Source organism: Saccostrea echinata, unplaced genomic scaffold (assembly GCF_033153115.1).
Source record: "Saccostrea echinata isolate AGI-Se365-2 ecotype Australia unplaced genomic scaffold, CSIRO_AGI_Sech_v1 ptg000008l, whole genome shotgun sequence".
In the NCBI taxonomy this organism is placed as follows: Eukaryota; Metazoa; Mollusca; class Bivalvia; order Ostreida; family Ostreidae; genus Saccostrea; species Saccostrea echinata.
The window spans coordinates 3964484-4096990 of NW_026889757.1; the positions used below are offsets into that span (position 1 = coordinate 3964484).

The 132507-nt window shown below is 33.5% G+C and overlaps 10 protein-coding genes and 1 long non-coding RNA gene across 14 annotated transcripts in view; 6 read left to right on the plus strand and 5 right to left on the minus strand.

Annotated features, from left to right (window-relative positions):
- Positions 1-249, minus strand: part of LOC133180937 (somatostatin receptor type 4-like) — a 4069-nt gene extending 3820 nt beyond the window's left edge. Inside the window, exon 1 of the mRNA XM_061315403.1 lies at positions 171-249. Coding sequence (XP_061171387.1) covers positions 171-249 — 79 coding nt within the window. The remainder of the gene's footprint in view (positions 1-170) is intronic.
- A 4272-nt stretch (positions 250-4521) lies between these two features.
- Positions 4522-11522, minus strand: LOC133180938 (uncharacterized). Of its 4 annotated transcripts, none has more exons than XM_061315404.1 (3): positions 11437-11522; positions 8770-9112; positions 4522-6372 (listed from the first exon to the last, which is right to left on the minus strand). In XM_061315404.1, exons 2-3 carry the CDS (start codon positions 9059-9061, stop codon positions 5705-5707), a joined length of 960 nt encoding a protein of 319 aa, XP_061171388.1. In that variant the 5' UTR covers positions 9062-9112; positions 11437-11522; the 3' UTR covers positions 4522-5704. The 4 variants fall into 4 exon arrangements, 3 of the variants coding, with proteins under 3 accessions (XP_061171388.1, XP_061171391.1, XP_061171390.1); XM_061315407.1 differs by lacking the exon at positions 11437-11522 and adding an exon at positions 11277-11295; XM_061315406.1 differs by lacking the exon at positions 11437-11522 and adding an exon at positions 10888-10938.
- Positions 11523-18549: 7027 nt separating this feature from the next.
- LOC133181268 (uncharacterized) lies at positions 18550-39359 on the plus strand. The gene is made up of 18 exons (XM_061315799.1): positions 18550-18783; positions 20820-20908; positions 27059-27165; positions 27816-28003; positions 28875-29058; positions 29279-29404; positions 30693-30828; positions 31198-31340; positions 31425-31541; positions 31813-31894; positions 33022-33140; positions 33346-33447; positions 34081-34197; positions 34356-34447; positions 35728-35887; positions 36565-36706; positions 38797-38906; positions 38996-39359. Exons 1-18 carry the CDS (start codon positions 18593-18595, stop codon positions 39248-39250), a joined length of 2460 nt encoding a protein of 819 aa, XP_061171783.1. The 5' UTR covers positions 18550-18592; the 3' UTR covers positions 39251-39359.
- LOC133181267 (uncharacterized) lies at positions 23363-24322 on the plus strand. Its single transcript, XM_061315798.1, has one exon. The coding sequence runs from the start codon at positions 23363-23365 to the stop codon at positions 24305-24307; it is 945 nt and encodes a 314-aa protein (XP_061171782.1). The 3' UTR covers positions 24308-24322.
- A 4475-nt stretch (positions 39360-43834) lies between the features above and the next one.
- LOC133180939 (TATA box-binding protein-associated factor RNA polymerase I subunit B-like) lies at positions 43835-69208 on the minus strand. The gene is made up of 15 exons (XM_061315408.1): positions 69009-69208; positions 59867-59972; positions 57815-57918; positions 55261-55367; positions 54784-54892; positions 54027-54161; positions 52051-52166; positions 51552-51651; positions 50936-51065; positions 49099-49258; positions 48651-48697; positions 47174-47264; positions 46410-46501; positions 44968-45105; positions 43835-44478 (listed from the first exon to the last, which is right to left on the minus strand). The coding sequence occupies exons 1-15, from the start codon at positions 69093-69095 to the stop codon at positions 43883-43885; spliced, it is 2118 nt and encodes a 705-aa protein (XP_061171392.1). The 5' UTR covers positions 69096-69208; the 3' UTR covers positions 43835-43882.
- A 930-nt stretch (positions 69209-70138) lies between these two features.
- On the plus strand, positions 70139-71492 carry LOC133181153 (uncharacterized). Its single transcript, XM_061315693.1, has 3 exons — positions 70139-70290; positions 70480-70637; positions 71281-71492. The coding sequence occupies exons 1-3, from the start codon at positions 70139-70141 to the stop codon at positions 71490-71492; spliced, it is 522 nt and encodes a 173-aa protein (XP_061171677.1).
- Positions 71493-77227: 5735 nt separating this feature from the next.
- LOC133181154 (uncharacterized) lies at positions 77228-81780 on the plus strand. The gene is made up of 7 exons (XM_061315694.1): positions 77228-77286; positions 78569-78676; positions 79066-79127; positions 79348-79468; positions 79992-80056; positions 81354-81434; positions 81645-81780. The coding sequence occupies exons 2-7, from the start codon at positions 78581-78583 to the stop codon at positions 81778-81780; spliced, it is 561 nt and encodes a 186-aa protein (XP_061171678.1). The 5' UTR covers positions 77228-77286; positions 78569-78580.
- A 3298-nt stretch (positions 81781-85078) lies between these two features.
- Positions 85079-94883, plus strand: LOC133180940 (ADP-ribosylhydrolase ARH3-like). The gene is made up of 7 exons (XM_061315409.1): positions 85079-85370; positions 85788-85914; positions 86044-86257; positions 86676-86899; positions 89552-89658; positions 89851-89933; positions 94398-94883. Exons 1-7 carry the CDS (start codon positions 85220-85222, stop codon positions 94602-94604), a joined length of 1113 nt encoding a protein of 370 aa, XP_061171393.1. The 5' UTR covers positions 85079-85219; the 3' UTR covers positions 94605-94883.
- LOC133180941 (U4/U6.U5 small nuclear ribonucleoprotein 27 kDa protein-like) lies at positions 94820-104333 on the minus strand. Its single transcript, XM_061315410.1, has 7 exons — positions 104257-104333; positions 101005-101037; positions 100153-100252; positions 96757-96833; positions 95814-95893; positions 95433-95494; positions 94820-95123 (listed from the first exon to the last, which is right to left on the minus strand). The coding sequence occupies exons 1-7, from the start codon at positions 104297-104299 to the stop codon at positions 95069-95071; spliced, it is 450 nt and encodes a 149-aa protein (XP_061171394.1). The 5' UTR covers positions 104300-104333; the 3' UTR covers positions 94820-95068.
- Positions 104334-110039: 5706 nt separating this feature from the next.
- On the minus strand, positions 110040-113264 carry LOC133181155 (uncharacterized). The gene has a single exon (XM_061315695.1). The coding sequence runs from the start codon at positions 113262-113264 to the stop codon at positions 110109-110111; it is 3156 nt and encodes a 1051-aa protein (XP_061171679.1). The 3' UTR covers positions 110040-110108.
- An 11487-nt stretch (positions 113265-124751) lies between these two features.
- On the plus strand, positions 124752-130580 carry LOC133180942 (uncharacterized). Its single transcript, XR_009720420.1, has 3 exons — positions 124752-124877; positions 129031-129121; positions 130431-130580. It is a non-coding gene; the product is annotated as an uncharacterized LOC133180942 (long non-coding RNA).
- The last annotated feature ends 1927 nt before the right edge of the window (positions 130581-132507 follow it).

Consider the following 132507-nt stretch of genomic DNA (forward strand, 5'->3'; position numbering starts at 1 on the left):
AAATGTATTAAATCAGTAATTCCTATGAAAAAATAAAAATTTGTGTACAAGATGAAACAATACAATATCATTTAATAAAAAAATCTTGATTTATAAGATAATTTGGAAAACTAAACGTTACAAAAAAGACAAGTTACTAAAAGAAATAGAGTAATTACTAAGTTTCTTACCTGACCAAGTTTGGTTGAATTCCGAAAAAAAGGTAAAAACAGATTCATTGGTCTCCGGATCCTTGAAAGCGTAACCCATGTTAAGTGATTATTTCGTGTCAAAAACCTTTCTCTTTCGAAAATATTCGAACTTCACCAAAATGCTTCAAGAATTGAACGTTGTGTCGGACGCGTCATATTTTCTGCGACTAGCCGTTCGCTATTGGTAAAGCGGTAATTGGGATATAACGCTATACGAGTGCAAGCTAATCACATTTCGATCAAATAATCTATTGATTTTAGAGTATGAATGTATTACAAATACTGGCTAAGGCTTTGTCACTTTAGCTAATAAAATAAAGGTTTATGACATTGATATGAAATCCTAAAGTCATATGTATGCTTAGTGTAAATAAATCTTCTTTCATGTTCTGATGGATTATTATTCAGGGAATTACTTCTCATCCATTTCTCAGTGTGACATTTTTTCCCATGTCTTTTCTAATTTATTTTTTGTAAATTATTTTTTTTATGCAAATCTCTCTCTCGATCCCTCTTTTAAAATTACCCACCTCCAACACACACACAATAGGGGTTTCGGCCCTTTGGCAGTTTTCCTTTTACTAGTCGTATAATACGAACATTTTGTAGGACATGTTTCATGACTGATTTTGACGACCCCACCCCTCTTCCTTAAAAATACCATTAAGTGAAATACAGGCCCGTAGTGCGCTGGGGGGGGGGTCTTTGGGGATACGTTTCATACTTTGTCCGGTTGCCCCTTCTCTCTCTCTCTTTTTACATGGTAGTATGTGGATAGCCTCTCACATTATTGAGCTGAAAATTTTTACCCCACCCTCCCAGCTTACGATTAAAATAAAATGAGGTTTTGTGAAACAGTTTATTTCTTGGGGGAGGGGGTCAAAGTTTTTATTTTATGTGGCTTGTACCCCACTTTGAAAACAAGAGGCTCATGGGCCACAGCGCTCACCTGAGTAACTTTGGCCTTGCTGTTTTTCACCTGATTTCTCTCACCCCCTCCCCCCGTAGTACTTATTGTGCCCCGCCCCACCCCCAGGGGTCATGATTTGAACAATAAGAATCTACACTACCCAAGGATGCTTCCACATAAGTTTCAGCCTTTCTGGCCCAGTGGTTCTTGAGAAGAAGATTTTTAAAGATTTTTACTACATATTTCAATGTAAAACTTGGATTCCCTATTGTGGCCCCGCCCTACCCACGGGGGTCATGATTTGAACAATTAGAATCTACACTACCCCAGAATGCTTCCACATAAGTTTCAGGTTCTTTGGCCCATTGGTTCTTGAGAAGAAGATTTTTACTATATATTTCAATGTAAAACTTGGATTCCCTATTGTGGCCCCGCCCTACCCCCGGGGGCCATGATTTGAACAATTTAGAATCTACACTACCCCAGGATGTTTCCACATAAATTTCAGCCTTTCTGGCCCAGTGGTTCTTGAGAAGAAGATTTTTAAAGATTTTTACTACATATTTCAATGTAAAACTTGGATTCCCTATTGTGCCCCCCCCCTTACCCCCGGGGGTCATGATTTGAACAGTTTAGAATCTACACTACCCAAGGATGCTTCCACAAAAGTTTCAGCCTTTCTGGCCCAGTGGTTCTTGAGAAGAAGATTTTTAAAGATTTTTACTACATATTTCAATGTAAAACTTGGATTCCCTATTGTGGCCCCGCCCTACCCCCGGGGGCCATGATTTGAACATTTAGAATCTACACTACCCCAGGATGTTTCCACATAAATTTCAGCCTTTCTGGCCCAGTGGTTCTTGAGAAGAAGATTTTTAAAGATTTTTACTACATATTTCAATGTAAAACTTGGATTCCCTATTGTGGCCCCGCCCTACCCCCGGGGGCCATGATTTGAACAATTTAGAATCTACACTACCCCAGGATGTTTCCACATAAGTTTCAGCCTTTCTGGTCCAGTGGTTCTTGAGAAGAAGATTTTTTAATGACCCCACCCAATTTTTGTATTATCTTGATTATCTCCCCTTTGATGGGGACTTGGCCCTTCATTTTTAAAATTTAAACTCCCCTTCACCCAAGGATGCTTTGTACCAAGTTTAGTTAAAATTGGCCCAGTGGTTCTTAAGAAGAAGTCAAAAATGTAAAAAGTTTACAGACGGACGGACGGACGGACGACGGATCAGAAAAGCTCACTTGAGCTTTAAGCTCAGGTGAGCTAAAAAGTAGCTACGGGGCTGGAAAATGTATGTATTGTTAAATCATCGAAAGTAAGAAGATGGGCGTGTTTGGCGTGTGATTTGCAGGAATAAGGCGTACGGCGAAACATTTATAGTTAAAATGTCTACGATTTGGTCGGCTGACCACAGCTGGGCATACTTTACAAAGTTACGCACTTGGAAATATGTTACATTTAGTTTGAAATACTTTGTCAAATTTAATATATCAGTCCGCTCATCTTAATAATTACATGTAAAACTTAGTAACGCTTCACATAATTAATAAAGGGCATATTTAAATACAATTACAAGTACATGCATATATATACTTTAATATATATTAAAGTATCAGTAGGTTGGAAGAATTGATTTCGCTTTCGGTGCAACAGAACCAGAATTTATCTATTTGAAAATAAATCAGTTCATAAAATTAAACTGACAAAAGAATTGATTGTTTGTACTACAAAAAATATTAACGCTCTATGCGAGGATCGAACCAAAAATATTTCTTTTTCATTGCACTGGACGGGTAACGCATACTACTGAGCTATCACCGCTACAACACTTTATGGTTTTTAAAGCGACAATGAAGCACCGCATTTACACACTGGAATTTTTTTTGGGAAAAATTCATTTTTTATCGTCTCTGGGTCTTCTCTCCATTTTTTACAAATGTTTGTTAGTTTCCTTGAATTAAAATGCACACAAATAACGTTTCAAAATCATGGAGAGATGACCCAGAAATAGCAAATTTTTAGAAAAACGTGTTTAAAAATGTAACATTTTGTACCAAATGACTCATCTAGCCAATTTTCAAGTTCTTTTTTTAGCAAATCAAAATACAATATTGGGAAAATGTTTCCCTTTCCTATTTCACAGACACTCGATACATGAAAAGAATGCTAAAATTTCATGTGACAGATCAAAGAAATTTTCACTTTTCAAGTGCGCCCAGATTCCTGCCGAATGCCAATCAAAGGTGCCCTCGTTCTTTGTGAATTTGTGTACATTTACACGCGAATTCAATACTATAAAATAAGAACTTACATATCAATAATCCTGAACTTGATCTTTTCTAACAAGTCACCCCAAATACAGAGCAAGCGCAATCAATTCTTCGATTTGTGTCAATTTGTTTGAGGTATGTTTGTCCAGATCTTAAAAATCTCTTAATTAACCCAAACGGTTCAACTGAATCAATTTCTCATTAGTTTACAATGTAATATATGCACAGTACCCTTGTAATCCACAACCCAAATTAGTACTAACATTCTTATTGACGTGGTTCACTTACGTATGAGAGATTTTTTATTATTTTCATATTAACTTTTCTTTCAGCAGTCTTATTGCTTAAGCAATTCAAAATGGGTCAACCAAGCTAGAAGCCCATGGCCACATCGCTCACTAAGTATCCTTGCCCTCAGAAGATTTTTTAAAAATATTTTTCCTATTAGCCCCATAAAAAAATTGAATATTTTTCAATTTGCATTACCTGAAGATGCCTTCACAGGCCCGTAAAAAATGGGAAAGGGTGGAGGGCAATAATATTGCCAGTATAATAGTATATTGTACATTAGGAAATGAAGCTAACTTACCATTGTGCCCCTCCCAAAATATTGCTTGATGACCTTTTTTCTTTGCTTGTCAAGGAATTTTTGTAAGGTTTGTGCCCCCCCCCCCCCTTTCAAAAATAAAACTGCTTCTTACAGGCCTGCTGCAGATTACCAGTAATATAAATGTATAACTATGTCCCTGGTGTTCTTGAGGAGATTTTTAAGATTTTTTCCCTATATATCCCCATGCAAAAACTTTGATCCCTTACTGTAGCCCCACTCTGAATTGGTGTTGCATCAACTGAATTGACAAGAGCAGTGATCCACCTTCTGCTGACTGCTTTCTGTGACAAATAAAGCAGAAGACAGGAAATGCTTTGCTTTTCACATCAAGTTCTTGTCTGATGAAAAAAAAAAAAACATTTGAGATTTTTCGTTTTTCACATATCGCACAGAAACTTTGCATTAATTTGATCCTTGAATCAAAGATCAAATTAATGCAAGTACATGTATCTGCCATATTCCAGTCTTTCAACTGTAGATCCTGGATGATACCCAGTACTTTACATGATCAAGATTATCAAGCTAGAAACAGTTTTATGTTTATTCACAATGATTTTAAAATTCCACATTTCAATGAGAGCAACAGTTTATCTCTTCATTCATATCTACTTCATTACCTTCAATGAATTTCTATGGCAATTGCATGATTCTAATAATAGTCATACTTAGTAGGAATCCATGTGTATTTATCATATTAGGTCTTGTTACAATTGGAAAATACAACTACCCAGAACATCACTCAACAATGAATGGCTAATTTTGTGAATCAATAACAATAAAATACTGCTGAACTGTTCTTTTGTACCTAAAAAGTATGCAAAATCAAAGCTATATATAATATACATATATATAATTAATATACTGGTATAACTTATAAACACTAGAAGACATGAAGTCTGGTTAACAAAATATCAACAGAGAAGATTCCCAAAAGCCATAAAATGATTTCCACATCTTTCCCAAGCAAAAGTATTAAAAGGGAGATAACTTCCGTTTCTTTAAACAAAAAAGAAGAAAAGATTCTGCAGTTTTCTAAAATGAAAATATTTCATAAATTAAATGAACAAAGTTCAGTCACAATGGTTTTTTCATGGCATTTCAACAGTGCTTTTGGTTGTCTTTCTGCAAAGTAATAAAAGAGAGATTCAAAATTCTGACCCCCCCCCCCAAAAAAAATCATTCACTAGGATCATCTATACAAACTCTTTCTGTACCCTACAGAGCATTACATACATTCATGCAATTGTAACAAGAAAGGAAATATCCTTGTATGTAAGCAACTCCAAAAATAAATTTGAAATCATCAGCACTTTTTCCCCTCTTTGCTTAGATTTACCAATTCAGCAAACTGGCCCAAAAAATGTATTTGAATTGGACTCTAATACAAAGTAAAAATGTGATTAAACTATTATGAGCAAAAACAATTCAAATATATTCGTGATAATCATAGAAGTTACATGAAGCAAACGAGACAAATTTCTGACAAAGATTTATATATATCACAGTATATGCACAAATAATTCCAGATGACCATGTACATATGTCTGTATACCGGTAATTAGAATACCTGAAAAAAAATATATAAGTAACAAACAATGATCAAGACAAAACTTTCAAAAATACAACATTACATAATGGTAAAAAAAATTTCAAAAATACACCAAATAGTAAATCCTTTCCACTCTGAAAAATGTAATAATGGCACACATATTAAAACCCTCCTGGGGCCCATGCATTAACATCCTTGTTTGCTACTTTGATTTGTGATGTTGTACTCCAATTCTGAATTTTCTGAAACAGAGACTCTGCTTTTCTGCTGTTAATCTTACTGTCATTATGGTCAAAAGAATGGGATTCCATGAATTTATTTCTTTCACTGAAACCTGTTTGTTTCCGACTTCCAGTAGACACTTCATGAAGATCGCGCTCAATTAGTGAGTTCAGGTCAGAGCTATGAAATGCATCATCCTCCATCTTGCTGTTGTATACACTGTCTAGCTGTTGTAGGGAGCCCGCTCGCCTTGGTAGTTTTGGAGACCCATGAGGTGTGGGAGGAAGTGATGCGGACGAGGATGAAGTAGAGGCTGTCCTTTCACGGAAAGTATCGTACAATCCCTGTATATCTGTTAGTGAATTTGATTTCTTTAGGGGAGAGGTTTCTAATTTTCCTGAGTCAAAATATCTATTTACCTCACTGGAGTTAAGTAAATCTGTGAGGTTAGAAAGTTTGGCACCAGTTAATTGTTGTCTTGTAACCTCAGCAGAGAGGCTACTCCCGGGCTTAGTTTTATGTTTGGTGCCTACTGTGGGTGTCACAGGTGAGACTTCATTCACTAATGGTGGAGCTGGTGCTACAGGTATTGTTGGTTCAGTTGAACCTGAACAAAAAAACAAACAAAAATACTAGAGACATTGAAGATACACACAACACTTATGGAATGTTTTTCTATATCGTTCAGCCCTGGTCAACAATGAACAAGATAGGTTAAGATCCCTTTTTGGCCCACAATTTGTGGTGTCTCCAAGAATGAGGAAATAGTTCATAATCAAACCTAATTCCAAACTAGTATTGATTTTAAGTGATAGGATACACAGAGATCACTAGAAGGACACAAAATATCTCAATTTCAGATTTTTTTCAGTTTTATTCAAATTTATATCAATTTTATGGCTCATTTTGACTGTGAAAACACAGAGTGCAAGTTTTCCTATTTACCAAATTTACATATTTCATGCACAAATATGAAATAAATCTTGTGTAAGAAAACCGATGATAGGCAAGCTTGCACTCTTCCAGAAGAATAAATATCTCAAACATAATCAAATTCCATCAGAATTGAGGAAAATTAGTAAAATGGTCCAATTTATCACCCTCTTGTGGCCTTCAAGTGCACTTAGAATTAAAATACATGTAAATGCTGGTTTTAATACAACCATTATTCAATGTTATTAATTGAAAATTATCACAATTCTAACTGCATTTTGGTATCAAATATCAAATTCAATTGTTACATTACCTCTTCCTTTTAAGGTCCAGCTAACTACCACAATAGCTAACATGCAGCAAAGTTTTAAGCATGCATGTGCTAACTGCCCAAAAGTGACAATTTTCCATCCCTTATCTACATTATCACTCTTTTACGTCAAAATACTGACAAATTCATATATTACACTTTCTACAGGGAGATAAATGTTATCCCTTCCTGTCTTCATGAATCACAACTACTGATCATGTAAAACTAAAAACACCCTTTATCAACTGAACAAGAACAAAACCATTGAATGAGAAATGCAAATCATGCTATATTTATCATATCAATTTACAGAATGCCTCTAAGTATAACAAAACATGCATAAACAAATTAAACAATAAACTTATTCCTTCCATGCTGAAAAGTTTTTGTTTCTTTACTGTTTTTTTTCTTTCAATTATTATTATAAACGCTACTTTTTAAAATATTGATAGGATTTCATATTAATATGTTAATTTTTCCTTCCTTCACATTTATCCATTGCATGCATAATTAATCTCATTAACATACTGAAAGTTTCATGCACAGTAGATGTTCTAAAGGGAGCAAATAGACTTATAAAAAAATTACTAGTAAGAATAAAATAATATAAATCTTCCTTATTTACTATCACCAAACTTTCAAAATAATAATATCAAAGGCCTAAAAGTCTTAATTCAATATCTTTCATACAAAAACACTATACCTGCTATAATGCTGTAATGTTGTCCAATACTATAAATTTTACAAATATGATCTACCAAGCACTACCTTTTCTATTTATCACAATAATACAGTTTGTTGACATATTTTAAAACTGGATTCACCTTGCATCATGAGTCTAGAATATAACTATAGAAAGAACGTAGAAAACATGTATAAACAACTGTGCACCGCATAATCATAGGCTCAGAGCTAGAATGAGGACAATGTCAAGGCCACTCAATATTCTGCGTAGTTAAATAGCTGGTAGAATTTTTTTTAAAAAGCTTTCCTGTTTGGTTTGCTGTCTGTTTATTTTTAATGAGAGATAAAAAATTATGTTATTTATGTCACTCTCTGTTCTAAAGATTAAAAAAAGGCATTAAATTTATAAACAGGAATTGAATTGGGGTTCCTGAAATGAACAATAAGCATGAACAGTGATAAGTATAATGTATTGTTTACTTTAATTATGAAAAAATAAATATAAAATCCAACACTACATGAACTAGGCAATAAAGGGGGGGGGGGGGGGGGAGGGTTTAGTTTCACTTAAAAACTAAAGGAAATTTCAAGAAGCACTAGTGCTTGATGCAGTGAAGTACATTGTACACAATTGTGACAATTCCATAATTATAATGTGTTTCCACAAAAACACTAAAAATATAACAAAGCAGATAAAAACCAGTTCTAGGTAATTAAGTACTATGTGTACTAGCATTTCTTTTACTACTAATACAAAAACAATGTAGCACTGGGTTGTTGAAGCAAAATCTGCAAGCAACTGGTTCTTTTGTTTTTTTCTAGAGATATATCACTGTTGTACTTAAACCAGTATTACAGCAACATCTTGCAAATAGCAAATAAAAGTTTGCATGCTTGCATATATTTGTGTTTGCAACATATGTCTCTAGCATCATGCACATTCAGGTTCATGTATTATGATAATCATATATTCAGAATTTATAGCACTTTAGAATTGAAAATTCTGTCATTTATTGACATGAAAAATGTGAGGGCAAATGCAAGAGAAAAAAAATGAATCCATCAACTCATGCTTACCATTTATACTGACTTTAGAATCCTCGTCTTCGTTTGTTTCAGGAATTATGGGTGAATTATAGAAGTTGAAATAGTTCCAATGGTACTTGTTTTTTCTCTTTGACCCCTCACTGTTTTGGTGGTCAGAGGACGATACTAGTTGAGTTGTGGAGTGAGATGCTGTAGACTGTCCAATAGATGTGGCTGTATTGGTTGAGGAATGGGATGTTAGTTTTTCATCAAATGTCATAAAACTGGAGTTGGATGAATCCAGGAAGTGGCCATCACAGTCCAAAGAATGTGGGTCCTGCATTGCAAAATACTCTAATGTGGTTTCGTTTTCTTCACAGAATTGATCCAATTCCTGTAAAAACAATGAATCATATAAATTTTGTATATTATATATCATGTGTATGAATTATACTGAACTTTACACTATTTAAATAATTGAGAAGTTCAGAACAAATTTAAGAAACACAATTTCTTAATAAATGTATTTAATATCTTTTGCCTGATACACTTAGAGGTATTCTATACAATTACATGTGTAAAAAAAAAAATCTGAATTTTCATTTAGATTGCCCAAACTGCCTCCTTTAATTTTCTAATACTACAGGTCTGTCCTGGATGAGATGTATTGGTATGCAAAATGACAATAAATGCCAATTCATCAAAATATATATACAAAATACATATAAATGATATGGCATCACCACTCACAAAACTTTAACTTCAAACAACTCAAGACCATACAGACCTCTTAGGAGGGGGTCTATGACAACTCAATAAAAGACAATTAACTGATCAAAATTTTTCATTAACAAACCATTTCATGGATAAGACAACTCATCTGTTTGACATCTCATTTTGTGGACAAGTTCAGGACAACTCATGTATACAAGGTATGACACTTCATTGACACTTATCCAAAAAATAAATAAATAAATGAATGAATAGTTATCTAGATAATATTTCATTACATTCATATTATTTTTCTCCAATTTTTCAAATAAAATTCAATAGAAAAAAAATCTAACAGGCAGCAATATATGATATTAACAGCTTTCCCAAATCCCAAAATCAACTCAGGATGCATAAACATTACAAATTAAGTTCATTCAATTCTCTCTCCTTTTTTCCTTGAGGGGCTTTAACATAAGTTTATCTAGGTTTTCTAACTTTACTTGCGAGCAAGCAATACATCATAGGAATAATTCTTCCTAACTAAGGTACATGTACTGTGTACAACTGATAGAATTATGGAGGCACTGCATCAAAGGTACTGTTGTCCCAGCACACTGATAATTAAAGTACAGCAAAAGAATCTGAATTGTTTTTTTTCAAAACAAGTAGAATGGTTGAGTAGTCATTGGCCTGAACTTAGTTATAGCTAATAGCTAGCTTAAAGTATAAGAAGAATTTTACTTTTTATCAGATGATATGTTAGTAGATGCTTTGTTTCTGCTGATGAGATTAAGTTGTCTTTTAATGAGTTGTGAGGTAATATTCTATTTTATGTAAAAAAAAAAAAAAAAAAAAAAAATTAGTGCAGAATGAAAATTTGGGTGTTTTTTTTCACCTGCTAGAAATCATTTACAATTCACATAATCTGTTATTTTGACTGTGAGAGTAACTTATTACTTCCAATGCAAAGATGACCCTATTCTTTAAACATCCCCCTAATTTTCCATGATTTTTGGTTGAATAATAGAATTCTTCAAGACAATCACAATCAAGACAAACATGAAGATCAATTTTTAAAACTTGTATAATATCATACATATCAGGCATTTGGAATCAAGGAAACATTCATATCAAATCCATCAATATTTAGCTGGTACACCTCTTGAATCTAAAGATTGACATGATTTATGAAAGGACTTCTACTCCCCCCCCCCCCCCCCCCCAAAAAAAAAAGACAATAATGAACTGAAATCTTTATAGTACACAAATCTGTTTACATGACTTATTATTATACCAAGGGTGAAATGAAAAAGTTATAGTGTGGGTTAACAGAACATAATGCTGAGTAAAAAGTAATTATTCCATGGGTTAAGCATAAACAACAGAACCAAAATGATGCCCCTCTGCCACTTAAACGTCATTATTAATTAAAAAAGACCTCAACAAATTGCTTACCTTTGTTTGACTATACAGGTGAATGGGTTTCTTTCTAAGTTGAGTACAATGATTATAATCAATTAAAAAATACTTTCAGCCTTTTAAGTCTACCAAAACCAAGGAGAGAAATATCAAGAGGCTATATGAAGAATACAGTAACACATGTGGCAGGACATCCAAAAGTCACCATTACCTTCACTATACAAAACAGCTGATCTATACGTCTGGGGGTCCACGGCGGGGGGAAGCACTCAATAATTCCTCTCATTTCTCAAAAGATCTACTGTCAGAATTTATTCTCGACATTTACTTTGAAGTATACGCAGCAAAAGATAGAAACATTCTTGTCGATATACTGGGACTTTGAATCTAACAAGAATAAATGATTTGATGTCTAAAATACTGACCTTTTAATCCTCTCCAGTCCACATAAACAAGTTGAAGGTCAAGTTACTAGGCTTAGTTCGCGGTCTTGTGCGCACTCCCCTCGGTCATTTTGATAATACCCTGAACAATGAGTGAAGTCGAGGCTTGGAAGTTAATTAACATGAACTAAAAAATATTTACCTTAATTAATATGAGTTTGATCCATTTAAAAATCCAGAAAACAGCAGTGACGAATATTTCATCATCTGAACCTAACCACCATGTTGCTTTTGCTAAATCAGCTGTGGTTCACCTAAATCGTAAATGCAGTCGCAGCAGTGAACGCAAAGTCATTAACCCCGAACCCGAGCTATTTTGTGTTAATACTGTTTCGCACAAGGTGTTTTTTTTTTTGGGGGGGGGGGTGTTATTGATTCCCTTCAAATGATGCAAATAAATTCAGTTACATAACTCACTTTCATCTTAATCATTTATGTCTTTGAAACATTGATGCACATGTAACTAGACATGTATTTATATTTTTTAAATTCAAAATAATAATATAGCAAACGTAATGCCCGCAGTATCACATAGCAAAATGTGGCCTAACAAATAGTTCAAGACTCAAAATAAAACGTAATCGTAGATAAAAATTGTGTCATTAAAAGTAATCAACTGGATAACATTAACTGGACGGGGTGTTATCATTATTTTACACAATCATATTTTCAAAATTATCAATATTGTGTCTATAAGAGTGGTGTTTCACTGTTAAATAGACAAATGGAATCAAATACTGCACTTGCTGTTGATAACCAGGCCCGTATGAAGCAATTTCAGTTGGGGGGGGGGGGGCACAGCCATACATTTTCAGTTGGGGGGCACTAGCTATCAACTACCAAAATTCCTTGACAAGCAACAGAAAAAAAGGTCATCAGATGTTTTTATTGAGGCCCCCCTCCCATGTCCCCCGGTTCATACGGCCATGATAACAGTTTTAACTGTCTTTTACAGTGTTCCGACCCCTTAAAAATTAAGCAAAATAATAAATTTTTGCATGAATAAACAATTTGCTATCTTAAGAATAAAATTTGTCCATGGGTCTTATCTTAATTCTAGAAGTTCAATAAAGACTTCTTCAATGGACAAATATTTATCACATACTTATTGACCTCAACATAGGGTCCTCGTCCAGGCGTATATAAACTTAATCCAGGTCAAGGTCCTGTATTCATGTATATATGTTCTTGTATACAAGGGTACAGGTCTTACAAAAAGAAATTTAAAATCCATGCATACGAAGTAAATACTTTTAATTAATCTTACCTGCAGTATACATGTACATGCATTTTATTACATGTAATATTCACCACTTCTTCAACAGGACCTGTTCAATATTAGCTCCTTCGTGCTTCTTCACATCGAGCAAATTTCTTAAGTGCCATTAATTAAAATTTCGATTTTCAAATGAATGTTATTTTCCCAATTTCTAGCTGCTCACCTTTAGAAGCTGAAAACTTAACTAAGTTTTTTTTTCGGCGTCCGTCTGTCTGTCTAGCCGTCCATTTTTGACATCTTTTCCTAAACCATGCACAGGGCCAAATTTAGCCCAAAATTTCCACAAAACATCCTTAGGTATTACAGTTGTAAGCCTGCTTAAAGGGCATTTACACTATAATTACGTTTCTTTAAATGAAGAACAACATCCTCTTTCCAGGGGAGATTATTAAATTTTTTTGTTTGGCTTGTCAACTTTTTGCCCCCCACCCCAAAGCATTGAAAATCCTTATCTCGGTGGAGATTCGGCTCCTTTAGATATTTGATCTGACCAAATATCTAAAAGAGCCGAATCTCCACCGAAATTAAATGGCCCTCAGTGCCGAGTAAAGGCCCTTCACCGGTATATGGTGACGTCTCTATTCGAGCGAAAAATTATCAAATGGGACGTAAAACAACGTACAATCAATCAATTTCTTTGTGGGGAGCGAAGTGGACCGAAAACTCTTGGCTTGAGAAGATGAAATATGTTTCGAAGCAATCGATTTAATTGTGAATAGCATGAGAAACCGTTCTGATCAACCAAGCTCCAGACAGCTCAGTATTACGTTACGCTACAACTCCATTATTCGTAGGGAAAGTAGTCTGGGAGAATTGACACTGTATGGAGTATGTCTGATCAACTAGGTCAGTAGCTCACTAAAATTGCAACGGACTATCACTTTTTTTCCGGACGTGATAATTAAAAATTTGTAATTAGAAATTAAAAAATTAAAGTAGAAAAAAAATGTTAATTTGAAATTTAAAAAAAAATATTAATACTTGATTTTATAAAATAATAATAATTTGTAATAACAAATCGATAATTTGTAATTTAAAATGACTTATAGTGTAAAATACAGATTTCAGATTTCAAAATGATTTTATCTATATATGTACTGTAGCATGGAAAGAAATGAAATGAGAATTTCTATAGCATAGATGGACTTCAAGGATTATCCATACACTGCACATTAATCCGTGGTATTTTTATGCAGTAAGTGTGATTTTTCCTTGGATATAAAATAATTTAAAATCTATAATTTAAAGTAAATTCAAGCATTTTTAGGATTTTATTTCCAAGATAAATTAACTGAACACCTTATTTGCACGTTTTCCACAACAATTTTTTCTGTTCATACTTCGTTATCTATATGAACATTTCTTTCCTTTGGGGATAAATGACTTGCAAGATACATAATGTGAATATATGAAGTAGATGAATTTAGCATTCTGTCTCTATTCACATTTTTATTCAATAAGTAATTTTCTTATTGTCCTAAAAATGTATTTGAAAATAAGCATCATGAAGAATTCAGAGACAGGTCCAGCACTGAATTTCGAATAGGAAAAGGGGGAAGGGGTCCAGACAAAGGAACTAGAAACGTTGTGAATCATATCTACTCAATAAAAAGTTCATACTGAATCATAGATAGAAAATATAAGATATTTATTTATAACATTGTAATATATATATCAGAGAAACCACACAGATGTTCGAAGAAAGGGGATTCCAACTTCCGGAACCCCTCTCTTTATCCACTATGGAGGATAGTATTAATTAAACATGAAAACACAACAAACACCCGCATTTATCTATAAATTAGTATTTCACAATAACAGATTACCAATTTGACATAAACCATTTTAAGTTAATCGTCATAATATGAAATAACAAATAGACAATTTGTTATAACAATTCAATTTGTTCTTTTAAAAATGGATTGCATTTGTAATTTCAAAGTGATAATTTGTAAATACGTAAATTTAAATTGATTATGTGTAATTTCAAATCGATATTCTGTGTAATTTCAAATGGATAATGTGTAATTTCAAATGGATAATTTGTAATTTTAAATGGATAATTTGTAATTTTAAATGAATAATTTGTAATTTTAAAGCGATAATTTTTAATTTTAAAATGATAATTTATAATTTCAAAATGATAATTTGTTATTTCAAAATGATAATTTGTTATTTCAAATTGACAATTTGTTATTTCAAATTGACAATCTTTTATTTCAAATTGACAATTTGTAATTTCAAATGTAAAATTGATAATTTGTAATTTAAAATTGATAATTTGCAACTTAAAATTGATAATTTGTTGTGAATTCAATTTGCTAATTTGCAATTGTAAGAACTTAAAAAAAGGCACTGGTTTGGCCCTTAGAAGATTCCGTAGATGCAAGTAAGGACTTTTTGGATTTTAGTCTGAACAGCCAATACTAAAGAACTTCCGGTAGAGGTGGGAAATTCAATTTCATCAGTTTATATGCAAGACACGAGCAGAACAGAGGCGTTGTTGTCTTATTTACTATGTTTATTGTGATTTACAGATATTGTCACTTAAAGGAAAACTGTAATTTTGCTTAGTAATAATTTTCCAAGAAAATGTTTCCATTAAATGCACTTTAATCCGAGATTCCTCTTACTCTAATAGGTTGGGACCAATCACCCAAATGGGATATAATATCCCATTTGGGATATAAATTTACAAAGCAAAATATGAAAAATTTTATCTTGGCTATAAATATCATAAATCCGCATCAAGATACTTATAAACAGGTCCAGGAAAATCACTATATTTAGCTATATAGCTTAATTTACCTATATAGCTTTATTTACCTATATAAGATAGCTTTATTTAGCTATTTTAGAATAAGTTTCTGTTTTATGAAAAGCAAACAAAAAGTCGCATGAAAATTATGGCTGATATTTTTTTAAAAAGGTTTGATAAAAACAACCTAGGGCATAGATAGTAAAAACATTGCCTCTTTTAAATACTTTTTAACCAAAAAATGCATCTCTATTGTTTGGATAGCTGTCCATTACTGGAAGTGTGATGAGGCATGACTAAGTGTGATTGCCTTGCATTGTGCTGAATTATTACCAATCAATTATCTTGTTGACCAAAACTGCTTTTCTTTGTTAAAGTAGCTGCTTATTCACAGATTAACTGTTATACATAGCCCCAAAACTTTTAGATCTTTGATTGCAATTGCACAAAAGGAGAAACATTTTTAAAAGTGGGTTTTTGGTGAAATGTTTTCAGTCCATTTCAAAGTTGAAAACTAATACTGCCTCATTATGCGACTTTTTGTCTGCTTTTCATAAAACAAAAATTTACTCTGAAATAGCTAAATAAAGCTATATTATATAGGTAAATAAAGCTATATAGGTAGATTTAGCTATATAGCTAAATATAGTGATTTTCTTACTGAAATAGCTAAATAAAGCTATATTATATAGGTAAATAAAGCTATATAGGTAGATTTAGCTATATAGCTAAATATAGTGATTTTCTTAGACCTGATAAATGAGTAACTTTTGGTTAACAAGTTTTTCTGTATGACCACTGTTTAAGAGATTGATCCCTCGGAAGTTCGTAAACTTCTTGGGGATCAATCTAACAGAAAAACTTGCTTGCCAAAAGTTATTCCTTTTAACGTATTTTGATGTGGATTTATAGCCAAAATAAAGATTTTCATTTTTTGGTACTGTAAATTTATATCCCATTTGGGATATTATATCCCAGACGGGTTTTTATATCCCATTTGGGCGATTGTTCCCAACCTGTCTAACCCCTGCTTTTATAATATATTGTGGCATGTCACAATATAAAAGCTGGAGTTAGAGTCGGAGGAATCTCGGATTAAACCTGATTTAGCTATTTTATTACACCTTTTTCTTAAATGTGTTATTTTCTCAGCATGCACAAAAAGTCACACCTTGATGCATAGCTGCAGAACTGTCGCTCTCTGCTTGAGAAAATTTGGACAGGTAAAGCAGAGAGCTACAGATCCAAGCGTTGCAAAAACCCTCGATTTACGCCGCCTCTTTTTTGTCGCTTGCATTGGATAATTTTTTCTTGTATTTTTATGCTTTCCCCGCTTTAAAAATAGTATCCGATAATTATCCATATATTTTCCTAGCATTCTTGATACTTCATTTACCTTTCAACGGTCTCAAACAGCCCTTTATGGTTTTGGAATGTCGGTCGGTTTAAAAATTCCCATTCCAACGTTCTCGTTGGGGGTCGTGCGAAAAAAGTCTTTCAATGAACATATACTTGCTGAGAAAATGTAAATAAAAAAATTAAAGAGGTTCAAATATCATGTATATTGTTTACAAAGAATACAATATGTATGTAAAAAAAGAAATGAGATAACTCAGGCGTGTTATTTTAGGATGACACCAATGTCAACGTCGGAATGCATTTTTCCCCTGACATTCCAAAACCACATACGGCCATCTTGAAACATTGAACGGTAAATAAAGTATCAGGAATAGGAGTAAAATATATGGTTAATTTTTGGATATTATTTTTAAAGTGGAGGAAAGTATTAAATACAAGAAATAATATCCAAAGCGAGCAACAAAAAAGCAGCGGCGTAATTCGAAGGTTTTTACAACGCTTGGATCTGTAGCTCTCTGCTTTGTCTGTCCGAATTTTCTCAAGCAGAGAGCTACAGCTCTGTAGCTACTTGGTGCAGTGATAATATTCAACCTTGAACTCTTCTAAAAATAATGCATTGCATGTAAAAATCAGTCATCAAATTGCGTCTCCTTAAGAGACTTTGTACTCAAAGTTCTAAAAGTTTTGGGGCTATATAAAGCAATTATTACAGCTGTTACTTCTTCAATGAAATTATAAAGGAGGCCAATTATGGTCAACAAGGTAATTGATTGGTAATAATTCAGTACAATGAGAAACAATCACTTATCCTCACAGTGTACAGTTACCCAAACAATGGAAATTCATCTTTTGCTTAAAAGTATTCAAATGCTGCAATGTTAGAACTATCTTTAATTTTGCTTGTTGTCTTGATAGCCCATAGTACATAATCGATAGTCAAATACATGCAACTTTTTGCCTATTTCTACAAAAAACATTTTTCTGAAAAACTGCATATAAGTACCTTTATCAAGCTATATTTTGAATATCTTAATAAAGCTGTTTATTACATTTTCAACAGCTTATGACACTGTGTTACGAAAAGACAGAGGCAAAGGGAAATCTAAGAAAATGTAATAAACAGAAAATTCAGTGTGTCGTAGATGAATATGGAATTTATTTCATTCATGAGATAGGATTTTTTTATATTTGCATTCATGCTTCATACTCGTGAAAATATAAAAAAAATCCTGTCCCACTCATGAAATAAATTCCATATTCATCTATAAAACATTGAATATTCTCTATATAGCTATTTCAAGCTATATAGCTCAAGAGATTGTGCTGGACCTGTATATTACATGTATGTGTACATGTACACTGGACTATAATTAATAATGATTAAAAAAGTATTCCAAATAAGATTTTTTAAACACTGCTGCTTTTGTACAATTTTTATCAAAAGATGTATTTCCATTGTTCAGTTGTTTGGGTAACTGTACACCACCTTGTCAGCTGTGTGTTGGTATGTGAAGTGTGGATAAGAGTGATATAGCCCATGGGTCTCTTCACATTGTGTTGAATGTTATTACAAATCAATTAATTCAATTTGAGTCGTAAAAGTTGTAAAATAAGGGGCTAGTGGGTTGGAAAATCGAAGTTGAAAATATATTCTATCTCGTTTTGGCTGTGTGTAATCCTAACCCGTTAAAAGACATTATAGTGTTTTGAATTCAGTGTGAGTCGTTATGAAATAAGGAGCTAGGGGTATTGAAAATCGAGGTCCTAAATGTATTAGTCAAGTTACTGAAGTGATAATGTGTAATGAAATGAAGATCTTGTAAATGGTGACTGATTGTGATTAAATTTTATAGGTAATGACAGCTCTTTGGCGATGAAGGTCCGAAGGTTTCCTGTGAAGTGATGGATAAGGACTACACATTACTAGGGGTTGTTTTGAAGGGAGATAACTCAAGACAGGAAGATAGGTGCTTGGGAGCCGTTAAAGTCTTCACCTCACAGATAGTCGAAGTAACTTTGGATTGGCTCAAGGATGTCATGAGAAGACAACTTGTTTGTTTTCTGGAAAATCTTCATTTCTGCACAAAAGAAGGGTAATTTACTTATGATAAGTATTTATGATGATATCACAAGTTGAATGAATGAATTTTAGATGACTTAGCAGTGAAAAAATGATTGATTATAACTGATCTTCAGTGGATTACTGGTTTCAGTTAAGATAATAAAAGGCTATTTTTTAAACTCATTTATCCATGGAAATGGTGCAGTAAATAATTATACCTATATGTAATTTTGTTTCACAAGCAAATGTGTGAAAAATTTTTGTTAAAATGAAATGAGAAAACTGAAAAAAAAATCAGTATAGAATATTTTCTAGAGAAGAGTGCAATGTAGATGTGTGTAATAAAACTTCTTATTTGTTTCATAAAATCTAGCTATAACAGGGTTGCAAATAACCACTCGCCCACTGGCAAATGTGAGTAATTTTGCCTGTGGGAAACCAACTCTTGAGGATGTTTTTGCCCATATGGCAAGTAAGAATTTTATTGGACCTTTTCCGGAATAAGAATATTGAAGATGTTTTATGATTTTTAGCAATATGAACTTTGAAAGTTGGTAAAGTACGCTTTCCAAAATTTTAGATAGAAACGTAATTCAAAATACTTGTCTTGAAGTGAATGAAAACACGGAATTTCATACAAGTGGTGTTGAAATCTGCAGGAAAAATTGAAAATAAATACTTTGGACAATAAAGTATTTTTCCCTGAGAATATGATGAGAAAAGATTTTTTTACTAGGTAAACATAAAATTATGGGCCCCAAAACGTCAATGTGGGCTAGTAAAACTTGTAAAGTGGGGGCTCACATGGCCCCCTAGGTTTAAAATGTTATTTGCAACCCTGTATTAGAATCAATTAGAAGTATTCAAAAATTCATTGTTAATAATGAAACAAAATTTAACTTTGTTTAATTATTTATTAGCTCACCTGAGCCAAAGGATAGTGAGCTTTTCTGATCAAAGAGTGCCCGGCATCTGTCTTTTCATCCATCTGTCTGTCATGTTTTTTGTAAGCTTTCCACATTTACAACTCCTTCTCCAGAACTATTGGGTCATTTTCAACCAGACTTGCCACGCAGGATCCTTGGGTGAAGGGAATTCAAGTTTTTTTTTTTTACATGAAGGGCCACAACCTCTTTCAAAAAGAGATAATTAAGAATCGGTGAAATTTTAACAGCATCTGTAAAAAATCTTCATATCAAGAACCACTGTGCCAGAAAAAATGAAATTTCTGTAAAAGCTTCATTACATAGTGTAGACTCAAGTTAGAGGCCACCAGTAGAAATCAAAGTTATACATACTAGGAATATATAGGAAAATCTCAAGAACAGCAAGACCATGCTAAGTCATAATAATATGGAAGCATCCTCAGGTAGTGTAGATTCAAGTTCAGATCATGATCCCAGGGGTTAGGATGGGGCCACAACAGGGAATCAAAGTTACTTGTACATAAGGAATAGACATGTATTGGAAAGAATCTTTAAAAATCTTCTTCTCAAGATCAGCAATACCATGATTAGTCTTATCAATATGGAAGCATTCTCAGGTAGTAGAGATTCAACTTTGTTCAAATTATGCCCCCCTTGGATAGGATGGGTCAGAATACAAGATCAAACATAGAAATATACAGGGAAAAATCTCTCAAAGCTATGATTAGCCATATGAATATGGAGGCATCCTCAGTTAGTGAAGATAAATCATGAATGCACCTATTAAGTGATTTCTGCTTTTCTCTAGCCAAAGTCTTCAGGTGAGTGATATAGCCCATGGGTCTCTTGTTTTTGATTAATTCATGAAGATATTTGTTCAAATAGTTTATTCTTTACACATCGTTTTGTTACAAAAAGAGTTACATGTATATATATATATATGTACATGTGTATGTATACATGATATAAGAGAAAAAATAACAATACTTTTGTTTTACAGTATTTTGAATGCTAACTTTTCCTGTCATCAAAAATTAATGTTTCTCAAACTATGATATAATTTTTTGAAAAAAATCGGTGCAAACATCCCAAGCAAAAATTTTAAAAACCTTAATTATCAGTATTTTCTTGTGCCAAATAGGTGGAGTATAAAGGCTGATCTGGAGAAGAGTTTGAAAATTCAGGATGTTTTAACAGAAGAGAAAACTGTTCTTGTCCAAAGGAGTCAAAGTAAGTTTAAATGAAAAATTGTATTTTATGATTTTTTGTTTGTTTTGTTTTGTTTTGTTTTTTTTTTAATCAAATACAGAGACTGATATGAGACTGAAATATTAAGTAATAATTATAAATATAGAAATATGATGTATATAAGAGACAGACAGTACAGTTTAGTAATCATATACAGTTATTATTAAGCAAAGTAAGACATGACATTGAATACAGTAAAACTCGGTTATAACGAAGTCACCAGGGACCTATGAAATTACTTCACTATATCCGTATTTTAATTGTTATATCCGTATAAGGAATTCATTAAATCTATATAGCTGGGGATCCAAGATAACTACGCTATATCCGTAAATTCTCAATATTCGTGTTCGTACTAAAAGAGTTTTACTGGACATGTCCATACACATTGAGATTTAACATTTTCATTTCTTTTCTGTATAAATTGGAAAGTAGAAAAAATGTAAGTATTTCAGGTGTATTTAGATTATGTATTTGAGTTTGAAGGTGAAGGGAATGTTTCCAAAAGGCTGGGTTTGAATTGACAATTTAACCAGATGAGATATTAATGAATGGGTAAAAGGATGTACTGTGGTTTCATTAATTTTTGGGGAATCAAGTTTTCTGGTTTTAGGGGAAAAATATAATTCAGTTGCAATGTAAATTCATAGCTTCTTTATCCTATTCTATAATTTGTAAATTTGTGATAAGTTAATCTGGTTGGTTGGGCTCAACCATGAAACATCAAAAATTGGCATTTAATGAAAAATGATGAAACCATAGTATATGGATTGAATGAAGTGTTGATTGCTTACTAAAGACATTTTCACAGCTATAATATTTGAATGTTCCTGTTATGAGATGGATGGATATTTAAGGTTACCCAAGTCTGTCAGTTTGTTTGAACTAGTTTGGTTTCCACTCGGTTACTTGAGAATGGCTTGTGATCTTTATATCTGTATATAAGTTTTTATCAAGCCAACATAATTGCAACATCCCAACCAAATTTCTGATCAGTTTTTTTTTTTTAAATCTAATTCTTATAATAAATTACCTTTTACTACTATTCAATTTTATAATTCTATCTTAATCTGAAGAAGGCAAACCTTTTAAATTTGTGACCTTCGAAGTTGATAGTTCATATTAGTTTACAATTACAAACACAAAACTACATGTATATCATTTAGATTAGGACAATTTTTTTAAATTATAGTTTTCATGCACATTTTATTGTGAGAAGAGAAAATCACAAGATTTGTATACTTTTGGGGCACTTGTAAGCTATGGTTGCAACTTTAATGGATAATTAAGTTTAACATTACTTTACATAATTGTCTATAGATGAACTAAGGTTACCAGCAAACCCAGGAATAGCTGAAGATACACAAGGACAATCCGTTGTAATCCAAGCTTGGTATTCTGTGTGTAAAGTTGTTTTTCCATTGTAAATATTCACGAAGTTTTTGTAAATACTACACATCAACATGGAATTGCATGCAAATCTCTCTTTAACATATGTAAGAAAACAAAGTCCTTACTAAAAAACACCATTGATATAAACTAACTCATGATATTTTAAAATAGTATTTTTCTTTCAGTATAAGAGTTCTTTGCAAACAAGCAGTGTGTAAAAATATGTATGAATAGATATTTATTATGAAGTTCATTACAATTTTTACATTGTCAGATATAATTTACATGTATCTTTCATAGCAAGAAATTTCAGTTTGTTGATCGGTTAATTAAAAAAAAAATGCAAGAAAAATCTTCAATTTCTTGATGATTATTACATGTATTTATCAATCATTTTCAATAATAGATCAGCATGACTGTATCCACTGCATTTAGAGTTATTTTGATTCTAATAATTGGTCTATTGTAATCAATTGACTAGGCCTTTCTCTTTGATCTGTTATGTATTGTGTATTAATCATCACCCATCATGTACTAGCTTATCACTTTCATCTTGACCCTACAAGGTGACCACACCAAGCTCCCTTCTGATTACCCAAGCTGATTCAGTTTCCAATTAAAAGAGATGGACTATATTGTAAACCTCCAATCAAACACCAGTTTATTAAATGATTGGATTAATGAACCAATCATAGCAATAACTGTTTCTAAAACAGCCAATAAGAAATTGAGTTTTCCAAGTTGATTTTACAAGAGATTTACTGGGCTACAAATAGGCCCAGATAGCTGAATCCAGACCATTATTCCATACAGAAGCTATCATAGTGCTGTTATATACCTAATGTTTATCTGAGCATTTTTGATAATTCGAAAGTGCATTTGTGTTTGTAGCTGTGTTATGTAAACGTGAATTGTTATCTAAATATTCTTGAGTATATTTTGTGCAAAAAAAGTCTTTTTGTGATTTAGTGATTTGTGAAATATTGATGTGCCGAAGTGTATTTCATTTTGTGAAGTGTGTCTAGTGTTGTGCAGTGTTTCACCATGGCTGCAAGTGCTTCTTCCCTTGCTATAGAGGTCAACTCCACAACCACTCTAGAGGACATCATCAAAGCCACCATATTTGATGACCTGCCTTCTTCTCCACTTACCATCCAGACCTCCTCTGAAACCAGCACAGCAGAAACCAGATTTGATGAGTGCCTGAATTCTCTCACCACTGAACACCCAACACCAGAGAAACCCTATGACATCCACTCCGATCTTCAGCTTGCTCTTCAATGTCTCCAACCTCCAACACCCAAGAAAGTCTCCATCAATAGCATCATCTCTGCCAACGAAATCTTCAGTGCTTTTCAGTTCATCTTCCGCTCAGAGGCCACTTCATCCACGCCATCTGTGCTCATCAAGTCTGTCCAACCAGAGATGTCCGCAGCCCATCATGAACATCAGCTTTGGCAGAGATTCAATGAACTTCATCATCACCATCCTCAGCAGATCAACGAGTTATCATCTTACTACAAGTACCAGAGTGCCCAAGTGGAGACTGACCGCTACTGTGCTCTTCACCAGAACTCCAACAAGCCACATCATATTCGTGAGAGCATCAACCAACACTACAACATCATCCATCATCGTATCATGGACCGTGTGGAGAACAGCCTACAGATACTAGAGGACAGTCTTCCCAAGCCATCATCATCCACTAGTGCTACAACCACCAACACAGAGCATAAGACCATCAACCTCAGATCAAGGCCATCACTATCCCAGAAGTCTGTTCAGCTGATGGAGGAGTGGTACTACAGTCACCTTGACCATCCCTACCCATCATCTGACATCATCGAGGAGTTGGCCAGAAGAGGAGGGATCAAGGAGGAGCAGGTCAAGAAGTGGTTCTCCAACAAGAGGAACAGGAGCAGGAGGTCATCAGGGATCAACAAGAGGAAGGTGTCCAGTGTTAACAAGAGTGTGCCATGCTTCTGGTGATTGTGTTGTAGAAGTGTCCAGTGTTAACAAGAGTGTGCCATGCTTCTGGTGATTGTGTTGTAGAAGTGTCCAGTGTTAACAAGAGTGTGCCATGCTTCTGGTGATTGTGTTGTAGAAGTGTCCCGTGTCTACAAGAGTGTGCCATGCTTCTGGTGATTGTGTTGTAGAAGTGTCCCGTGTCTACAAGAGTGTGCCATGCTTCTGGTGATAGTGCTTTTTTAGAAAAAAACTTGTGATGAATTAATGGTGGAATGAGTGTACTTTTTGTGTCAAAATTATAGTTTGCAATACATGAAAAGAAGTGCTAATCTTAATGGTCTAAAAATAATAATAATGGGTTACCAGTAATCTGATTTCAAATTTTGTTGTCTTCATTGATCAAATGATATGTTTTGGGATAACTAAGTGCTATTACTGTGTTATGACTTGTTGATTAAGTTTTATACAGATGCTATAATTTACTTAATAACTTATTAGGTCACCTGAGTCACTCAGGTGACCTATTGCTATCTGTTTTCGTCCGTCGTCGTGCGTCGTGTGTTAACATTTGAACATTTTCAGCTTCTTCTCTGAAACCGCTGAACCAATTTCAGCCAATTTTTGCATATGGCATCTATGTGTGAAGGGGAACAAAATTTTTGAATTTCATGGTCCCTGCCCCCCTGGGGCCTGAGGGGTGGGGCTAAAACCATCAAAATTAATGCAATCTTTAAAAATCTTCTTCTTTACTCCTGGACATCAAGCAGTCAAACTGTTGACATGATTGTAATAAGCATTGAGCCCTCTACCAAAATTGTGAAATTCATGGCCCCAGGGTCAGGGGTTCTGGTGCTAGGGCGGGGCTATATAGATCATATAGTGAAAGTGCATTATTTCTTTGAAAATCTTCTTCTCTACTCCTGGGTATTATTTAAACAAATTAAATACATAGTTATGATAAGCAAGAGTAACTCTACCATAATTGTGAATTTCATGGCCCCTGGGTCAGGGGTTCTGATGCTAGGGCGGGGCTCTATTTATTATATAGTGAAAATGCATTAATGCTTTAAAAATCTTCCTTCTCTGCTTCTGGGTATTATTTAAACAAACTAAGTACATTGTTATGATAAGCAAGGACACCTCTTCCAAAATTGTGAAATTCATGGCCCCAGGGACAGGGGTTCTTGTGCTAGGGTGGGGCTATATAGCTCCTACAGTGAAGGTGAATTATTTCTTTGAAAATCTTCTTCTCTGCCCCTGGGTACTATTTAAACAAACTAAGTACATTGTTATGATATGCAAGGATGCCTCTTCTAAAATTGTGAATTTCATGGCCCCAGGGTCAAGGGTTCTGGTCAAAAGGTGGGGGGGGGGGGGGGGGGGCTCTATTGATTATATAGTGAAAAATCAAAATTTCTTTGAAAATATTCTTTTCTGCTTCTGGTTAAAAAGCAAAGAAGCTAAGTTTATAGTTATGATGAGCAAGAGTGCTTCTTCCAGAGTAGTGAATTGCATGACCCCTGGGTCAGATGTGCTGGTATAAGGGTGGGGCTGTTGATAATGTAGTGAAAATGCATTAATTCTATTAAATAATCCTGTCTGCTCCTTAATGTTAAGCAGTTAAACAAAGTAATTACTTACGATGAGCAAACTTGAAACTTCTGGTCCCAGGGTGAGAGGCTCTGGTGTTTCTCGGTGGTGAAAGGGGGGGGGGCTCTATTGATAATATAGTGAATCTGTAGTGAAAATGCATTATTTCTTTAAAAATCTTCTCTGCACTTGGGCATATCAGAGGCAAAAAGTGTAAAAGTTGTAATAAGGAAGGGTATTTTTACCAGATTTTTGAACATCTTGACCATTTGGTCAAGTGTTCTGGTCCTAGCCAGGGCTCAATTAATTTGCATTCTACTGAAAGGAGTTATTCCCCTTTGCCATTTACTTTTGATAATTAATCATTGTAAATAATGTACTTGAAAATTAATAGAATAAGAGAATTATGCAAGAATTTTTATTGTATAATACAAAAAGTATTTTCATAGTTTTAATGATCATGTGGACTTGTAAGTAATAGATAAATGAAAATGAGACAAAAATAACTTGTCTTATTAAATGTTCATCAAAGACCAAGAGAGGCCAATGTAAGAGATTACAACAAGGAATTAAAATAGTACAAAAGCACTGATAGTTTGTTAATATACTGTATGGTGATAGTGATAAATGGGGAACAGATTAGAACCTAATTTATGAACTGTTAATGAATAGTAGACTAATTATTTTGTTGATCCTGATCACCCTATTTTTCTTGCTTTTGGGCAACAAAGCTTCACCTTTCATTTCATTTTAATACTCTATGGATCCTCTAAATTGTTGTATTGTACTCAGGTGACCGTTAAGGCCCTTGGGCCTCTTGTTTTTTTGTTGCATTACTGTGCTACTAGTGTATTATTTTATTGGTTTACTTACTTTATTCATGTGTGTATAAGTGAATTTAAAAATAAACAAACATTGAAAATTAATTCCTCTTTCATTTATTTCTGGTGTTTCAGAGAGTTTATCACATCCACATTCTGAAATGGTAATAAACTATTACTGGTATTAATGATTATAGTCTTTATCAAGTGCAAAATCATTTCTTAAAACTTAACTTATAAATTTGATTTTTTAAAACTCAGAGAAATGTGAGCATTCAAACTCCTCTGTATATCCAGATATTATAACCTTATAGTTGCACGATATGCCAATATTTTGTAGATATTTTCGTAATATTTTCAGATGAAAAAAAAATAGCCATTCAGAACACGGAGAGAGAGGTGCTGGGCTTTGTGTTATGTGCAGTTCAATCCAAACTCAGTCATTTGAGATCATTGATTGAAGATCAGGTCTGTGTATTCCTTAATTAGAATTAAAGAATTAAAATAACAAATATATTTGCCTGTCAGTATAAAATCTGTGAATTAAGGTATTAGGAATTTGCTCTGAAAGACTCAAAACAGTATTCTTTAGAAGAGTACTTAAGAAGAGTGAAAATCTAACATAATTGTATCTGTCAGTTGGACAACATTTATAAGCTCAAGAGATAGCAATAAAATATTGAAAGTTGCTCTTTGTTTAAATTATATTTTTGGGTTTGCCTTTTCTTTCTTTGTTTTGTTGCTTTTTTTTTTTTTATATGTTTACTTATCAGCCTATCTGGAATTATTATTTTTATTTGTTCACTTATCAGCCTATCTGGAATTATTATTTTTATATGTTCACTTATCAGCCTATCTGGAATTATTATTTTTATATACATGTTTACTTATCAGCCTATCTGGAATTATTATTTTTATTTGTTCACTTATCAGCCTATCTGGAATTATTATTTTTATTTGTTCACTTATCAGCCTATCTGGAATTATTATTTTTATTTGTTCACTTATCAGCCTATCTGGAATTATTATTTTTATATGTTCACTTATCAGCCTATCTGGAATTATTATTTTTATATGTTTACTTATCAGCCTATCTGGAATTATTATTTTTATTTCAGATACTTGATGAAGGAAATAGATCTTTCCTAGAATTCCAGTTTTTAGAACAAAATGGCTGGCCTGTCAGTCCCAAACAAGAAAGTAGTCTGTCTGTTCTTGATGTCTTAAATGAAAGGCATGTCATGATCAGGTTCAAGTCCTCACTAACCAGAGTATCTCCTCAGTACAAGGCAGGCACTGTAAATAGGTCAGTGTTTCTGCTTTCATTCTTAAACAAGTTGAAGAGTATCAAGGACAGAAATTTGCAGCTAACAGTTTGTTTGATGTTTTATGAGTCACAGTCTTTCTGTCGTGCAAATCATGTCTGAAGACAAAATATTATTACATATTTTATTAAGAACTATTGTATTAAGAAAAAAAAAGTGAAGCAATCAAGTGAACATATTTAAAAAGTTTTAAGTTCACCACAACAAAGTCATGGGGAGCTTATGCTATACCCTCCTTGTTGGCGTTGGCATCAGCGTCCAAGGTTAGAGGTTTTGAAGCAGTTTTCTTTCTTAGTACTTCTATATGCTCTATATTGATCTGTCCTGCATTGATGATGCATCTAGTATGTTTCCTTGTACCAGTCAGGTTTCAGACGCTGCATTTTCTCCCAAAATAAGCAGTTTAATGGAGCAAGTTAAAGTTTTTGGAGGAGGTTTAAGGTTAAGGAGCAGGTATCATTCCCAAGTAACTATATCCCTACCTGGACTAAACTTGCTTAGATATTGCATCTAAGGATGCACACTACAAGACTTGCTTGGATCTGTCTTATCACTTCCATCTTAACCCACTTTGAAAAAAATTAACATAAACAGTAATTGTTCCTGAATTTTTTATATGCTTATATGCTTTCTTACACTGAACATGCATGATGTGTGATGAAATATGTTACTTATAAAAAATGTCAAGTTTTTAATAAGATTGTTTATCACCAACAGAATTTCATACATTCCGTGCTGTTCATGGTGTCTTGTTTTTGTTTGGTTTTTTGCTGATAATAATTAATGCATGAATATGCATAAAGGAAAAACCACGGAATGACTGTTGGTTAACTCTTTACGTCTCATCTTTAGGAAGCGCCACTTGTCGTTTCGGTCCAGCAAAGACCTGGAGAGGGTATCCCCCGCTGACTCCAGTGTGGGAGACGTGACAGGGTCAGTAAAACAGATACTCATCAGCTACGTCAGAGCAGAGGCAGCACAGCATGCACTGAGGCTCAAACAGGAGTTATCTGCTCTTGGATTCAGTGTGTACTTGGTGAGTATGAAATAAGTTTCACTTACATAAACTGGAAAAGGTTAATTATAATGAACAGTATTACCTTAAGGGATTTGATGAAAACTTAAGAATATCAAAGGATTTTTTTTTTAATGGTGCATTAATGTTTTTATTCATATGTTGAAGTCAGCTAACTTTAATGGTTTGCTTCGGAAAATGTTTTTATTATATTTAGATAATACAGTTCTTGTTGTTATAGGATGTACATGAGATTAGGTCAGGCTTGGACTGGCAAGATTCCCTGAATTATGCTGTCAGTAACTGTGAATTTTTTGTTGCTCTTGTCACGCCAAAATATGGAGAAACTCAATGGACGAATAGGGAGGCAAGTGATACGAAATGTTTCAGACATATAAAGGCATATATATGTAAAGTGATTGAGGACAAATCTAACCATCACAAATTTACTGCATTATTAAAAAATGATGACTCTTAGTTTATTGATTATAATGTTTTGTACCATCAAACGTCAATCTTCAAAATTCAGTATTGTCAAAATAATTGGAGGTATCCATTGGTTTTTAGCTCACCTGAGCTGAAAGCTCAAGTGAGCTTTTCTGATCACATTTTGTCTGTAGTCCGTCTGTCCATCTGTAAACTTTTCACATTTTCGACTTCTTCTCCGGAACCATTGGGCCAATTTCAACCAAACTTGCCACAAAGCATCCTTGGGTAAAGGGGATTCAAATGAAGGGCCACGCCTTCATTCAAGGGGAGATAATTAAGAAATAGTGAAAATATGGTGGCATTTTTTAAAAATCTTCTTCTTAAGAACCACAGGGCCAGGAAAAATGAAGCTCATGTGGAAGCATCCTCAGGTAGTGTAGATTCAAGTTTGTTCAAATCATGGCCCCTGGGGATAGGGTGGGGCCACAATGGAGGATCAAAGTTTTACATAGAAATATATAGGAAAAATCTTTAAAAATCTTCTTCTCAAGAACAACAAAGCCATGTTGAGTCATATTTATATGGAAGCATCCTCAGGTAGTGTAGATTCAAGTTTGTTCAAATCATGACCCCTTGGGGTAGGGCGGGGCCACAATGGAGGATCAAAGTTTTTCTTAGAAATATATAGAAAAAATCTTTAAAAATCTTCTTCTCAAGAACAGCAAAGCTATGATGAGTAAAAATTTATATGGAAACATCCTCAGGTAGTTTAGATTCAAGTTTGTTCATATCACGACCCTTGGGATAGGTAGGAGCCACAATGAGGGATCAAATTTTTACAAAGGAATATATGGGAAATTTTTTTTTAAATCTTCTGAAGTACAACAAAGCCATTTGTTATATTGACATGGAAGCATCATCAGGTAATTTAAAATTCAAGCCCCCCCCCCCCCCCCCAATCTTTACAACACTGAACTTATTTGTGCTTTTGCATAGCCAATGTGCTCAGGTGAGCGATGTGGCCCATGGGCCTCTTGTATAAAGTTGTGACTTAAGTTTTTTGATTCAATTGAAACCATCAATTCACTTCAAAATATTTGACATGATGTTTGAGACACCAACTTCAACTTAATTTATTTCCAGTTTTGAATTTTTTCCTGCTGATTCCACAGAGTGCTGTTTTTGCATGAGAAGTTATATATTTTCTCTCATTAATTTTGAAACAGATTAAACTAGCTGATGTTCTGGGAAAGTTTATAGTTCCGGTCAGCTTTCTGGATAGCTGGCCACCGCAGTGTCTAGCCATACAGTTTGCCACCACACAATACATTGACTGGAAAACTCAGGCACAGATTACTGCAGGTAGGTCAAAACACAGGGATATTGTGGTTTACTTGAGATAATTTAAATATTTACAGTTTTTTTGTAATTGTGTATTCTTTAAAGACATTTGGAATGTGAAATTAATTATACAGAGATTTGTAAAGTGACAGTTTAAGTTTCTCATCTATATAGAATAGGCATTTTCTCCTACTAGTCTGAGACTGGTAAATATTTTACTCAGAATATTTCAACCACAGTTATCCTTTAAGCTTTACATGAAGATAATAAATACTATATATTTATATTTAACAGATTTAAGGACATGAATTTGAAAAAGCAGGGTACAATGATGTAAAATTAAAATGCATATATTGCAAGTAATTATATTTAAAAAAAATCCTTCCACAGAAATAGCTGAGGGTTCCAATTCAGCCAAAGATATCAAAGTATGGGAACACAGGCATATCCGAGATGTGGCGTGTAAAATAAAAGATCACCTTATAAAAGCTAAAGAAAAGGCTCTACAGAAGAAAACTTCATTAGTTAAAAGGGTAAACTGATCTATCATTTGAAGATTGCTTTACAAAAAATGCCAGGTTAACATGAAACGAGAATGATTTATTACTTGATTACAGAAAACGGTTGTTAAAAGTTGTACATTGATTGAGGAAAATAATGACCAGGCTTCACTGTGTAATAGAGATGGTTGTCCACTAGTGGTGGTGTGTGTTCATGTCAACCAACAACAGCTGGTAAGTCAGGGTTTGAGTACACTACACTTGGTATGAATTTATTGTATTACCAGTTTGGAGGAGGGGCAAGATTAAAAATAATCACTTCCATTATAACATTCATTGCCTATATCATTTTAGAGACTGGTTCTAATGACAAATAAAAAATGGTTGAAGTACATGTATATTGTTGATTTTCTTTATGGAATTGTGAACATAAATTTTAGTATTTATTTTGTATTTTTGATGATGTAATCCCTGGTATAATTTGTACTTGTTTTATCATACACAGAGTGCAGAATTGGCAGATTTCATCAGGAGTTTGGGTTGTGAAGTATGGTGCACAATCACTGATAAAGTAGAAGGCCAAAATGGTACAGCTACTTGTATATTGTTAAAGAAGTGAACAAGAAAATTTTCTTTATTATGTTAAAATTATGAGGGGATTGAAGTCAGAGGCTAAAGTTAGCTTTTCTGATAAAAGGTACATGTACATGGATATCTGTATGACTATATACAGATGTGTACATGTACATGTATGTTTGGCATATACCTTTTATACAGTGTATTTTGATCAATCCTTCTGATCCTCAAACCAATTTTTGTTAATTTGCTGCAAAGTATTATTGGTTAAATGGATTCAGATTTGATCAAATGAAGAGCCATACTCATTCTCAAAGGATCATTACAAAACAGTAAAAATTAGGGTGATGTCATTTAAATTATCTGGAACACCTAGTCCATGATGAGAAAAAAACTGTAAACAAAAGCCTCATTGTGTAGAGTAGATAATAACATTTTTTAGCTCATCTCAACAAAGTTGTGGGAGGTCATATAATACCCTCAGCATCTGCATCCCATGTTAAAATTTTTGTAGCAGATTTCTTTCCAATTACCTCTATACCCTATATTGATCAGAGTTGCATGAATGATGCTTCTAGTATGTTTCATTGTATTAGTCGGGTTTCATATGTTGCAATTTCAGTCAAAGAATGACCAGTTAGTTTTTAGAGCATGGATGAGCCATTTTAGGGATGAAAGCTACCAAACTTGCCTTAGATTCTAGATCTGACATACTTTTTCCGAATGAGGTTTAGTTTTTTGAAGAGATTCATTCCAAGGTTACTATTATCCCTATGCTGACAAACTTGCAAGGATGGTGCTTCAAGGGATGAACATTACCAGACTTGATTTGGTTGATGAATCTTACCTACAATTTCCAATGATTTAACAGAAAGAGTTTTGGAGCAAGTTCATTCCCAAGTAATTGAAAAAAATCCTACCCAGACCAAAGTTGCATAAATGTTGGATCCAAGGATGTTCACTACCAGAATATATGTTTAGTGTAGGACTGTCTTACTTAAATATAAAATGAGCTATGTAATCTTTACTTACCTAAGATTTTTTCTAATCATGACTAGATATATGCATTTTATTTGCTTCAAAAATTGCTTTAAAGTAAAAGTCAAAGGTAAATTAATCTAAATCTTCTGTTTGGTAGATTGCAGTAATTTAGGTGATGAAAACAGAGACAGTTTCCAGGAGAAAGCTGATGATGCTGGAGTTGTCATTGTACTGTTGTCATCTGACTTTATTCACTCTAGGACTTGTCAACAACAGGTAATAGAACAAAAGCAATATGATTACAACCAATACAATATCTACTGTGTAAAATTCTCAGGGCTTACTAAAGTCCTAACCAATAGAAAAAAAAAACTGTATCATTCATGTGACAACAAAGGAAAATAATGCATTTGTTATGTATACAGGTATTGTCTTCTATATTTCTAAAGTTTTTGGATAAACCTGATTTTTCCTGTTTCAGTTGTATTACTGTGAGCAAAGGAAGAAGGTGGTGCCCTTACTAACTGACAATACACAAATCCCTAGCTGGCTAGAGATGATGCTACAGTCTAACACTTATACAGTAGGTGTTCAAAAATCATGAGATTGTTAGCGTAGAATACACTTTAACTCTTTTCCCCTTAATGCCATAATTTCATGCACTTGTATGGAAAGTTGATTTTTGTATGTCCATTTCTGCTTCTAAAACTGGAATGTGTAAGCTCTGCACATCTACTGTAAAGGAACTCATTTGTTTTCACCCAATCATTCTTAAAGCAATATGAGCTGCATTTTTGAGATTTTTATTTTGCTGTCAAAATGTGTTATTATGATAAATTTGTATGAAATTTAAACCTTTTTGATCAATTAGACAGAAATAAAGTATCAAATTGTTTCAGAATAAAGGATTCTGTACAATCAAATATATAGTATTATATAAGAAATCAATATTGTACAGGACGACAATCATGTAATTTTGCTTCAATCAAAGCTTATATAAAGTTCTTCCATCGCATATTTGACCAATAGTAGTTTATAAACATTCTTTTTTCTGTCATGGAAATAATTCATTACAATTTTGCAACAAAAATTACTGACATAAAAGTTGCAGCTCATATTGCTTTAATCATTATTAAATGTAAAATATTCCAGGGATTAATATTCTTCAATCTATAGTGCATATGTGTTATGACAGGTATATATGTTTTTTTCCCAGTGTGTTGAAAAAAGGAATTATAAGGAGCACCTGCCCAAAGTACTAAAGAAACTGTTTGACCCAAAAGCAAGACAGAGCTGTAATGCAGAACTTGAAGAAGCGAGGGTATCATATGCTGTAAGCAGAGTTATAAACAATTTTAAAATAATAATAGTGACTATTTTAAATGTTAGAAAATTTTATTTGTATCATGTATAATAAATTTGTCTTTGCACCTGCGTTCCGAGATATACATTGAGTACCTGACAAATATGAGGTTAACTTCAATTCTCTAGGTGAAGCAGTTAAAAAAACTTCTCAGGAGCAGTCTCTGTGTCTACATATGTGGTCCATCTGTTTGTGAGAACATTAGAAGTGATCTAATCAGGTATCTCTTATCCTTCATTTAGCTAGTATCCACATATGGAGACACTTAAAACTTCCATGCTTTGACAGATGATTTTTTTGAATTTTTGCATACCAAACCTGTCTCTCATCTGTGACAAAAAAAAAAATCAAAAGCCTGAAATGCTTCATTGGCGTGGAACAAGAAAAACAATTTCAAAAGATCTTTTTGAATTTGAAGATAGCAGTAAGTCAAGTGAGTGACTCAGGAGACAAAATAAAAAAAAATAGTTTTAAACAAAATATCACAATTACAGTCTAGGGCCTTATGGAGCAGGGTTCGAATTGACCAGACACCGTCGAACATGTTCAAGCTAAATTCTTTTCAGTCAATTGAAGAACTATGAAGGATTTCATGAATTTATATAATATTCTTTCTAATTGCCAATGTCAAAGCATTTTATTAGTGATTGCATCTAAACTACAACCATAACTATAACTAACTATAACCATAACGATCAAGTTACAATAAGGCATGGTGTACAGTATATCTTTACGGGAAAATGGAGGAAATGGAGAAATAACTAATACTGGTCAATATCATCAGTTTTTAGGATAAAGTTGGTTAGAAGATTGTATAAGTAAAGCTGAGATTTAGAAATAAATCTTTTTAGTCTTGTAGTATTCGTGTTTGTGTAATTTTGTAATTATTTTACCACCTGTTGTATTGTTTGTGTTACACAGTTATCGTTCCGAAATGTTATTCATGTCATTCGACGCACCCTTTCTGTAGAAATTCATCCACAACAACCATCACGTTTTTCTTGTGTGAGAATAAAACATAATATCGTTGTTTTGCAATAGAATTAATTGTAGATATAATTGATGCAATTTTATTTTCAAGCTATTATTCATTGTGAGCGTTTTCAAAGAAATTGGTTCATAGCTATTGCTATTTTCTATTGTGGATGCATCGACTGACACATGCGGTCGCGTACGTCCGTTTGCGATTTCAACTGGGCGCTTGCTAGATGACGTTCGAGCTCTTGCTATAAAAACCCCAATAATATCTAAAACTTGTATATTAATTAATACTTAAAAAATGGAGTTTTGGTTTAATTTTGCAGATACTCTCTTATCACAAATCTGCAAAGACTGCTTGCATGCAGATATTTCTACTAATACAGTATTAAGAGTGCTCTAACCATATGTCTGACATTTCTTCCTTTGTCTGAGATCTTAAATTTAAAAATCGAAAACTAAAATCTTCAGGAGAAATTCATAAAGTAATAACATCTGAAATTACCATTTTATTCTAACTAGACTGCTTGGAAAGGTTCTCAGTGAGTTTGAAGATGTTACCATGGTAACTGGAGGAGGATACAATATAGAATACATGGTCAGTCACGCCTTTCTGGAGGAGACTCAACAAAATTTGAGACCTCACAAAGTCTGGCATGTCCTCCCAGAACAGGAAAAACAGGTCAGTGTTGAAGATTTTTTTTTCAGGTAATTATGGTATTTAATTAATATGTAAACATGTCTATATAATGTAAGTATTTCATGTAAATGTCTGTAGTGTTACTGTAGTGTTACTGTAGTGTTACTGTAAACAAACATAAATTACCTGGTATTCAAAATTAATTTTTTTAATGTTTTACAACATGTAATCATCAAAGCTTCAAAACATTGATCTATCAAGTTTTAATACCAATTAATTTGACAAAGAAAAGTTGACGCTCCTGTTGTGAGGCAAAATTGGTAAATGTGAGCATAGAAATGAAAGATTATACATCATTTCCAATATTTCTTTCATAAATATCAAAAAAGAATTGAAAATGAGTTTCTAAGGGACAAAGTTGCTCTTTATTTTCAACACAACTGAGTTTGTATTGATACTTGTAGTAGCCCATAATGCATTGCGACTCATTCAACAGTCGGTAAAGTAATAAGATAGCTATCTTAACATGCAAATTTATGCCAACATCGGAAACTCTAGTGGTTTTGACCTGTTAAATAAAGTTAACACAAAAGAATGAATAATGCACAAAAGTAATGAGAATAAAATAGTAGGAAATCATTCTAATGATATAAACTAACCCTACAAATCTTGATAACATTATTTCACAATTCTGTACATTAACATGGATATTATTGTAGGATGTGAGTAAAGATTACCCCCAGAACAGCGACGGAACATTTCAGGTGATCTCATTCGGTCAGACTTATTTCTGTGGGAATAGTCAAGAGGAAAGGGATCTCATCATTTCTAAAGCTGTTGAAGTTTGCCTGATAGTGATTGGTTAGTTTTGCATTGGAGAATTTAAAATATGTCAAATTCATTGACCTTAAACCTTTTTGCTTCATTATATGATTTTTTAGGTCACTTGAGTCTCTCAGGTAACTTATTGCTATCTGTTTTCATCCATCAGCATGTGTTGTCCATCTTGCATTAACATTGAACATTTTCAGCTTTTTCTTTGGAACTGCTGAACCAATTTGAACCATTTTTGGCATAAAGCATCTATAGTGAAGGGGAACAAAAATTGTGAATTTCATGGTCCCTTCCCCCCCCCCCCCTTGGGCCTTAGGGGTGGGGCTAAAACCATCAAAATTAGTTCTATTTTTAAAAATCTTCTTTACTTCTGGACATCAGGCAGTCAAACTGTTGGAATGATTGCAATACCAGTACTGTAAGCATTAAGGGGATGAAGGACACATGGTCACATGACTTTGTTAAACTACGTCATAGTCTCCATTTATATAAGTGCAAAACGTGTAAAGCATCAGTTCTTGTAAAAAATTTTGACAATTTTTTTTCTTTAATTACCATCTTATATTAAAAAAATAAAAAGTTTAACATTCTTGTAAACATTATCAAATTATGAAAAAAGATTGATCCACTCCTCTGTTTCTTTAAACTGCGCGTCCAACAAGTCGGTGACGTCATACACGATCTGCTAGTACAGCAAGATCATACTCGGTGAATACAAGGGCGGTATTATTATGTAAAAACAGGTCATAATCAGTATATGATGAAGTATTTTGAGAAACGGGGAACACAAAAATTAATTTTGCATGGCTGATGATGGAAATCTTATGTAGGTATATCTTGTTTCGCTTATTTAGCTTACGTGTGACGTCATAGTTGGTTTTTCCCGTACTCGAGAAATGTAAACATGACAAGTTTTTGTCCTACTTATGTCGTCTTCAACGATGTCCTGTGCAATATTGAGGTCAGCTTCACCATTCGAAATTTTTACAGTTAATCAATAATTTGAAGGACTTGCATTTCAACGTAAATTTAAAAATATTGAATGATAGGATTTTTTGTAAATTACGTTTTTTGTTGTTTAAGTTGTCTCAAAAAGTTCGTAATTTTCCCTATCCAGATGCAGTGTGATAGATGAAACTTGCCTTTTCGAATTTTTAACCCAATTCATACTCTGAAATATTTTAAAAGATACATGTTCACTTACATATTTTTTATATATGCTTTAAAAATCCAATTATGGACAGAGTAATGAGCCCGGCAACATGGAGAATTAAAACTCCACTTAGATACTGTAGGGCATAATATTTGTCAATCAATATCTCTAAAATAAGGTAAGAAACCTAATGATATAACTGCTTTAAGATATGTGGGACATACTTAATAAGAAATATACAAAATATAAAAAAAAATGAATGACAAGTATTTCTATAGTGAAGGGGAACAAAAATTGTGAATTTCATGGTCCCTTCCCCCCCCCCCCCCTTGGGCCTTAGGGGTGGGGCTAAAACCATCAAAATTAGTTCTATTTTTAAAAATCTTCTTTACTTCTGGACATCAGGCAGTCAAACTGTTGGAATGATTGCAATACCAGTACTGTAAGCATTAAGCCCTCTACCAAAATTGATAAAATTCATTGCCTCAGGGTCAGGTGTTCTGTTAGGGTCGGGCTCTAATGATCATATAGTGAAATGCATATATTCTTTAAAAATCTTCTTCTCTCCCCCTGTAAATTAAGCCGATAAACTAAGTGCATGGTTATGATTATCAAAGGTGTCTCTTCCAAAATTGTGAAATTTGTGGCCCCAGGGTCAGAGGGTCTGTGGAAGGGGGGGAGGGCTCTTCCAAAATTATGAATTTCGTGGCCCCCCGGATCAGGGGTTCTGGTGTTAGGTTGGTGCTCTATTGATTATTTAGTGAAAATGCATAAAGAACTGGGAACGATAGTATTGTTCTTTCACTTCTGTGGATCCTCTAAATTGTTGTATTATACTCAGGTAACTGTTAAGGCCCTTGGGCCTCTTGTTCTTTTGTCACACTTGTCACACATGTTATCAATTAGTAAAAAATAGAGTAACTGTTATACGTGAGGTTTGTTAACAAAATAGCATTTATTACAGGAGATTCAGATGTGAAATATTTAAGGCTGGCCAAGAAGTTTGCTTGGAATGATCACCATGTGATACCATTTGTAGTGAATATGGAGGGGGATTCTACATTCACTGAACAGGTTAAATTTTTTTAAATACAGTTAAATGTATTCATGTATTTATTGAAAATTTTTACATGTATTTTATGTTGATGACTTTTCTCTGTAAGCTTTCTCATGGGATTTCCTTGGAGGACTTCAGGGCCCTTAATGACCCAAAAGGGGCACCTGAAAGGAGGGCTTATGTGCTTCGCGACATCCTCACAAGAATTCAGGCAAACCTAGAAATGGAACAAAAGGAAGAAGAAAGTCAAGAAATGGAAATGTCACCCCCAAGAAAAATGTTAAGAAAATCACCCTCAAAAGGCAGCAGCACTAGTCATAAAAAAGTATCACTTAAGAGTCTTAATACAGTTATTTTGTAATATAGTGGGGATCTTTCTATATACAGTACTTTACTAATTGATATTTAATTGACAGTCCTTACTGCTACAACAATGTGAATACCCTATTATGTATTGTATTGGATATAACTTACAACAATTGTGCTTTTGATTTTACATATGTACATGTTTATTTATATCACAGGTAAAATTGCTATATTTTTCAAAATGTTTTTTATGATAAAAAAAAAAACAACATACATAAAATTTTTACACAATTATTTTAAAAAAAAAATACATGTAGGTGCAACACATTTGTGTACATAAAAATTTGTTAATTATGTCTTATATCAGAATGTGTCAGGATATGTTTAAAAATGTCAAATTTGAAGCTTATGATGTGTATATAATGCCAAAACTTATTGTACTGTACATCTTATTAACATTTATAGTACCTGTTCATCCTTATTGTTTGTATATTTTTATATATTGCTCTTTTATATGGTTAATATGTGAAGCAATTTTACGTGTGTATACATATTGACTTTTACATTCCTTTTGTAGGTTTTACACCCATGTTTATCTGTCAGTGATTTTTGCATTTACATGTATGAACATCTTTTACCATATTGTGTTCAGTGCTTGTAGGATATTTCCATCAATTTAATTACATGTGCTCATGTGCAGTTTTACAAATTTTGAGAGAAGCATTTTCAAGCATCAGTGTCTTTAAAGAACTTATCGCATGATCTTTCAGAAATCGTAATTTTATGAAAAATATTATCTACAACCTTGTTTATTAAAATACTGAATACAATAAACGTTGTTGAAAGCATATTTTTAGAGATATTGAGAGTTGAAATTCAAATACGGCAATATGCATATTTCAGTTGGATTTCGGCGAAATACAGCTCTGACGTCATAGGCGACATTTCAGTGATAGAGAGATGAGAATATGCACACTATTTACGGAGTTATCAAGGACAAATGCAGCTTAATTACAAATAATGCTGAAAAAATTAATTCCTACCATGCTTTTTAATTACTACAGAAACATTAACTAGTTCTAAGGTGTATGGCTTTTGGGATATTTTCGTTTTTTATTTGAAACATTTACAATCTGTACAGCTTCGATTACGACAATGTTTCATGATCGGAAAATTATTTTTCGAGACCGCCATCCTTTACAAAACATAAGCAAATTAATGTTATGCTAAAAACGACGAATAACAAAGTTATACAATATTAAATTTGTGAATCAATTAAGTTAATACATGTGATAAGATGACAAATCAAATTGTATTGTGATGGCGAGTTTCTTCGTCTTCGCCGCGTCTCCTTCGATATCGTTGCTGCTATTTTTACAATATTAACAGATTTTTTCCTTGCTGACAATTCTAAAATATAAGGTTTGCTATTCAATTTTATATCGATAAAATCAGTGATTTGGTCATCCACAACGCAGAAAATTCAGACTGTATCGCGTATATTTTAGTAAGATTAACGTGAAGAATGATCAGCCATTGTCGCCTTTGACATCACAGGGTCACGTGATCAGTATCTAATTAACTTAGATTTTTAATTCAGAGGTTTTCATTTGAGTCAATAATTGGTTAATTACTGTGGTTTATCTGCAGTAAAAACACAAAATTTATAAACTGTGGTCATCAGGAACGTTTTACGCTTTTTATTTCAAATAATATAGAAACATGCGATAAGTCCTTTAATAGAGAGATACACTATCTCTCCCACCAGAGGGTCATTATACCTAAAGCAGTTTCTTCAGACTTGTACTTTTCAATCGTCCAATTATATGAATATAATGTTCTTAAGTATTTTAAAATACGAAGAAACTTGTACCAGTATCTTTATAGGAAATGTTATTCCAGAATTATATACCATATCTATAGTATTTTTTTTCTCCGGGGATTTAAGATATTTTTAACTCTACTGGACATAATGTTGCAATGGTTACTAAAAATAAATAAATGTGCTTAATTCTTTGTACATGTAATTCTAGACCTCCTACAGTTTTAGACTGATATCAAATATACCTGCCTTCCACACTTACTGTTCTTTTCTTGTTTTTGATGTTGCCATAGTTGCTTTAATTAGAATAATGTGTGAAACTTTCAAAATGCTACAGTTTTTTACTAATTTAAATAAAGAAGACTACACAGCTATGGTAAGAATGAATATTTTATATAAACATTTACTTTGGTTTTTTAGCTCCCTCAACAAAGTTGGGGGAGCTTATGTAATACCCTTGGCGTCCCAGGTTAAAGTTTTTGGTGCAGTTTTCTTTTCAAGTACTTCTGTGCCCTATATTAATCAGAGATGCATGGAGGATGCTTCTGGTATGTTTCGTTGTACCAGTCAAGGTTTCAGATGCTGTGATTTCAGTTAAGGAATGACCAGGTTAATGTTTTTGGAGCAGTTCTTAGACCAGGTTAAAGTTTTTGGAGAAGGTCTCATTTCCAAGTAACTATAAGCCCTATATTGACCAAACTTGCAGGGATGATACATCTAAGGATGCACGCTACTGGACTTGCTTTGGATGCTGGATCTGACCTACATTTTCCGGATGAGTGACCAGGTTAAAGTTTTTAGAGCAGGTCTAATTTCCAAGTAACTATAAGCCCTATATTGACCAAACTTGCATGGATGATACATCTAAGGATGGACACTACTGGACTTGCTTTGGATGATGGATCTGATTGACATTTTCTGGATGAGTGACAAGGTTAAATTTTTAGAGCAGGTCTCATTTCCTAGTAACTTTAGCCCTATGTTGACCAAACTTGCATGGATGCTACATCTGAAGATGCACACTACCAGACTTGCTTCGGATGCTGTATCTGACCGACATTTTCCAGATGAGTGACCAGGTTAAAGTAAACTATAAGGGCTATCTGGACCAAAATTGCTTGGATGATGCATCACAGGATGAACTCCCTCAAACTTGCTTCAGATGCTTGATATGACTTACATTTTCAGGATGAGTGCCTAGTTTAAAGTTTTTTGGTAAGTCCATTCCCAAGTAACTGCAAGCCGTATCGGACCAAAATTGCATAAATGTTACATCTAGGGATGCACACTATCTAGGGATGCACACTATTAGATAATTACTAGAGTAGTTTGGGACTTTGCCTTACTTAAAGACAACATTCGTTGAGGTGAGCTCTGTAATCTCTGATTACCTATGTTTTTTTTTCAAAAAGCTAACCTTCCTTCAGTTTCTTAATGCTTTAATTACATGTAATTAAAGAATGTAAAGAAAAAATATCAATGAGATTTGCACACAGGGATTTATTTAAATTGTCATTTTCATTCAACAGTCGGCATAACAGTCAAGTTACCTTTCAACTATATTATTTACATTGATTAATTATCATATGTGACAGTGACAAACTTCTTGTAAAGCATAATATTCCTATATATGATCAAAATAAAGCCCTACCCATCTCCTGAACCCCTGTCTCTAGGGCTATGAATTTCAAAATTTTGGAAGTAGTAGTATTGCTGATCATAACCATGCACTTAATTTGCTTAATACCCAGGAGCAGAAAAGAACATTTTTAAAGAATTGAAACTTTTTCTTGTATGATCAATAAAGCACTGCCCTAACTCCGAACCCTTGACTGATTGGCCAGAAATTTCACAATTTTGGAAGAGACACACTTGCTCATCCTAACCATGCACTTCATTTGTTTGCACAATACCCAGGAACAGAGAAAAAAATTTCAAAGAGTTATTGCATTTTTGCTATATGATCAATGTATACCCACCCTAAAACCAGAACCCTTGACCTTAAAACAATTTTGGAAGAGGCACCCTTAGTCATCATAACCATGCACTTAGTTTGTCTGCTTAATACCCAGGAGCAGAGAAGAAGAGTCTCAAAGAATTTATGTATTTTCACCATATGATCTTGCCATATGATCATACATGTAATATAGACCTGCCCTAACTACAGAACCCCTGATTAAGGTGCCATGAATTTCACAATTTTGGAAGATGCATCCTCATCATAACCATGCACTTAGTTTTGTCTGCTAAATACAAAGGAACAGAGAAGAAGAATTTCAAAAAGTTAATGCATTTTCACTCTTTGATCAATAAAGCTCTGTCCTAACTCCAGAGCCCCTGACCCTGGGACCATGAATTTCACAATTTTGGTTGAAGTCTCAATGGCTCATTACAACCATGTCCCCAGTTTGACTACTTGATGTCCAGGAGTAAAGAAGATTTTTAAAGGTTGCATTAATTTTGATGGTTTAGGACATACCCCTTAGGTCCCTTGAAATTGGTTCAGTGGTTCAAGAGAAGAAACTGATGTGCAAAATGTAAATGCACAATGACAGACAAAAACAGAAAGCAATAGGTCACCTGAGTGAATCAGGTGATCTCAAAAGTGGTATCCATAGTATCTAATATATCGATTTTCAACTGTTTTTCTTATAGGTGTATCAGTGAAGCATGAGGAAATACATATAATTCTCATGGAGAGAGATTAAATAATTTGTTAAGAATGATTATTAAGGGATGCAGTCATATCATGGTCAGTGACTTTTTGTGACGTATTGAGGAAATATTCCTTAAGAAAGTGGAAATAAAATGCACTCATTTATTATTTGTGCTTTTATTGATATTTATGAACCATTCCATGAGAAATTACTTATTTGCAATATTATGCAGAAATTCACTCCGATCTCTACTGTTAAAGTCTTCTTTACCAAACATAGTTGCCTGAAATTTCACAAGCTCAGTTCTGAGACTTTCCACTGAACACTGAATAACTCCTGCACAGACTTGTATCAACCACTGAAGAGAAGCACTCTGATTGGTCACAATATCCATTGGGTCAAACAAAGGAAAACTCTCTTGCACACATATCACCATGTCTGAAATTTCAATCAGTTTTTTAGTATCAAATTTACTTTCTTCGGACTGACTGAAATCAATCACTTTGGACAATTTCTCCCTCATTTCTTCCTTTTCCTTTCTGCGTTTTCTTTTCCTGCTTTGTGTTAAAGTTTCAGCATTTTCCAGGTCCTCCTGAATGTCTTCATCAGAACTTTCAAAACATGAACTGTAGATGGTGCTGTCGTCTAAGCCACAATTTTCAAGAGCCTTGACAAATGACCTGGGCTGGGTGATGTATTTTAAACTGTAAGACTTGAATGAAACGGTCTCCAGTTCTGTATTTTCAGATATTTCATTGTCGTACTCCCCCATCATATAACCAAGGGGATCCTCCTCGGCATATTCTACGTTAAACAAAAATCCACATGCATATACGTACATGAACAAATGATTACTGTTTAAATTTATGAAATGGATCAGTACTGTAGATTCCTTATTTTACGTATGAATTTTAATATGCGAAATGACTCATAGAGGTCAAATAGTGAGAATGAATTCACATATGGAATGTTCATCAGGAGTTTTTACATGTTATCAGCCACATAAAAATACAGGTAAAAGCGAGTCATTTTACTTTGCCAGTGTTGCTTCTCTCAAAATTATGCAATAAAAAATTCCTCATGTATAATTGGTTATCTACAGTAAATTTCTTGCTTTGGATAAGCTATATCAATTTAATATTTTCTCTTAATGGGGGGGGGGGGGGGGGGGGGGGAGAGAGAGATGTTTAAAATGTAAAATTGTGTTAGATTAAAGAATTCCACAATCTGCATGGGCCTGTCTTGTATGGAAATTAATACAGCAATTCACATTAAAGATTTGTGCTTGCTTACTTGATGACAGAAAATCTCTATCACTTTGAGGCTTGACCTGTTTTTGGTAATTCTTTTGAATTTCCTCTTGAAGTAAATAAACAGGCCTCCTTATAGCTGCTACAGTTTCTTCTTGGTTTATTTTGTTTTCACAGCTACCTAAACAGTATGAAAAAAGATGCCAATAACTCTCTAACCATTGCAAACAATAGATAATACATGTATTTAGACTCGATCAATAGATAAATGATTCAGCTGAACTTCATTAATCAAAGTTGATGGGACTGAGAAAAACTGGAGATACTGAAGGGTTTGTGATATTGAAAGTTAAATTCATAATGAAAACGTAGGTAATAAAAGATTACAGAGCTCACCTCAAGAAATGTTATCTTTAAGCAAGTCCAGTCTCATACCAAATAAAAGTTCTGGTAATGTGCATCCATAGATGCAACATCTACGCAAATTTGGTCTGGATAGGATTTGTACATACCTTGGAATGGACTTGCTCTAAAGTTATTCTGTTCAATAATCTGGAAAATTAAGATTCAGCACCTGAAGCAAGTCTGATAGTTTGCATCCAAAGATGCATCATCTTTGCATGTTTGGTCAGCACTTAGGACTTAAAGTCTTATAGGAACCTGGGAATGAATCTCTTAAAAAAAACCTTTACTCTGGTCAATCATCCAGAAAATGTTGGTCAGATTTAGAATCAAAAGTAATTCTGGTAGCTTTCATCCCTATATAAATCATCCATGCAAGATAAGTCACCATAAGGCTTTTAGTTATATGGGATTAGACCTGCTCCAGAAACTTTAACTTGGTCACTCATCTGTAAAATGTAGGTCAGATCCGGCATCTGAAACAAGTCTGGAAGTGTGCATCCCTAGATGCATTCATCCATGCAAGTTTGATCCATTTAGGGCTTAAACAAAAATGAACTTGCTATAAAAACAAGCCTGTTCACTAATCTAGAAATTGAAGATTAGATTCAGTATATGAAGCAAGTCTGGCAGCTTTCATCCCTACAAAAATCAACAATCAAGTTCGGTAACCATAGGCATTATAATTATTTTAGAACAAGCCTGTCCAAAATCTTTAACCTTTTCACTCATCCATAAAATATAGGTCTGAAACAGATCCAGCATTCGAAGCAAGTCTGGTAGTGTGCATCCCTAGATGCATCACTCCCTGCAAGTTTGGTCCAGGTAGGGCTTATATGTACTTTGGAATGAGACCTGCTCCAAAAACATTAACCTGATTATTCTTATAGAAAATATTGGCTGAAAATGAAGCATCTGAAACCTGAACGGTACAATGAAATGTACTAGATACTAAATTATTTTACAGTATGTAACATATAATATATAACAGCATGTAACATATAACATTACAGTATGTAGATGTAATATATAATATTACAGTATATAAGATATAATATTACAGTATGTAACATATAATATTACTTCTTGCATCCTTGCACATCTTTCTGACGTTTAACTTCAGAGATTTCACTTCTTCCATGTATTTCTGTACATCTTTTATGGACCGAGGGTCACTTTAACAAAGAAATGTACATGTTTCAGTGTTTAATTATGTTCAAAATTTAATCTAAATAGTCATTACATACATTGAAGAAAAGACTTGCAATGTCCTTAAAACTTGGAAGGTTTTAAAAATAATTAACTAAATTTTATTATTTTTCAAACCCACTAGTTCCCAGTTTAACTTTCGAGTAACTGAATTTGGTTATTTTTCAAACCCGCTAGTTCCCAGTTTAACTTTTGAGTAACTGAATTTGGTTATTTTTCAAACCCGCTAGTTCCCAGTTTAACTTGTGAGTATAACAGTTGTACATTTTTTCATGCAGGATTAATTTAAGCTATGTACATGGTCACAGATTATCCATGGAAATTTGTCGCAGCAAATTTAAAGTGATTTAAGGCATAAAATAGCAACCCAAGAAATCTGTGTAATTATTTTACCTGCAGATTAATTTGAAATTTGATTCCACAGAATGGAAACAAGTACAACAAATGACTGAAATAAGTTATTTATATCAATTTACTGTAAAGAAAATAATCTATGAAACTATATTTACTATTTTCAGTTAATAAAAAAAAACCAGGGTCTTTTTTATGCCTCTGACTATGAACAGTGACTCTTTAAGCTAAATATTAAATTTCATCATTCTTTTCTTTGTTTTTTTCTTCACAAATTTTCCACTTACAACTGGTTTGTCAGCACTTTGGAGTATGTCCCACTCAATGAATGTATGCTTGTGTATGATACCCACTGCTCCCAACAAAATAAAGTATGATCTGTACAAAAGTAAACCTCCAGGTATATACATCAATAATTCTGATACAAGAAACATTCTATAAAGAACATTGTGTATCTAGATGTAAGCAAAACAGTAATGTATATATAGAGTCCTATAAACCACAATTAAGAAGGAAATATAGAAAGTCACATGTATATAATCATGGTTTGCATGTTTTAAATTCCAGCCAAAATTACAGTTGTTTTGAATTTCTTACTTGAAATAGTTCTTTTCACATGTATACACAATGTAAATTGCATTTGAAAGAATTAAAGCTACATCTATATACGAGGGCCGTTCAAAAATTACGCGGACTTGTTGCACAGAAAATATATTTGACGACATAATCAAGCAAAAAGTCATAAATAATATATGATCATCAAAATTTCATATCAAAATATTATAAATTGGTATCAATTTCGAGTTATTCAACAGGAACATCTCATGAAGTCATGGCGCAGTAAAACTTTCCACATCACGAGCATTTTAAAAAATGGGAGCTTTCATTTTCTCAATATTTTCCCTCAGTATTTGATACTGTATAGTTTTTGGTTACCTTATCCACTCAGAATAAACATCCATATACCATTTCCGATTCAGCTTAAAAACTATAAAACTATCATTGTATGTTTTAGTTTGTGTTAAACCCCAAAACTGCAGATATTTCTAAAGTAAAGTTTGACATCAGTCGATCTCAATCACATTCTTAACAGCCCAGATCAGTGTTTTGTCGATGAACTTCTTCCATTCCTCCCGTATTGCCTTTTGACTAAGGTCTATCAGTCTAAAATTCTTTTTTACATGTTGTAGAGGTGTGTCGGATATTCCGCTGGTTTACTACATGTGTTATTAGGATTATTCTGGGTCTCTATTGGCATTTTCCCAGCATGATTCATGATTTGATAAAAGTGCGCTGCTCCGTCAAATCACGAGACGTCATTTTTGCAGTTGATTTCGAAGGGGTCACATCGGAGAAAAATTACAATATTTCTGTTAGTACTTCAAATATTATGCCAGAAATCTAAATACTTAATAATAAAACAATAAAAAGAAATTTTAGAAAAAATTGTTGAATAATATAGTAAAAAATGGAAAATAAATGAATAAAATTTTGGATACCGCATGCTTGTTTTTCAACATTTTTGCCGTGCTCCATATATCACCATCAGCAGTATCAAAACGGCAATAATTTTATGAGATATTAAATTAAATCAGAAATTTTTACCAAGAATTTATTGGAATTTTTAAGAAATATGTTCCTGTGAAATTTCAATTCTATATGACGTCTGTAAGAGTAAATAATAGCAGAGCCCGCATAATGTTTGAACGGCCCTCGTACATATCTCTACAAACTTTATTTATTTTAAGTTTTATGAGAACTCACTAAAACCTGGCATTTCCATTAACTTTTTTGCACATTTTGAAAGTTCCCTGCAAAATATAAATTAAAAAAAAAAGTTTTTACACACAAAAGCATTTACAGTCAAACCCTGTTTTCTCAAACTACACAGGGCTGAGATTAATCTTGAATTAGAGATGACAAGGTAAAAAAAAAAAAACATTAAGAAAAAGGGTTGGGACTGCCAAATCTTTTTGACATATCCCTGGTATTTGAGATATTGGTGTTTGAGATAACGAAGTCAACTGTATTACATGTATCTCAGTATCACATCAGCTATGTTTAAAGTATATGAATGAATAAGTAAGAAATTCTTAAACTTAAGAGTGAAAATAAGTCAGGAAGGTTGTCAGGCACAAAAAAAATTATATACAAGTATTACAAAGGAAGATTTACAGAGCATAAGTTACATGTATGTTACAGTGTTAATTACCACTCCATTTTATCATTCAATCCCAGCAACAGTTGTAGTGTTGTAATGATACACATCATGGCGATGACTTCATTATTTACATTACACTCCTCCCCACTTTCAATATTTATGTTGTCAGCTCGCATTAGGTGTAATCTTTGTACAAATCCATGAAGCTCACCTTAAATTCAGTTTAAATTTACAGTTTTACAATAGTGTTTTCTGAATACACTGCATGTTTAAAGATGTATTTAAGAATTGAGCAGAATGACATAGTTCATAGCCAACTCAACAGTATTATACATGTACATGTACAGTAAAACCTGTCTAATACAACACAAAATGGGACAAAACTTTTGTGTCAGAAAAGACAGGGAGCCAGATTGCACAGTGAAAGAACAAAGAATAATATAATGGTGGGAAAGAAAAAACAAAGAGGCCAAAGGGCCTTAACGGTCACCTGAGTACAATACAACAATTTAGAGGATCCACAAACTGATAAATGAAGCTTTGTTGCCCAAAAGCAAGAAAAATAGTATGATTTGCATCAACAAAATAATTGGTTTAGTATCCATCTGTCCCCTATTTATCACTATTACCAAACTGTTAACAAACTGTCTATTTTTTTAACCCCATATTATTACTTCTCACATTGGCCTCTCTTGGCCTTTGAACTGTTGAAGTTCAATTAAAAATGATGTTATTTTTGTCTCAATTTTATTCATCTATTATTTCCAAGTCTACCTGATCATTAAAACTATGAAAGTACTTTTTGTATTATACAATAAATATTCTTGCATAATTCTCTTATTCTATTAAACATTCAAATACATTATTTACAGTGATTTATTATCAAAGGTGAATGGCAAAGGGGAATAACTTTGCTCAGCAGAATATAAGTTAATAGAGCACTGGCCAGGACCAGAACACTTGATTAAATGGTCCAGGTGTTCAAAATTCTGGTAAAAATACCCTTGCATATTAACACTTTTCTCTGTTTGCCTTGAATATGCCAAGAAGCATAGAAAATTTTCAAAGAAATGCATTTTCACTATATATTATTAAATAAATAAAACCCCATCCTTACACCAGAACATCTGACCCATTGGCCATATTAAGCTCACAATTCTGGAATAAGCACCCTTGCTCATCATAACTATACACTTCTTTCTTTGCTTTATAACCAGTCGTAGAAAAAAATATTTTGAAAGAAATTATGCATTTTCACTATATAATCAATAGAGCCCCCCCCCCCCCCCTTCACCATGACCCTGGGGCCATGAATTTCACACATTTGGAAGAGGCATTCTTCCTTATCATAACCATGCACTTTCTTTGTTTGAAAAATACCCAGGAGCAGAGAAGAAAATTTTGAAAGAATTTATGCATTTTCCCTATATAATCAATAGAGCCCCATCCTAACATCAGAACCCCTGACCCTGGGGCCATGAAATTCACAATTTCTGAAAAGGCAGCCATATTCACCATAACTATGTACTTAAATAGTTTATTTAATACCCAGAAGCAGAGAAGATTTTCAATGAATTAATGTATTTTCACTACATAATCAACAGAGCTCCGCCCTAACACCAGAACCCCGACCCTGGGGCCATGAAATTCACAATTTTGAAAGAGGCACTCTTGCTCATCATAACTATGTACTTACTTAGTTTATTTAATACCCAGGAGCAGAGAAGAAGATTTTCAAAGAAATAATGCACTTTAACTATATGGCATCTCCATATGAGTGAAAAATTCTCGAGAGGGGCGTTAAACAACATACAATTAATCAATCAATCTTTTCAGTACACATTATATTAGTCTGTACAAGATTAGTGAGGTTTACATAATTATGTACCTGGTAAATTTAGAAGAACTAAATTCTTGCTGATAAGGATGGATGTTGGAACCGAAACTTCAGCATCATCTTCCTGTAGAAAGTTTAACAACCTTTCAGTTGTTTTGTTGATTTCCTCGACAGTGGGCACCTGAACAAAAAATATTTTTGTGGATTATAATCGGATGAGTAATGGCCAAATCCAATAAACAAAAAATTTATTTTCAAGATAGATGACTATGAATACATATCAAACCAGAAGTTTCTGACAAGACAGTAGCTCTACTGGTATGTATCTATAATAAAGAAGGGTGTACCTGTAGCATAGTCAATGTGTGTACCAAATTCAATTGACTATAGGAAAAGTAATGTTTTGAAAGAATTTTACAGCAATTTCTATTCACAGATAAACATGGCAACATTGATAGTTGAAATTAAAAATTGATACAGAGAATTATTAATCTAAGTATGTTTTACTTACATGTATGTACCAAGTCTTATTGAAATCAGATTTAAACTGTTGTAGCATTTTGAAAAATCATTTTATAGACAGACAGACAGACAGTTGTCTTACTAATGCAAAAGTTCTTCTGGTCTCTGAGTAGTAGAGCTAAAAATTATGGACTATTCTACTTACTTTTGTTGTAAAAGCTTTGTTATCAGCGGAGGAAAATTTCATGTCATTTGGCAGAATCTTGGTGGCCTGCAGATATGGTATATGACCTTGTTTCACCCATCTAAAGTTTGGATAAAACGTTTCAAAATGTCAATACACAAGAGAAACCTATGTGTTTAAGTACATGTACTTATAAGAATACATTAATTTATATAATCTAATTAAAATTATATCCTTTTATAAACTCACATAGATAGCTACTTAAGTTGCTATTTATCTGAGCATATCAATTTAAGGATATCATTTTATTCAAATTCTTAACTAATTCTGATAAGTAAAAAGTTACTTTATTTAAAAATACAATGTATACAAGTCATGTATTTTAAAAACCTTATCAGAGACGTTCTTAATGTGTTGCTACATTTGTTGTTGCAATGCTAAAGGAGGCATTATTTCAACAGAGATTTTCTATAGTTGGTGCTTTAATACAATACAGCACTTGTAGTATTCCAACACTCACCTAACAATATCTGAAGCTGTGACTAGACACTTCATTTTCCTGAGACCAAGGAAACAAAAACACAGAGCCCTGTTCATACTCATCCATTGTATGGTCTTCCTTACACTGTCTTCTTGCTGAGAATACAATATATAAATATACATGTATATTATACGTTTACTCCTTTATACAGTTGATATTGCTCATAGGATATTTTTTTCAAATCCACAGTTGTGACATCACAATGGCTTTTTGCGTGAATTTGATCAAGTCAAATATTATGGATTTACAAAAAAACAGTATAAAACATGATATAGCTATGCGTAAAACATGCGATAAAAAGAATCTCATATGATTTTTTATCCAGAGATTTATATGTTTTTATCCCCTGACCTTGGCAAGGGGATAGAAACACACAAGTTGGATAAAAAAAAAATCATATCTAATCATAAACCATGGTAGATTCTTTATATTACACATATAAAGTTGAACTTGAGTATCTTTAACACTGATAGCTTGAATACCATGGATATATCAATCACTGGTAACTGCACTACAACAATGTATAGACCATTTTACTCATAAGTCATAAACTATCATCAGCCTGCAGATCCTGTATAATCAGAGCAATTTGATGAATTTACAGAAAGAGATAAACTGTTTTAAAATCATGACATCAAAAAGACATCCAATATTTTAAATTCAGGTGGTGGCAATGAAAACAAACACAACATTTTGTTACATTTCATGGTAAATTTGACCAAGACAGAATGGTTTCAGGTAAAAGAATATCTTTGATAACCCTAGCACCTTAACATTAACCCTTTACCCTAACCCTGGCAAAAATAAACATTTGATTTAAAAGTAATATTCTCATCATAATTGCCATCACATGAAGAAAGAATTATTGTCTTATAATTAACACAAATACATGTACTTACATGTATGTAACATTTCATTTCAAACATGTATGTAACATTTCATTTCAAAACTGCTTAAGTTAAAAAAAACTTAGAAGCTGATTCATGGTGTATCAACTGAACCTACAATTATAGTGTATCAATTGTACCTACAATCATAGTGTGTCAATTGTACCTACAATCATAGTGTATCAATTGTACCTACAATCATAGTGTATCATTTGTACATGTACCTACAACCATAGTGTATCAACTGTACCTACAATCATAGTGTATCATTTGTACATGTACCTACAATCATAGTGTATCAATTGTACCTACAATCATAGTGTATCAACTATACCTACAATCATAGTGTATCAATTGTACCTACAATCATAGTGTATCAACTGTACCTACAATCATAGTGTATCAACTGTACCTACAATCATAGTGTATCATTTGTACCTACAATCATAGTGTATCAATTGTACCTACAATCATAGTGTATCAACTGTACCTACAATGATCATAGTGTATCATTTGTACCTACAATTATAGTGTATCAATTGTACCTACAATCATAGTGTATCAATTGTACCTACAATCATAGTGTATCATTTGTACATGTACCTACAATCATAGTGTATCAACTGTACCTACAATTATCATAGTGTATCATTTGTACCTACAATCATAGTGTATCAATTGTACCTACAATCATAGTGTATCAATTGTACCTACAATCATAGTGTATCATTTGTACATGTACCTACAATCATAGTGTATCAATTGTACCTACAATCATAGTGTATCAATTGTACCTACAATCATAGTGTATCATTTGTACATGTACCAATAATCATAGTGTATCAATTGTACCTACAATCATAGAGTATCAATTGTACCTACAATCATAGTGTATCATTTGTACATACCTACAATCATAGTGTATCAACTGTACCTACAATCATAGTGTATCATTTGTACCTACAATCATAGTGTATCAATTGTACCTACAATCATAGTGTATCAATTGTATCTACAATCATAGTGTATCAGTTGTACCTACAATCATAGTGTATCAGTTGTACTTACAATCAGATTGGTTCTGTTTTCCTCCAAGTCCTCCTCTTCCTCAATATCTGAGGACTCTGATGGATTATCCTCCAGAGGATTATCTCCTTCATAGAACTCCTCATTCCTCAAGGCCTCCTTCATTTCCTGTTTCTCCTGTTTCAGAAAAAAAAATTGTTTTAAAATATCAAAGTTTTTAAGAGTGCAGTTATTACATTAAAATTTTAAGTGAAATGGATATATGTACATGTAGCAAAATCATGCTAATAAGAAAGTAATTAAGTTTCTTTCCTTCAAAGTATTGCAAAATAATGAAATATTAATGAATAAAATGAAATATAAATATTCCAGCACTATTTACTCACAACATCAGGGGTTGGGAGCACACTTGTGGTCTTGGGACCCCTAACAAACTACATCCCTATTTTTTTTTGGGGGGGGGGGGAGCAGTTTCTCTCATTGAGAAGCGCTAATCAAATTGGGGTTTTCATCAGTTAACATAACATGTAAGCAGTCAACACCTCAAAGCATGTGTCACAGGTTGTTTGTCTCAAAGAGGGTTGATATGATTTGCAGTTAGCCCTTAATAAAATGAAGGAAGTTTGTCAGAGTCCCATAGTCACTGGTGGACTCCGGATCCTCACACTGATTTGGATTTACTGTCAGTATATGATATCTGGCACACATTTTATATATGTTAAAGAATGTAGTATAAGATTAAGCTTTTGGGAAACCTCAACTTTTATTGCAATGAATCAAATGTTAAATTTTCTCTAACCTGCTTCTGTTTTGATTTCTTAGCAGACATCCCAAATCTTTGGAGATGTGTTTTCCTGTATCTCACAGGTGGAATTACAGGATTTTCTATTGTAGCTGGGTATACTTCCCTACAAATTAAACAGAATATTTTCAAATTCATTATGTCTTTATTATTAATAAGCCCCTAGATGAGTTTTATCTATACAATAATTCAAGTCAAAACTAATTTAAAAAAAAACAAAACATTTTAACATTTATATGATGCAGTAAAACATAGGGAATACAGAAAACATGAAACATCAAAACAACTGCATCATTGAATTTTTCATCCAGTTTGTTTTCTTTTATTGTAGCATGTATCCCACTAAAAATTTTTGTTTTCAAATGTAAAAGGAATTTTTAATATAATCAAAAATAACACTTTCCCAATACTTTTAAAGTAACATTTCATAATCATGAACTCCTTTTTTAACTATTGCTCTAGTATAACTAATACCTCTGCCTTTGATAGCCAGCAAACAAGTCTTTTTGTTTATCTAGATCCTCTGGGAATGCTATTCCAGTGAAGGAGAGATATCTACACCAAAACTTGAAGACAACATTCTGCAAATAGTTACTGATTTATAGTGGGCACTTAAAAGTCCAGTCATAGCAGTACATGTATATGGTATAATCAAAGAAAAGAGTGTATTCAAATGTACTTATACCGGGGGTACGGATGAACTTCGATATCTCTAACACTGATATCTTGAATATTATGGATTCATTGTATGTCCAGGTTATTTGGAAGTCCCAACCACCTTTTTAGCTCTACTGGTCAGAGACCAGAAGAGCTTATGCGATAGTAAGGTGTCCGTCGTCCGTCCGTCTGTCTGTCTGTCTGTCTGTCCGTCTGTAAACAATTTTTCAAAATGCTACTCCTCCTACAGTTTTGGTCTGATTTCAGTATAACTTGGCACACAAGTAGACTACACTAAGATACATAATTCTGTGTATCGGTTTTTGATTTCGATGAACGGTGTTGCCATGGTTACTAAAAATAGAAATTTCTGTGAAAAACATTCAAAATGCTACTCCTCCTACAGTTTTGATCTGATTTCAGTATAACTTGGCGCGCAAGTAGACTATACTAAGATACATAATTCTGTGTATCGGTTTTTGATTTCGATGAACGGTGTTGCCATGGTTACTAAAAATAGAAATTTCTGTGAAATACTTTCAAAATGCTACTCCTCCTACAGTTTTTATCTGATTTCAATATAACTTGGCACACAAGTAGACTATACTAAGATGCATAATTCTGTGTATCGGTTTTTGATTTCGATGAACGATGTTGTCATGGTTACTAAAAATAGAAATTTCTGTGAAATACTTTCAAAATGCTACTCCTCCTACAGTTTTTATCTGATTTCAATATTACTTGGCACACAAGTAGACTATACTAAGATACATAATTCTGTGTATTGGTTTTTGATTTCAATGAACGGTGTTGCCATGGTTACTAAAAATAGAAATTTCTGTGAAAAACATTCAAAATGCTATTCCTCTTACAGTTTTGGTCTGATTTCAGTATAACTTGGCGCGCAAGTAGACTATACTAAGATACATAATTCTGTGTATCGGTTTTTGATTTCGATGAACGGTGTTGCCATGGTTACTAAAAATAGAAATTTCTGTGAAATACTTTCAAAATGCTACTCCTCCTACAGTTTTTATCTGATTTCAATATAACTTGGCACACAAGTAGACTATACTAAGATGCATAATTCTGTGTATCGGTTTTTGATTTCGATGAACGATGTTGTCATGGTTACTAAAAATAGAAATTTCTGTGAAATACTTTCAAAATGCTACTCCTCCTACAGTTTTTATCTGATTTCAATATTACTTGGCACACAAGTAGACTATACTAAGATACATAATTCTGTGTATTGGTTTTTGATTTCAATGAACGGTGTTGCCATGGTTACTAAAAATAGAAATTTCTGTGAAATACTTTCAAAATGCTATTCCTCTTACAGTTTTGGTCTGATTTCAGTATAACTTGGCAAGCAAGTAGACTACACTAAGATACATAATTCTTTATATTGATTTTCTGATTTTGATGAACATTGTTGCCATGGTTACTAAAAATAGAAATTTCCTTGAAATAACTTCAAAATGCTACCCCTACAGTTTTGGTCTGATTTTAGTATTACTTAGCTCACAAGTAAACTACATTAAGATACATTATTCTCTGTACCAGTTTCGGATTTTGATGAACAGTGTTGCCATGGTTACTTAAAATAGAAATTTCCTTGAAATACCTTCAAAATGCTACTCCTCCTACAGTTTTGGTCTAATTTTAGTATAACTTAGCACACAATTAGACTACACTAAGATACATAATTCTCTGTACCAGTTTTGGATTTCAATGAACGATGTTGCCATGGTTACTAAAAGTAGAAATTTCTTGAAATACTTTCAAAACGCTACTCCTCCTACATTTTTTGTCTGATTTCAGTATAATGTGGCATACAAGTAGACTACAGAGATACATAATTGGTGTTATTGTTTTTTGATTTTTGTTGAATGATGTTGCCATGGTTACTTAAATCAAAATTTCTGTAAAATTGTTTTAAATGGGTACTCCTCCTACAGTTTTAGTCTGATATAATAATAAATCTTGCCACAAAAGAGACTAAACCAAGGATCATTATTCTGTTTATTGCTGTTGCAAAGTTTCAAGTCAAAGTGCTACTTTTATCTTCCTTTATAAATACAACCAGTAGAGCTACAGTCTCATCAGAGACTTCTGGTTTTAAAGTATTTTACCCTTGATATCTTGAATCCTCAGATTTCTCAAAGTTTTTTCTCAGTCCCATCCAGTTCGAGATAATGAGGTTTAACCGTATATAAAGACCAAGTAACTGATCATTGTCTTGTCAATATAATTTTAAAATAATAAATAACTTATTTTAAATCTGATATTCACTATAGTATCCATTAATTGACAATATAAGGTGCTATGTTACTTACTAGAGTATTGAAATAAAAAATAATTTTCATACTTTCAATGCAGGATCAGCACCAAGTTTTATCAGGGATTTAACCTGTTCTTTGATAATCTTCTGGAAAGCTTCATAAGTGTGCCATGGACGACCTAGATCTTTTTCTACAACAATATATGGATGTACAGAACATGCTTAATGATGGCCACAACTATGCTGAATTAAGACTTTAATGTTGTGGAAAATATGATTTTCATGGTCCAAATAACATAGCGGACAAGTGTATTGATTTTGTGGAAATTTTTGGTTTTGTTACCCTGTATAAAAATGCAAAACATCAATTTACAAGAGGCCCATGGGCCACATCGCTCACCTGAGCACACTGGCTTGGCAAAAGCACAAATCAGTTCAGTATTGAAAATATTACCGGGGGGGGGGGGGGGGGGGGGGGGGTATTATATATATATTTTTAAAAAAAAAATTTCCATATATTCCTTTGTAAAAATTTGATCCCCCATTGTGGCTCCTCCCTATCCCAGGGGTCATCATTTGAACAAACTTAATCTACACTACCTGAGGATGCTTCCATATAAATATGACTAAACATAGCTTTTCTGTTCTTGAGAAGTAATATTTTTTCTATATGTTCTTATGTAAAAGTTTTGATCCCGCATTGTGGCCCGACCCTATCCCCGGGGGTCATCATTTGAACAAACTTGAATCTACACTACCTGAGGATGCTTCCATATCAAAATGACTAATCATGGCTTTGCAGTTCTTAAGAAGATATTTTCCTATATATTTCTATTTAAATAAGACTTTGATCCTCCATTGTGGCCCCACCCTACCCCCAGGGGTCATGATTTGAACAAAATAGAACCTACCAAACATGCGGATGCTTCCATATAAATATGACTCATCATGGCTTTGCTGTTCCTGAGAAAAGATTTTTTAAAGGTTTTTTCATATATATTTCTATGTAAAACTCTGATCCTCAGAGTGGCCCCGCCCTACCCCCAGGGGTCATGATTTGAATAAATTTGAATCTACACTACCTGAAGATGCTTCCATATTAATATGACCAATCAGGGCATTGTTGTTTCTGAGAAGAAGATTTTTAAAGATTTTTCCTATATATTTCTATAGAAAACTTTGATCCTCCAGTTGTGGCCCCGCCCTACCCCTGGGGGTCATGATTTGAACAAATTTGAATTTACACTACCTGAGGATGCTTCCATATAAATATGACTCATCATGGCTTTGCTGTTCTTGAGAAGAAGATTTTTTTTTAAGGTTTTTCCTATATATTTCTATATAAAACTTTGATCCTCCATTGTGGCCCCGCCCTACCCCTGGGGGTCATGATTAGAACAAACTTGAATTTACACTACTGAGGATGCTTCCATATAAATATGACTCATCAAGGCTTTGCTGTTCTTGAGAAGAAGATTTTTAAAGGTTTTTCCTATATATTTCTATGTAAAACTTTGATCCTCCATTGTGGCCCCGCCCTACCCCCGGGGGTCATGATTTGAACAAACTTGAATCTACACTACCTGAGGATGCTTCCATATGAGTTTCATCTTTCCTGGCACTGTGGTTCTTGAGAAGAAGATTTTTAAAAGATGCTTTTAATTTTTCACAAATTCTTTATTATCTCCCCTTGAAAGAGGGCGTGGCCCTTCATTTGAACAAACTTGAATCCCCTTTACCCATGGATACTCTGTGCCAAGTTTGGTTGAAATTGGCCCAGTAGTTTTGGAGAAGAAGATGAAATAGTGAAAAGTTTACCACGACAACAACAACACCGCCGCCGCCGCCAACGACGACAGACAACGGACAAATTTTGATCAGAAAAGCTCACTTGAGCCTTCGGCTCAGGTGAGCTAAAAAAAAAGACTGCAAGTGCTAGAATCAACATATACACAATAAAATTATTCTTTCATAATAGTATTTCACATAAAAATATATATACAAATGTAACACTAGGCACTAGCTTTAGAAAGCTGTTGATCAACACGATCCCTTAAAAATGCTTTTGTATATTTCTTGTCATGAATTTTAAAAACATGATGTTTGAATAATTGAACAGATACTTTATACTTATTTTACCTTTATCTTCTCTTTTTGATTTAGACTGGCTTTTTGATGATTTAATCTCCAGTGTATTTGATGGACGAGGCGCAAATTCATCCTCAATCTCTTCTACTCGGAAGGCCTGAATTCAATAGTAATCACTTACTAAACATAAATGCTAAAAACAATAATTTTTCCTTACATGTATTTATGTGGGTTCACTTTTGACTACTTAATCATCTTGCATTGACCATGACCTTATAAAGAGATCTGGTTAGCTATTAGAATCTTTATAGGAAGGAGTGGATCAGCGATAGATAAGTAAGGGAAGGGAACAGGGCGTTCCGCAAGGACCCTGAATTCGTAAAACCCCGAATTCCCAGGAATGCCAAATGGGCTTATCACGTGATATATTCAGTGTATATATAAGACCATCAAAGCTCGATTGAGACAGTCACAGATAAAGTTACACTTATGGTAGCAGCAGTAGAAGACATCCAGTGAGAAGATCACTATGCAACAGTCTACAAGAGTGTTGTGTAAGCAGGCAGTCTTTGTTTATCTAGAAGTAACCTGTCGCTTCTGGTACGCGTGGCATGCCGGTGCTTTGGTTGCTTCTGTGGGCATTTCAGGAAGTCGCTCCAGTGTTAGAAGCCTCATTGATTAGGAGGCAGTTCATTTAATTATTTTGTTTACCTGCGTGCTAGGGAAGCACCCAATATATGTATATAGTATCAATGTTATTGTAAATAAGTTCATATCCTGCAATCAAATACCTCTGCAAGCTATCTGAGGGGGGCCTAGACCCAGAGGAAAATTATACTATGTTTGAAGGCAAACACATTACAGGAGCAATCTTCAAGAACTGTCTTTGAGATCAAGTCAATGGCCACTTTCACTCTGGAGATTACAAAATTTCTCGAAGACAGAAGTGCGCACAATAGAACAGACTGTCTGTGTGAGATGACAAATCTGAACTCCTTCAAGGTTGCCCTACACCATCATATAAAAATTATAGGTAGAACATTACACTAAAAGATCATTTCTCCCAGTACTTATGCTGTTCTGCAAGGTTACACCAAAATCTACATGAACACTACCAGGTCCAGTACAATCAGTACATTTAGCTACATAGCTAAAATTACCAACTGTAGCTTTATTTACTTACCTCAGGTAGCTTTATTTAGCTTTCAAGGCAACTTTTCACAATTTTGCTTTTTATTTTAAAAATACAAAATCGCAAGTAAAAGTCTACTAATATTTATTCTAGGTATTATTTAGAAAACAATCCAAAGCAGAGATAGTTTTAACATAGCTGCAGATCTGTAGCTCGCTGGTCTGAAAAAAAATTGGGATGGACAGAGAGCAACAGTGCAACCCATTGAAAAAATGTGTATACATGTACATGTACTTATTGCGCACAAAAAAATGTGCTGTTTCACGATTTATTTCTCCACATATACAGTCAGGGGTGAGACTGAAATCCATCATATTTCAAAATGATTGATAATGGTATTTTCTACTAACTACATTACTGTACATGTTTTTATTATTTTTGTAAATGACTTGTTTTCATCATATTTCCATTCCCAAGTTAATTCTTCCAACCCATTTACTACAATAATAAGATAAAGTACACTATCCTGCCATGGACCAATGTGTAGAGAAACATCTACACTAGAGAAACATCTTGACAAACAACTGAAACCAAAATAAATTAGTGCGCCCAGTAAAACTAATGAGATAATTAAGTTCGCCCAGACCTAACAATTTGATAAAAAAAAAATTATGAAATACAGTCATATTTATTATTAGAAGTAACTGTATATTTTAAAATAAACTCCAAATAGTTATGACTGTTTTTCATCGTTTTTCTAAAAAATGATGAATTTTAGTCATTATTAAAAATCAATTTTATGACTAGAAATCATCATTTTTAAAAATCAAAGTACTGAAAGTACTGGGAAGCGCTAAGTAATGTTTGCAATTTGAAACTCGTCAGATTTATTTTGAATTTAAATTGTCTGTTGTATTGGAATAAGTAATATGTTGACAGTGCAACCGCTGTTGATACATATTCACTTTAAAATAAAACTTGTATCCGCCTCTTTAAACCGCACGAGGATAGATTTGAAGATTCGAGACTGTGTCATCACATGATGTCTTTAAATGTCGTTATTTAACAAAGCGAGTGAAATCTATTATACATTTTCATCAAAGTAAGTCTTATCGCACACAAAAAGGAGCAATACTACAGTTATGGAAAAAAGTCTATTTGTGTTAAATGGCATTTCCAGAAGTTATTACGGAAAAACGTTAATTTGGCGCAATGTGCACAATCCAAATTTACTCTTCGACCCGGCGTTCCTTTAAGAGTTAGTTTAAGTGAGTTATGAGCAGCACTCGATTGTAGTTTGTTTTTTTTTTTTCCCACAAAGGAATCGAAGTAAAGACCGGTCCTTTGGGTGAGACTGTATAAACTGTCAGGTTCCGTGTCACAGTAGGTGTTAGTACAAAAAAGATCCTCACTGCTCAAAGGCCATAAGTGCCGACCATAGGTCTAAATTCAGTCAAGTGGTGTAGTTTCAATATGAGTGAAAAATTCTCGAAAAGACATTACACAAAAAAAGAGAAAAAATTATAGAAAATTCGAGCCCATTATAGTTTGCTAAACTTCAAATTAAAATGGCTTAATCACAATACTTTGTATCAGTAAAGTATCTATAAAAATACTAGAAATCTGACCAGTCAGCACGGGCCCCGCCGAGGGGTAGAAATACATGTATAAGGGTGCAGATTAGGGGATGAGAATTTTACTTAATTACAAAAGTTTAAAAATATATAAAGAAGAATAAGCAACAGCATTTGCTAAATATCCAACAACCTGTAAATAGTTTCCTTGTATTTACATAACGCAGTAAAAAACATCATATCTATAATAACTCAATTAAATGTATATTTAAAGAAGAATGAAGCATGTGTTTTCTAAAATGCCAGCCTTCAGTGAATGCAAATATCACCCAGGCTTGACCTTAACTTCAAAACAAACATCAGTTGCAGATAAAGGTGTTAATCAAACTTAAAGTGACAGAAAGATACATGTAACTCTCTAAAATTTTCTGCAAGCAGCAAGATAATCAATCCCAGGGATTAATTATACTGCTCTCTCACTCTTTTCTTCTAAGTTTACAATAAGAACGTTTTCAGCAATGATAGAGTGAGGTTATTATCTGAATACCTGTTAAAATAAATAGTATGCTTGAATTTACATAATGCAGAAAAAAAAAGAAAGAAAAAAAAAATAATAAAAAAGATATCTTTATCTATATCTTGTTTTTAGAATTCAGTAAAATCATAACTCATTGTGTATTTTACCAAAAAAAAGTATGAACATTATTTAAATCCACATTTCAGAGAATGTAAACATCACTCAGAATTGACCTTAACTTCAAAACAAACTTCATTTGCAAAAGAAGTGTTAATTAATCTCAATGTAGCAGATAAAAATAAATGCTTTGGATTTTCTTCAAGAGGAAAGTTAATTAATCCCAAGAGACTCATTGCAGCCTTTCCTAGTTTACAATAGGAACATTCTCAGCAGTTATCTCTCTTTGCCATTCACTCTTATATAAAGTTAAGGAATCTACCCCACCACCCCAGCTCCAAACCGGATGACATAGAGAACCAAACTTAGCATCAAAATATGTCTTACTGCCTATTCAACCAACATACAAAATTTGAAGTTAATTGGTCAACCCTAAAAAAAGTTATTAGAAAAAAACAGAAAATTTGTGGACGGAAGAATGACAGACGGACAGACAGACAGCTAGACAGACGGACAGACAGATAGAGTGATTACTATAGGGCACCCGCAAATCCTTGCGGGGCCCTAATAAAAAGACAATTACATATAGTTTGTCTTAAATTTTGTTAACATGGTCAATGTTAGGCAAAATATTTTAAGAGCACTTCTTTCTCCTGTGTCTTAAAAGAGTCTTTGATAAGCTTTTAAAACACCCACAGTGATGAATATTGCGGTGTATTCAACCATAGGCGCTTGGTTTCAGGATTGTATATTTTGTGTATTATGTGTTTTCCTAGGTGGGTCTGAATACTTTTTTTAAAATAAAAATGTCGATGTTAGTAGGACTTTTAAAATTATATATAATATTTCTGTATATAAAAAGTTGAAAGGTTCGACACTCGTATTCTTGGATGCCTGGGGTGCTCTCAGTTTACACTTACAGTGTAGTTATTTTCAACATCTACCATTCTTCATCGCCCTTGGAGTCCATAAAATTTAGTTTTGCGTATAAATTGCAAGCAATGGGGGGGGGGGGGGGGGTCGACGAGTTTTCCAACAAAATCCAGACTATACACATAGCTATACATTATACATTCGCTTGAAAATGTATATTTTGATCAATTTTGAACACAAGAAAATGTCGCTGATATATTCCTCTCATTTATGTGCCACATTGACAGCTAAAAATGTCCTGGTGATAATTTTTAACAATAAATGCATTCCGTGTTCATGAGTGTTTCAGATTGAAGATTGGCTATTGACTGTGATTTTATTTGTAAGAAGTGCACTCAAAAATACATGTTATTTTTTACTGCTTCGATAAAATAATTCCTAATTGATAAAATATTTATTAAAGTTAAGAATAAAAGATCTTAAAACTACTAAATATTTTGTCTGAATTGTTTTTAGTATATTTCATTTTTTGCATATTCATAAACGAGTTATAAATTTATGATTCTATAGAAAGGATTTTATAAGAAGTACATTCAATGGCGTCCTGATAGGAATAAAATTTCCACAGCACTGGTGTGTTCGGTGAAACAGAATTCTGAAAATAATTAAGGTTTTGCATTTTTCGCCATATCTTGCGCACTGCACACTTTTGTCATAAATATTTCCGAGAAATTAGTTTTCATTTATAAATCTTCATGCCCTACATGTACGTACAGCCGCAAACTGCCTTTCCTTGCGAATTATTTACATAATTTTTGAGGTCCGTGTTTGCTCTGCTCCTATTTTGTAACGTTTAATGGACGTTGAGCTCGAATACGGCTCGTTATCTCCCCATATTTCATAATATTTTTTTATCTGTGTTACACGTATAGATTACAACACGAGTACAGACAGTCCATGACTGCATTCCAGACTGTTATTAATTGATACTGAGATGCGACACTCAGCATCATTGAACAGTGTGCAAGGATGATAATAAAAAGACATGTTTTTAGTTACATTGTCCGAAATAAGGGTCTAGAAGAAGAAATATTAGTTAATATGGATATGAATTATACAGAACGTAAGTACATTGTAAATCAATTTTCTGAGTTTTAAAAATATGTACGTATTCAACCACTGCATTACATGACCTATTATGAGCCTTTTTTAAGACATTTGCACCAAAGATGTTTTTTTTCATAACTTTTTCGAAGTAACACTGTAGTAACTGTTATATGTTAAACAAGTGGTGTGTGCCTACATAATTTTTAAATGAACTACAATGTAAAGAGATAAGAACCGCCCCCATCCACTAGGAGCGGATTTCATACTCTCTATCTCTCTTATTGACACCTATAATTAGGACTGTGCGTAACGCAGTACTTGAACAAAATAGCCGAAAAAGAGTCGGGGATTTCCAGTTCGATATTTTTAGAAGAGTCAGTGGAGTTATCTAACTTGTTTAGTGGCGCTGGATCGCAAACGGAAGTTAGTATTAAGATGCCAGTAAGCGCTTTGCGCTGCGCTTAATGATGAATTTTAGTCTCGCCCCTGACTGATATATAAACTAACATCTCAAAATATCACAAGCTGTGTGTTCCTAACATATTTTTTCACTACTTCCACAAAAAAACATTTCCCCAAACCGTTGTAAACAGCCCTCCTGGGCCTGAATTTGAGACCATCAAAAATTTCGCATATTTATACTGCCATCTTGGGTGGCAAGACAATTCGGTCCAACATGCTTTGTACATGACTTGTACATACAGTTTTGTTGTGGAAGTGGTAAAACAATATGTTAGGAACAGACAGTTAGTAATATTTTTAAATATACTGAGAAATAAATCACAGTTAGTAATATCTTTAAATATACTGAGAAATAAATCGAGAAATAGCGCTCTTTTTGTGCACAATAAATACACACTTTTTTAAATGGGTGGCACTGTAAGCTCTCTGGTCATCCATCCCAATTTTTTCAGACCAGTGAGCTACAGATCTGCAGCTAGTTTTAACACTGCAACATTTGAACACTCTTTAAGGAAAAGATGTATTTCCATTGTTTGGGTAACTGTACACCATCTTGTGTGTGATGAGGCATGGATAAGTATGATTACTTCACATTGTGCTCATGTTGACCAGAACTGGTTTTCTTTGTTATTTCATTCAAGAAGTAACTCTTTGATCACAAATTAACTGTTGTATATAGCCTCAAAACTTTTAGAACTTTGATTGCAATTGCACAGAAAAAGACATCTCCAAGAGTGATTTTTTCATGAATTGTTTTCAGATGAGTTCATAGTTGAAGATTATCACTGCATCAAAGTGCAATTTTCTGCGCTTTCTGGGGAAAATACCAATTTAAGAAATAAGTGTGGTTTAGTAGCTAAATTAAGCTACTTCAGGTAGGTAAATAAAGTTATGTAGGTAATTCAAGCTACGTAGCTAAATCTAGTGATTGTACCTTGGAGACCTGACTACAAAGAGCTAGCTACTTCAGGTAGGTAAATAAAGCTATGTAGGTAATTCAAGCTACGTAGTTAAATCTAGTGATTGACCTGATCTGACTACAAATAGCTCAAAATATAGCGACGGAAAAGCAACAGGCAATAATTCTAATATTTGCTAAATTTGTGTTGTCAAAAAATGGCGTGAAAAATAAACGATCGGGTGGTCGTGTGTTACGGACTGATACAGTAAGGCGACGACATATACAGTCGCAAAAGTTTTTCGGAAACCTTTTTGAAGTATTACTGCAAGTGTTTATGGATGAACATAAATAATTTGCATCATTTCAGCGGGAAAAAAAATAATAATGAAATATTCGTTTCAAGAGAAAAAATTGAATTTCAGAATATACACCAAGAAAACCTAATTTTTATAAAACAGAAAAGTACTTTCTATGAGAATTTAATCTAAAAATAATTTTAAATCCTTGTATTCAACACCAAATCACGTTTGATCACATGGACTATTTTTGGCGGACAGGGTTATTTGCCCTTTGCTGTCATTAAGGAAAACGAAAGCATGAGGGGTTTGTAGGATTTTAGTAAATTGCGATGTGCCAAATGGTCATAACATCATGTGAATGTCTTGCTTTCAACAATTTAGTTTATTTTGACTTTGTAAGGTGACGTACGAAGATGAGGGTTATATTCAGCATAACATTTCAGTGTCTGCTTTTCATAGGCTAAAATAATTGTATTAAAAATTGGAGAAAGTTTTCTAAATACACTCACAGAAACTATAACTTACTTGGTAGTTCCATTTATCATTAACCCCCCTCCCCCTTCAAGCCAAGCCAACTCAACAACCCTTAAGTTATAAATTCATCTGTAACTAGATCAATTTGTTTTACTTCATAAAAATAATTCATCAATACTTCAAATAAAATTTAGAGAAATGACATTACAATCAAGCAGAACTTTGTACATTACATCTTACTGAGAGAAACAACATCTGTAATGTATAAGTAGGTTAAGTGAGAAATTATTGGATTGAGAATTGGGTCATTTAACTTCTTTAACATAAATATTCCAATACATAAATTTATGGATGACGATAAAACATATCTTCATTTTGTGCCTCATGCAATACTCTCTTGAATAATTATAATGTATAGCCAGTTTAGCTTTTCTTGTTACTTTCTAATACTAAAATAAAATGTGTGCGAGTTTGATGTGTATGTAAAAAATTGTGGATTATTAACTTTTATTTTACTTGCTGAGGCTTTAGTTATGATGCAATTACAGAATTTCTGATCATGATATTAAGTTTCATAACTTTAAACCTATCCTTTCTCTTTATCAAAGTAATCATTATTTGTGAAAAACATCTTGTTCCCATAGTAAGAATTCTATTCCTAAATTTTTATTGTGTATATACCCCCTCCCTTTTTCAGGGGGGGGGGGGGTATTTTTTTTTAATAATTTTTTTGGCAATTCTGATGCTGAATTTACAAAGAAATCTAGCTGGAGAAATATTAAGTTTTTGATATTGATATTTCTCATACTTTTTATCTAGCAAAGAATGAAAAAGATAAAGTGTTACCACATTTCGAATTCTGGCAAACCATATAATATTTGTTTTTCATGTGATTATATACACTGGAAAACAATTTAAATACATATTTTTTGTTTATATAATTGTCTTAAGGTCAAGATCTAGTAAATGACTTCAGACTAACTTTTTGGTGCTAGATCCATTATGACGTCATAATCAATTTTAACTTTCTTTTTCCCATACTTTACGGCTCTAGTAGAATTTTGTAGAAAATAAAGTATTTTCATGGAATTCAATTTGAAATCATGTGAAAAGTAATCCCAATACCTATATTCAATTTGCTATTATTTTAAAGAAGAGGCCAAGAACATACATATTACCGTTTTCTGAGAGACTGTAGGCAATCTGGATATATTTCTTTGTCTGATATGGAAAAAAAAACTCCCGTATTCATGACTGGTTTTCTTAATTTTCCATTGAAAATGACAGTTTAAAATATGATTTTTCGTCTTGTTCATCTACAAATTATGCCCCGCAACACCTTATTTGACCAAGCTAAAGTTATAAAGCATCATTAAAGGAATTTATTTCTCAAATTTGAGAAATCTGTAGGCACCTTTCATTTACTAGATCTTGACCTTAAAGCACTTTGCATTAAATAAAGAATTGTAGCTAAGTAGGTTTTGTCTCTTTGATTTTTTTTAAAAAATGGCAACACTTTTTGGTTCAAGATGTGAAAAAATGAAAAACAAAAAATAATCATAACTTTTTTATTCTTCAACCAATTTCAAAAAATTAAGCTGTTTTGGAAATGGTTTTGAAGGCTCTTAAATATAAAGTGTTGCTTTTTAAATTAAGAAGTGCTTTTAAAAATCATGTTCCATAGCTACAAAATAGTCAAATTCAAAACGCATCTTGGTGATTGTTTAAAGACGATACCTGAGATTGTGTTTGGCAAGTGGTGCAGTAGAAAAACCCATCAATCTCCTCATAGTCCTCGCCATCACATGTTTCACAAACAGGCATGGCGATGATCCTTCTAGTTCTAAATTATTCTACACCGTCTTCTCACCGGATATAGCAATGTTGCAACTAATAAAAAGTAAACACTTTCTGGGCGAACTTGATTTACGTACACCTTTCACACCGTGTACACCTTCCTTCATCAAGTGCAGGGGTGTATACTTTTGGTGTACACTCGGTGTACACTTTCTTACACCAAATTTAGGGCATGTGTCGAAAGGTGTACACTGCATCCAAAATTTAAGAAATGATTTTATGTAATCTTAAGGATAAGAAATCACATTCAAGTTGTCTTCTGTGTTTAAGTGATGGCATTGAAATTATTTTTTAACTATCTTCGATAATTTAAGGGCGAGGCTATCCGCACGACGGACGTGCTAATTACCGGTGTTATCCGCACGACGGTCGTGCCGATTACTGTTGTTATCCGCACGACGGTCGTGCCGATTACGGAGGCTATTCGCACGACAAACTTTGAAACAATTTTATAATTTTTTTTGGTTTATAACTTTATACTATTTATATTTGCATATACTTTATTTATAATTTTTTTTGTTTATAACTGACTTTTTTTTGGGGGGGGGGGGGTTCCGGACAGAAAACGTTTAGATGAAACTATATATGTTCACTATCAAAGTATATAATAATTTTACTTAACCGAATACTATTATTAGTTCTACAGTGCATCTCTTTTACTTTGTATTAAATTTTTGGTGAAAAGTGTATATAATGTACTATAGAGTTATCTCTCTTGTGTCGTGCGGATAAGAACTGTAATTAGCACGACCGTCGTGCGAATAACGAAAATAATCGGCACGACCGTCGTGCCGATAGACACTTCCATAATTTAATCAATTTTTAATGCACTTAATATTTTTTCTTCATTTTTTAAAAAATTTAATCAGCCACACACTGGAAAGATACAAAACATATGGTACACTATGTACACTGCACCTCGTAAAATGCACTTGATTATACGATACCACTTTTTACGGTAGAGTCTATAACATAACCCAGTCACGGTTTCCGGGAAAATTATTTCCGGTATGGTTTTCAAACGTACAATTTGCTTTAACACCGAACCCGATTGTATTTTTCGTGACATTGAGGCGGGAAATCCAAGTAAGGAAAAGTTCGACGTATTGAATGCCGTTATCCTTTCATCTCAGCAACTGTATGAAATGGATGAAGAAATAAGGTAAGAATGTTGTATGAAGATAATTATGATGTAGTGAATATGCGGTATTCAAGAAATTCTCAACACCTGGATAAAGTTTTGTAAAGATATAATCAGTGATAATACCCGGATTCAATGAGAGAGGGTGCCAAATTTAGTCGGGTGTTAACAGTTGTTTTTATTATTATTATTTTTTTTTCTTATCCATAGTGACACTTGGAAAGATCTGTTCGATGTAAAATCAACATCACTATCTGGGTATGTGACATCTTCCACAAAATTGGACAAGTTGTTACAGGAGTATGATTATGCAACTTCCTCTAGTTTCCGATGTTTAAAAAGTTCCAAACAATTTGGAAAGGATGTTGGTAAGGTCTTGTTGCGATATTTTATTTTTAAATGCAACTTTAGCAAAATAATTTCTTGAATCTTCTCATTATTGTAACCATTTTAAGCTCACCTGAACCATAGACTCATGGTGTCGGGTGGTTACATTTTGATTCCGTGTTTGACCTGCATGGTTACGACCTATTAAGTGGTTTTGACCTGCACACAGGTAAGTACATGGGTAGCTGTATATTGATAACATAATAGCTTCTTAAATTAATAATTAAAATATGCATTGTCGATAAAAAAAATCCTATGTAGACAAAAACAAAATGTGAAACTGTTGCAAGTGTTAATTAATTGCTTCAGAACAAAACCACTTGTGTCGAACATGGATTTATGTCGAAACCACGCGGGTCGAACAAGTAATAGGAAGGTAACCATCCCCACTCTAGGCTCACATGAGCTTTTGTGATCGAAATTTGTCCATTGTCTGTGTTGTTGGTGTTTTGGGTGTTGTAAACATTTTAAAAACTTCTCAACTTATTCTCCAGAAAAGTTGAGAAGTTGAACTTAGAAACTTTTTTATGTATTTGTTCAAAGTAACACCCCCCCCCCCCCCCTTATCAGATTCACATTTGTTAATACCAATTTACACTGAAAATTCTTTTGCAATTACTGTAGATGTAGGAGAGATTGATAAATCCCATATCAGATTTGTGGACACACAGGAAAATGCTGAACCCCATATAGAATATGATGCTATCCCTTTCATTATTATGGGCAAAAAAATCTTGGAATGTCACCAGGGATATGACAAAGACAAACGAAACAACCAAAAGAAACAAAGCAAAGCAAGAGAAGATGTAAGTATGCATTATTTATTCTACTTCTAATAAACTAATAATGAGGCAAAGATAAGGACTGAGAAGGATAACCCACTGTCTAGGGTTTCACATTACATTTTATGAGAACTAGACCAGTTGGGCTATGGTATATCCATTCTCTGGGGAACAACATAACCCAGTCACTGAGGAACATAACCCAGTCACTGTTTAACATAACCCAGTCACTGAACAACATAACCCAGTCACTGAACAACATAACCCAGTCACTGTTTAACATAACCCAGTCACTGTTTAATATAACCCAGTCACTGTTTAACATAACCTAGTCACTGAGGAACATAACCCAGTCACTATACAACATAACCCAGTCACTGTTTAATGTAACCCAGTCACTGAACAACATAACCCAGTCACTGAACATCATAACCATGTCACTGAGGAACATACCCAGTCACAGAGAAACATAACTAAGTCACTGAACAACATAACCAAGTCATTGTTTAACATAACCCAGTCACTGTTTAATATAACCCAGTCACTGTTTAACATAACCCAATCACTGTTCAACATAACCCAGTCACTGAACAACATAACCCAGTCACTGTTTAACATAACCCAGTCACTGTTTAACATAACCCAGTCACTGAGGAACATAACCCAGTCCCTGAACAACATAACCTAGTCACTGTTTAACATAACCCAGTCACTGTTCAACATAACCCAGTCACTGAACAACATAATCCAGTCACTGAGGATCATAACCCAGTCACTGTTCAACATAACCCAGTCACTGTTCAACATAACCCAGTCACTGAGGAACATAACCCAGTCACTGAGGGACATAACTCAATCACTGAACAACATAACTCAGTCACTGTTTAACATAAGCCAGTCACTGTTTAACATAACCCAGTCACTGAGGATCATAACCCAGTCACTGAACAACATAACCCAGTCACTGAACAACATAACCTAGTCACTGTTTAACATAACCCAGTCACTGTTCAACATAACCCAGTCACTGAACAACATAATCCAGTCACTGAGGATCATAACCCAGTCACTGTTCAACATAACCCAGTCACTGAGGAACATAACCCAGTCACTGAGGGACATAACTCAATCACTGAACAACATAACTCAGTCACTGTTTAACATAAGCCAGTCACTGTTTAACATAACCCAGTCACTGAGGATCATAACCCAGTCACTGAGGAACATAACCCAGTCACTGAACAACATAACACAGTCACTGTTTAACATAAGCCAGTCACTGTTTAACATAACCCAGTCACTGAACAACATAACCCAGTCACTGTTTAACATAACCCAGTCACTGAACCTTTATCTCAGCTTAGCTCTTTTTTTTTTGTAGTCTGACCACACATATAGAAGAAAGCGTAGATTGGTGCAGAACAGCAAAAAGAAAGCTTGTCCTGTTCAAATAAAGATTCGTCATGTTGTGAAGTTTTTAAGCTATTTGGTATGTATTAATTTGTATTATAGACTCACTAAAAATTGTATCGATAAATGTAATGTGTAAATATGTTCAGTGTTTATGTGTTGATGTACGTTTTGCTGTATAATATTTTAAATGAATACAAGACACAATTTACTTTTATATAATTTAAAGCTTTCAAGTAAAGAAAACACACCTCATCATCAAAGGAAACTGGTGAAGAATCTTAAAGAAGACCTGAAAAATTCACAAGTAGAGAAAATTGAACATCCTTTTTATGTACAGTTTCCTGATGTAAAAGATCATAGAAACCATCTGAAAGGAGAGGTAAATAAAGACAATTATTAATGGTATTACTATTATTTATACTACACTGTCTTATGTCAAGACCTTAACTGATGCATTACAATTAAACTACTTTTTATGGAATTAAAGATTATGGGGCATATTTTTAGCTCTACTGGTCAGGGACCAGAAGAGCTTATGCGATAGTAAGGTGTCCGTCGTCCATCCATCTGTCTGTCTGTCCGTCTGTCTGTTAACAATTTTTCAAAATGATATTCCTCCTACAGTTTTGGTCTGATTTCAATATAACTTGGCACACAAGTAGACTACAATAAGATACATAATTTGGTGCATGGGTTTTTGATTTCAATGAACGATGTTGCCATGGTTACTAAAAATAGAAATTTCTGTGACATTCATTTAAAACACTACTCCTCCTACAGTTTTGGTCTGATTTCATTATAACTTGGCACACGAGTAGACTACACTAAGATACAAAATTAAGTGCAACGGTTTTTGATTTCATGGAACGGTGTTGCCATGGTTACTAAAATTAGAAATTTCTGTGAAATTCCTTTAAAACGCTACTCCTCCTACAGTTTTGGTCTGATTACAGTATAACTAGGCACACAAGTAGACTTCACTTTGATATATAACTCAGTGCATTGGTTTTTGATTTCAATGAACGGTGTTGCCATGGTTACTAAAATTAGAAATTTCTGTGAAATTCCTTTAAAACGCTACTCCTCCTACAGTTTTGGTCTGATTTTAATATAACTTGGCACACAAGTAGACTTCACTTTGATAAATAATTTAGTACATCGTTTTTTGATTTCGATGAACAGTGTTGCCATGGTTACTAAAAATAGAAATTTCTGTGAAATTCCTTAAAAACACTTCTCCTCTACAGTTTTGGTCTGATTTTAATATAACTTGGCATACAAGTAGACTACACACACTAAGATACATAAAATAGTGCATCAGTTTTTGATTTCGATGAATGGTGTTGCCATGGTCACTAAAAATAGAAATTTCTGTGAAATTACTGTAAAACACTACTCCAGTGCTACAGTTTTAGTCTGCTTTAAATTTAATATAATTTGGCATACAAGATGTCTATACTGAGATACATAATATGCATCGGTTTTTGATTTCGATGAACAGTGTTGCCATGGTTACTAAAAAAAGAAATTTCTGTGAAATCCCTTTAAAATGTTATGCCTCCTACAGTTTTGGTCTGATTTCAATCTAATTTGGCAAACAATTAGAATACACTACGATACATGATATGCATTTCGGGGTTTTTTTTCAGTTTTTTTTTTTATTTCATATTGTAAGTTACTTGGAAATGGTAAATTGGATCTGAAAAAGATATTCTTGAGAAAATGTTTTCTTTATATGTCACACATATATTTCTGTACTCAAATTCACAATATCTTTATTAACTTGACATGCTAAATGATTTCAGATCTCTGTAGAATATAATTTGAGGAAAGACCCCAAAAAGGTAAAAACAATTTTGGGTAAAATCACTTTTTTGTTTAACAGCTTTTTAGCTCACCTGAGCTGAAAGCTCAAGTGAGCTTTTCTGATCACCTGTTGTCCGTCGTCCGTCCGTCCGTCCGTCTGTCCGTCTGTCTGTAAACTTTTCACATTTTCAACTTCTTCTCAAGAACCACTGGGCCAATTTTAACCAAACTTGGTACAAAGTATCCTTGGGGGAAGGGGAGTTTAAATTGTTAAAATAAAGGGCCAAGTCCTCTTACAAGGGGAGATAATCAAGAAAAGACAAAAATAGGGTGGGGTCATAAAAAAATCTTCTTCTCAAGAACCACTGGGCCAGAAAAGCTGAAACTTATATGGAAGCATCCTGGGATAGTGTAGATTCTAAATTGTTAAAATCATGACCCCCGGGGGTAGGGCGGGGCCACAATAGGGAATCCAAGTTTTACATTGAAATATATAGGAAAAATCTTTAAAAATCTTCTCAAGAACCACTGGACCAGAAAAACTGAAACTTATGTGGAAGCATCCTGGGGTAGTGTAGATTCTAAATTGTTCAAATCATGGCCCCTGGGGGTAGGGCGGGGCCACAATAGGTCAATAGGTATTACAAGGGGGGAAGTCTGGTAATGAACAGCATGGCCAAAGTTACTAAGGTGAGCGATGTGGCCCATGGGCCTCTTGTTTCTGTTGTCAATGAGATGTTAAACTAATTTATTCCTGTAGAACTTACATATGAATACCTAAGTGTGCATGTTCGTCTTTGTCATTAATTAATGAACAATTACAGTTGTCCCACAAAGCCAATATTCTTAAATTAAATAACAGTTTTATTGACAGTTATAAAATGGTCAGGTAATAATGAAGACCAGTACACAAAAAGTTCATCTTTGATCAATTACTTTTCAGAAAAGAAAGAGAACATCTTTCTTGTACTCAGATATTAGAGGAAGGTACACAAAAGTTTCAGCATGTGCATTGAAATAGAAAAGTTCTTAGTTAATAGACTTCTTTATAAGCAATTGCAATAAGTTCAGCAGTTTGAGTTACAGAGTAGTTGTAGCAAACAACCATTGCAAAGATTCCCTCATCCTTTTATGTTTATAAATGGGAATCTTTGAGATGTTCCAAGTTCAATCATATACATGTACATGAAAGTTTCATACTAAATATTATTGCATGTTGTCAGTACTAATAATGATATTTAGTAAACATACAAGCATGTAACTTAAAAAAAGCACCCTTTTTGGAATTTATTGAATTCAGCACCAGGCACAAAATTCAGTATGCTCATTAACTATATTTGTTGTGATTATATGCAATGTATTTACTTTTTATTTTCATAAACCATTTTATGTAAACCTTATGTGTATGATTTGTATTAATGATCGGTAATATGTTGTTTGTGTGTAGGGTGTATGTGTGTGTGTGTGTTTCTGGTTGATTTCACTCAATTAGCTTAATTTATTATTAGACACTGGTTAAATGTTAACTTGCATATACACAGAATTATTAGAAGCATGTGTACATACAGTTTTATTTTGTCGTTTCATTTTTGTAGGTAAATATGTTTTTCTTTTATTTTAGATATATGCCTTGTTCAAAGGTGAGGCGTTTGGGAGAGAGTTCTACAGTTCTTACAGTAAGTATACACAGTTATAAGAGAAAGCAATTCCCTTTCATTATGTAGAGCTAGGTTTGATAATTTTTTTTTAATTGATAAACAAATCTGTGTTTTAGGAGGGAAATGAGGTTTACCCATTATAATATCTTTCATCCAATTTTTTTTTTTTCATCAAAAGCTGACAAATAGAAAACTGCCAAAAATGTTTTCTTCAGACCTTTTAACAATATAAGCAGAGGTAAAAAAAAAAGAATATTATTTGATCTTTGATATAAAAATGGCCTATGAACTTTTTAAGCAGAACTTTGGACTTATAGTCACAGACCAAAACATATACGAGTAAACAGTTGTAGTAACTCAGGCAGTAATGAAAGATGCTGTCAACACATACTATCAGAAAACGGACGGTTTTTCAGATTGCTTCTTTAGTTAAATTTTGTAAGTACCTCGATAATAGGCTAATGCAAAACTTCAAGAGAGATTAATCCCTTGCATATCTAATGAATGAAAATTCAATGTATCGATGCAAGCAGATCCACTTTTTTTTTTTTTTAGCAGATTATCAAAATTAATGAAACTTGAGATTGTTAAGACATTTTGACGATATGATCCATGTTCTGTAAGGAGATACCATATATATGACATATAATGCCATATTTACACATATATCTATATAAAAATTGCTACAGCTGTATATGTACATTTAGGAAATTATTGTGTTAATGTCAGTGTAGTGTAAATTTAAGAGTGCAGCGCTGTTTTTTTTTTGTTTGTTTTTTTTTTACATCTAGTCATTTTATAATTTTACTGGACAACCCTTGTATTTTGGTCATAGCGATATAGATGATACAAATGAAAATTCTTATTAAATGTACTAGTCATTAATTCATCATATTTTTTCCACTAAACAGAAAGCATCAGAACAGATATCAGAATGCAATGCCTGGTTGCACAAGAGTGTAAAAGCTGAAGTGAGTATAATAATAATAATTAATATACATGCAATTCCCACCTTTAGTATATAAATGCATTCCAATGTCTTTCTGGTTACTTTCCATGTCACCTGACCCATTAAATATTCCAATGAACATTTCTGATGAAACAAATTCTTCTGGTGTCCATCATACTATCTTTAAACTATTTACATTATAAAAATAAAACATGTTATGATGTTTTAAGGTAACACATTAAATTGATATCCTGTGAAAACCATTGCTGACTGATGCAAAGCTGAGGTCATCAATGGTTTTCAAGGGATAACAATTTTACATGTTACCCTAAAAATGTATTATTAGTTTACCTGAGCTCAAGTGAGCTCTTCTGATCACCCGTTGTCCGTCTGTTAATTTTTCACATTTTCATCTTCTTCTCAAGAACCACTGGGCCAATTTTAACCAAAGTTGGTACAAAGCATCCTTTGGTGAAGGGGAAATTAAATTGTTAAAATAAGGGGCAAACCCACTTACAAGGGGAGATAATCAAGAAAAGGCAAAAATAGGGTGGGGTCATTAAAAAATCTTCTTCTTAAGAAGCACTGGGCCAGAAAAGCTTAAACTCATGTGGAATCATGCTGGAGTAGTGTAGATTCTAAATTGTTAAAATCATGATCCCCGGGGATAGAGTGGGGCCACTATAGGAATCTAATTTTTACATTGAAATATATATGAAAAAATCCTTGGAGATCTCCTTTTCAAGAACCACTGGGCCAGATATGCTGAAATTTATGTGGAAGCATCCTGGAGTAGTGACGATTACAAATTATTAAAATCATACTCCTGGGGGTAGGATGAGCCACAATAGGTATGACATTGGGGAAAGTCTGGTGAAGAACAGCAGGGCCAAAGTTACTCATGTGAGTGTTGTGGCCCATGGGCGTCTAGTTTTTTATAATGTAAATAGTTTAAAGATAGCATGATGGACACCAGGCAGCAATGGTTTTCAAGGGATAACCTTAAAAATGTACATATTTTCCTTTGTTATACCAAATCTATTTAGAATAAAGCATTTTAAAAAAAGAACCCACAGTAAACCATACGGGCATACATTCTGCCCAATATTTGCACTGTTACCCGTCGTCATGCAATGTCATCGTTGCTATGTAATGTTACGTGGAGGGCATACTTTACACATTTGGTAGGGTAGCAGTACTTTTTAACAAATGTTTTTAAAACAATCAAATTTGACTTAACATAAAAGTATAACAATAAGGTTTGTCTTTATTGTTCATGAAAAATTAACATTTTTTGTTTATAGACTGAACAGTCCATGAAACTGGTTAACATTTTGTGCAAATGGCCAAGGATGGATCTTCCCATAAACAAGGGAACAGGAAACATACAAGGCTACAATATAGCAACTCTGGTAATTTTTAGTATCTGTTGCATGCATGGTTATCTAACAGCCCTGGGTTCAGAATTTAATTCTGTCTTATTTATCAATCAATTTTACTGTTTATTTCACACAATCATATGGTGTGATCTGACTTTCTGATCAGTTTTCTGAATCCATATCAACACTTTCTGAAACTGACTCAATCTTCAGGTCAAGTTGGAGAAATTTATTAAGAATTGATGTTTAGATATATAAACAGCATGATATATATATAAAAGCTCAACATTGAAGATAAGAGTTAAAAAGGGGATAGTATAGCCTGCTCTAAGTGATTAGTAATAATTCTATAACACTACCTGTTTATGGCAGAGAGATTTTCAGGAGAAAAATTTCCTATAATTATTTAAAAATTTTAACAGTTTGCAAAAGACATCAAAACAAAGCTGAAGGAAATATTGGAATTAGAAGAGGGTGATAAGAGGTAAATAATAAGCATAGAAAGCAGCCTATTTACTTTTAAATTGTCTTCATTAAATTTATGGTCAATAAAATGAGATTCCATTCATTGGAAATTAAAGAGATTTTATGGTATGTCTTTCATAGTTTAACACTGTTTCATGCACTTTGGTTTACAAGATGTACTGTAACAAGTGGTTAAAATTAAATTAACTTGATCGAGTGTTATAATATTCCTTTTACAGGTGTTATGAACCACACTGGAGACATCTGCGATGGATTGACAGGAATGACTTGACCGACCATAATGTGATGAATAACTCTGTGAAAGGAATGGAAGAAAGAAATAAACTTTTTCATAAAGAGGTAACATCCATATGTACTCTCTCTAGATTTTAATGTATAAGCATACAATGTATTTTACAAGGCTATAGTCCTGCATATTCTTCCTCATGCGCAAGTGTTGTTATGGATACTGATTTATAACATGATTGTTTTCTTTTTTATTGAACAGAGTCTTTCTCTACTCATGATATATATATATATATATATATATATATATATATATATATATATATATATATATATATATATATATATATATATATATATATATATATACACACAGTTGAACTTCGGTATCTCGAACACGGATATCTCAAATCTTATGGATATGTCGAAGTGATTTGGAAGTTCCAAGCACTTAATATTTTAAGTATTTTACCCCCAATATCTCGAACCCTCATATATGTCGAAGTTTATTCTCGGTCCCATTGAGTTGGAGATAATGAGGTTTGACTGTATATATATATGCGTGTGGGTGTGTATGTGTGTGTGTGTGTTAGAGAAGGAAACAAGTTTATTTGCCTATTTTTTTCCCTTCCAATAGAGATGGGCTGAAATGAGTGCTCTTGTTTTAGAAGAATTTGGCTTGTTTAAACCAAAAACAATCATGTAAGTTTATACCTCAATTTAATTTGCTATTCTATATTATATAGCGATATAAACTTACCACGGAAGATGAATCTTAACCTGTCACCTTTAGAGCTTTGTGAATATTTAACTCTTGGAGTGATGTAAATTGTCATCAAGACTTCATATAAGTCCGACTAAGATTTATAAATAAATTTCTAGACATATATCATCAGTACATCTGCTTACTAAGGATTGATTTCAAGAGGTAGACATAATGTACCCATTAAAGAATATTGTATGTACTGTAAATAATTTTTTTTTTGGTGATAACTTTATTTCTGTTTGTAGGGGAAAATTTCATTCACACATAATATTCCTCTTATAAAGATTATATAGGGCAGATACCAAAAGTTATGAAAATTTTGTTTTGCTTGTAAATATCAAATAAAAGAAGCACACATTTTGCACCAAGTTAATTCCACTCCCCCTTTTCAATAAATTAAAGACAACTAAGTCATGTTCAGCATTCTTCATTGTACATTTTTAGCTCACCTCGACGAAGTCGAGATGAGCTTATGCTATACCCCCGGCGTCGGCGTTAGCGTCGGCGTCCCAGGTTAAAGTTTTAGGAGCAGGTCCATTCCCAAGTAACTATAAGCCCTACCTGGACCAAACTTGCATGGATGATGCATCTTGGGATGGACACTACCACACTTGCTTCGGATGCTGGATCTGACCTAGATTTTCCACATGTGAGACCAGGTTTAGATTTAGGAGTAGTCTCGTTCCCAAGTAACTATAAGCCCTACCTGAACCAAACTTTCATGGATGATGCATCTAGGGATGTACACTAACCAACCTGCTTTGAATGCTGGATCTGACCTAGATTTTCCACATGAGTGAATTTTAGCCATATTTTAACCAAATTAGCATGGATGATGTATCTAGGGATGGACACTTCCAGACTTGCCTTGGATTCTGAATCTGACGTACATTTTCCAGATGAGTGACCAGGGTAATTTTTTTGGAGTAGCTATATAATATTATGGCCTGTTATGATTAAACTTGCATAGATGGTGCATCTAAGGATGAAAACTTCCAGACTTGCTTTGGATGTTGGAACTGACCAAAATTTTCTTGATTACTAAACAGGTCAAAAGTTTTTTGAGCAGGTCTATAATTAAATCAAACTTGCATGGATATTGATCTTGGGATGTACCCTAACTAGAAAAAAAATATGATGTGAAATTTGCCTTACATGTAGATAACATTCGTCAAGGTGAGCTTCGTAATCTTTGATTACCTATGTTTAATAAAAAAAATTTGTCGATTTTAGTGGTCTCTTCAGTCCTCCAGGATATTACCTTAGTTTGAAAAACTGCAACAATGGAAAGCTTATGGCAACACTGGAAGATGAGTATGATATTTTTTTATTCATCCTTGTTGAAGAAAATGGAGAGGCATATTGTGTAATGTCAGTCAGGAGTTATTTTTGTAACTAAATTGTTAACTTTTAAAGTAAACCATTTCATATCCATAATTTAATCATAATTCACATCTGATTTTTTCTTGATTTGATTGATCTCCATAGACAACTTTATTCTTAATTATTTTCATTCTCTTTTAGGACAGGACAGAGATTGAATGAAGGAGTTAGATACTTTAAGGATGTATTGCTTGTAGAAGCAAGAATCATTATCGCTTCTGTTGTCAAGAACTTAACATATAGAGAAGCTGAAGAACTTCTCTATCCATTGAAATAACAAATTTATGTTCCGGTTGATTGAGTTTGCAAATTTGTTATATTGGAATATTTCGATTGTGATAGCATTGCAAAAGATGTTCTACATCAATTGCTATATGACATGTTGAACAATATTTGTTTGCAGATTCTTTACAGTTATTATATATCACCATCTGATGAAATATTGTTATAATGTAAAATGGACTCTGTCAGGGCTGATCAATTGTACTTGGTTACTCTAGATGAACTCATAAACTCTAATAATTGTGATTTCATTCAAATCAAATCCACACCAGACCCAGACTGTTTTATCATTAATTCCTACTAAAAACATTAGTTTAAATGTAGGAAGAATTTGATAAAATTTGATGTAATTTGACTTTGAAAATATCTATTAAAGTTTTGTTTTTCTGACAAGTGAAATGAATTTCACATGCAGAATTCATACCATTGGATTTGGGTGTAATTTAAAAGGAACACTTGTGCAGCTATTCATTATTTCTTAAATAGTACCTGTAATACATTTGTATGGTCTTAATATTGTGTGGCCATTTTTTCCCCCTAGGATTAATTGATCTATGTTATTTTTATCTTTAAGTTCCTCAGTGACTAAGCCCAATTTGTATAAAAATTGGGAGCAGAGCTATAGAAAAAAGGCTTAACATTAGTTTATGTTCCAAATAATGATTATGTCAAATAAATTTTTTTCCTTACCACTTTTGTATATAGGCCTTATATATGGAGACCAAATTATGCACATTAATTCATATTGAAATGCTTGGGTTATGTTGTTCAGTGACTGGGTTATGCTGTTGAGAGTCTGGGTTATGTTGTTCTGTGACTGGGTTATGTTGAACAGTGACTGGGTTATGTTGAACAGTGACTGGGTTATGTTAAACAGTGACTGGGTTATGTTAAACAGTGACTGGGTTATGTTAAACAGTGACTGGGTTATGTTGAACAGTGACTGGGTTATGTTGAACAGTGACTGGGTTATGTTAAACAGTGACTGGGGTATGTTGTTCAGTGACTGGGTTATGTTCCTCAGTGACTGGGTTATGGTCCTCAGTGACTGGGTTATGTTGAACAGTGACTGGGTTATGTTGTTCAGTGACTGGGTTATGTTAAACAGTGACTGGGTTATGTTAAACAGTGACTGGGTTATGTTGTTCAGTGACTGGGTGATGTTAAACAGTGACTGGGTTATGTTGAACAGTGACTGGGTTATGTTAAACAGTGACTGGGGTATGTTGTTCAGTGACTGGGTTATGTTGTTCAGTGACTGGGTTATGGTCCTCAGTGACTGGGTTATGTTGAACAGTGACTGGGTTATGTTAAACAGTGACTGGGTTATGTTGTTCAGTGACTGGGTTATGTTAAACAGTGACATGGTTATGTTGTTCAGTGACTGGGTTATGTTATTCAGTGAGTGGGTTATGATGTACAGTGACTGGGTATGTTAAATAGTGAATGGGCTATGTTAAACAGTGACTGGGTTATGTTCCTTAGTGACTGGGTTATGTTAAACAGTGACTGGGTTATGTTCCTCAGTGACTGGGTGATGTTAAACAGTGACTGGGTTATGTTAAACAGTGACTGTGTTATGTTGTTTAGTGACTGGGTTATGTAAAACAGTGACTGGGTTATGTTGTTCAGTGACTGGGTTATGTTCCTCAGTGACTGGGTTACGTTAAACAGTGACTGTGTTATGTTGTTTAGTGACTGGGTTATGTTAAACAGTGACTGGGTTATGTTGTTCAGTGACTGGGTTATGTTCCTCAGTGACTGGCTTATGTTAAACAGTGACTGGGTTATGTTGTTCAGTGACTGGGTGATGTTAAACAGTGGCTGGGTTATGTGGAACAGTGACTGCGTTATGTTGAACAGTGACTGGGTTATGTGGAACAGTGACTGGGTTATGTTAAACAGTGACTGGGTTATGTTGTTCAGTGACTTGGTTATATTAAACAGTGACTGGGTTATGTTAAACAGTGACTGGCTTATGTTGTTCAGTGACTGGATTATGTTAAACAGTGACATGGTTATGTTGTTCAGTGAGTGGGTTATGATGTACAGTGACCGGATATGTTAAATGGTGACTGGGTTATGTTAAACAGTGACTGGGTTATGTTGTTTCATTTATTAATAAGCTCGCAATTGAGAAAGAAAAAGAAAAAAAAGAGAAATGAAATATATGGAGATAACGAACAGTATTCAAGCTCAAAAGTCCATTAATCAATATAAAATAGGAGCAGAGCAAACACGGACCTCCAAACATTAGAGGTGGGATCAGGTGCCATGGAGGAGTGAGCATCCCCTGCCTACCGGTCACACCCGCCGTGTGCTCCTCGTCATGATCGGGAAATAACGGAAAAACCCGTCGACAAGAAAAGCTAGAACAGTGCAGTTTTGAGGGATTCACTTAACTGAAGTGATTGCCAAAAAAAAAATTAAAATATAACAACCCATTTTTGCCAGAAAGTTTTATAGTCAGTAAGTTTTTTATCATCTTTTACAGTGTACTTCAAAGCTGTAAAATAGGATTTAAATAAATTTAGAAAACCATGAATATCTACTAAATTATGTGTGTTCATTATCTCACAGTTGAACAGTGAATTGGTTATGATTGATTGGGTATAATATGTTGAACAGTGACTAGGTTAGGTTTTCCAGTGACTGAGTAAAGTTTCACAGTGACTAGGTTATGTTGTTCAAAGACTAGATTATATTGGTTTGTAACTGGGAATTTTTTTTTCTGTGACCTAATGGCTATAAACCAGGGTCATATTAAAGAATCATCACTCTTGTAAAACTGCAAGTCAACAAGTTAGGGATTTTTGTTTTTTCACTGTACGTGATTGTCTTTATGGGCGGGATTCCTTTTACCCTCGGAAGATTAGCGTAAGAAATAATTATTGAGAAATTCAAGTCTTTTCTGCTGTGCATACACACATGCTAACTAGGTCACTAGTTCTACCAGTGGCTAACAGGCCATGAAAACGCAATCTATTAATTTATCATGTTATAACTATTAAATACCCTAACCTTCGCGAAAGTCGTTCATTCGCCTGAATGTCCTAATATTAAGACTCCGATTATGGCTATTGATCGTATTATTTGCCACACACCATAGTGTTTACAAAACTACATTGCATCGGGATCGAATATGCGTTATATTACAAAAAACCATACCGGAAATAATTTTCCCGAAAACCGTGACTGGGTTATGTTATAGACTCTACTACTTTTTTACACCGGTGTACACCAAGTGAAGCTAAATCAGGTTCGCCCACTATTTGTGTGCGGTGGGTTGTGAAGTTCCGGATCAAAGACAAGTAGCATAGTAAATTTTTTTTTTTTAAATTGTACTCGTATTCAACAAGTTTAGTAGGACCGATCTCATACGGATTTGGAAGTTTGGTTTCACCTGAAAAGAAAGTGAAAGTGAAACAAGGCAAATGATGTCGGGGGAGACTCTTCTTTTGAAATTCAAAGGCGCTTTAGTTGGTGCTGTACTTGGCGATTGTATAGGGTCAACATTTGAAGGATTATGGGCAAAGAGTATTGCAATCGAAAAGGTCCTTAAAAAAGTCGATAAAGTTGAATTGGGTACGTTCGATCGAAACGCAGTTCTGTTGATTTTTGGTTGCTGCATATGTATTGTAGTTTAATTACAATATTTTTAATTTTATAATTTGTTATTTTTTCCATTGATTACCTTTTAAAATTATGCTGTATGCTGTTGAATTTCTTATTGTTCAATAAAAAAAAGATTTCATTTGCGAAAAATTGGAAATTTGCATCTTTTCATTATCAAGTAAATTAATTTCATTTATTGTACAGAGATTTATATATCATAATTATTTACGGAATTATAAAACTTTCATTTCAATTTTTTAATTGCATTCAAAAACATTTACATGTTTGTATTATTATTATTTTTTTTTTGGGGGGGGGGGGGTAATTTTTGATAAATACTACATTAACTGTACCTTCAAGTACTTTTAGCAACATTTTAATTTTTAGAAGCAGAAAAGCCTGACGAAGAAGATCGAAAAGTATGGAAGTACACAGATGACACAGCAATGGCGAGAAGTGTAGCTAAATCCCTGATAGAGAAGAAGGGCCTAGATCCCAAACACATGGCACAAATGTATGAGGCTTTTTATACAAACTACAACATGTACAATTCCATACTCTTATTTTTTCTTCATGTGAAAATTTTAGTCTACTATGTGTGAAGTGTGGTTGACAATTATGGGAGAATTGGATTGAATTGTAGGTTTTCAGAGGAGTATTTTAAGGAGCCGTACAGGGGTTATGGAATGAGTGTCATCACAGTGTTTACTAAGCTTAAAGAACAAGGGTATTTGGACCCCTTCAGACCTGGAGCAGAGCAGTTTAATGGGTGTGGATCTTATGGTAATGGTGGGGCAATGCGGATTGTTCCAGCTGCTTTATTTGCCTACAAAGAAAACGATTCCCAGGCCTTGACAGTTAGTTACTGTTAATTATACCCTAGTCCCCAAAGTGGACAATTTTAATTTTTTTTGCTGATCATTATATACCTTATATAAATCTATCATTGCAACAGTAACTTGATTGGAATAGTTCAGATCATGGATACTAATCATCATATCAATTCAGCAACACTGGCTATTTTGATTAGATTATTCCACAGGGACTTAAATTGAGACAATCTTAACAAAATCAGTAATATACTATATACCCGATTTTGCTAAGATTGTCTCAAGTCCCTATGGATTGTTCCAGGCATTTGACTTGTTGCGTAATCTGATTATTTAAATAAGTTACTTCATGGTATTATGAATGAAATTAAAATCAAGAGTTAAGAAAATTGCAACAGTATGTAGTTATTTTCACAATGCATTATAACCCCCTCAATATGTACAGGATCTGGTGGAACAGATTACCAAGCTAACACACACTCACCCCTCTGCTGTGGATGGTGCACTCCTCCAGAGCTATGCTGTGGATTTGGCTCTGAGGGGATCAGGAGAATTGAAGATAGAATCATTCTGTGATGAACTTCAGAAAAGAATGAAGGACAGGGAGGAGAATGAAGCCAAGAATGCAAAACAGAGAAAAGTGGAAAACAAAGAAGACCAGCCAGACATGTGAGAATTGATTCATTTAAAATAATTTGACAGTTCATGTATTGGGGTTTTTTGTGGAGATGTGACAAAAAAGCTTTTAATTGAATGTTAAATGATGCTTATGGACATCTGCAGTCTTGAATACTTTTATACCCAAGAGCAAGTACTTCTAAATGGAAAGTAATATTTCACAGCAATGTAAAGATATTTTAAAATCAAATGGAACAACTCATGATGAAGTTCAGTAAAAAGTGCTTTTAATAATCTTAATGATAACCTTTTTTTCATGTTAAGTCTTTAACATCAAACACATTTTACACATACAGTAATTGTATGTGAAGTAGGAGATCAAGCAAGGCCATTTATTTACATCAAAGAAGGATAAGTGCATTTCATTCCAAAACACAGTTCAGTTGTATTATGCGCTCTCAAAAAAATGTTGTCTTTTTTCATCGCGGTAATTTTAACTCAAAATCTTTGTGGAAATAATGTATTGAAAATTTAAGCATGGTAATTTTTCATACGGACTTTGTTTTTTGAGCTTATGGTACTCCTGATTTTAAGCATGGCAGTATTATTCATAGAATTAATTAGATTTTGCTTTATAAATCATAAGCTAACGGCAATGTTGTCTGTTTAAAAAATCGCAGTATAATTTTATTAACAAAGCACAAAATGTCATCCCATTAAATTTATATCAGGCTTAATATATAAATCTTGCACTTAAATGTTACTATTTATATCTTCGTGTGGTAATGATTCTATTCAAGAAAGCACGAAATATTATTGCATTTTATTTTATTTTTAGCTAACAGCATTACATGTCGTCTTTATCCTTGCAGAAATAATTTTATTTTAACAAAGCACGAAATACTGTTGAATTTTAGTTTGAACAGATCGACACGGTATAAATCGTGTCTTTATACATCGAGGTAATCTTCGCAAATATCTATTTTCTACAGAGCATGAGTAATTATGACACTTAAAAGTTTTAACAGACTTCATATTTCCTTTTTAAACTCTTAATTAATTTAACAAGAGGCCGATAAATATAAGATAATTAAAGTAAAATCACATTTAACAGGCGTTTAACAATGTGTTGTAATCAACACAAGTTCATACGAAAGATAATGTACGAAGGCTAAAAATTGACCCCCGAATTTTAACAAAGAAAACAATCAAAGCCATTAATAAGGGCAGTAAATAATCAGTGCTCTAACTGTAAAAGCAGTGCTCAGGAGTTGGTAGACAATTTATTTGCCTGGAGGGGTGTTGAGATCAAGTGGGGCACGTGTTCACAACATTGGCTTCAATTGGGACATATAGTATACAGTGATGTAGTGGGGTGTTTATGTTGAAATGAATTTTCACTGCCCTATTTAAAACCCCAAACAAATGTTGATTTATTGTATTTCATTATAAAATTGCTCAATTATTTTTTTTCCCAACCGAGTGTCTGATTAGGTACATGTGTACTATGATTATGCAAGCACGTGGCAAAGGAATGTGTGAACATCTATAAATAACATCTTCAATGGCTGCCTATATGGAGACGATGAATATGCAGCTCAAATTAATTGTAACTTGTTTTTATTATCATTTAACAACAGATTATCATTATCAACAGAATATAAATATAACATTTTCAACAAGCCTATGTTCCAACAATAATTTTCCGATGTTTTAAATACAGTGATAAACAACAAGCCGAAGAAATTGCCCATGTCTCTATAGGTAATACTACAATATGTCCATATGACAGCCTTGTTTCACCTGAAAGAAACATAGGTAATCAGAGATTACAGAGCTCACCTCAATGAATGTTGTGTTTGAGTAAGGCAAAGTCCCACACTAAACTAATAATCTAGGAGTGTGCATCCCTAGATGCAACATTTATGCAATTTTGGTCTGATAGGACTTGCAGTTACTTGGGAATAGACTTATCTGAAAATTTAAAACTAGTCACTCATCCAGGAAATGTAGGTCAGATCCAGCATCTGAAATAAGTCCAGTAGTGTGCATCCTTAGATGTATTATCCATGCAAGTTTAGTCAAAACAGAGATCTGCACCAAAAACTTTAACCTGGTTACTCATTCGGAAAATATAGGTCAGATCCAGCATCCGAAGCAAGTCCAGTAGTGTGCATCCTTAGATGTATCATCCATGCAAGTTTGGTCAATATAGGGTTAATAGTTACTTTAAAATAAGACCTGCTCCAAAAACTTTAACCTGCTCCAAAAACATTAACCTGCATGGTCATTCTTTAGCTGAAATTGCAGCATCTGAAACCTTGACTGGTACAATGAAACACACTAGAAGCATCCCCCATGCATCTCTGACTAATATAGGCCATAGAAGTACTTGAAAAGAAAACTGCTCCAAAAACCTTAACCTGGGATGCCGACGCCGAGGGTATTACATAAGATCCCCCAACTTTGTTGAGGTGAGCTAAAAACTATCAAAATCCTATTGTGGTGTAAAATACGCACCCCTTCCTCACAAAAACATTTTCTAGGAAAAAAAGTGCATATTATATTCAGCCAAATACGATATTTAAAATTAAATTTTTGGTCCGCTCCATTTGATCATTACACAAAGTGATCAGGTGGAGTGGATCAAAGATCTGATTTTAATTAGATTGTATTTCATTTATGTTTCCTATCATTTTGCAGGATAAAATCATCATCAGAGTTCCCATACACAGACATTGTGGATGAAATTAAGAAATGTGCCCTGCAAGACCCCATTCCCACTAGTGAAGAAATCAGCGAAAGATTGGGTAATTTATAAGACTTATAATGTATGAACTAAACCTTCCACTGAATATTTTCATATTCAATACATTTTCTGATAAAACAACTTGGTCATGATATCTTTAATCAATCAGTGAGAATAAAAGAATAAAGTTACAATAAAAGTAAATTGAATCCTACACAGTTTTCTTGCTCATGGTTATGATTTTTGGTCACAGGAACAGACATTGCAGCATACCGATCTGTACCAGCAGCTGTGTACTCCTTCCTCAGGGCCTCCACAGAAATCAACAAACTGGAGGTAGTTAAGAATTGAATTATAAATTCATTTTCATTTTGGACATTCATTTTGTAATAACATGGACTGCTTCTGCTGACAAATTGAATAATGCTCAAAAATTTTTATGCACAGCCATGTTATGACATGATGAAGTTCGTTCGGAATTTACAATACATGTTTTTTATTTTACATTTACTGATTTCATGGTACATGTGTAGATTAATAAAATATCGCTTCTTTAGGATTTCATTTAAGACTTGCACGGCATTTCCATTCAACATTTGTGATGTCAAAATAAAATTCATTTCTAGAACCTTTTGACCTCCTTGCTCATGTTGTGGTCTTATAAATGCCAAACCTTTGAACTCACATTATAATAAAAATACATATGGAATGTAAATACGTAAAGAGAGAGGTAAAAAGTCGATACTGTGTTACATCAAAACAAAACTAACTGAGGGTAATCATACATAAACACACAGAAAAACTGGAGGTAAGGTATCACACAAACACAGAAAACTAGAGATTATCATAAACACACAGACAAACTGAAGGTAACTATAAACACCTGGAAAAACTGAAGGTACTCGAACATAAACACACAGGCAAACTGGAGATTATCATAAACAAACACAGACAAACTGAAGGTACTCAAACACACAGACAAACTGAAGGTAACTATAAACACATGGAAAAACTGGAGGTACTCAAACATAAACACACAGACAAACTGGAATTTATCATAAACAAACACAGACAAACTGAAGGTATTCAAACACACAGACAAACTGAAGGTAACTATAAACACATGGAAAAACTGGAGGTACTCAAACATAAACACACAGACAAACTGGAATTTATCATAAACAAACACAGACAAACTGAAGGTACTCAAACACACAGACAAACTGAAGGTACTCAAACACACAGACAAACTGAAGGTAACTATAAACACCTGGAAAAATTGGAGGTACTCAAACATAAACACACAGGCAAACTGGAGATTATCATAAACAAACACAGACAAACTGAAGGTACTCAAACACACAAACAAACTGAAGGTAACTATAAACACATGGAAAAACCGGAGGTACTCAAACATAAACACACAAACTGGAATTTATCATAAACAAACACAGACAAACTGAAGGTACTCAAACACACAGACAAACTGAAGGTAACTATAAACACCCGGATAAACTGGAGGTACTCGAACATAAACACACAAACTGGAGATTATCATAAACAAACTGAAGGTACTCAAACACACAGATAAACTGGAGATAATCATAAACACAGAAACTGGAGATTAACATTAACAAACACAGACAAACTGAAGGTACTCAAACACACAGACAAACTGGAGATTATCATAAACACACAAACTGGAGATTAACATTAACAAACACAGACAAACTGAAGGTACTCAAACACACAGACAAACTGGAGATTATCATAAACACACAAACTGGAGATTAACATTAACAAACACAGACAAACTGAAGGTACTCAAACACACAGACAAACTGAAGGTAATGTATAAACACATGGGAAAACTGGAGGTACTCAAACATAAACACACAAACTGGACATTAACATAAACAAACACAGACAAACTGGAGGAACTCGAACACAAACACACAGGCAAACTGCAGATTATCATAAACAAACACAGACAAACTGGAGGTACTCAAACATAAACACACAGGCAAACTGGAGATTATCATAAACAAACATAGACAAACTGAAGGTACTCAAACACACAGACAAACTGAAGGTAACTATAAACACATGGAAAAACTGGAGGTACTCAAACATAAACACACAAACTGGACATTAACATAAACAAACACAGACAAACTGGAGGAACTCGAACACAAACACACAGACAAAGTGGAGATTATCATAAACACAGACAAACTGGAGGTACTCGAACACAAACACACAGAGAAAGTGGAGATTATCATAAACACAGACAAACTGGAGGTACTCAAACACAAACACACAGACAAACTAAAGGTACTCAAACACACAGACAAACTGGAGATTATCATAAACAAACACAGACAAACTGGAGATACTCAAACACAAACATACAGACAAAGTGGAGATTATCATAAACACAGACAAACTGGAGGTACTCAAACACACAGGCAAAGTGGAGATTATCATAAACACAGACAAACTGGAGGTACTCAAACACACAGACAAACTGCAGGTAATCATACACACACAAACTGAAAATCATATACACACATACACACACAGACTGGAGGTATTTTTGCATAAATGCACACACAAAGTGGAGGTAATCTTAGACACATACACAAAGATGAGGTAATCGTACACAAACACATAGGGGTCAGGGTTAGGCCACAGTAATGAATCAAAGTTTTACAATGTAATAGAGGAGAATCCTTGAAGGACTTTTCATGACAGGGATCAGAAAGGTTAACTATGCAAATATTCCACATAAATAAATATACTGATTGAATTGTTCATTCATGGCCCACAAGCTGAGTTGTGCAAAATAGAGGATAAAGTCTTGTGTATTGGAAATAATGTACATGTTTTTGGAAATTAAAATATTCCTTCTCAAGGACAACAAGAACTTTTACCTATTATAAATGCAGAAATATTCATTAAGAATTTAATTTCCTTTACTTTGTTGATAAAATCAATTAACGAAATTAAATAACAGGGGTTCAAAATTTTACTTATTACAACTATATTCTACCAATAAATGGCAAGGATTAATATGGCATGTCAGATGTTGCAATATTCGATTTTTTTCATTTGTATTGTAAAATTTTCCATTTGTATTGTATAATTTTTATTAGTATTGCAAAATTTTCCATTTGTATTGTATAATTTTTCATTTGTATTGTATAATTTTTATTTGTATTGTTTAATTTTCCATTAATTGTATTCTATAATTTTCCATTTGTATTGCATTAATTTTATTTGTATTCTATAATTTCCCATTTGTATTTGCATTGTATAATTTTCTATTTGTATTCTATAAATTTTCATTTGAATTGTATAATTTTTTATTTGTATTCAATATTTTCCATTTGCATTGTATATTAATTTCTTATTTGTATTGTAAAATTTCTTATTTGTATTCGATAATTTTTCATTTGTATTGTATCCGAGGATTGTTTATTTTTTTCGTTATGAAGGACTTCATTGGTCAAGATTTAGCCCATTTTCTCAAGCCATGGTCCAGAGTTCACAATAGCTCTCTCCCAGTATGGGAGAGGATTGTACAATTTGGCCACAGTTTGCAACGATGGATTTAGCTTGTATTGTGTTGAAAATGAGGGAGATGTTCCAGGTGCTCTTGAAAGCAAACTGATGTATTTACGTACATATTAGAGGACAGCCATTTAGATAAAAAGCTAGTGCTGGCAGATTGCAAATAAATAATCTGTCCTAGAAATGTTGTCTGAGAAAACAAATGATTAATAATTAGAGCTTGACCTCAGCCAGACCCCCCCCCCCCCCCCCTTTACGAAATGGAGTTTTCGTGTTTGGGCAAATTTTCTTCTTCTTTTCTTGTTTCTGGTCAACTTGGACATAAATATTATCTCCTGCAAGAGCATGGAAATAGATAATCTAATTCGACTAGATTTGCCAGACCACCCCCACCCCCCGAAAAGTGCTCATTCAAACGGCTGTGATTTGCTGCAAATTTAACAAATTGCTATCTTTTCCGACCACGATTTTAACCTGCTATACAGTACCTTAATAGCATCAGCGCAAATACATGTATAGGAATCCAGTTCACTTGAAACATATCTCACTTGTTTGAACACTGTTCTACAAAAAAAACTTAAACTTGACCAACGAAAAAAAAATAAAACAATCTCTCGGATACAATACAAATGAAAAATTATCAAATATAAATAAGAAATTATCGAATACAAATAAGAAATTATACAATGCAAGTGGAAAATATGGAATGCAAATGGAAAATTATACAATACATATGATTTTTTTACAATACAAATGGAAAATATAGAATACAAATAAAAAATTATACAATTCAAATGGAAAATTATACAATACAAATGGAAAATTATACAATACAAATAAAAATTATACAAAACAAATGGAAAATTTTACAATACAAATGGAAAAGATTGAATATTGCAATGTTTGACATGCCATAGATTAAAATTGATTTCAAATTGTTTATTGTGGGTTAAATTTGAGGTTGTAAAAGGGTTTTGTTTACACATTCTGTCAGGAAAATAAAGTGACTGAGAGAGCATGATGGCCCTTAAGCCTTTGTTTTTTTTGTTGTTTTTTTTTTCAATCATCTTTGTACAAAGATTCAGGCTTTGACCATCATTTTTTTCTCTCAGTAAAATTTTCTCACTCCTTTCCACCACTATCAAACAAAATACAAGGGAAATAATTTACAACTCCTTGAATATATTTTTTTCTTGGAGTGAAATTATCTTTTTTACCATTTTTTAGGGCAGAAATCCATTTGAAAAGACCATCATTTTAGCCATTTCCCTGGGAGGTGATACAGACACCATTGCTACAATGGCTGGTGCAATAGCAGGTGCTTGGTATGGAATAGAGGCTATCCCAAAATCCTGGCAAACAAGCTGTGAAGCTGTTGATGATGCATTGACATTTGCAACACAGCTTCACAAAATGAATACCTTGGATAAGTGATTTGACAATACCTAGCAGAACTGGAATGATCTCTTTCTTTAATACAAGATCTGTTCATTATTGATACCTGTAGGAAAGCTGCTTGAACAAATTCACTAGTGTGAACTAAAACTATTTTATCAGTGCAGGATATCTTTATAATTCTAATGGCATTAAACTCTAAACATGCTGTATTTTTACTTCGTCAAACTAATTCATAATTTAAGAAGAAAATATATCTTGCTTTACACTGACTGTGATACAATTTTATTAATGCAAATACTTGTACCTTTCATAAATAAAATACATCCTTTTAAAAAAGAATTCAGTTTTCATTTACATGAACAAGTACTGGTATGGGTATTAAAATACTTGTAAATTAAGACACAGTTCTTTTTAGAACTGTTTCTGTGGTCTTTTATGTAAAAGTTTATGACTGACATGTAATGTCAAGGTCTTGGAACACTGATGATAGTAAAACAGCTTCAGGCAATGAAGTCTAATGGTCTGTTGAATCCACCTCTTCTGTTCATATATTGTCTACAAATAGAATTTTACTTTAACAACATGGTAAGAAAAGCATCAAAATTTTCTACAGATAGATTTTAGACAGTCTTTCATGCTTAGATTTCCAATAGCCCAGGAAATTCTGAGATGTGGAATCCACAACAAAAAGAATTAAACTAAACTTATATTATCTGGAAGAAATTTATAAAGTTTGCCTTCAAATGTCTACAGCTATATCAGCAACAGTTTATACATGTATGTCTACATCAAGTTTATTGTTTTACTACAAGTATACATTTATTTATCATAAATCAATTTGTGCCATGCCAAACAAAAATTTACCTATATCGTCTTTTCTTTGGTATATTGGCAACATAAATATCATTCCCATCTACTTTTTTACCCTGTAAATGAAAAGAATTTTAATTACATGTATGTCAAAATACTCATGGTGAATACAGGGTATTCAATTTTTTGAAACAGAAAATGTTATTCTTGGTCCAATAGATTCCTTATTTTGTGCGAGTACTTCATATTATGAACTGACTCTTAGGCAACAAATTGAACATTAAATTGCCAGTGGACTGTTTATGGAAGAGTTTTTACATGCTTTGCAGCAATAAAAGGATAAAAGCGGGTAATTTAATTTTGTGAGTGGTGCCTTGGCAAAAATTCCTCATGTATAATTAGGATTCTACAGTTATGTATTACATTAAAAATAACCTTTGTGGAGTCAAAATTTCCAAATCCCATAATTTTCATCATTTCTGCTTCATCCTGTGGTAGTCCTTCAAGCTCCGCTTCTGCAGCCATTCAAAAAGTAAAAGATTACATCTGACATTTAGATTTACTGTGTTTGTTATTGAATTGTTTTGAAGTAAGACATTTTGAGTGTATTTGGTGGATAGATAATCACAGCATTTAAATTTCACTGTGTCTCTTGAAAAACAAAACTGTGAAATAAACACTGTATCAGAAATAAACAAATATACTAAATAATAAGGATACTGATTCAAAAATTGACTTCAAGACGCAAGATCAGCCAAGAAAAAATCAAAGCTGCATACAAATTTAAATGATAAGAAAATGCATAATTTGAATTATTTTTTTTCTCTGGAAACACAGGTACTTGTGGACAGAACCAAGGTCCTTGTCACAGTAGGTGCTGGCACAAAAAAAATCCCTCACTAGTCAAAGGCTGTAAGTGCCAAGTACAGGTCTAAATTTGCAGCCCTCCACCGGCAAGTGGTGGCATCTTATTACGAGTGAAAAATTTTCAAAAGGGACGTTAACCAACAAACACAAAACGTCTGGAAAATGTAGGTCAGATCTAGCATAAGAAGCAAGTCTGGTAGTGTGTATCCCTAGATGTATCATCCATGCAAGTTTGGTTAAGAAAGGGCTTATAGTTACTTGACAATGGACTGTTCCATAAAACTTTAACTGGGACATACCAATGCCAACTCCAGGTGTAAAGCTTATACTCATATTGACTTCATCAAGGTGAGTTAAAAGTCCAACACAGCCCCTTATGGAGCCTACATCCATGATCTTAAACTTTTCAAGCAAGATAAGAATTAAAGAGCATTAGCATCAAAATACTGGTAAGTTTTACCAGTACTTAAATAACACATCAGCAGTTTAAAATCATAGTTTGAATCCTTACCAGTTACACTAGGTTTTTGATGAACTACTTTTTCAGCTGTTGTTGATTCTCTGTCCTTGTGCTTTTCTTTTCTTTCTCTACAAATAGTTTAATAACAGATGTAAAACTTACTCAATGAATTTTGTTCAAAATAAAATAACATTTTGAATTTGTTTATAATAATAGTTTAAAACACTTGAGATTTTGCAGAGCCAAACATTTAGCAAGAAAGTTGAAAAGATAAATCAATCTGATGCATAAACCTGTGCAATATAACATGGTATAATATGTATAATTGAGTTTGATGACTATATTTCATTTATACAAGACTAGATGAATTGAATTTATAACACTACTGACAGAAAATATATTGTACTTTCTACTGACAGCCTACAGGCTTATAGAAGGAAAAAATACTTTGTTCAAAATCACACAGGATGTAAATGTACGTCTCCACCCCCACCCCCACCCCCTTTTTGTAAAAACTTGAAAAATAACAATTTCATTTAATTGACGTTTATTGTGAAACCTGTTATATACATGTAATGTTATGGATATTGTACTTCTGGTGCTCTTACTTCACTTCCGCCAAGGATAAAAGGAGCGAATACACATGTATGCACATTTTACTGATAAATTGACTAGGGGGGGGGGGGGGGTTAAAAAGTCACAGGTACTTGGGTCTTGGTTTATAAATATGCATGTACCTTATTGATATGCAAATCATGTACTCTACCTTTTTTACATATCAATAAGGTAACCGGTACATACATATTTATATACCAAGACCCAAGTACCTGTGTAAAAATAGCTGCTTAACGCCCTATGAATAGGCCAAGTATATGATACAAAAGACTGTATTCAGAAAAAAACTGAAATGTATTGATTAAAGCACAAAATTTTACAGCTTTAATTATATTTGAACAATATCTTATTCATTAATTTTCTCTTTTCATGTAAGCAAGTTTATTACGAAGTACAAATTGTACTTGTACTTCGGGTTCGTTGCCACGATGCTCTCAGTAAGGAAAATACAAATTTTACCGATAAAGTTACAAATTTTACCGATAAATTTATTAGAAAAACCTACTACATATATGTAATAGTCTTTCGATACATAAATATATTCACAACTTATAGTGTTATCAATGATTTACCATTATTTCAATGACCATTCACACAAAACTCTTTTTTTATTTTCAAGCAGCTATAATCGCCTTGTTTTTCTTTTTAACTTCGGGCTCGATGCTATCTGATATTCTAGAAGCTTCCGTCAATATTAAGATCGGCGAATGACGAAAGTAACTTGCACATTTCCCTTTTTAATCAGTTATCAAAACTTATTTCTTTTATATCATTTAAATCAAGTTTTGATTGAATAATAAAGTGATGACGTTTTATGAAATAAATAAACGATTGCTTGTTGTCAGTTTCATTAAAAACTGCCAGTAACTTAGATCCGCCAACCCGGAAACGCCACCGTACTCACGTTTTTGCTATTTCATGGCTGTTTATAGAAAATAAAAGTAGACTTTTAATTTAATGTACGACACTTACTTTGCGAGTGAAATCTAAATATAGTTTACGGACATCATCTTGTATATAGTGTATTGTTAGAGGAGTAAGTAAGAACTCTGGTGCAGCCGTTTCGGAGTTTATTTGCAAAATTTATTAATTTATAAGTATAGATTTTTACCTCTATACAGGTATGTCACTAATGAAAGTATGATCTCTATATGTCACTAATAAGAGTTTGATCTCTCTATGTCACTTGATATCCATATAACACTTATAAGAGTTTGATCTCTATGTGTCACTCATGAGAGTTTGATCTCTCTATGTAACTAATAAGAGTTTGATCTCTCCATGTCACTAATGAAAGTTTGATCTCCACATGGCACTAATGAGTTTGATCTTTATATGTCACTGATGAAAGTTTGATCTCTATATGTCACTAATGAAATTTTTAACTCTATATGTCACTCATTAGAGTTTGATCTCTCTATGTCCCTAATGAAAGTTTGATCTCCATATGACACGAATAAGAGTTTGATCTCTATGTGTCACTCATGAGAGCTTGATCTCTATGGGTCACTAATAAGAATTTGATTTTCTATATGAAATGTGAAGATAATGAACAGTGATCATGCTCAAAAGTCCATTTAAACAAAACATATTGTGAGCAAAGCTAACAAGGATCTCTGAAAACAGCCTCTTGACCGGTCCCACCTGCCATGTTCCCCTTGTCATGATCAGGAAAAATTTGCAGACAATTCAGTGTAAATTGTTTCTAATAAGCTGATTTTATTAAGAATATCTTGGTCACATGAAGCAAGAAGGATCTGCACGGCTCTACCTCTCTATGTCACTAATCAGCGTTGAATCTCTATTGTCAATAACATACAATTATTGCATGATCGTGAGGGAAATATGAAGATTTATTCAGCCAAGAAAAATCATATTCCCCAAGGGCTTTGCCCGAGGGAAATATGATATTTTTTTGGCTGAGTAAATCTTCATGTTTCCCGAACATTCTTGCAATAAATTGTTTATTATACCAAAACAAGCAAAAACTTTAAAAATAAACATAAACTTTCAAATTTCGCACCGCTCTTAAATTCACTTTCAATTTTATCAAAGTGTTGCTGAAACAATTTACAGAAGTCCATCATCATTTTTGTGACGTGAACCGGGCTATTGTGACGTCTACCACTCTCGGGAGTTTTCGTTCAATGAACGATAACTGTTGCGGGAAAATGCATTAAGTCTCTGAAAAGGTTGAATATGATGAAAAGCATAATGACGCCAGGGAAATATGAAGTTTTATGGCCCTGTCACGTGATAATCTAGAACCAATCAGATAATGCATTGTATAGAATAATTATAATGAGGTATAATAATTAGAGTTTAACCTTTATATAAACACTTATAAGAGCTTGATCTCTTTTTGTCATTAATAAGAATTTGATCTCTATATGTAACAATTAAGAGTTGGATCTTCGTATTTATCTAAGAAGAGTTTGGTCTCTATATGTCACTAATAAGAGTTATCTCTATATCACCTATGAGGGTTTGACCTATAATCTTTCTCTTAAAGGAGATTGATCACAGTATTTCATTCATGAGAGTTTGACCTCTATATGTTACTAATAAAAGATCAATCTCTATATGGCACTTAATAGTGTTTGATCTCTATCTGATGTGAGTAAATTTATAATGTACAGTAAAACAAAAACAGTTAAATTACTCCGCTATATCCATAATACGTTATAACCGTATAAGGAATTTGTAAAATTTATATAGCTGGGGATCCAAAAAAACTTCGCTATATCCGTGAATTCGCTATATCCGTGTTCGTACTAAACGAGTTTTACTTTATAACTGATTTTGATCTCTATATGTCACTAATGATCCTACTTGTGTCTTGGTGACCTAGATCTGTGTTCCCTGTGTTCCCTGGATCTGTGAGGTGATCTGGATTTTCTTCTGGGAGATCTGGATCGGCTCCTTCTGTGTCCTAAAGGACCATAAAACTTAATGTATTTAGCATCAACATAAGTCAAACATACCCCTGCTTCTGTCTATTTATGATTTAAAGTCAAGTTCTAGTAAAGGAAAGGTGTCTACAGATTTCTCAAATTTGAGAAATAAATTCCTTTAGTGATGCTTTTATAACCATAGCTTGGTAAAATAAGGTGTATTGAGACTTAATTTTTTGGTAAACACAACGAAAAAACATATTTTAAACAGTCATTTTGAATGAAAAATATAGAAAGCAGAATGATATAGATTTTGGACTTTTTTTATCAAACAAAAGAAACATATCAATTTCCTAAAGTCTCTCAGAAAATGGTAATTTTTATGTTCTTGATCTCTTCTTTCAAATAATTTAAAATTGAATATAGGTATAGATGGGATATATTTTGACATGATTTCAAATAAATAATTTTCCACATAATTCAAGTATAGCAGTAAAGTAAGGGAAAGAGCAAGTTCAGATTATAACGTCATATGGATCTAGCACCATGCATTTGTATTAACTCATTTATTAGATCTTGACCTTAATTTTTTCCCTAGATTTTTAAATTATGTCTATTTCAGCAGCTTAATGGCATTTCCCATAGTGATATTTGAAAACTTGAATTCAGCTTTTAAGATTGAGTTTTTTCTTTCCAAAGAAAAAAGCAACATCTTCATAGTAATTCATATTCCATTACCTGTGAATGTCACTCTGCTATTATACAAAAATTAAAGCTTTTATTTACTTACGTCTTCTCTCCCTTTCCCTGGAGGATCTCCTCTCTAAAATGATCAGATAATCTCACATTAGTCAAGCAGAGTACAAAGAGCAAACTAAAAACTACATCATAACATCAAGATTACATTTACCCTGGTATTTTTTTTTTCAGACCCAAAATTAAAGTTTTATATTTAAAAAAAAATCACTTATTTCAATTTCTAAACACAAAAAATTAAAATAAATTTGCATATTTTAGACTACCTAGTATGATGGCAGTATTTACATTCACACATATTTTGTTGTAGTCTTTGTCCCCAGTCCGAATCATATTTTCATTTAAGATTGTTTAATCAACAAAAAATTATTTTAAAGAATAAAATTTCAAATTTTTAGGTTTTAGTCTTCAAAGATCAAGTTACTCTAATATAAAATTAATATAAATTGTATTTTGAATTGTGTGAAATTCTTTGTAAAAATAAAGTGTGCTTTGCATTATGATTATTGGTCAGAACAAAATCACCTTGCTAGTTCCAAATCATGGAGATGCTGTTATTACTAGTGTCTTGAATGATTTGGTCAGACATTCACTCAGTTCTTGGACATGGTCTTTTTTAGATACTAAATTGTCAAGTTGAATAACATAATTGAAAACTTTTTTGCAGTACAAGTTACTGTGCTCAAAAGGTAGACTGTTGATCACACTAAGACAATACCTCTGTGGCAGTCAGATGGGTTCAATCACCTGGATAGCTCAGTTGGTAGAGCACTTGTCTGGAGATTCAGGGGGCCTGGGTTCGAATCCTGGACTGATCTGTCACATTTTTCTCCTCTCCTGTTACATTTGAAGCCCTGCCATGCCCTGGAAGTGACAGGTGCAAGACCTGCCAGGGAAAACCCTGGGTTGGCATCTTTGGGGGCAAAGACCTTTATGGAGGGAGGAATGTGGCGGTAAGATGGGTTCGATCACCATCAGCCAGATAGCTCATATTGGTCGATACATGTATTTTGTAAAGTTTTTTGATGTGCAAGGTCAATCTAATTAAAATAAGATGTTCTGAATTCACTACCGCTTCTCAAACATCTAACAGCATCCCATTCGGGATCACGTCAGAGCGACCTTTCAATTAGCCAATGAAATCGCTGCCTTCAAAACCTTGGCTTATAGTTCGGATGCGTTTCTTTTTTTCACTGCCAAACCTAAATGCCCGAGGAGTTTCGTAGTAAACAAAATATGCATGGCAAAGGGCGTGCTATGTATGAATGTGACGTGCAGGATATCTTGTATAGTTTGTGCATTTTCGTTTGCGTTATTCAGGTAAGAATGCCAGATTGGTGGATTATACATTCAATTTATACCAAAATTACTTTAATTCAAGGTAAGACAGACTACTTCATGTACCAGGCATCAATAATGTTAAGATGTAGCCGTGGAACTAATTTAGAATTGTATACAGAAGAATAGGGTATCGTATATGATTGACCAAAATTTTCATGTTTATTCATAATTGAAAGGTTGCTCTGACATGACCCTGAATGGGATGTTGTTAGATGTTTGAGAAGTGGTAGAGGATTCGGAACATCTAATTTTATTTAGGCTGTTCTGTATGTAAAAGGAAAGTAATATAATAAGAATATACCATTTAATTTTTTGTTGAAAATATTGCAATACATATTGCAATACAGTTAAAGATATCGCAATATGAAATCTCTAGCAAATACCCAGCCCTACAAGCTTAAAAAGGATTGTTATGATTAATTTAGCAAATGTTTTCCATTCTTCTCTTTTTGTTTTCTTCAAAATCATTTCGGTTTGCTACATTGCAACTATATGGGAGGTACTCTTACTATGGTGCAACGGGAAAGGAGAAAATGTATGGCTGGACCAGGAATCGAACACAGGACCCCTGCATCACTAGTCAGGTGTTCTACCAACTGAGCTACCAAGGCCGGTATCCACGGCCCAAACCATTACATTCCTCCCTTCTTAAATTTTCTTCACCCTTGAAGACACAACCCAAGTTCTTATTTGCCCCTGGCAGGACTTTCACCTGCAAGTTCCGGAGTGTTCAACAGCACCAAATTGTGTAACAGGTAAGGAGAAAATGTATGGCTAAACCGGAAATCAAACCCGGGATCCCTGTATCACTAGACAGGTGCTCTACCAACTGAGCTACCCGGGCCAATATCCATGGCCTAAACTACACTAGGCATATTTATACTCCTTTACGGATAGGAACTTTCATACGATGTCATGAGATGTCACAGATGTCCCATGCGGCACAAGTGAAGTGTAAACTGTAAAAAGAAATGCGCTTGCCCCAATGGTTATATCATTAACATATTATTATCGCCAAACCCCCTAACTCTGTCACTACCCTAACTCCGTCACTTTCGGGAAACTCCGCGCTGTTTGTAAACGAGTGCGATTGTGATGTCATTTTTTACATGCTGAAAATCTACAATCAAATGCCAAGATACTATAACAGTCAAGTTCAAGAATGCGTCAAAAATAAATAACAATTACACGTGGTCTATTGTATCTATCATATTTTATGTGAAATCAGTAAGTACTTTTTCCTTTATGCGATATTCCATCGATACCTCCGACATGTGCATCAATATGCTCATTTTTACATGTCAGTTTTATTTATGAAGGTCTTTGCCAAAGGATTAATATGACAAACCATATTGAATACGGTTAAAAATATTTTATTTTTTGTCTCAATTTGCCCTAATATCCCACACGTTGAAGATAACGTAGAGTGACGTTATTACATCTAAAATACGTTATACTAACGTTATTTTTTTCTGTTGTTGATACTTTTCCTAAAATACAATTTAATACTATTAAACTAATTTTCTATGTTTACAAGTTTAAGATGAATGGAGAAAAAAACTAAGCTGGAAAAAAATTTCTTATTAATATGTTGACATATTGTAGAGGGCCCTGGTGACGGAGTTAGGGTTCACTGGACGTAATATACACGAATGTGATACGCGTTCTATTTATAGTAGTTTTGTATAAGCCCAATTACTGATTTTTTTAAAAATAGTTTTGAAAACAATGTGTAAGTTCATTACAAAGTGTAGCAAACAAGAAACAAATCAAAAAAAAAAAAATAATTGGGAGAGTAACCTGGCGTGTTTTCCGCTTATGATGACGGAGTTTGGGTTGTAGGGGATAGCTTTTTATTAATATCAAATTTGCATAATATTCTATCATTCTTCAATAAAACTGTTGTGAAAATCTTGAAAATTGTATTTTCATTAATATTATTTACCTCTTCTGGGGGACCTCGAACGAGATCTTGATCTTCTTGGCATAGTCTACTGCTTTAGCTGATCACTTCGAGTTAAAAACTGAAAATTCTTACAGGAAATGATTAATATACACATAAATGAGAAAACCATAATACGATCTCTAAAAATCCGTAAAAATGAAAACTATACCATCTCCAAAACAAATCCCTATAGCCTAGATAAAAACGTTATTTATAAAATTGCATACCCCCCCCCCCCCATACACACTCAAACATAGATTCACACACACACACAACACGGGGGAAAAATTAAAAAAAAAGTAGGCCGTGGTAAATAACATCTTCGTTTTACATCCCTTATTTAAGTCTTTGAACCCCCCCCCCCCCAGTCCAAATAAAACGACCCCCACCCTCAAAAAAAAAAGAAAAAAAGAAAAAAAAACTGTAGAATGAATGAAAATTGAATGTATTTGCGATATTGCCTTAAAAAATTGTTGATAATTTGACAAACATGGGTGTGTGTTTTTCCCTAACCATCAAGGGACGTAAAACAAAGAACTAATAATTTACTGTAGCCTTTTGAACACTCTCTTTAATGCCTTATTTAAGTTAGTTCTTTCAAAAGATGATCCAAAAATGGTATGTAGCCAAATAATAGACGGAATCTAATTGAATATCGCATGTTACCTATTACATGTATATATATATATATATATTTATTACATTTTCAAAAGTGAAATACTGTGATTTATTCATTGAATAAAAGTGATATTCTCTCACAGTGTGAAAGGATACCAAAATGATATTCTCTCACAGTGTGAAAGAATATCAAAGTAAGTAAAAAATAATCTCTGGACTGTCATAAGATAGAGATAGTAACTAACGACCTTGATAGAGCTAAAACTGCAAATTTCTTCCCACATATGTTGCTAAAAGCCATGCTATGTAATGTTTTCAATCTCAGAACTGCTAAGCTGTGACATCTCAACCGCTCAACTATGACGTTAAGTCTATGACACTTTGTTAAGAAAAGACAGGGGCAAAGAGAATATCAAAGAAAATGTAATAAACAGAAATTCAATGTTTTGTAGATGAATATGGAATTTATTTCACGAGTGGGACAGGATTTTTTGATATTTTCACGAGTGCGAAGCATCTACAAAACATTGAATATCCTCTATATATATATATATATATATATATATATATATATATATATATATATATATATATATATATATAGGATCTCCCATGATTTGTAGTTGGATATGACGAGCCTTGGCGAGGGGATAAAAACACACAACGAGTTGGATAAAAGTCATATCCAACTACAAATCATGGGGGATTCTTTTTATCCCATGTTTAATACCTCACAACCAATGTTTTACACTGTTCATATAGGACTCCACTTTAGTTTACTTCATCACGCTAACGCAAAAACCATTGTGACGTCACAACTGCACTTAACTGTGAATTATGAAAAAATTATCCAATGAGTCATATCCACGGGATAAAGGGGTAAACATGGGATAAATAGAGGATATTCAATGTTTTGTAGATGAATATGGAATTTATTTCACGAGTGGGACAGGATTTTTTGATATTTTCACGAGTGCTTCGCACTCGTGAAAATATCAAAAAATCCTGTCCCACTCGTGAAATAAATTCCATATTCATCTACAAAACATTGAATTTCTGTTTATTACATTTTCTTTGATATTCTCTTTGCCCCTGTCTTTTCTTAACAAAGTGTCATAGACTTAACGTCATAGTTGAGCGGCAGGGCCCTCTGTGTAAACAGAGATTGTCTCAAGAGTGAAATAAATTCCATATTCATCTACAAAACATTGAATTTTCTGTTTATTACATTTTCTTTGATTTTCCCTTTGCCTCTGTCTTTTCTTAACACAGTGTCATAGGCTTGACGTCATAGTTGAGCGGTTGAGACGTCATAGCTTAGCAGTTGTGTGATTGAAAACATTACGTACATAGCATGGATTTTAACAACATATTTGGGAAGAAATTTGCAATTTTAGCTCTATCAAGATGCTTATTTACTATTTCTATCTTATGACAGGCCAGAAATTATTTTTTGCTTACTTTGATATCCTTTCACATTGTGAGAGAATATCATTTTGGTATCCTTTCACACTGTGAGAGAATATCACTTTTATTCAATAAATAAATCACAGTATTTCACTTTTGAAAATGTAATATATATATATATATATATATATATATATATATATATATATATATATATATATATATATATATATATATATATATATATATATATATATATATTAAAATAAGTAGAATATTTTCTACCGTTCACTCAGTTAAAAACGAAAAGAGAGGGATAGGGAAGACAAAGCAAATGGAGAAAAGGCAATTTGTAAGATTCTATCTATCGCAAGTGAAATGTGTAAACAGAGATTGCGGCCGATCGAGATGTTTTGAAGTACGTTTATATATTTCAAAACGTACTACAGTGTAGTTAGACGTAAAATATCTATTCCATGAAATACAGCAAAGAAAACATGACTTGTTTCTCTCTCTCTCTCTCTCTCTCCACTTGGCAGAAAATAAAAGGGGTCCAATTAACTACATTCTCATGGCCATACGCACATACAGGAAAAGTATTTTGCATAGAAAAGGTTTTCTTTTAATTATACCTTCCTCCTCATCTGCTGCTTGAGATAAGTCACATCAGTGATTCTTTCCTTAGATATGACCTCCTCTCCCAGCCAAAGAAATTCACACACGGTGTTTACATTTTAACAGCGAGAAAGAGCCTTGAAACTCGCAGAATAGAATAGAATATTTTAGGAATGACTCTAATTCTTGGCCAAATTATTCGAGTATAACCTGGTTTGGGTCAGTTTACGCTTTATAATCCGCGAAGCGGATTATAAAACAGCGTAAACTGACCCAAACCAGGTTATACTCGAATAATTTGGCCAAGAATTAGAGTCATTCCTTATAATTTAATTTTAAAATCATTAAATAACTATGGGTGTAAAATTTCGTTGCTTTTTATTAGTTCAAATTTGCCGCTCAATAATACAACCGTAGTAACGGAAGTAACGGAAGTGATGGGAAGCGAGGGGAGGTAAAAACTGATACATAGGCCTAGCAGCTTGTTTACATGTGGAAAGATCGAATTATTGTTTGAAGTTAAAGGTACATTTATTAAATCTGGAATTTCCCATGAATCCCGAGGACTGGAAATGAGAGGATTGTATGGATACAGATGAATCAGCTGGTTGTCAAGGGGGTGGGTCCCCATACCAAACCAGGTTATACAGAAATAATTTGTATTCCTTTTTGGATATTAACCAATCAGAGGCTAGAATACAAACAAAATTAAATTATATTTATTTACCAATCATGACCCCACAGAAGACATATAACATAACTTCATTTTTTAATAAATATCCGTGCCTCGTGGTCATATGCATTGATGGTTTACTGTTTGAATAATATTTAAATGACGCATTTAAATATACTCATAATTAAAAAAAAAAAGATTGAGAACCATTTATATTATGCATAATAATTACAAGACGATTTCAATAAACGTCGGCTTTTTTCTGTTCAGAATACGTGTAAATCATGATTCAACAATTTATAATACATTGTAAATAAATAAGTTCATATATTACTCAAAAATATTTCCGAAGCATAAATTATTAAAATTAATTTCACTGTATGACAAGATAATTTAAGAGAAATGTACTTTATGTACACTGAAAAAAATCGTATCAATACAGCTTCTTTACTGTTACATGTATATGCAGTAAGCATGCAGTCGCCACAAACCCCAGACAAGGAGGACTATTAACTAAATGCCGATCATTTTATAGCATCCAGTACCTGAGTTAAATTCCCTTGATTGACGGGGGTTTATGGACCAGGTACATCTGAAGACGGTGCTTATTTTCTCACGCAGGCTTTAAGGAATGGGTCATTTTATTGTGTCCATGAGGTGAGCATCGACCTGTGAGTAGGTGATAATCAGCATAACTTCACAGTTTCTACTTTGCACAATCTTGATACACATTTATCACGGAAACTATCATGAGCATTAAACTTTTCTTTGAAACATGCCCCGACTACGATCAATTTTTAAACCGAGGCAGGCTTCTGACAAATAAGTAGATGGTACAAGAATTTCAACTACCTCGTTTAGATTCAGCATTTCGTAAATTCTATGGTCGTTATAATAACCTTGTTCGCAGCCTATCGTTGGATCGTATTATGACTGACATATTTCATATAAATTGCTAGGCCTTTGTTTTTATATTAAAGGATGTTTCCAGTAAAGCTCAGTATTGTGGCCCCTTTTTCCAACACCTCTGATATCGTTAATTTAAATTTAAACTTGAACTATTTCATATGTATCCCTGTTTGATATTTTTGTTGTACAATACATATGTACTTGCGAAAAATACAAAATTGAAAAAAATGAAAAATTGAAAATTGCGGTATGCTTTCATTAAAAGTAATTAAAAATGCCCACTTGGTGAGTGTTAGGTCCGGGATGTTGCGCTCGACCGAGTTAAATTTTAGATGAGTCTCATGAATACAAACTCCATACAGTGTCAATTCTCCGGGACTACTTTCCCACAGGCGCTTGTTTCTGTAATATTTTTTTAACACAAAATACCATCAAACCCCTTAACTCCGTTACTTTCGGGAAAAATGCGATTGTGACGTCATTTTTTGCATGCTGAAACTCTACAATCAAATGCCGAGATACTATAACAGTCAAGTTCAAGAATGTGCCAAAAACAAATAATAACTACACTTAATTTATTGTATTTATCACATTTTATGTGAAATCAGTAAGCACCTTTTCCCTTATGTGCTATTCCATCTGTGCGTACCACATGCTCATTTTCATGTCCTGACAGCCATTTTTATGAAGGTCTATTTCAGATCGAGGTCTAACTTGACAAACCATGTTGAATATGGCTAAAAATATTTTATTTATTTTTTTGGTCTACGATTGCTTTAATGCACTACACGTTGAGATAATATTAGAATACGTATTGTCAACGTTAACTATTTCTTTTATTGGTGCCTTTCTTAAAATACAATTTTATACTATAAATCTTAAAAACCATTTTTTTATGTTTCCAAATTAAAGAAAAAGATATTAAAAAATACAGAGATTTTGAAATATAAATCACATTTACAGACAAGATAGGGAATAAGAAATATAAATATGAGCATTGAATTATTATCATTTTTTGAAAGATGTAGTTTATTACCACCTTTTTCAAGTTGAAACCCAAATGACGTCACAGTGGTTTTTATGACATCTACATCTAAGGGTAAAAGTGAGCGTGCATAACTTATGATGTCACAATAGTTTTTCATGACATTACAAGACTTTTGTTTATTTACCGAGACAACGCCTTGAAAGTAAAAGCAGAAATGTGTCAAAAAGTCATATGTCCTAAATGCAATAAGCCTACTTGGCAAGGTAAGTATACATTTTTTTTTTATATATATCTTTACACTAAATTTGCTTTATGTTGCTGCATTAACTTTATAAAGTGTTGTTGCATTAACCTTTGACTTTGAGTTTAGGGGTCCGTTCAACAGCATTGAAATAACTTTTTTGGTTCCGACATCAAGTTTTTAACTTTATTCAAAATCTAACACTCAGCAGCTAGGCTAGCTGTCGATTCAAAAGAAAGCTGCTAGGTTAGCGGCTACGATCTTGAAAAACTAAAAAAAATAATTCAAATATATTAACTTTTATTAGTTTCATCTAAATTTTCATCAATTTAATCAACTATAACATGAATATAAGAGCATTACATGTAATTCACAGATAAAGCATTTTGCGGATAGGTCTTCTATCTCAAAATTCCAAGAATGACGTCACAAAATAATTTTATTCGATTGCATTGAATTTTAGTGCTTTCAATGATTTTGTCGTCGGGTATCATTTTAATATGCTCGTTTGCAAAGGTGAATACATCTAGATATGGTAGGAAAAAAGAATCAAGTTTCTCTTCCTCTGCACATTTGCCTAGTTTTTCAAAAAGTTTGATCGTTATATCTAATTGACTGACATCTTTATCGCCTTTTAGATCAACTGCAACATAAAACAAACAATTTTTCAGCATGTAACTGGAGATTGTATCGTATCCATCTACAATCTCGCCACCCTCCCACGATTTGTCTAAAATGTCCGTGTCACATCTTGGGACCGTGTTCGAAGAATTTCTCTCGTCAGATGTAATGTGAGAAGTGTTTTGATTTGTATTGCCCTCTCTGCCGTCTTCCATAAGCTTTTGGTCTATGTCTCTGTTTTCTTCAATCTCGATGTTTTCTTCCATGTCATTCTCAGAGGAATGGCTGACCGACGGAAAAGTCTGAGTCAGCCATTCGGCGATTGTAAGGTTTTGATTTTCTTCTCTAGATAAGCTATCCATTATAACTGCGTCTAAAGTTTCCTTCTTAGGAATATTTGACGATGGTCCGAATTGAATCCATTTGCTGGTATCCTTTTGGATTGATCTCACCACTATGCACTTTTTAGCTTGAAGTGCACCGTTTTGTAAGCTGAACGAAAGATTTGAAACGTCTAGTTTAAAACTATCCTTTGGTACAAACAACCTGTTGGCTCGCAAAGTCTGGTCAACTTCGATAATACAAGAAGAAAGATCACGCACTGCACCATGCTTATACAGAATGGTCCCTTCGATAATATCTGAAGACGTTTCAGCATCATCTGAATCTGAATTTATAGAATGCTCATCGCTCTCGGATCCCATAGTTTGCTTTTGTAAAACTCCTGCATCAATTATGTGCTCATCCTCTTCAGAATTCATTTCTTCATCTTCGACTGAACTATTCATTTCTGAGGTTTGTTTACAAAATATTTGTTTTATATTTAAATCCTCAGAAAATAATAACCGTGGACAAAATCGATCGCATATCAATATCTTTGCAGCAGCATAACTTTCAAGGAAGGCCTCGGGAAGATTTTTCAGAAACTTCAACTCGCTACAGAACCTTGATATTCTCAGATATCTTCTCCTTTGTTTGTCGCGTTCCTCTGGCGGTTGAAACAAGAGAAAACATTCATCTTCTGAAGACAATTGTTGTGAAGGTAACTCTCGGTCAATGTTTTCCAATTCTTTTGGCATCCAGCCCCAAGTTCGTACAGCAGGGACCACATCAATGCTGATAACAATATTCTTCATTATTCGTCCACACCAATGTACTTCCATATTAAGAATTGGTTTATCTACAGGGAATTTTAAAAGACCGTCAAAGTAAAAACAATTCTGGTTCCATATTTCCGGTGTATTGACAGCTTTCGTAAAAAGATCTTGAAACATGTCTCTCACAAGGTACGACTCAATGATATATCCATCTGTTGTATACTTTGCAAGAGGGTGCCATTCATGGAATGATTTAACTTTCAAGGTTGCAAAGCCACTGTTCAGTGTATCATCTTCTTGATAAGGTATGCATTCTCCTGAGAAGAAATCCAGACAAAACGTAAAGTCAAATTCATCAGCTTCTCCAATTTTACTTCCATCTTCTGAACTTCCGGTGGGAAAAACTGTACATCTAAACGCAGGATCGTTTTTACTTATAGATTCAGCAATTTTGTACATCAGTTTTAAAATTTCGTCTTTAACTTCTTGTGCCTCGGATTCTCGATTAACAAGACCCAGTCTGGGTGAATTGATCAAATTTTGAAGCAGTTCACGAGGATTTTCTTGAAAACTCAAAACTTCATGCAAAGCTTTATCAATATTTGCAACATCCTCGTGGTAAATCAATAAGTTCACATAATGTCTTTTAACAGGGTCTTTATCAACTTCTCTTGTCGTACCAGTCAGCATATTAACGAGTTCGTAATTTCCGACTCTGCGAGCCAATTTGGCTGGAGAGATGCCTTGATTATCAAGTACAGTCAGTGGTAAACCGTGTTCAATGAGAGCCGACGCCATTATTGGGGCACCGTACCATGCTGCATAATGAAGAAGTGAGGAACTAAAATTGTCCATTTCGTGTACACTGACTCCATTCTTTAAAAATAACTCGAACAGAGGCTGGTAGTTTGTTGCCACGTCTGATATTACCAGACCGCTCCGTGGGGTATCCTCGGGTGTGTACATAAACACGTCTGTTATTGGTGATTGCCCAAATTTGTCTCGGATCGTAAAATCTGCTCCATATTGCTCCAGCAAGTCGAAGCAATCTTTGGTGAGCACCCTGAAAAGAGCTGTTTGACCAAATATATCTTTGTTGTTGACATCTGCACCTGACTGGAGTAAAACCTCGACTATTGGGGTCACTCTATTCAAGACAACATCCATCAAGGGTGTGACCCCTATATTTGACCTTGTGTTGACATCTGCACCTAATTGAATCATTCTTTTGATTGTTTCAATATTGTTATCAACATTCATTGTGTACATATAAAAAGCTGAAAAGCCAAATTTATCTTTCATATTCAAAAGATCTTTCACTGGACAAGGTTGGCATATTTTTTCATTCATGAAGTCGTTGATAAATGATTCCATCTGCTGAATTATATTTGGGTAGATGTCCCTCTCTCTGAGACTGTCAGGAAATCCACACATGCATTTATAAAAGATGGTGTAGCCAACGATGTTCTGAGACTTCACATCAAATTTTACTTTTGATTTCGTTAGTAAAAATCTGAGGATCTCTGGTATAAATTCGTAGTAGCTATAAAATACAACATGAAGTGGTGTATCTTGGAATTTGTCCTTAATATTTACATTGGCACCGTATTTTAAGAGAACTGACATCGCCCTCTTGAGCTTATCCATGTCTTTAATGATATCTTCCTCAAACAGGGAATGTAAGGGTGTTCGACCTTGAGCATCTTGGGCATTAACATCACAATCACCACTACAGAGTAATTCCTCAAGTTTACCAACATCACTCTTTTCTGCGGCTAAATGAAGAAGCGTCCTGCCCAAGCCATCACGTTTTCCTTCGACTTTGTTTTCTCCACTCATTTTGCTTTCCCTTTGAACCTTACTTCCGCAATTAAAATCTTCTTTCGGTTTTCGTAATTGTACAACAGGAGTTGCAATTTCGCAATCTCTTTAAACAACAATTTGGATCAATAACTATGTAAAATAGTATTGTGATAGAACAAGAGGCTCCCGTGGTTCTTTATTTTAAAAACATGAGCAATGTATATACATGTATAATTTGCGTCCAGTTTTTTTTTTCAATTGGGAAGATATTGAAAGGGGGGGGGGGGGTGAACAATGTGTGTACATACATGGTAAACTTCTATAATTAATCGGGTTTTTTTTTTGCTATGTTTTTGATATATATAATATATAAAGTATTTTTCCCGGCAGTAAGTTTTTTTTCCAATCTGATTAAAATCAGATCTTTGTTACGCTTCGAAATTCTGATAGTCTTTGTACAGTGACTATCAGAATTTCGTAGCGCAACAAAGATCTGATTTTAATCAGATTGGTTTTTTCCTAATATTGAGGATTATCCCTGTTTATTATGCATCGGACACCCTTGCACTTCAACAAGTTCAAGCGATATCGCTACCGACCGAATATTATCAAAATGGAACTTTACATGTAGTATGTGGTTACAATATAAGTTTTTGACACAATCGTGCCCTATTTATTGAGAAAATATCATTAAAAACCGATTTTTTCGAAATAAGTCAGAATTCACCATGGATCGGACAATATTCACCATGCATCGGACATACGATATTTAAACCAGAAAAATATCATACCTTGATCTCGGTGCTTTAAAATTAATGATATCGAAACATTTTTATCTTTTACTTAAAAATCAATCTTCTAATTAAATTTGAATGACTATTTCGATCCACAAATATGAAGAGATTTTAGCTGTATCACATCGCCTTAGAAAGGCTTTACAATGCTAGTAATATGGCAACTCGCGCCTTTGTCTCGTGGGCTATAATCATCTAGTTTAAAGAAATAAATTGAGTCCAATTCTAGTCGTCATATATCGATAATTTGTATTTTCACTGAAAATACAGAGTTTCTATTTTCTATTTCCGTAAAAAACATCCGTCATTTGGGTTTTACATGAACATGGAAGTGATTACCCATGCATCGGAAAGTGTCCGATGCATGGTTAATTTGTGTCCGATGTACGGTGAAATAAACATACTAGTTAAAAACAACTCTAAAATATATTATACAAACATTGAAGTAAAATTTTTGAAAAATTTCTGTAATATTATCAATCACTGACAAATTTTACCAAGGTCCGACCCGTTCCGTTGACGTCTATTTAAAAAAACGACAACTCTAAAAATTGCAAAATCGTAAATTTCTGGTTACTCCCCTTTGATGATGCAAAATATGACGTAATTTCAAGGCCATTCTTGTGGTATTTTTATCACAACATGAAAAAAAAATCGACATCATTAAAAAGTTTAATTCTTCATCTTTAAGACAGAAAGGAGTAAAAACACGGGGAGACTCAGGTTCAATGAAAGTTTATTGCTTAAAGTTGTCCGAAGCAAGGTATGTGTCCGATGTATGGTTAGTGTAGTAAATACACCGATTCGGCACTGTGCGATACGAGTGACGTCACGTACAGAACCACATATCAAGGATCGGTCCGAAAATCCATATAACGTATCGGACCGGCGGGCAAAAATCCATATCAAACCGGAAGTAACGTTTGTTTAAAGTTTAAAAGTTAATTAACTTGATTTTATTTAAATATACATGTAAAATAATTCTTTACTAACATCTGTGGGCTTAATTTGTTTTCATAGATTTTAAAGAAAAGGGTCAAAAACATGCACGAAACATTCTTCAATGATTTTATGTGAACTCGCATATTAAGTATTTTGAATATTTGATAAATAGAATATTACATACTGAAATCCATATCATATGTCATATCAGCCCTCGGGCCCTATATCAGTCCTCGGGCCTTCGGCCCTCGGGCTGATATGGGGCCACTCGAGCTGACATGACATATGATATGGATTTTAGTATGTAATATTCTCTATGTATCATTTTGTTTGTTGTCCTGGAAACAGCCAAATGAAAAAGCGCTACAATTACTACCTACTATATTTCAGGTGTAGGTTTTGCATTCAAACATGATTTTCATTTGATGTATATACATGTATAAATATAGGAGAGGTAAATAAAAATAATAAAAAGAGTATTTCACTCGTGAGCCAGGATTTTTTCGTGCTTCGCACTCCTGAAAATATAAAAAAAAATCCTGTCCCACTCGTGAAGTAAATTCCATATCCAACTACAAAACATTGAATTTTCTGTTTATTACATTTTCTTTGATTTTTCCTTTGCCTATCTTTTCTTAACACAGTGTCATTGGCTGTGACGTCATAGTTGAGACGTCATAGCATTGAAAACATTGTAACATGTATTTTAGCAACATATTTGGGAAGAAATTGGCAGTTTTAGCTCTATCAAGATGGTTTAGTTACTATCTCTATCTTATTACAGGCCAGAATTTATTTTTTATTTACTTTGATATCCTTTCACACTGTGAGAGAATATCATTTTGGTATCCTTTCACACTGTGAGAGAATATAACTTTTATTCAATTAATAAATCACAGTAATTCACTGTTGAAAATGTAATAAAATGCATTTGACAAAGTTTAATATTTTTTTTATGTCTCTATTCTTGATATAATCATTGAGAGGGAAAAAACAGTAAAATTTGGGGTTTGAAAAAACATTTTTTTGTAAAGAGTCACATAGTGTTACTTAATGACATGATGCTATAAAAAATATGTAAGTGGACATGTATCTTTTAAAATATTTCAGAGTACGAATAGGATTTAAAATTCGAAAAAGCAAGTTTCTTCTATCACACTGCATCTGGATAGCGAAAATTATGTACTTTTTAAGACAACTTAAGCAACAAAAAACGTAATTCACAAAAAAATTCTATCATTGAATATTTTTAAATTTACGTTGAAATGCAAGTCCTTCAAATTATTGATTAACTGTAAAAATTTTGAATGGTGAAGCTGACCTCAATATATTGCACAGGAGATCGTTAAAGAGGACAAAACGTGTCATGTTTACATTTCTCGAGTACGGGAAAAACCAACTATGACGTCACATGTAAGCTAAATAAGATATACCTACATAAGATTTCTACGAAAGCCGGATAGGTTCATTTTTGACAAGACAAAAAAATATTTAATTCGTTATTACGAGATAATTATCTCGTAATAATGAGTTAGTATCTCGTTATAACGAGTTAGTATCTCGTTATAACAAGTTAATATCTCGTTATATCGAATTAGTTATCTCGTGTTATAACGAGTTAATTATCTCGTTATAACGAGTTAGTATTTCGTTATAACGAGTTAGTTATCTCGTTATAACGAGTTAGTATCTCGTTATAACGAGTTAGTTATCTCGTTATAAAGAGTTAGTTATCTCGTTATAACGAGAAAATTATCTCGTTATAACGAGTTAGTATCTCGTTATAACGAGTTAGTATCTCGTTATAACGAGTTAGTTATCTCGTTATAACGAGTAAGCTTTCTCGTTATAACGAGTTAGTATCTCGTTATAACGAGTTAGTTATCTCGTTATAACGAGTTAGTTATCTCGTTATAACGAGTTAGTATCTCGTTATAACGAGTTAGTTATCTCGTTATAACGAGTTAGTTATAACGAGTTAGTTATCTCGTTATAACGAGTTAGTTATCTCGTTACAACGAGTTAGTTATCTCGTTATAACGAGTTAGTATCTCGTTATAACGAGTTAGTATCTCGTTATAACGAGTTAGTTATCTCGTTATAACGAGATAATTATCTCGTTATAACGAGTTAGTTATCTCGTTATAACGAGTTAGTATCTCGTTATAACGAGTTAGTATCTCGTTATAACGAGTTAGTTATCTCGTTATAACGAGATAATTATCTCGTTATAACGAGTTAGTTATCTCGTTATAACGAGATAATTATCTCGTTATAACGAGATAAAAATTGATCTAGAATTGATATAGCTTAGTAAAGAATAGACCATTATTTATAGGAAATATACAGAAGCAAGTCGATCAAATTTGTTTGAAGTGTGAGTGATAAAGATTTTATGGAATAGCATACTAGTTTTTTTGTGTTATGCCTTTGATTAGTATTGTTTATTGGAAAGACCGAAGACAAATATACGGAAACTTGTGACCGCCTCATGTTGTTGTGTTACACCTTAAAAGTGCAAAATAGAATTAGTGTCATCTTCAAATGGTACTCTGGCTGATATAACTGCACTGTTCAAGCTTTCTTGAATTTGTTAAAATTATAATAATGTTTGCGTAATATTTGTCGCAATAAAAATGCATAGAAATAATTCCATTATTTTAAATATTCCGAATAAATCATGTGGATATGAAACCATTTGTTAGGCTTTAACGATCATATTTTGATAACTCCTTGCCTGTTAACAAGGAATACCAGTTCAATTTTATCGTTTTAAAGGGGCAAGATCAAAATTCAATGTCTGACAAAAAACTAAATTCACGTTGTTTTTATCATCAATCCCTCATTCCCCTCAATAATAAATATGATGAATATCAAGAACTAATACTGTACTTATCACTTAATAATTTATATATTTCTTCTGTTTATTAAAAGAAAGAAACATTTTAATTTACCAATTTGGCATGGAATCTTAAATTACTATATGTAATTTTTGCGTTATTATCAATGTGGTAGAATTAAAAAAAACTTTTGGAGCTCTTTATTCTACGGAAGCCACGATAAAAGGTGAAGGTCGGCATTAGTAAAAACAGTTGACATGTGATCCTTTTTGGGTATATAGAATGAAAGTTTAATATCTAAAGTTTACAATATGATAAGTATTACTTAAGGTGTATTTCAAGCATAAATTTTGCCAAGAAATGTGTATTGTATGTTGAGACAGGATTTTTGATATTTTCACTCGTGCTTCGCACTCATGAAAATATAAAAAAAATTCCTGTCCCACTCGTGAAATAAATTCCATATCAACTATAAAACATTGAATATCCTCTATTTATTAACCCCCCCCCCCCAAAAAAAAAAAATCATCAATCTCTTTTTGAAATAAAAATTATATGCTTGTAAAGTATACATAATAAATATTGTGATGAGGAAAATAATTATCGACATTGCTTCAATGTTGTATTAATAATATAAATGTACATATGTAGTATTAGGCCTATTCGTTGATCAATCCTAAGTAAAAAGATTATAAAAGTGAACTGGCTTTGTAAACTCTGTAAACTTTTTTTTGTTTTGTAAACTCTGGTTTGACGTTCTGACACTATGTGGTAAACATATAGGATCCGCCAAATAGACGTGAATCTCAAATAGGTCTCCGTGAATCTCCACAACTTGGACCCCCCCTCCCCCCCCCCCCCAAAAAAAAAAATATAAACAGTGAATCATGACAGAATATTAAATAAAATGTCAACATCAGCAGATCAGATTTAACGTCTTATTACTTAAAAGGATGTAATATCATTTTTGCTTCACCATTCATCATTATCGTGGACAATATGCATAAGCTAAGTCACAAAGTTCAATGGGGGGGGGGGGTAAACCAAGTAAAATATTTGACAAGTAAAAAGAAAAACAAATTGATTTGATATTCCAACTACGAGTATTCGCCATTATTCTCGGGAGATATTTACTCAGGTAAAAAAAATATGGAGGAAGGGGCACAAAGATACTCTTGACCGCCCCCTTTTCAAAAGTGGTGGTGTGGACATTAGCCCCTCTATTACTACGCCTATGATCTAACTGCTGATGTCTCACCATCCCCCGTCTTCAAAACATTTCTGAATCTCAGAAGTAACATATGTATAACACTGTAATCTATATATTATATGTTGCATAAACGATATGTTGCACTTATATTGTCTCTGATATTTAATTTTAGCGGTATAGAAATTGATATATGAAAGTGTATAAGTCGTCCAAAACATATCGAAATAGTGTCATTCATCAGAAATACTTGTCATAAATAAATTGCCAAAGTTTGAAGCAAGAATGTTAGGCAATATTATTTTAAGAAAAATATCGCGTCCTAATGCAACAATTTGAGGAGGAGTTCACGAAAATGTGTAAATGTGTTCGCCTTAGAGTTGCTATGATTATTGACAGCAAGCTTAAGATAGTGCAAGATTTAATCATAAGTAAACCCCAGAGCAAATTAAATTTTCAACCATTTATCAATTGTTTAAGTTAAATTTGACTGATAATTACTTGCTAAAAATTCAATGGCATTTAAAACTGCAGCCATTTTTATTCCTATATTGCTATTAAGTCTCAAAATAACATGAAAACTGTCTCGTTATAACGACATAACTAACTCGTTATAACGAGATAATTATCTCGTTATAACGAGATAACTAACTCGTTATAACGAGTAACTAACTCGTTATAACGAGATACTAACTCGTTATAACGATATAATTATCTCGTTATAACGAGATAATTATCTCGTTATAACGAGATACTAACTCGTTATAACGAGATAACTAACTCGTTTTAACGAGATACTAACTCGTTATAACGAGATAACTAACTCGTTTTAACGAGATACTAACTCGTTATAACGCGATAATTATCTCGTTATAACGAGATACTAACTCGTTATAACGAAATAACTAACTCGTTATAACGAGATATTAACTCGTTATAACGAGATAACTAACTCGTTATAACGAGATACTAACTCGTTATAACGAGATAACTATCTCGTGATAACGAGTTAATTATTTTTTTATCTTGTCAAAAATGAGCCTATCCGGCTTTCGTAGATTTCCGTCATCAGCCAGGCAAAAATTTATACAAGAACTGATGCTTTACACGTTTTGCACTTATATAAATGGAGATGTAGTTAAACAGAGTCATGTAACCATGGATGTGTCCTGAGCGTCGACCCTTTATGACGTCACTGAGAAATTATGTCGAACGTTTATGACGTAAGGAACCCGTGTTTATACGGATATAATTTAATTTTAGTTGTAACACGTCATTTGATTGGATAAAAGGTTTCTTTTATATCGTATAACATAAGTTGCCTACGTCACAATGAATTACGTCAAAAAAGTATTACTCCGCTTGACGTTACCTTTAAAATATGCTCAATAAGAAGCCATTTTTGGAGGAAAAATTGTCTTATTGTCTACATTGAAATTAAATTATAAGGAATGAAGCTTATTAAAACCTATGTTATACGATATAACATAACTTGGGGCAGTATACGATTTTTTATAAACCGCTTCGCGGTATATAAAGCGTAAACTGACCCAAGTTATGTTATATCATATAACATAGTTAAAATAAGCTTCATTCCTTAAATAAATACACATTGCTTTCAATAGTGTTATATAAAGGAAAACATTTGCAAATGTAAATATTTGTAAATACTGGTACTTTATACCTTATTATGACCCCAACGTATCCCTCATCAGGGACATGAATAGTGTAAAATCACTTATTTTCGTGGATTGAGGAAAAAATTATCGGTTCGCCGGAATTTAATTTCGTGTTTGAAGAAGTGCAGAATTGTTATATTTATGAATTTTAACATTTCGTGGAGGACTCGAATTCGTTGGTTTCTTCATATCACGAAAACAAGAAAAAAATAAATCTCAACGAAAAAAAGTGATTTCACAGTAAATATGATTTTGCAATATTTGGGGATATTTGCAAAATAATGTGATTTTCATCGTGGTTCAGCAGTTTTTGAATTTTATGGATTTTTTGCACATCTCTTCCATGAAATATTGATTCCTATTGTTGCTGAACCATACCTTCCAGGGCCGATCTGCACTTTTGCACTTGACTAATCATGACCTGCTTGAAAAGAACGCAGTATACAGTTAAATTGCGCAATGAAAATATTTTCTGAGATTAAAAAATGCTTTCGTTATCAGGATAAGCGATTGCTTTTAAATTAGTACTTTAGTAATATCGGACAAATGTAATATGGTTAAAAACTATTATACATATTGAGAAACGAAAGATTTGTCACATGATGTTTAGTAGCAATTAATTCCAAATTGCAAGGGCACAATCAAGTAAAAATTCAAGTTATAAGTATTTTCAACACCCTTTGTATAATTGTAAAATTATATTTGTCATAATTCATTATTAAGGTATGTCACTCGTGAAATTTGTTATATCAAGGATTTTTTGAGAAGTATGTTTTGGATAAGTACTCGTATAGTATGACTCAAAATCGCAGAGAAAATGGGGGGTCAGTGTGCATCTAACTGAGCTACGGTACAATTAAGTTGACCTTTTTGCACTTAAATTGTAACTCTTTGGTTAATCACTTTAACCGTTTTCACATTTTATCAGATGTAACCATGGCAATAAACATAATCTTATTTTACGTGAAATAGTTTGAATAATACTTATCATTGAACAAATCATGCAAATAAATGCGCAAAATTATCGTGTGACCTTTTTGCACTTAAAAATTCTCATATTTGGGGTATCAAAAATCTAAATAGGCAACAGAATATTTTCTTGTATCAAACTTTTTACGACTTAAGTGCTGATCGGTCAGTAGTATCGAGTAGTTTAAAATAATGAAAGAAAAAGTTAGGGTCAGTGATGTAAATTTTGAAATATTGGTCAAAATATGCAATTTTCTGGCAAAAAACTGTGTAATTTTTTCTTGACTTCTTTAATATATCTTCATTTCTTGGCAAAGTTTGTTGAGCGAAGGTGTAAATTTTGTTATAAAAATATAAATTGAGACCTATATTTAATATTCCAGGCATATCATAATGGAAAATATTCTCTGAGTAAAAGTATGTGAGGCTGAAGTTCCAAGATATTAAATTCAATAAATGTGTAGATTTGCAGAATTTTCTGCTAAATATCCTTCCACCACAAGAAATAGTCCCTTATAAATCTTGCTTCTTTATGAATTATTTAGGATTTTTTTAATTGAATGTTGAATATTTTACAGTGTTTAATTTAAATATGTTATAAAGATTGAATTGTAATAAATAATTTTTAAGTAAGAGGTTCTGACTGAACTTTTCTAAAAGGCTGACGAGTGACATACCTTAATAGAAATAATTAATTCAGTTGCAAGATTTCATTAGGATCGTAACACTTTTCAAATATCTAAATACTTCTTGAGTTTATTTGTTAATTAAAGCTTAATATGATATTCCATTGAGGGCATGCCCTTGCAATATGTCGATTTATTAAGACCCTTCTATTTTCCTCCAATGTATGTACATGTATACGGCAGTATCCCCTGAGTAGGGACGGAATAAAACCATAAAACAGACATAAAAATGGACTTTAAATATACACAAAATCAATAATACATATCATGTTATCAAAAAAATACATTTCTCATTGCGAAAAATATTACTAGATATGCCTCTCACTGCATGAGTACAAACTGCGTCAAATACGATGTAACGTTACATTGACTAGTGCATACCATCTACATACCAAAGTAAGTTTTGATGTAGTATAAAGCCCTCCTACAGTTAAAAACACAGGCGCCTGAAGTGTGGATCAATACCCCCCCCCCACCCCCCATTTTTAATATAAAAAAAATGTAATAACTTATAATTTCTCAAAAATATGAAATTTCCCCATCAATCACATCCATATGTCGTTCTATGCAAGCAGATTGTACCTTTTCTTACGTTTAGAGAATGGCCTCGTACGTTATAGTAAAAATACACACACTTCGTGTATTATGCCCCGATACACCTAATTTCGCCAAGCTATATTTGTAAAGGATCATTGAAAGAACTTGTTTCTCATATTTGAGAAATCTGAAGGCACCTTTCATTTACTAGATCTTGACCTTAAGTATTTTAAATATATGATAATTAGAATACAACATACTAAAATCCGTATCATATGTCATATCAGCCCTCGGGCTGATATGGGGCCACTCGGGCTGATATGACATATGATATGGATTTTAGTATATAATATTCTCCATTTTTTATTCCATCTTTACATCAAAGGGCAGATCACTTTAACTGCATAAAACCATCTTGAAATTAGAACTCTTCTATGTGCAGTGTATAAAACCTCCTTAAACTATATCACTATTCATGGTTCTGTTGTTCTTGAAAAGATCGAAGATTTCCCCTTCTATTCCCACATAAAACTTCAATATCCTATCGTAGCCCCATCCTGTCCATAAGGTCCTGGGGCCCGTTTTACAAAAGAACTTACGACTAAGACCAATTTTTTTTTTACTGCTTATTACGTTCTAATTTACATTAAATTGAAAATGATTTTGTTCTTTTTTAAAGGAATAAAGAGAGATATTTATACGTTAGAAATTTTCAACAGAATCATTAATTCTGCAAAATCTTACAATCAACTAAGGTTTTTGGTCTTAGTCGTAAGTTCTTACAGTGATGCTTGCATACCGGGAATTAATTTGACTGACTGACGGTGCCCCTGCTGTTATTTAAAAAATCTTATATATTTTTACTACAAAACTTTGAACCTCATTGCGAGTCCGGAAGAATGTTCTGGAAAAAAAAATGAATTTACACTATAACAGAGAGCTTTCAAATAAGTTTAATCTTTTCTGGTCCATTGGTTTTTGAGAAGATCTTTTAATAGATCTAGTTCCACGCTATTTTTGTCATTTTTAAAAAAAAAAAAATCGTCTTCCCTTGGAAGGAGGGATGGCCTTTCATTAAAAAGAACAATAAATTCCTTGTCCCAAGGAGTCTCTATGCCAAGGTTGGTTGAAATCAGTCTAGTAGTTCTGGAGAAGAAGAAATATAAGAGAAAAAAAAGTGAACCAACCTGAAAACCGATTTCGTGGGTGGAGTGAAGTGGGATGGGGGTCTTTTTAAAGTATTTTTTCTTCAGATACTAGTACATGACTTTCCTTATCAATTTGCACAGGGTCCTTGTTTTCTAGAGGGGGTACAAGGTAGTTTTTTCATTACTTTACATAGAAATTTTATAACTCTGAAAATCCCTTTGAAACTGAAAAAAAACGGATGGTATAAACTTCCATCTTACAACATGACGCAGCAATACCTAGTTTATGATTCACTGTTTTTATTTATAAAGCCTAACATTTCTTCAAGATTGTTTGAATTGTTATCTATAAGGGAACCGAAAGTATTGAAAATTTAAATTTAGCGTCTCATCATACTTGCATGTTAAATTATGAAACGTGACAATTGCATTGTATATGATGATGCAAAAATAATTTTGTAATTGATTCCAATAAATATTTCTGCTCGAGCGATTATGAACTGTATTGATTGACAAAGTTAATTGTTCTTTATTCCTGAATCGAGTTCAAGGTTATTGAGAGCATTCTTGTAAAACTACTTGTCACGTTTGTTTCCGAGTATCGAGATAAATATAACAAGGTTGACTGACACTCGACTGAACAGCTGAGGGGTATAAACATTGTGTTTGAGTAGTGATGTAATGATTAGTTGTGACCACTAATTAGAGTATAGTTTGGATTAAGACTTCGATCATTTGGAGAGAGATCATTCATTAGAATATCGACATCCGTATAGAGTTGATCGCTGATTCATCGTCATGTGTTTTAAAACAAAATGTGGAGGGTGTGGAAAATCAACTTGGGCAGGTAAAGAAAGAAAAAATTTAATACAATGCATTAATTTTTATTTTAATTCAAGAGATAAAAGCGCTAGATCAACCGTGAAGTATTAAAATCAAGGACGTTGCTTTCAGCATCTTTGCCCCCCCCTTTCGCGTTAAAATATAGAATTAATTCAGCCATACTCACTTAGTATGACGAACATTAACTATAAGGTATAGGTCACTTCTTCGAGTTTCAAAACGATGACAAGCAATTTATTTTAAAGTAAACTTACAAGAAGGTAAAAATAGAATATGAGTAAAAGAAACTATTTCTTTTCACGAACGTGTTTTATTGAGTCTCCTCCAAAATATTTTTTTTTCTAAGGTGATAGAAAGATGAATTCACTTTTACTAGAATGAGAGACAATGTAGTCTCCTAAAATCCGATATCTTTCAGATACTGTGGGTTAATTAATGAAAATGTATTAATTTCTGCATTGTAAAAATTATATTGAATGAAGATCAGATTTATTTCACACCATAAATTGAAAATTCTTTCCAACCATAAGAATTGATAAAGAAATTGAAACAATCTTATTTGAGGACCCAAATGTCGGCCACCAAAATAACGTTGTTAAAGCTGCACGTAAGTACATAAAACACGCAAAATTTTTGATATTCAGTGTAACCATTCCTATATTCTACAACCATCCACCGACCTTTCTCTCTGCACTCTCTCACTTTCTTTCCTTCCCTTTTATTCCTTGCACTTTAAATGTATTTATGTACATTTGTTTGTTTGTTCATCACGTGTATTTAATGTTCATTTTCTTAGAATTGGAGAGGACAATCTAAACTGAAAAAAACATGTGTCTGATCCAATTGATTGTGTTAATAAAATATGTTTAAATCACGTATTAAATTGTGCACTTAATTAAAATCGACTATTACCAAATGTGTCAAATTCGTTTGAATATTAGATTTGTAAATTTTTACGTAGCACTCACTTATTCATCTAAAACAAAAATAATAATAATTTTTGCGAGGTTTCTAAAACGTTTTTAAAACAGTCACTGGGAAAGGAGAGAAACAAAAATCATTAAAATGAGGAAAAGGAATCTCGCATGTTTTGTGATTGGATGTGATAATTATCAAGCAAGTGTTTGCTTTTTTGGCAAACACGAACCGTTTTGGAGAGAGAGAGAGAGACGGGGGGGGGGGGGGGTTCAGAGAAAATGTCAGGATTAGCGAGGACATTCCCCTCCCAGGATCCCAGGAGTATACTTTCCAGAAACCTGATTCGGGTGACCTTTGACTGGACATATTTAAAAATTTCTTGACATTCACCCAGTTTTCACATATGCATTCAGAATTGTTTGTTGAACACATGCAATGTCCCTTATACAGTCATGTATATTGATGAAGCAAGGTTGTGAAATAAATAATATAAATAATGTATAGCTCTTGCCTCGATCTTGGACATTTTTTTGTGATTATACGATATTTTAGTAGATGTTTGTTAATAATAATTATGATGTCGATGTAGCCAATCCATCATGTTCTATCCAGGACGAATGCCGTTTAAGTTTATTTATATACATGTATGTTGTGTGATCCGTATCCGCAAGTTATACAAACAGATGAACACAGGGTCTTTGATCGGAGTATATTTGAAAGGACATTGCTACTTGTGTATAAATATAGTCGAATGTGCATGTCATATTTGAGGAGTTTACTAACTTAACCAACTGCGTTTCAAAATTTAAAGCAAAGCAAAGGACAGACAGGACAAAACATGATACCCCGGTCATCGGTAAAAAACAACGGCCTTTAGTGCCGATTAAAGAACTAAATTTGAAGTCCTTTACCGGTACATATGAGTGAAAAATTCTCGCATTGAACGTATAACAATTAAATAATCAATCGATCAAAAACAATGATCTTGCATACATTGATTTTATGGATTTTGGTGAACTGAATTATTTTCCTTAGCCCTACAAGAAGAAGCTTTTTATTAGAACTTTATACTAACACCAAAACCTAGGAATATCGGGGGTAGTATAATGTGAACTAATAATTTTGTTATTTAGGTTCCATATTTTGCCTGCACAAGGTGTAAACATTTCCCCCATAATGTTTTATCAAATCCAAGTTAAATGAGCCATGGTTAAAATTCAACAAAAGTGCTCTTGATGTCCCAGGTGTAGCATTCTGCATAACAATTTGGATGATTAATGGTGCTTTCATATTCCTATAAATAATGATAATGTGTCATGGATTCAGGAATATTATCCTTTTTTTTTTAAATCTGCATTTTCCCCCGTTCTGTGCGTCTTTTTCTTGGATCCCGTCATTAATATTGCCCAGGCATATACATGTATAGTGTTTCATCGTCGCAAGCCAAGGGTTTTGTGTCATTTTTAATTCCACAAAATCATGTTTGTAGAAAGAGAATAGACACCTAACCCGTGGCTGGCGACGATGATAGTGTTTGCCATGTTTGTCTTCGGTCCTTCCGTCTGTCTGTCCGTGACAATTTGGATTGACTCAGTTTCTTAGAAACTGTTCGAGATATTTTTTTTTATAAATATCCAGACACTTATGCATCTTAATTCATTATTGGTAAGAACTATTCAACTGTGTCATAACTTTCTTACCCTGACCTTCCTTATGATTTAAGTTTCACTGTTGAAGTATAAAAGACCACAACTTAAATATTTTACATTTATGGTTTAACTTATAGTTTTTAAGGTTCACTGACCCTTTGATGAGAGAGATAACTCTCACTGAATGAGATTATGACCATTGTCAAGTGAAAATGTCATTTCTGTCAAATTTTGCAAGATAGGCTGAAATTATGTACAAATGAAGGTTGACGTTTTATACATTTCTTTTGGGCAGGGCACATCTGACCTATTGACTTATTTCTAATTCTTTTTGAAGCAAGATACTTTTTTAATTTAACACTAGGATCTTAAATGTTGTATATACATACTTAGATACATAGTATATGAGTATAGTATTTTGCTATAGTAAATTTTCATTTAGATACTGGTGTATCCGCAACCCCAACTTTTTGTTGTTGTAATTAAGATGGTGTTCCGGCTGGGGGGGGGGGGGGGGGGTCCCATGCACTTTTTGGACAGTTTAGGTTTTTTCCCCTTGTCAGAAATTTTGGGAGGCCCCCCCCCCCCCACTTTTGAAACCGTTGCTACGAGCCTGTATTTTACACCCAACCCAACGGATGCATGTATTTTTTAAAAATAAATTGCAAGATCAAAGATTTTGGGCTTGCATGAAAATATTAATCATATTCCCCCTGTTTTTGAAGGCTTAACAGCAAGAATGGAGAAAGTTTTAAAATTGGAATTTTCTGAAGATGAGCAAATAGACTGCACATTTTTAGCTCACCTCAACGAAGTTGAGGGAGCTTTTGTAATACCGTCGGTGTCGGCGTCCCAGGTTAAAGTTTTTGGAGCAGATTTCGTTTCAAGTACTTCTATACCCTATATTAATCAGAGATGCATGGAGAATGCTTCTAGTATGTTTCATTGTCAAGGTTTCAGATGCTGCAATTTCAGCTGAAGAATGACCAGGTTGGAGCAGGTTAAAGTTTTTGGAGCAGGTCCATTTCCAAGTTACTATAAGCCCTATGTTGACCAAACTTGCATGGATGATACATCTAAGGATGCACACTACTGGACTTGCTTCGGATGCTGGATCTGACGTACGTTTTCCGGATGGGTGACCAGGTTAAAGTTTTTGGAGCAGGTCTCATTTCCAAGTATCTTTAAGCCCTATGTTGACCAAACTTGCATGGATGATACATCAAAAGATGCTCACTACCAGGCTTGCTTCGGATGCTGATCTAACCTACATTTTCCAGATGAGTGACCAGGTTAAAGTAAACTATAAGGGCTATCTGAACCAAACTTGCATGGATGATGCATCATGGGATGAACACTCTCAAACTTGTTTCAGATGCTGGATATGACATATTTTCTGGATGAGTGACTAGTTTAAAGTTTTTTGCTAAGTCCATTCCCAAGTAACTGCAAGCCCTATCGGACCAAAATTGCATAAATGTTACATCTAGGGATGCACACTACTAGATTATTAGTTTGGGACTTCGCCTTACTCAAAGACAACAATCGTTGAGGTGAGCTCTGTAATCTCTGATTACCTATGTTTTGTAGGTTGCGGGAACCACATAGAGAGTGCTCTGAAGGACGTTCCCGTCAATGAGCGATGCAAGTGCCCGCGGGATACCAAGAAGTAAGCGGCAAGGTATCTATAATCAATGGTGAACTGCATTAAAAAAATATTTTATTTAAGGAATAACTGTCGTATTTTTTGATCTCATGATGTGATCAATCGAGTGGCTTGCGTGATAATTTGCATAAACGCCGAAGGCGTTTATGCATAAAATTATCACGCAAGCCAATCGATTGATCATCGTCATGAAACCAAAAAATACGACAGTTATTCCTTATGATTCCTCAAATTCACGTGCTACAAGCCCCGCTTCTGTCTCTATTTGTCCCGCCCCGCACGTGATTCTTTTTAACCACGCCTATCGATGAACCAGTAGATTTATGTAGAGATAAAGTATTTTTACTATTTGTAGTTTTATCTCGGACAAAGACATTGGAAATGTAAATATTAGAAAATACAGGTCAAGTTCGAATTTGGCTATGGTCCGATGATTTTTGACAGAGTTATCCCTCTTGAACCTAGGAAAAAATAAGAAAATTTCAGTTTCCGCTTTCTAACTTTTGTAGGTATGTATGTATAAGGTTGAAATTGCATATGCAGGTATTTTACCATAAAATACAGGTCAAGTTCGAATTTGGCTATGGTCCGATGATTTTTGACAGAGTTATCCCTCTTGAACCTAGGAAAAAATAAGAAAATTTCAGTTTCCGCTTTCTAACTTTTGTAGGTATGTATGTAAAAGGTTGAAATTGCATATGCAGGTATTTTACCATAAAATACAGGTCAAGTTCGAATTTGTTCATGGTCTGATGATTTTTGACAGAGTTATCCCTCTTGAACTTAGAAAAAATTAAGAATTTTTCAATTTCCACCCTCTAACTTTTGTAGTGATGTATGTATAAGGTTGAAATTGCACATGCATTTATTTTACCAGAAGATAGAGGTCAAATTTGAATTTGGTCGTGGTCCGATGATTTTTGACAGAGTTATCCCACTGGAACTTAGAAAAAATAAGAAATTCTCCTCTCTAACTTTTGTAGGGATATATGTAAAAGGTTGAAATTGCAAATTCAGGTATTTTACCAGAAAATACAGTTCAAGTTTGAATACAAATTTAAAACTAAATATTGCATTTGAAATTTTACCTGCTTGCGGGGACATTCGTGGTGATAACGACACATCTAGTTTTTAGATTGATCACTGACCGTTATCTTTACCATTTTCATTGCACTGAATTAAGGAATCTGCATTTTCCTCTGAATCAAATGAAAGAGAAGATAAACAATGCATGAAAAATCACAATTGTAAATAACTGTTGAATTTATTCAAATAGAAAAATGGTATTTAATATGAATAATCCTTGATTTTCCTTTTGTTTTAGATGCTCCATTCAGTGAGGAAAGCTTTGGAAATCCCGGATTTTTTAATTGATAATTATTCTTTTTATGTCTCATCTGTAAATATGTTGATTAATTGCAATTCGTTGATTTACACATTTATTTAAGTCAATAAACTACAAATCAAACTGCAACTCAGTATTGTTTGTTTTACCAATCATAGATATATATATTCATTACGAAAGCCTATTAGGATCAAACTACGGTAAAAAAAAAATTTAAAAGGCGTTATAACGCCTTTTCAAAAGGCGTTATAACGCGAAAAAAGGCGTAATAACGCCTTTTGAAAAGGCGTTATAACGCGGAAAAAGGCGTAATAACGCAAATAAAGGCGTAATTACGCCTTTCCAAAAGGCGTTATAACGCGAAAAAAAGGCGTTATAACGCCTTTCCAAAAGGCGTTATTACGCCTTTCCAAAAGCGTTATTACGCCTTTCCAAAAGGCGTTATTACGCCTTTCTAAAAGGCGTTATTACGCCTTTCCAAAAGGCGTTATTACGCCTTTCCAAAAGGCGTTATAACGCCTTTTAAAAAGGCGTTATTACGCCTCTTTCTTTTTCAATACATGACTTACTTAGCCCACCCTGGGGGCTGATTATAATTAGATTTCTAGGAAAAAAGATTTTTAAATGTGTAAAATATTTTCAGTGTTAAACCAACTTAGTCCTTCTCTGATGCCAGACGCTTCTTCCAAGGTGTATGGATTTCAGAAATTTTGTTGAAGGCTAATAGCTCATTATACCTATGCAAATACTTTGCCTGTTTTTTACCAAGAGGGGAGAAAAATATTTCAAATTTGATATGAATTTTTAATACGTGGCTAGCAAAGCCCAAAGCTGCGGTACTGCCTATATCCTGGATTTTCAAAAGTAGAGTGTTGACTTCTCTTAATATGCATGCAAAATGCAAACAACTGTCTGCGAGATGTGCAGGCATATAGAAAATACTATAATTTATAATATAATTTATAATATTAAAACTATAATCTAAATATTGCATAAATAAAGATGGCTTTGGTTCAATCTTTCATATATTTACTATTTTAAAATAACGCCTTTCCATTTTTGGATACAACTCCTTTTCAAACAGGCCGGTAGTACGAATGTGAGTGGGGGGGGGGGGGGGTCCCCCACCCCACTTTTTGGGAGAATAGTCTTGCTATAGTTTAAATATAAAAAATCATTAATTGATTGCTTGGTCCCTTAACATTTTGTTGCAGTATGGTTAAACTCGGGCAAGTCATTGCATTTAAAAAAAAGTTTTACTGAAAAATTAGAAAAAGTTTCCCCTCAAGTTTAGGCAGTTTATTTTTTTCCGGGGGGGGGGTGTCTTGTTTTTTGTTTGCTTGTCAATTTTATGGGACCCCCCCCCCCCCACAACTTTAAAAGCACGGGCCTGTCAAAACATAATAATGGCCCTTCAAAAGGCATTATAACGCCTTTTTGAAAGGCGTATTAATGCCTTTTAGAAAGGCGTAATAACGCCTTTTTAAAAGGCGTAATAACGCCTTTTGGAAAGGCGTAATAACGCCTTTTGGAAAGGCGTAATAACGCCTTTTGGAAAGGCGTAATAACGCCTTTTTAAAAGGCGTAATAACGCCTTTTAGAAAGGCGTAATAACGCCTTTTGGAAAGGCGTAATAACGCTTTTTGGAAAGGCGTAATAACGCCTTTTGAAAGGCGTAATAACGCCTTTTTTCGCGTTATAACGCCTTTTGGAAAGGCGTAATTACGCCTTTATTTGCGTTATTATGCCTTTTTCCGCGTTATAACGCCTTTTCAAAAGGCGTTATTACGCCTTTTTTCGCGTTATTACGCCTTTTTTCGCGTTATAACGCCTTTTCAAAAGGCGTTATTACGCCTTTTAATTTTTTTTTAGCGTAGTTTGATCCTAATAGGCTTTCGTAATTCATGTAGATTTTCTTCTAAATTTGAATCTTTTAGATAGAAGTGTTAATATCAAGTTTTTAACAATACACCAGCTTTTATATATACGAGTGAGTTAATTCAACAATCATGGCATGATTGATACACACACAGATATGAACTGATAATGTACAGTA

Excerpts from the sequence above, each read along its gene's own strand:
- LOC133180938 (XM_061315404.1), bottom strand. The coding sequence starts at position 9,061 with ATGCAGGACCCACATTCTTTGGACTGTGATGGCCACTTCCTGGATTCA. Across the intron at positions 6,373-8,769 it reads TTCTAAAGTCAGTATAAATG|GTTCAACTGAACCAACAATA; the intron begins GTAAGCATGAGT and ends TTTTTTGTTCAG.
- LOC133181268 (XM_061315799.1), top strand. The coding sequence starts at position 18,593 with ATGGATAAGGACTACACATTACTAGGGGTTGTTTTGAAGGGAGATAAC. Across the intron at positions 31,542-31,812 it reads ATGTCAACCAACAACAGCTG|AGTGCAGAATTGGCAGATTT; the intron begins GTAAGTCAGGGT and ends TATCATACACAG. Across the intron at positions 36,707-38,796 it reads AGTTTGCCTGATAGTGATTG|GAGATTCAGATGTGAAATAT; the intron begins GTTAGTTTTGCA and ends CATTTATTACAG.
- LOC133181267 (XM_061315798.1), top strand. The coding sequence starts at position 23,363 with ATGGCTGCAAGTGCTTCTTCCCTTGCTATAGAGGTCAACTCCACAACC.
- LOC133180939 (XM_061315408.1), bottom strand. The coding sequence starts at position 69,095 with ATGCCTGTTTGTGAAACATGTGATGGCGAGGACTATGAGGAGATTGAT. Across the intron at positions 57,919-59,866 it reads ATCAAAAAGAGAAGATAAAG|AAAAAGATCTAGGTCGTCCA; the intron begins GTAAAATAAGTA and ends ATATTGTTGTAG. Across the intron at positions 51,066-51,551 it reads ACAAAGCTTTTACAACAAAA|GTGCCCACTGTCGAGGAAAT; the intron begins GTAAGTAGAATA and ends TTTTTTGTTCAG.
- LOC133181153 (XM_061315693.1), top strand. The coding sequence starts at position 70,139 with ATGGTTTTCAAACGTACAATTTGCTTTAACACCGAACCCGATTGTATT. Across the intron at positions 70,291-70,479 it reads GAAATGGATGAAGAAATAAG|TGACACTTGGAAAGATCTGT; the intron begins GTAAGAATGTTG and ends TCTTATCCATAG. Across the intron at positions 70,638-71,280 it reads ACAATTTGGAAAGGATGTTG|ATGTAGGAGAGATTGATAAA; the intron begins GTAAGGTCTTGT and ends CAATTACTGTAG.
- LOC133181154 (XM_061315694.1), top strand. The coding sequence starts at position 78,581 with ATGAAACTGGTTAACATTTTGTGCAAATGGCCAAGGATGGATCTTCCC. Across the intron at positions 79,469-79,991 it reads ATAAACTTTTTCATAAAGAG|AGATGGGCTGAAATGAGTGC; the intron begins GTAACATCCATA and ends CCCTTCCAATAG. Across the intron at positions 81,435-81,644 it reads ATGGCAACACTGGAAGATGA|GACAGGACAGAGATTGAATG; the intron begins GTATGATATTTT and ends ATTCTCTTTTAG.
- LOC133180940 (XM_061315409.1), top strand. The coding sequence starts at position 85,220 with ATGATGTCGGGGGAGACTCTTCTTTTGAAATTCAAAGGCGCTTTAGTT. Across the intron at positions 86,258-86,675 it reads ACGATTCCCAGGCCTTGACA|GATCTGGTGGAACAGATTAC; the intron begins GTTAGTTACTGT and ends CAATATGTACAG. Across the intron at positions 89,934-94,397 it reads CAGAAATCAACAAACTGGAG|GGCAGAAATCCATTTGAAAA; the intron begins GTAGTTAAGAAT and ends ACCATTTTTTAG.
- LOC133180941 (XM_061315410.1), bottom strand. The coding sequence starts at position 104,299 with ATGCCAAGAAGATCAAGATCTCGTTCGAGGTCCCCCAGAAGAG. Across the intron at positions 95,894-96,756 it reads TCAAAAACCTAGTGTAACTG|AAGCGGAGCTTGAAGGACTA; the intron begins GTAAGGATTCAA and ends GAATGGCTGCAG. Across the intron at positions 95,495-95,813 it reads GAAATTTTGACTCCACAAAG|GGTAAAAAAGTAGATGGGAA; the intron begins GTTATTTTTAAT and ends TTTCATTTACAG.
- LOC133181155 (XM_061315695.1), bottom strand. The coding sequence starts at position 113,264 with ATGAGTGGAGAAAACAAAGTCGAAGGAAAACGTGATGGCTTGGGCAGG.